The following is a 112,855-nucleotide window of genomic DNA, read 5'->3' as shown; positions in this document are numbered from 1 at the left end:
TAAGTCTCCTAATTCCAGATCATTCAACCACTGTCCAGAGACAAAAATCAGATCCAGTGTGCTTCCCCCGATGTGTGTGGGGCCATTAACTAATTGGGTCAGGTCCATGGCCGTCATGGAGGCCATGAACTCCTGAGCTGCCGTTGATGCTACTCCGGTTGACGGCAGGTTGAAATCCCCCATGACCATAAGCCTAAGGGTATCAACCGCCATCCTGGCTATCACATCTAACAGCTCGGGCAGGGCTGTTGTCACGCAGCAAGGAGCCAGGTACGTGATCAGCAAGCCCACCTGCATCCTCTGACCCCACTTCACATAGAGGGATTCACAACCGGCTATCTGTGGCACAGTGGTCTCCCTCGGATCCAGACTCTCATTAATAACAACCACACACCCCCACCCCTACCTTGGGCCCTCAGCTGATGGAATGCTCGGAAACCCGGCGGGCACATTTCTACAAGGGGTACACCCCCTTCAGTGCCTAACCAAGTCTCTGTAATGCCCATAAGGTCCGTGGTCTCCCCCCATATAAGATCATAAATCAGGGGGGCTTTATTCACCAATTCCCAATTCCAGTAACCTTCCAGTACCCAGTACCCAATTCCAATTTTTTTTTTTAAATTTACATTTATATCCCGCCCTTCTCCGAAGACTCAGGGCGGCTTACATTGTGTAACAGTAACCTTCTTTATATGTTTAAGCCTGCAGTCCCCTAATCAACTGCAGGGAGCTGTCCAGGCAGTCATAAAACATCAAAACTACTTTGACTACTTTACTCTCTCTCTCTCTCTCTCTCTCTCTCTCTCTTTCTCTTTCTCTCCTTCCCTCCCTCCCTCCCCCCCTCCCACACTGCACAATGACAATATATATATATAAAACTAGAAGCCTAATCTCATCATAACTCAAATAGACCATAGAAGGCAGTTATAATTGGTTCCAGTATGACTCTTTGCCACAGATCACAAGGGCCTCTGTGCCTTAATTGTTAGGCCTGTGAGTTGCCAACTATGAGGACAATACAAAACATAGCTCTTATAGCACCTTAAATCTAAATTAAAGTAAGGTCAAACAAAGGAATAGAAAACAGATACAGACTAAACCTCACAGTTAAAAATTATGATCTTTTATAGTAGCAAGAAAATAAAAACACCAAGAAGCAAAGGCAAAGGTGGCCAACTGGCATCAAACTAAACCAAGAAGAAACCAACTACTGAGTTGATTACAGAATTACATCCCCAAATCTCTATCATGGTTACCTGGAATTTGAACAAGTCTTACTTCATAAGGAGAGATTAGATCTGAGGCAAGCAGGAAATATTTTCTTGTTCAGCAACAAATGCCAACTTAGCATCAAGTAACTAAGATCAAGAATTTCCAACCTCAGGATGAAGTAGCAAGAGTTTGATGGTTGTTACTCTAGTTGAGTTGACTTCTCAGATTTATTCAATAAATAGTTACAGGGATTTTTCTAAACGTTGTTGAATAGTGGGCGAAGGGTCAAAATCAGAGTCCTGCACTAAACATTTATGGCTATCACTGCTTTATGGCCTTGCCACTTATAGATTTAAATAGGGTTTATCTATAGCCATTTTACAGCCCCACCCCAGCTCAAGTTCTGTCTCTAGTCTGCCGCAAGACATCCTCCTTAAATTCCAAGTCCACATTCACTGTAGCTCCTTCAGTAAATAAACGGTTGTTTCTCATGATTACCTAGATAATCAAGGTAATTGATCTCTGTTATGCATCACTGTCAGCTACTGTAGTTTTTTTGTTTTGTTTCATTTTGTTTGGTTCCTGCAAAATATTGGTTCCCAGTTATATAGACCAGGGGTCTCCAACCTTGGCAACTTTAAGCCTGGTGGACTTCAACTCCCAGAATCCCCCAGCCAGCAAAGCTGGCTGGGGAATTCTGAGAGTTGAAGTCCAACAGGCTTAAAGTTGCCAAGGTTGGAGACCCCTGATGTAGACTACCTGTAAACATGGAGACCCATTTTACTGTCACATCTTCTCATAGCTTTTAATATAACTTAACTTCCTCCATTAATTTGATCATCTTTTAAAGCCTGGAACTCCTGGGGCTTTCCTTTCCTCTCTCTCCTTCCCACACAAATTAAAACAAAGTATGTTCAGTCTGAACTCATCTTTGTACACTTCCTTCTTTAGAGAAGTTTGGATTTTTCTTCTTTAACTCCTTTGACCCTCCCCCACCCCAAGTGTTCCACAATATTAAATTAGTTTTTATTAAGCAGAGTTCAGAGTTGTTGTTTCTGTTAACCTTTTATCAAATAAAGTCAGCATTATTTCCAAGGTCTAAAATTCATCACCATGCCTTTTTAGACTTGAATTATTCTGGAAATTTTCCTTCTAAGCCTTTTCTCTTTAAAGTCCAATATCCCAGTCCTTTAATAAATTATTTTTTTGCTTTTACATTCTACAATTCCTTGAGTATCTCTTTCACTGCATTTTATTAACTGCTCATCAGGAAGTAAACTGATTTCATATGCGGTTTGGAGGAAAGCCTTGGTTTGAAGTCATCCTTAATATAGCAGGCTTCTTACTAAGCAGCAAAATTCAAAGTTTGATAGTTTCATATTAATTGTGTATCACGTAATTGCAGGGTTTAAGAAAATATTTTTAATGACCTAAAAGTATGAAGTTGGACATTTTTTTGCAGCAAAACAATCTGTACCAACCAGTGGTGGGTTTCAAATTTTTTTACTTCTGGTTCTGTGGGTGTGGCTTGATGGGCATGGCATGGCTTGGTGGGCGTGGCACGGGAAGGATACTGTAAAATCTCCATTCCCTCCCCAATCCAGGGAAGGTTACAGCAAAATCCCCATTTTCCCCCAATCAGCTGGGACTCCAGAAGCAGACAATAGACGCCAGTCAGAAGTTTTACTACCAGTTCTCTGAACTACTCAAAATTTCTGCTATCGGTTCTCCAGAACTGGTCAGAACCTGCTAAAACCCACCTCTGGTACCAACCTCTCCCGCAAAAGCAGAAAATTATGTATTTGTTTATTTATTTACTTTATTCACTGTCCTTTTATATTTACTTTAATTTTAATTAATTAAATTTTATTTATTGTTGCTTTGCACTTATACTGAGAACTTCTGCACCAGAGACAAATCCGTTGCCGCATAGAGGGCTGTAAAGCACTGTGAAGCGGTATATAAGTCTAAGTGCTATTGCTATTCTCCATCATTCTGTCAGAACTGAAGAAGCTTCTTGGATGAGAATCAAAACATCTTCAAGAAAAAACAAAGTCCAGTTGTCTTTTGAAAAGCACCTTTAGTACAAACTGAATCTAATAATCACATATTGCATATCCCTAGTTGTCTGGGTAAAGCTTAAGTAGGTTTAACACTTCATGTTTTAGTTTTAAATGCTTTCTGCAGAACAGTAATAAACATTCACCACTTACCGGGTAATTTTCTCTCCATATTTCTCTAGAGTATAAAAAAATATTGGGGAGGGGGCGAGGAGAGAGAAGGATAGGAATATCTCATCCAAAAGAGGAACCTTGAAAAGGATATAGGGAAGCAGTTCAGCAAGTTCTTCTAGTTCTCAATCGTTTTCTAAATACCATTTAGTACTGAGATGTTTATTTTGATCAGTTCTTGGTTTAGCTATAACGAGCAAAGTGTTGGGAAAAACACTTTATGGAGATGGTTGAATAATAATATGAATAGCTACTGGCCTTATATTCTGAGCATGCAAAAAATAAGCAATTGCTGACCGTCCACTAAAATACAGTTAGTCCTTCACTTACAGCAATTCTTTTAGTGAACGTTTGAAGTTACAATGGCACTGAAAAAAAGTGACTTATGACCATTTTTCACACTTACAACCATTGTAGCATCTCCATTGTCAGAGGTTAAGAATTTAAGCACTAGGCAATTGACTCATATTTATGACACTTACAGTGTCTCGGGTCATGTGATCATCATTTGCACCCTTCTGACACGCAAAGTCAAGGTGGAAGGCAGATTTGCGACTAAGTTTGTGACTAACGTAACAACTGCAGTGATTCACTTAACAACCATGGCAAAAAAAGGTCATAAAATGGGGCAAAACTCACTTAAGGAATGTGTCTGGCTTAGCAACAGAAATTTTGGGCTCAGTTGTGGTGCTAAGTATTTGTTTTGGAAATATTTCCAAAGATCATGGGCTAGAGAAAAATCGTAGTGAAAGTGGTATTTTCATGCCATATAGCATTTTGACACAGTGGCAGAGAACTGGAGCAAAATCCTGAGTATGTTCCCGAGTACCCATTTTCCCCAAGGTAGACAGCCACGAAATAGGACGTTTTGATCGAAGAAGCACCTATCCTTTGTGCAATCAAACGCGGGAAGAAAGGCGGCGCTGAGGCTGAGCGGCTTTGCCGCCGAGCGGTCCGACGTCCACCCGGTCGGAACAACCTGCTTGATTTTTAGGCGGTGCGATTACGGGGAGCGGGGGGGGGGGGGCGGGGAGAGAGGCATTTAAACCGGAGCCACCGAAATCGGGGTAGCGTCCCTCTCCGGGCTAGCCCAAAGCTAAGAAATAGCTCGGGGAGGGGTGGAAAGGTGACGGTGAGGGTGGCCGGGACTCGCAGCCCAATTTGGTCTCTCTGGTTCCTGGGCTCTCGTCAAGGACCGAGTCCCGTTTTCCCCAAGGACGCCTCTCATTAGCCTGGGGGCGGGCGGAGAGGGCCAAAACTGAGAGAGGGAGCGGGGAGAGGGAGAAAAAGAGAGAAAGGGAGAAAGAAAAGAGGGAAAGAGGGAGAGAGGAGAGAGTGGGAGAAGGGGAAAGAGAGAGGGAGACACAGAGAGAGGGCGGGACAGGGAGAGGAGGGAAAGAGAGAGACGCACACACAGAGGAGGAGAAGGGCAAGAGAGAGGTGGAGAGGGGGGAAAAAAGAAAGGGGAAGAAAGAGAAGGAGAGATAGAGGAAGGGAAAGAGAGAGGGAGGGAGGGAGGGAGAGAGAGATTGGCTGACTGCCTCTCCTTTGCAATGACACCCGAAGCTGCCTGGCTCCTGTGCTTCGCCTTGGCCGCCTCCTCCTCCTCCTCGCTCCCCTCCTCCGGGGTAGCAGGTAAGTCTGTCCCAGGCTCAGGTGGGACGGGGAGGTCGAGCCGAGGCAACCCCTCCCCTGCCGCCTCGCCGCCAAATTTGCCCTAAGAGGCACCGCCGCCTTTTGCTCCAGAGCCCCGGGAAGGGCTGCTGGGTTCCTCCGCCCTCTGGACTCGCCCGGCGGCTTTGCCAGAGGACGGGAGAGCGGCGGGCTTGACGGGCGAGCGAACGTGGCTTTCTTTCTTTCTTTCTTTCTTTCTTTCTTTCTTTCTTTCTTTCTTTCTTTCTTTCTTTCTTTCTTTCTTCCTTCCTTCCTTCCTTCCTTCCTTCCTTCCTTCCTTCCTTCCTTTCTTTCTTTCTCTTTCCCCCGGCGGAGCTGCCTGGTCGCTTCAGCCTCTCCTCAAAAGCTGCCTCCCGTCTCTGCCTCCCGCAGCTTCGAAGCCTCGTATTTTCCTTGGAGGGTGAGGGGGGGGGGCTGGGGGCTTCCCCGTCTTTCCCGGAGCTGTTGCCCCCCCCGACCGAGCGCCTTTTCGGGGTGCGCTCGGCTAGTGGAGGGCTGACCCTCGGGAAAGCCGGGTGGGTTGCAAGAGCTCGGGAGGCGGCAGGTGGGGACGAGAAAGAGACGGGCAGGCTGAAGTTAGGCGCCCCTTCTTCCGTTCCCTGGGACGGGAGCCCCTTCGGATAAGAAGGAGGACTTGGATTGGGAGTCGGGGGGAGGACAGAACTTGATTTTCCCTTGCAGTAAGTGGGAGAGAGAGAAAGAAGGAAATTCAAAAAGACACCACCACCCCTTTTGGAGACTGCCTGGACAAGTCCCTGAAGTTTCCTTGGTGAGGTTTTTCCAGAGCTTTTGCCATTGCCTCCTTCCTAGGGCTGAGAGAAAGTGGCTGGCCCAAAGTCACCTAGGTGATTTCCTGTCTAAAGCGGGACTAGAACTCACTGTCTCCCTGGTTTCTACTCTGGTGTCTTAACTTCTGTGAAAAGCAAATTTTTTTCCTTTTGCTTGTTCTATAGAAGGAAATAAGTGGAAGAGGCGAGTCGCATCCCTCTGGGAGGAGGACGGGTGGTTCTTAAATATGATAATAAATAAAAAACCCCGAATAACCAAATTCTACATTACATTACTGCTGTGTAAATGGATGTGACTTTTAAGGGGAAAAAAATGGTGACCTGTTGTGAAAGAGGGTGGAGGGTAATGTCAAACTCTCCTGTGTTTGATGAAAGTTGCAATCCTGGGCAATGCCGGGCTGAATATCTATTGAATTTGACTAGGCCTGTTTCTGAATAAACATGCCCTGAACTCAGATGCCAGTCACTTAAATTCATTTTGGGACATTATTCTTAACCACCCAGATTCCCAACCCCCTCCATTTAATAATAAACTGATCAATGATTTAAGCAATCCTGGTTAATCTAAAACAGTATAAATCAGGCTATATTTTTTTCTCTCTTGCCCAGAAGTAATTAACTAAAACAAATTAGGCAGTGAGTAGGTAATTAATTATCCGTGAAATATCTGGGGATATTCTTATTATTGTACTCCTTTATTCTGGCTTTTTCCCAACCATTTCATGACATGACTCATTTTTTTCTCTGTCAACCATCCAGCAATCTAAATTAAGTTGAAAGTTTGTGTCTGGTGGCTGAACTGTACCTTAAACCCAGAAATCTCCTATGTCCTAAATCTTACAGAACACCGCTTGGTTTTTTTCAGTCCAGCTGTGTATTTCATGAAAGTCAACCAACCCAGTGGGAGAAACTCATGCTGTTCTGATTGTTTCTGATTCATACACCACAACACGCTTTGCAGATATAAAATATAAACTAATACATCTTGTGCTGTAAATGGGGCAACGGATAGTGCATACATAAGAACCTTCCCTTACGCAAGATCAACATAAATAAATCAGTATTTGATGAAAACCTAATCTTTCATCTCTCCCTTCAAATTTGGTGATGACGACGTTCATCTCAGGCACAGCAGAAATGAAGGGCTTGGTTGATCAAAGCGGAATAATGTTGATGGGGTGGAGAGATGAACAGAAAGGAACAAGTTGAGGTGGAAAAGCTGCCTGCAGCACTGAACTCTCCACATCTTCACATTAATCTTCCTTCCCTTCATGGCAATGTTCTGCTTTCACAGGCGAGACCAGGCAATCTTTGTTCGCACCAGCTGTTGTCATGGGAAAGAGACAAATAAATGATGAAGTCAACAGACAGGAGACTTGGGAAGTGGACTTGAACCAACCATCAGAATCAGCCATAGGAACCCCAAACCAACCATGTAAGGTTTGTTTGTGTATATGTTTATATATATTTTTAGAATCAAAAATTCTATTTACTGACAAATGGCATCCCAGGTGGGAAAGAAAAGTTGGAATGACTACAGTGAGGCAACCTCCATTTGTTGTTCTGCCTGGGAAAATCTCAGCTTCAATGTACTGAACCACTTGGTTAAATAAATTGATGTGTGCAAAATGAAACCGGTAGTCATAATAATCATTCTTTGCTTTGTCAACCATATTTCATGATTACCCTCTTTCCCATGCTTGTTGCAAATAAATACAACGAGGATTTAAAAAAAAACCCAAACCATCAAGTTGAAGAAGTTTATAATTTATCTAATTTGCTTAGGATAGCCATGTGAAAGTAGACAAATTTCAAGACATTAATTTAACTTTTATTTACAAATTAAATAGGAAAAAATAAACCTATGAATGGTAATTTTAGAAACGGAAAATCCTGCTGCATATTCCATAAATTCAAGTTCATTAGCGGTGCACTCTTAAACATTCTTGCTTTAGATGTCACACCCGTAAATATGCCATTTGAATAAACATGATCCAAGGTAGATCCAAGGTCTTTTGGAGAGTATTTGAACAACTGTTTTTGCCTTTAAGTCTAAATAATTATCCATCACCCATGCAAAGCTGTGACAGGCCTTAAATAACGCAAATGACATTGTCAACAAACCTCCACAAAGCTTCCCATGGATGGGAAAATTAAACATCATGTTTGTCAGATACATTTAAACAATGAGACCAGGATATGATGTGAACCTTGCTCCCCGGATACTCCCTGGACATCCAGTCTTCTTTTTTTAGAAACAATTTTGTTTATAAATTGTGTTTTTAATTTGTAAAACAAACAGGGAAAAAATGTTAGATCTTCATGCTCCTGTGTGACCATTGGAGGGCTGCTCCCCTCCCTCTTTTAAATAAACTTTAAACCCATCCCGTTAAAGACCTTGGAGTTTTCATGTCAAATGATCTAAGTGCCAAAGCCCATTGCAACTACATAGCAAAAAAAGCTCTAAGAGTTGTAAACCTAATTTTGCGTAGCTTCTTTTCCAAAAACACCACACTACTAACCAGAGCATATAAAACATTTGCTAGACCAATTCTAGAATACAGCTCACCTGTTTGGAACCCTCACCACATCTCTGACATCAATACAATTGAACGTGTCCAGAAATATTTTACAAGAAGAGTTCTCCATTCCTCTGAAAACAACAAAATACCTTATCCCACCAGACTTGAAATCCTAGGCTTAGAAAACTTGGAACTCTGTCGCCTTCGACAAGACCTAAGTTTAACTCACAGAATCATCTATTGTAATGTCCTTCCTGTCAAAGACTACTTCAGCTTTAATTGCAATAATACAAGGGCAACCAATAGATTTAAACTTAATGTAAACCGCTTTAATCTAGATTGCAGAAAATATGACTTCTGCAACAGAATCATCAGTGCTTGGAATACTTTACCTGACTCTGTGGTCTCTTCCCATAATCCTAATAGCTTTAACCAAAAACTTTCTACTATTGACCTCACCCCATTCCTAAGAGGACCATAAGGGGCGTGCATAAGCGCACAAACGTGCCTACCGTTCCTGTCCTATTGTTCTTCTTTTCTTCTTCCTATATATGTTTATATGTGTATATACTATATAATCTTTTTGTATGATGTTGTGACAAAATAAATAAATAAATAAATAAACTTTGTGCAAATGAACCCTTAGCTGGAAGATGCCAGAACCTTCCTTGTGGTACACCTTCAACGTTTGGCATATCTAGGAGGCAATTCCCAGATCTGTGCTTGCTCTACATCAGGGGTGTCGAACTCAAGGCCCACGGGCCAGATCCAACCAGTGGGATGCTTAGATCTGGCCCACAGGGCCACCCCGGAAACAGCGAATGACTGGCCTGCAGTGCCTCTGCCAGCGAAAACGGAGCTCCGGAGGCTGTGATGGCCTCCTGCAACCCTCTGCCAATGAAAATGGAGCTTGGGAGGGCCCTGTTTTTGCTGGCAGAGGGTTGCAGGAGGCCATCGCAGCCTCCCAAGCTCAGTTTTTGCTGGCAGAGTGCTTGGGCTGCCACAGGCACCCCCGACAGGAGTGACGTCAAGCTGGTCACGCCTACCCGGCCCCCAAGTTCAAACACAATCCTGATGCGGCCCTCAATGTAATTGAGTTTGACTCCCCTGCTGTACATCTACAGTTTTCCTCAAGCAAATCTGCCCTCCATATTTGTTGCATAACTCTCAGTCCTCCCAGACAGGAATGATCAAGGTGGCCAATGAGACTGTATGTTGTTTACTAGAGTATTGCCTTTTGCAGTTAATTTGATTTTGAGATTTCACTCTGACATTAATGGCTAAGACTAAGAATGGTTTTGGAAATGTAGCACTGTCACAAAGTCAAGCCAGCCCCAGCCCTTGTTGAGATGTTGCTAGAGTGTGTTACCACTCAGAGCGGCTATTTCAAGCATCTCAATGTGCTGTGCAAGGAAGACAAAGGAGAGGCAGGATAGGAAAGGGCTAATTCTGGCAAATACCAGACCATCCAGATAGTTCAGAAGCACAAAAGCCACACAATACTTATTTTGTGTAAATATATTGCCTGTCCCAATTCAAAGGCTTTGCAATTAGTAAATAAAAGGACAAGTGATTCTCACATTTAGAATCCTGCACCCATTGCTCCCCTATGCAACCCACTTCCCACAAACGTAGCCTTTATTTCCAAAGTTTCTTACTAAGATTGTCTTTTCAAGGAAGAGTTCCTTGAGGAAGGCCCATAATTTTGGTGTGCTTTCAGAACTCACATGATAGACCATTGTTCTCATCACATCTCATCTCATCTCAGAGAGCACCAAGGACCCCTCAGTGTTCCCATCCTTTAAAACCTCTCTTTTGCTCTTGTGTGTGTGTGTATTTTGGAACACAGGGACACTACCCCATGCTGGAAAATCGATGAAGACATTCAACAAGGATGCTTATGGGTCTGTGGCTGCCACTCCTTCCCAGAACAAGTCTCTCCGAGGTAGCACCATTAGCTACATTGAGGCGGCTGAGCACACAAAGGACCAGTTCTTACCTCGAGATGAGTGGAATCCTCTGGAAGTGAAAGCATTAAACACACTCCAGCTACTCTTGGATAAAAGGAAAAATGTGAAAAAATCAGTGGAGAATCAGACAGGCTTAAGGAAGCAGTCCTTTCAGGATGCCAAAAGTCTTCCTTCCCTTAGTCGTGAGGAGGCATCTCTCTCTACCACTTACTTGAGTCAAAGGAACCGAATCAGCAGAAACCGGCTCCTCTTGGACTCTGCCAACAGCATCTCTACTTACTTCCATCCACCTGGATATCCCCACTGCCAAGGCAGACTTCTAGCGGAAGCATCTACGTTGAAAAACACGGGGTCAAATGTTGGTCAACACTCTGGTGACTTGAATCACTTCAACCGGCCTGGGAAGAAAAACCCTTACCACAGATTCCATGGTTTTTTCCGAAATATCACCAAACCCTATTGGTTCACAAACCGACAGACTCCGAGCTTACTGGAAGACTTCAGCACCTTTAAGATTGGTAAGCAACTTGATGGCACGTAATCAATCAAAAATGCATAGGTAGTCCTCAACTTACAACAGTTCATTTAGCGACTGCTCAAAGTTACAACGTCACTAACGTATGATACTCAAATATCGTGCCATTCACACAATGATATGTATAAATTTAAAATAATAATAATAAAAACTTGATTAAAAAAAAGTTACGACGTCACTGAATAAAGTGACTTATGACCATTTTTCTCAGTTGCGACCTTTGCGGCCTCCATGGTCATATGCTCAACATTCGGATGCTTGGCAACTGATTCATATTTATGACGGTTGCTGTGTCCCGTGATTATGTGATCTCCGTTTGCGACCTTCTGACAAGCAAAGTCAATGGGGAAGCCACATTCACTTAGCAAACAGGTTACTAACTTAATTACTTCAGCGATTCACTTAACAACTGTGGCAAGGAAGGTCGTAAAATGGGACAAAGCTCACTTAACAAATGTCTCACCTGACAACATAAATTTTGGGCTCAATTGTGGTTGTAAGATGAGGACCACCAGTATTCCCAATCCTTCAACACTGCATATTTATATAGTTATAATTTTAAACTTTTGCACTCAACAAATTACTTTTATATTTTTTCTGTTCTTTAAAAATAATGTGTTTTTCCCCTCTTTATCACCTGTGAGATTGGGTTACTTCCTGGAGGGAAGGGGAGATGACGGGATAGTTCTGGTCACAAACTCAATTGTTATACAGCCCAGAAGCAGTGCTGTAGCAAAACTATTTCATTTGTACCCTTTTAAATCATTAGAAAATCACCAAAGTTTGAATACCCTCTATATACTGGATGTTAGGAGGGAACGTGCTGGGAAGCTGACACTTTAAGCATTCCCATGGAAGATAGGAATAGTGCCAGGAATTACTGAGTTGCTATCCCAGGACAGAAAACAAGGTTAAGTTGTGAAGATCCTGAAAGTTTTTGGGAAAGGACACTTGAGATCTTCACCTACCACCTAAGAACTCAGCTTTGCTCACTATGGTAATTGGACAAGAGGAATACTTGTAGGCAATTATTTCATCATTAGCATTGAGACAGTACCAGTCACAGTGGTTTTAGATCATGTTTTCTGATTTGAAAACCAATTGCAAATTTTAATCATCTGTCAACCTCCTATCAGAGTTTCCCTAAAATATTGGATTTGGGGGTTCTACTTTTGACTCAGAAATAAGAGCCATACAATAGTCCTTGACTTGCAAACATAACTGATCTTGGAACTTCCATTGTAAGCCATGATGGTTTTAAGTTAAGGCACCCACATGATTGGACCCAATTTTATGGCTTTTTTTTGTAGCGATTATTAATCAATATATTCTTATGGACATTTTTCTGCAGGAAACTGGTTAAAAAGGCCAGAAACCAACAGAAAAGGTAAATCATGGTCATGTGATCATGGAACATTGCAACAGATCATAAAAGTGAGCCAGCTGCCAAGAGCATGAAATGTGGTCATGTGACCACAGGTGTGGGCTTACAGCCATGGGAATTCCAAAACCAGATTGTAAATACTTTTGGGGGGGGGGTCTCCATCGTAAATTCGATTGCTAAACTACGGGTCATTAACTAAGGATTATTTTTGTAAGTTGCATCTGTCTGATAAGCTAACGCAGTGTTGGCGAACCTTTTAGACATTGAGTGCCCAAACTGCATATGTCCAAACTAAAAGATGCATGCGCAACAGAAACCCGAAGACCAGCTGGCCAGCGGGAGGCGGGGCATCCCAACACTGGCAGCGCGGCAAGAGGTAAGGTCTTTTTCTTTTGTGAGCTTCTGTTTCATCGTTTGCAGGGAAACAGAAGTTCATGAAAGAAACGCCATGGAGATCTGACCTGGGGTGACAGAGGGCTCTCGTGACATGGGTTCGCCATCACAGAGCTAAGGTATAGCTATTTTATGCTAGAAGCTTGATGATCTCTGAAACATATTAGAAGTAACTAAGAGTCATCAAAGATCAGTTTATCCATGTATTTCATTGCTTGATTCGTGTAATTAATAAGATGGATCCTTCTCTGTTCGCATTCCTCCATACTCATTTCTGTTCATTTTGATTTTATTATAGATGTTGACAATCTAGAAGTATGTTTGACTGGTTGCAAGAGGGAACGTGAGGAACTAGAGGCTTACTGTAGCAGCGAATTTGGTAAGATCATCCTGTTAACTGGTGGGCATAGTTTATGTACTCATGTTACTTGTAAATATAATTTCTTTTCCAAGCCTTTTCTGCAATTGTTTCATAGAACTACCAAATAAAATTATCTCAGTGGGCAGAGAGAAGCATTTCTTCCCTTCCCTTCAAAATCGGGGATAGAGATAACATCCAATTTAACTGTACTAGTGTTTTAGACTGCTATTAAATTCAGTTGAGTTAAATGCTTAATCCAACTAGCATAGCTTTATTGTGAACCAGACTCAAAATATACATGAGAAAACTAGGAAGAAGCAAAAATACATTTTACAGCGCTTAAAATATCTTGTCTGTTGGAGCATGCTCTTAACCAAATGCTGAGGACATTTCCTTTTCCACATTCTCACAGTACTTAATGCAGTAGTGGGGTGCAACCAGTTTAACAACTGGTTCTGTGACCGCTCATTTTGTGCGTGCATGTGCCTAACGCGTTTGCGCACAGTGTTCAAAATACAGCAATTTGAAGCTCAGCTGCTTACCTTCTAAGGCAGCCGTGATAAGTAGAAGAGCGGAGGCGCGGAAATCAGCTGCGCCATGTGAATCAGCTGAGCCAGAAAGAAAGAAATATAGGATAGGGTGGGGACCGGTGGACAGGGCCAGTATATGGTTGGAACTACTGGTTTGCTAGAACAGGTCTGAACCGGCAACAGCCTACCACTGACTTAATGGCATTTTAACAACATTGCATGCACACTGAAAGCTGTTTATACTGCAATGCTTTTTTAGAAATAGCCTTCCTTCACTGTAAAATTAAGGGCAGCATCCCACTTAATTTTTCACTCTTTTCTTTATAAAAAGTGGTGAATGGAATTGTTCATGATATTGCCATGATATACAAAGGAACGTATTTGGTGACCATGCTAGTGAACAGCAATGGACTCTACAAGACAAATCGGCTGTTCCTGAACCCTGATGGCTACTTCTTTCGAGCTCAAATGCTTGTTGTGGATGCCCTGAATTGTAGCAAACACTGTCCAGACTTTCAACTCGGTAAATAAAGAAAGCCTTTTCTCCTAATCTCTATTATTCTCCCCTACCCTTTCTCTCTCTTATCTCTATCTCTATCATCTATCCATCCATCTCTTCTCTCTCTCTTTCTCTCTCTCTCTCAACTATCTGTCATCTATCTATCTATCTATCTATCTATCTATCTATCTATCTATCTATCTATCTATCTATCTATCTATCTACCTACCTACCTACCTGCCTACCTATCTCTCGCTATCATCTGTCTGTCTAGCTAGCGATCTAGCAAGCTATCATCTATCACCTATCTATCTCTATCATCTCTATCTCTATCATCATCTATCATCTATCATCTATATCAATCTATCATTTCCAATCATCCATTTAATCTATCCTCTCTGTGTCTGTCTCTCCCTATTTATCTTGTATGCCACCCAACTCTCAATGTCTCTTTAGAAGCTCTGTAAAGGTCAAGTACAAGAGGCCAAGCATATCACCAAGGGCAATGTATAGTATTCCACATAGTAAGTACCACAACTGGGAAGGCCTTTTCTGTAATTCTCATCCCCCTCAAATCACATTGAATTGGGAATTTAAGCACTTGTTCTCTAGATCAGTGTTTCTCAACCGTCACAACTTAAGGATATATGGACTTCAATTGCCCAAACTCCCCAGCCAAACAACCTTTCCAAGTCTGACACAGCCTAGCTCAGGGCCCATCAGGAAGATTGGGGGGGGCAGGAGGAAGGAAGGAAGGAAGGAAGGAGGGAGGGAGGGAGGAAGGAAGGAAGGAAGGAAGGAGGGAGGGAGGGAGGGAGGGAGAGAGGGAGGGAGGGAGGAGGAAGGAAGGATCATTAGAATATGCAGTGTCTACATGCAACTGATTAGTAAACAGACAAATCCTTCTTTTCTTGTAGCTTGCAATTTAAGAAACAATGCAAAAGGAAAAGAGGATGGAGGTTGAGGGGGGAAAATCCTTGTTATTCATGAATCTGGGTCAAAGAAGAACAAATAAACTGCTCTTCTCTTCTCCTTCTGTTCTACTGCAAGCCTTAACATCTTTAATTGATAGCAAGTAAGGGAAAGGGACTCTCAGAGATGTACTGAAACCAAACTAGACTCAGTGGCAGGGAGGTACAACAATTTTTTTCCAGAAACTGTCCCAAAAAGGGCTACAATCACGATAGCCAACTCTCCTTCATCCAATGGAATCTGCTGCATTCGAGGTATACTAACAAGCCGTGTAATTAATGGGAAATGACAGCCCTAGTATGGAGATGAAGTCCCTTATGGAAATGTCCCATTGTCCTCAGTGATTATGCAGATTATGCAGCCTGGTTTTATAATATGGCCTGGAGAAGTTCAGAATGAAGGGTTGTGCTGTTTACCTTAGTTCCTACCGTTAGGATTGAAGGGGGAAAATGTTGCAGAGAGATGGATTGGAGGATATTACTTTCTACGGGCAAGAAAAATAGGAAATGGGTGACCTTATTTTCCTTGGAGATAATCATGTTCCAGAGACCCTTCTGAGATGTAGCTTTTCTTATTTTACAGGTGGCAGGTATATTGTGATGGGTCACCTCTATCACCGAAGAAGGCAGCTGCCTACAGTCCTGCAAGAGCGCGTGAGAGGCCGTCTGCGGCCCGGAGACGGGCTGCTTTGCAGAGGCAACAGCTACATGAAGAGGTTCAACAGAAGGCGGGATCAGAAGGTTCAAGGGGCAGCTCGGTCCAAGTGTGGATGAGAAGGCAACTCAGCCATCACTTTCTCAGGCTCTGAAAGCAGTTTTAGAGTAACAGGTAGATTAAAAATGTTCTCTGGTTTCTCTACACACCGATAACACTTTTGGTCTGAAAAATCGCTTGCTTTTGCTATTAAAAGAAGGAACTGGAGCCTGCTACAGCCTCTTAATTTTGTCACCCAATTATCAAGGCATGATATTTACTCCCTGTAACTAATCTCTATTAACTGATCTTCTTGGTCAGATCGAAGTCAACCAGCCGTCCATCAAATGCTTTTCCAGGTACCTTTAGGGATTATCTTCTATATACATCATGATTATTAGCTCCTAGCTAATAATTCTATTCCACAACATCAATACAGGTGATCCTCGTCGTACCACTGTAATTGACCTTAGGAATTACAGTTGTACGTCATGACAGTCATGAGTCATCAGGTGACTCATTTGTACCTTTTTCGGAATGGTTATTAAGCAAATCCCACAATCCTTAAGTGAACTCGTGGCTCCCACGTAACACCACTACTCTGTAGCCTGCACTGGCTTCCTATGGTTTTTCGGGTGCGCTTCAAGATTTTGGTTACCACCTTCAAAGCGCTCCATGGCTTAGGACCCGGGTACTTACGAGACCGCCTGCTGTTACCTTATGCCTCCCACCGACCCGTACGCTCTCACAGAGAGGGTCTCCTCAGGGTGCCGTCCGCCAAACAGTGTCGGCTGGCGGCCCCCAGGAGTAGGGCCTTCTCTGTGGGGGCATCGACGCTCTGGAACGAACTTCCCCCTGGCTTACGTCAAGTGCCTGATCTTCGGACCTTCCGTCGTGAGCTAAAAACACACCTATTTATTCAAGCGGGACTGGCATAATAGTGTTAAATTTTAATTCGGGGTTTTATTAATATTTCTAAAATTTTAAAACTAAATTTTAATTATCAGCCTTTTTGTAATTTGCTAGGTTTTAAATGTTTTAATTGTATATATTTTGTGTTTTATCTTTGGCTGTACACCGCCCTGAGTCCTTCGGGAGAAGGGCGGTATAAAAATTTAATAAATAATAAATAAAAAATAATAATAACTGATTGTCTCCTTTGGGACTTTTTTGGTGGAAACCAGAAGTAAATGCCGATTTTTGGCAAAACTATCATAAATCACAGTCATATGACCACAAGGCACTGCACATAGCCGTAAATGTGGGCGGGTTGCTGAGCACACAAAACACAGACATGTGATTGTGAGGGGGGAGCTGATGTTGGAACTTTGAAACCAGGTTGTAAGTCCCTGTTCAAGGGTGCATCATCACTTCGAATGGCCACTAAGTCAAGTACTATCTATAGTTCTGCATTCATTTCTAAAGTTTAAATTGTAGCTTTCAGAACTGTAAAAAAAAATGATATAGACTAAATATGTAAAGTGTTATCAAATGGTTGGTCCATTTTATTAATGAATTCATAAATGCTATTGCTAATATAGAAATAAAGCATTCAAACATTTTGAGAGATATTTATATAAGTGATGTGAATTCAAATGTAAATGCTATATGGCAGGAATATGTCAGCGTGTAATAAAAAGTGTTAATACTTCTAGAAATAATTACAATATTATATCAGAATTGTAAAATCTAGGAGGAGGAAAAGTGAATGGGTTGGAAAAATGCAGAAACCAATGATAATGAGCAAGTGAATTTTGGGCTGGAATAATTTAGCATGAAAGTACTTGGTTTAATAATCTAAAGGTACAGTCATTAGCATTCTCTGTTATTATAACATTTTTTACCCAGCCACCTGTGACCGGAATCATTTAGGAGCTTTTAACACAGTATAAGCAAAACTTTAATAAATGCCTCTTCATTTCAGATATCAGGATTTCAAACAGGCTCATTATATATTTCTAACAGAAGCAGGAAATGTTAAGTCCATGAGGTGTTATGTCATTGCTGAAACTTTCCCAAGGTGTCTTCAATGAAAGCTCTTTATTATCACAAAGTAAGATTTCCTGGCAACAGCCTGTAAGTGGGAGTAAGGAGGGAAGTCGCTTGTGTTCAATTTATCTTTGCATTCATTTCCTTATTTTGCTTTCTGTATTTAACAGATACATCTACCATAGGCATGTGTCTGTGTGATGCTAGAGTCTTCCATTACAAGCTTGTCTTTGAAGCAGGAAATGTACAGCACCAGTTTTGAAAATAGCGTAGTTGTAACAATATGGTACTTGTATTAAATTACGCTTACAACAATGTATGTTTTAAAAACTATTGGATGTCAATCACATGAAAGCCTTGATTCATAGGTTTCACTTGCATGTCACTTTGTTCTTGTCCAGAATTAAAATTGCCTGTGTTAAATGTGATGAAGCACAGTGTGTTTATTACATGAGTGTAAAGCTTTCCCATGGATTCATAAATATGTTCCATAGATAACAAGAGTCCAGAGACTAATTTTCTATTTCCCAAAATCTATGCCATGGCAGCCATGTGATGCTGAATTTCTAGCAAAAAGGAAGTCAGAATCCATAGAAATTAGAGATCTCAGCTCACGGGCTTTAAAACAATAAGGTTTATGTACTGTAGTGCTTAAGAATGTTTTAAAAGCACTTCACAATAATGATCTAATTCAAATGAAGCAATCATTTTCCTGTTGCCTACCTGAATCACCTACAAATACAGGCAACTACTTGTAAAAGCATCTAATCTCTCACAACCAAAAGGAAAATTAGTTTAAGCTTTGCTGCAACCCAAGTCCCAAGCATATATCAACTCTAGTTTACAAAGTGAGAACTCTGTGCAATTTATCAATATTATTCTCCTACTGCAGATTGTGTATATGCTTGAGGCTGACAGTGACTTCCTTACATCAATTTCCTCAGTGTCTCCACACAGTCCTCTCAATGAATTTTACAAAATTTATGTTTGAAAAAAATCTATTTAGTACTGGGCTGTAAGAGACAGATAATTTCTCACTGTTCCAGAATCACAGATAGAGACTTAGTCTATTAATAAAAGACTGACTGGCAAAAAGCAACCTTTCTATTTGAGAAGAAAAGTTAAGACTTAGCAAGGAATTCTTTTAGGTCTAGGACAGTGATGGGATTCAAATTTTTTTACTACTGGTTCTGTGGGCGTGGCATGGCAAGGATACTGTAAAATCTCCATTCCCTCCCCATTCCAGGGGAAGGTTACTGCAAAATCCCCATTTCCTCCCAATCAGCTGGGACTCGGGAAGCAGAGAATAGATGGGGGCGGGGCCAGCCAGAGGTGGTATTTACCAATTCTCCGAACTACTCAAAATTTCTGCTACTAGTTCTCCAGAACTGGTCAGATCTGCTGAATACCACTTCTGGTCTAGGGAAATGCTGTTTTTTTCTCAAGTTACAAGCAGTGGATTCCTTAATGTAATACGGTACTGTTTTGCATTCTTTTAAAGCATCAGAAATTTAAAAAGTTGCCTCAAGTCTTTTACACTGTGGTATAAATGAGCCACATTTCTTTGTTTTCTCTACCTTTTGAGTCCCGTTAAATGTTTTTAAAAGGAAGTGACGATTTTGTTTATAACAAGAGCTACTATTTTCTTTGGCAATGTAATTCCATGTTTCATGGCACTGAATTCTACAGCATTTATGTATTCACAAATGCTGTATTGGGAGTATAATACTTTTCTGAGTATTTAAAAATTTGGAAATAGTTTTCAGTTCAGTTTTCAGTAGTTAAAAGTAGTTCACTTTGGGCGCAGCTTTGCATGTTTTTTCACCAGCAGTCCCTATAAATGGCTGGGTGGATACTATATTGCAAGGGTCCCCAACCTCTGGACCGTGACCCCTTATTGGGCCATGGCCTGTTTGGAACTGGGCTGTCTGAGAAGCTGGCTGGCGTGTGTGCATGCAGCTCAACTTGCATGAATGGCTGGCTGGTGTGCATGTGCGCAGCTTGACTTGGGCAAGTGGCAGGCTGGTTCCCCTCCCTTTCGGCCAGATTGCCAAGCCATAAAGGTTGGGGACTGCTGCCTTAAAAGTCGTAAAAAAACTTTATAAAAAACAGCAATGATTCTACCTCAAGGCAACTGCTGATTTATAATCTCCCCATACTAAACTATTGCATTAAAATGCTCCTGATCTCTAGCCTAGAGACATTTCAGGAGGATAACTGACTCAGTGGTATCAAAAGTCACATTCCAGCAAGTGTAACAGAGTTGCATAAGAACAGTGGAGGCCAATTCTGCTCCATGTTCAGACCTGAAACCAGAAAATGGATCACCTAGGTCAGGGGTCCCCAACCCCCAGTCCGTGGATCAGCACCGGTCTGCACACACACCATTTGTGGGATGCAGCAAAACCACCCTCTGGTCTATGGAAAAGCCTGTCTCTGTGGAACTGGTCCCTGGTGCCCAAAAGGTTGAGGGCCACTGATTTCGGTCACTAATTTTCTCAAAGGTGGCTTGCTTCATCTACCTTCATCTTCCTTCATCTGCCAATAGAAGTACAATAATTTGTAAAATCTTCCAGTCCAAAGAGTTTGTTTCTTGCCTTGGTTTCTTCTGCTAGTGTAGCCAGCTAAATATGGAAACCAGGAATTATTTAGCTTATTATCCAGGCTGGTTTTTTCCAAAAGCAGGTTTGTAGACCAACGATATTTTAAAGGATGTGATAAGCCACGATTGCGATTTTAGTCATTGTGTGAAAGAATCCATCCCTGATTTAAATAGAAGGAAAAGGAGAGCATATAGATTGCATACACTACCATGTGGTTAAAATGAGTAGCAATCATTAATAAAACATTGGAAAAATTTCAACAAAGCTTTGTGTTTGTGTGTTTCTGAGAGAGAAAATTTTAGTGACATAAAACTTTTAAACTATTGTGTAACTAAAAGCATGTCACACATTAAATAATTCGCTGAATAAAATGCTTTCCAATTTAATGGTTTTAATTTAATCAAACATTAAAATAAAGGGATTATTTATATGTCCAGTTTAGGCATCCAGAGCACAGCAATTCAGAGAGCTTTCTTACCTTATCCAGTTTAAACTGAACATTTTGCCAATAGAGGTACAAATATTTTGCAGCTGTTCAAGACAGTACAATTCCAACTTATATTACAAAAACAAAGCAGTAAATGAATATTTGGAAATTTGTAGCTGTAACACCAAATATTTCCATTTGACTGAGGAACTGTGAATAAAAATTGAGCTCATTTGGTTCGTGACACTTGATACCCAGTGAGTGATTTTAATGAGACATGAAGTGATCAGAAAAAAAGTATTCTGCACATTGTTTCATTTAAAAACTGAGTAAAGTATAATTTCTTTATTCCTTTTACAGAAGTGGTATTTAAAATGTACACACATTACACTGGCTCATAAATAAAGTTTTTCAAAAAACTAAAAATTACCATAGTTGGTACAGCTAAGAATTGTCTTCATATATTACAAAGCAGTAGGAAAAATGATGAGGCTTGATAAAAAGTGTATGAAAGTAGCATTTTCCTCATTCATAATTAATATGAAAAACTTCAAAGAATTTCTGCACAGTATGGCAATGCCAAGCGCTACATATTTTATTCTAAACAAATGATGTTTCATTAGGAACTCCACCAAATCTGAGGTCCAACATTATTTTATTTGTCTAAGATGAAATGTCCTATTATGTACAAAAAGAGTCACTTTTCAGTTTGTCACAATCTGTTAAAAACAATGATCTATTGCCTATAAGTAGGAAAGTTCTCGTCATGGTTTTTCAAGGTCAGCCATAAGTATGAATAATAAAGAAATACGATGAAGAGACAGTATTTGTAGGATTAAATTTGGAAAAGTCCTTCTTTTATAAACATAATGCATACAATATGTAGCATCTCTTTGAAAAAAGTCCTAAGACAATATACCCTAACACACAAATACTCTTCTTCCTACTGTCTAAGAAACATAAATGGATGGTCTCACAATGAACATTAACTTCCTTTTGAATTCATATGGATTAAATGATAGCATCTATGTACAAAAGCAGAAGCTTTCTTAGAGAAAATTAACCTTATATTATCTGTACACCTGAGCCTGTACTTATAACAAAAGTGTGAACGACAGCAATGTCTAATAAAATTAACAGAAAAGATTTTTGCATAGCAGGGTGAGGTTAAACCCAAGGGAAGCTTATCCATAATCAGATAAATTCCAGATCATTGAAGGGCAAAAATTCTGAATTAGTGCAAAATCTAGTTAAAATAGGTGTAATAGTCAGAAACCAACTGCTGCTGAAGAAGAATTTTATTATAGTCAATTAAAAACAAATAGATTCACACTTTTGGGGCCGCTTTGTCCCTCCTTTCCCTTTCCCACATTTCCCTTCTGTACTCTGAGGATCTTACACATAAGAACAAACCTCACAAACATGTTAGTGAACATTCAAACGACACCTACATATGTGGAGAGAACAATGATCTCCATTTATTTGTTTCATATACATCCATGTTTTGAATTTTTTTTTTAATACAAAAAGAAAAAAAAGTTAGAATCTGACAAATGTTTACAAACAAGATACCTTCAAATAGATTTTACTCAAATCAGTCCGTTGCAGAGTAAATGATATTCTACTGTTTATATTCAAGGCAACAAAGTCTGTAGTCCACAACCACTTCGCCCAACTTTAATGCAAGCTTAATTGGTTTCCTCTACCGCGAACGATAAAACTCAATGTTGATTCCCAGTTGGTTTGTGCACATGTGTACATAGCAGCTCCTTTCATAGAAAGAAAAGACATCTAGAGGTCATCTTGTACTTTTACCTACAGGAATCATGGTAAGATACAGAATGGGTAACATACAACCAGGGCTGGATTTATAAGGGGGGAGGAGGGGGGAAAGAAATAATCAGCTGACAAATGAGGGCAGCAATAAAAAAGCGTCCTTTTGCAACAATAAATAAATACAGTCTAAAGTTCTCTGTGTGGAATTTATAAACCAGCTTCTTCACTGAAGAACAGATGTGGCATTTCCATGGAGTTAGAACTTCACCCCATTTTACGGTTATCTTGTTTTCTCTTGCTTGTTTTCTTTCCTGTCCTTCAGCAAAACGTTTCCCTGTTTCTGCCACAACAGCACAATTTGATCTTGACAAGAAAACGATGCTGCCGATTTTCATTCTTTCGTCCTTTGGACAAAATTAGCCAAGAATATAAATCTGATGTGACTGATAAAAACACAGTTTACATCAAGACTTGTCAGGACACCCTGACTAAAAACCTCTGGCTCCCCAATTAAAAAAAAGAATTCAGGCAACCAGATTCTTGCGGTTTGTGGTACAATAACACATAGAACTTTAAGAAGCTGTCGACTGTAGTTTGTTGTTATGAGACCTGCAGGATGCAGAAAAGGGAACAAGTAAGCAAAATTTTCATTGCAGCAGGCACTCAAATCCAACTATTCAGTGGGGAATGTACCCAATTTGCTGCTCCCTTTTCCAACTTTTACAAACCAATAACAGTTACAAAGCAAGGCTTTTTCCACCTTCACAGAGGCAGATCTGAACTCACACAATATGCAGCTCTACCATCCAAAAACATCCCGGAATGCTCCGAAGGATGCACAGATAAAGAGCAGGCACACAAGTAACTTTGTTTGGGGAGAGGATAATGTTTATTGTTGGTGGAAAAGCATTTATGGTAATCATTCATTCTCCTTCAGAAAAGTTTGCTTTAAGGATATAATTAGTAACACCTTGGCTTTAGTACTATTATTGGACTTTCAAATGACTGACCATCTTTTACTATGGCTGGTAGTAATTGCTTCTGCATTAATACAATCTAATTTTTTTTAATAGAAAAAATAAGGTATGACAGGCTCTAATCATTCCATTCTGAGTCTTGCTAGAAGTTCATCTAAAGCTATCAGTTATCTGCAAATGAAGAGTGCAGGGGCCGTCAGGTAGTGGAAGTTGCAGCCAAGCAATCTAACATTGATAAGAAAGCAAAGATGAGAAATGATAATCTACTGTCAGTTCAGCTGCAACCTTTTCTTTGTATGATTCCTACTCTAGTTCTCACTGGAATCGTTTATTTCCACAGAAGAAACGTTAAGAAGTATGGTCAGAAGTTATAGCAACACTTGGGGGTATGTGCTGCCTTGCTAGCAGATGTTCTCAATCTTTAAACAAAACAACTCTGCCTCCAATCCCATATAACCACTGTAAGGGAGAAAAGAAATATAAATGTATAAAAACTGACCTTCCTTCACTAGGAATGTGTCTCAAACAGCCCTGGGCATTTTAGGTTTATAGGCCACATCTGACCCTTTGGCTGTCCAAGTCTGGCCCATGTGAAATTAATTGGAAATTAGAAATCAAATGTAAATAAGTCTATGCCAGGAATACAATACAACCTCATTGCTTTTGTTTTGAAGGTGACTGCTGTTCCCCCCCTCCCCAATACATTTCCCTATGTACATGAGGGCCTACGCACCTATACAGCCCTGTGAATTCAGCCCTTCACAACAGCCTGAGTTCCTCATGTGACCCCTTGGGAGAATGAATTGTCCACCCTGGTCTACAATTTGATCACTCAGAAGAACCAAAGGACAAGATCAAGTTCAAACCAAATATCTGAACTCCACTTAGGATAATATTTAAATAGATACTTAGGTATAGCACCAACATGAATGGATATATATAAAAATAACTATACCAATCTTTAAATGTACTTCTGCCTCACTTCTAATTTAGACTGCAATTCTTTTACTGGGGCATGAGTATTTCTGAATCAACAAGCTTAGGGCTGCATTCCTCAGATCTGCTAGAAATCTTTAGGGACTAGGCATTAAACAGATTTAGATGCTGATTATTTTAAAACTCAGTTTCATTCTATCTGCTTTATTTTCTTTATTATACTTTACCCAGTTTGTTATTTAAACAAAAAGATCTTGATTATTTCACAAAATTGTATTTTAATTGGACTAATTAGTAGTCATTTGCCTCATTCTAGTATATGGAGAAAATCAAACATACTGCAACAAATAGAAAGGTATGTTCTAGTGGTAAAGTCTATTTCATACCGACAAAAAATCACATGACATGGAAAAGTTACTTACCTGCTTGCTTTGAATCCTTTTAGTTTCTGTACAAAGAATGACTCAAGAACCTCTGCACACTGATAAAAAGGAGAGTCACTTGGATTGTAGTAACGACAATTATCAAATATTTTGGTCATGTCGGCCACAAATTCCGTCACCTTTTTGTAGTAACGCTTCAGTATTCTTTCCTCCATGGTGGAAAGATCTTCAAAACAAACAAAGGTTATTCAAAAACAAAGCTCAAAAACTTGCAGCATAACAGTCCAAACCAGCAGAAATATGTCAGGGAAAAAACCCTGACGTTTGACTAGAATGCCAGTCACGTATACAGAATATGTATTTAGGGCATTATGTGAAATCACTGAGCAGGCAGCAAGAAATGCTCCTTATCAAAAATTACCAGATCAAAGGCAAGACAGGTTACTGGGCATTAATCCCTAGTTACAAAGATGCACTTTTGAAAATGCTGTTTGAAGCGGGCACTCTTGAAACTTATACAGATGCATCTCCACTGGAGACCGGTTGGCTTTTATACTCTGAACTCTCTGGTTCGGGGTTTCCTTGTTGTTTAATTACCCCGAGTAATTAGTGCATATAAACATGCTTAATTTCTCTTGAGCGCTCATTATTTCAATTCAGAACCTTGTCTGAACCTTTCAATTAGTTGCAGCACAAAGAACGCAGTGTGATCAGGGATCCCAGTTGGTAACTACCGGTCACAGTAATAGGCGGGCTTATACAGGAAATGTCTGAGTTACTGTTCCTTGATTCTGAAACATTGTGTGCACTTCTCATTAAACAGTGGGAAAACAGAACAGTATCTAAAAATGTAAGGCGTCAGTAGCACTAACACACCCTTATACTCACAAATGTATTTAAACTCCAGATGTTATAGCACTGCTAAAAACAAGGAGAAGCAGACTTGGTAATCTAGTTAGAAAGCCCTCATAATGGTTTACATAGGAATACAGGGCACAGATTAAAATATTGTAACCCAAGAAAGAAAAGGCTGGAAGTAGGCCACACATTTTGTTTATATTTACTTTATCTGTAGGAGAAGGGGAAATGGACAACAAAAAAGCTCCCTGGATTATCACTATGAGTCTCCCTCATTGCAAAGATTTATTGTGCACTTGAGTATTTAAATTCTGTCTTTATGCACCGGATCTTTTTCGCTGACTGACCCCGATTGACGTTTAATTATTTCAGCTTTCGCTATGGATATAACTAAATTCAGTTTGCTAAATTCTATTGTTCTAAATTCTACTGTTGATACCCAGAATTGAAGCTGTTTACGGGAAATAATGGAGAAATAAAAAAAATTATTTTGGCTGCAGCTGGGGAGAAACACTCTTCTCATCACAACTTAAAATAGAGACAAAAACAGGAATTCTCATCTTTGGCTTAACTGAGAATCTGGAAGATGCATTTCTAGACAGTGGAAGCATGAATTCTGGATCTTCAACAGCAATCTAGATTCCCAGAAACTTGTCAGGCCTTCAATTTACAAACTAATTGCTTTATTGTTCATTTAGCCCCTCACCCATCCTAAAAGCAGTATCCTATTCCACTGAATAAGAGAATTGCTTCTAGTACTTTCTATCAGTGAAGAACTATGAACTGCCTTATTAAAAGAAACATCTCATGTAATTTCAAGTGGTGTCTACAACTTCAAAAAAAGAGTATTATTGTTAGATCAGTAAACAGATTCACAATCCAATGATGAGATAGGCAAAAGTGGAAGGGCTGAGAACAAGCAAAATATAAGATTTAAAACCTTTAAGTCAGGAAGAAGGAAAAGAAAAAGAAAAACTGAGAGAGAAAAGAAGAGGAAATAGATTAGAGCAGGAGTAGTCAATCTTTTTATACCTACTGCCCACTTTTGTATCTCTGTTAGTAGTAAAATTTTCTAACTGCCCACCGGTTCCACAGTAATGCGCTGTGTATCATTGTCTGCGCATGCCTCTCGTGCATCGTGGATTGGATTTGGGGGGACAGCGCTGGCTACCAGCTCTGCTCATCTGTTACAGCTGGGTGGTGTGGGGGGAGATGCGCGAGCTATTCTGGGACGAGGCCCTTTTGTTTGCGGTCACACTATAATGCCACTTAGTTTCACTTACGTAACGTGAACTAAACTTATGCGCGGGCGATACAAATAGTATATTTTCAGAAATTTAAATTGTCACGGGAAATTTTATGAAAGCCTAATGAAAATGTTTTTAAATAATGTTATGAAAATGTTTTAAAAAGTCAATTAAATTAAAAAAAAGGAAAGTGCTTGAGTATCGGACGAAACCCCTAACACCCACCATGAAAGCTGGAACACTCACTAGTGGGTGGTAGGGACCAGGTTGACTACCACTGGATTAGAGTAATAGGAACAACAACAACAAAAGAATATTTAAGAAAAATATAAGCAACGGGGTTACAGTGAACAGCAGAACAAGCAGGACAGCAGAACCAAGGAATGTAGCCACACTGTATAAAAGCCACATAGTGTACTGTTAAATGAATCTCACAGAAATTAACCAAAAGCAAATTTATTCAGAAAACCCAAGCTTAGGTGAAGAAGCGTCTCTTAAATAACATAAAAACTGAAAGCACCTTCCACTGCTGTTCAAACCTTTGAACATTTACTGGGCATTCTCATTCATCAATATCACAAGAATCAGTTACTTATGGAGAACAATTATCAAATGTTCCAGTCTTGCATGTCACTCAAAAATCAAAGAGTATTTTTGCAGGTTTGTTTATTAAGTTTTCTGATTCTTTTGTGCTTATTTTGTAAGTATCATGATATCAGGCACAATTTTATTTGTTTTTATATATATTATAATGTAATGTGGCAGCCTGTAGCCAGGAAGGACCACAGGAATTTAAAACTGTGCAAGTAATATCCTGCCCTAATCATAAGGAAATTATTATAGCTTCAATCCAATGCATATTTATTTCTAAATTCTAGTGAACTTTGAAGCATTCAACTGACTCTTGTTTTGGGTTTAATCCACTGTAGGTTAAACATACCGTGGCCAATTAACCTATTGCACATGAAAATCACATACATACAGGATGCCCTGGAATTCACTCACCCATAGGTTCTTTGATAACACCGTAATAATCTGGAGCATCATTAGGATCTACTGGTTCTAAGAATGGCCAAGCCATCTTGTGAGCCTGTTAGGAAAAAGATACATTATCCGTTTATTTGAGAAGCCTGATTTCCTATCAACTCTATTGCTGCAATGCACTGGGAAAAGCGGGGAGGGAATCGCTTGTAGAAATCTGTCCTACTGCTCCATGCAAACTGAACAGAGCTGTTGATTTCAAGTGATTTCAAGCTGATTTCAATTCACAAAGGGTTGCTCAGCAGTTTTCATTTCACTGGCTGAACTAAGTCAGCTCCACCTTCCCAAATATGTATCGTAATGCTTTTTGTAATGCAGTGAATCCCTTGATTTATTAGACCGCAATTCAATAGACCTCAGATAAAATGGACAAAATTCCATTTGTGTTAGGAAATTATTATTGCCCAACTGGTTGGTCAGGAAATATATAAACCAACATTGTGTGTTTGTAGCTAAAAGTATTATGTAGCTTTAAAAACTTTGTTGCATCATCATGCATCCTGATTGGCTGAGCTCTGTAGCCAATGTACTTTAAGGAAAGCTCAATTATAGTTTATGTGGACACTACACCATTTTTACCTGCTGATATGCTGTAACTCTATATTTGATCTCTATGCATGATCATTACTTGATCATGGCTATTTATTGCTTCTTTAATATTTATTGACTGTTTTTATATTGAACTTTGTTCCTGAATGAAACTAAAGATCATCTGTTTTATTGTATTTTTCTACAACTGGTAAGAACACTTTATATGTGTATGACTTGGATTGTTTTTGGACTATAATTTTGCTTTTTCCTTAAAAGAAAAAAAACCCAGTTTGTTTGTCTGTTAACTGTTATTGCCCACAATCATTCTCAGTCGTTTTCGTGCGTAAACTCAAAGGATACTCTGCTCAATAGCCCACAACATCGGTTGTGAGACAAGACTATCCTTAACAATTTGCATTTAATGGACTTTGAATCTAATGGACACCCATTCCTGTGAAACTGAGGGCTTAGAACAGGGGTGGGAAACTATGGTCCCTTTATGACCTGTGGACTTCAAGTCCCAGAATTTCCTGGCAAGCATGGCTGGCTCAGGAATTCTGGGAATTGAAATCCATAGATCATAAAGGGGCCATAATTGCCCGTCCCTGGCTTAGAGTCTGTTGGTGAATTTATTAAACAATATTCTCTAACGTAAGTTTCAGCCTTACCTGTAATGAACGTAGCACTCTCTTTAGCCCTTCATAATCTTTGTCAGTCAAAGGACTGAGAACTGTCATGGCATCTTCAGTTGACTGACACTGTGGACAGACATACTCATCAATGAGATCTGCCTCACTTTGTAAAATACCAACGCAGCGCCCATGATACCAATTCTGACATCGGTCACAGCCAATGTAAAATCTGCAAGATCCCAAAGAAAATGGTTAATACCTTTAATTCCACATTATAATTTTTCCTTGGTTAACAAATCTAAAAAGAGGAGGATTCTGGCCTCATGTTCACACTTAGATTTTTGAAACCCAATTGGAAGCATAGCTTTATCAACCATGCTTAGTATCTCAAACTGAAATTTCTTAGCGCTGAAAGGAACAAAGATCATAAACTATGATTTACAAACAAGATTATGAGATATTCTCATTTCTTTCGGATCAACATTTTGTAAAAGGTACTATTAATACATTGGTAGACTATCTGTAGAAAATTGACATTCAAAGTCCTATATGAATGGGGCACAAATAGCATTTATATACCAATTTTGAAATTATAATCATAACTTCAGCCTAAACTCAAATTAATATGAATTTAAATAAATTACAAATTCCTAGCAGGTAAGGAAGACATTTTATGGAAAATTGCTCAATAAATCAATAAAACACAGTCTGCTTTGAAGAATACAAGTATTACTGACAATACTAGAAACCTCCCTTTTCCCAGAGTGTCACATATTACAATTTACTGTCATTTCAGAGATGTTTAAAATCATGTCACTGGATACAACAGATGTTGAACAATATTTCTTTTTTGTTCAAGAAACACATTACCAAACTCAGAGCAGTTTGCTACCTAAATATTAAATAAGAGGTTCTTGTCAGAACTCACTGTGACTCATCATAAGGTGTTCTGCAGATACAGTACAATTCCTCACTGCTGCCCTCTTGTGCCCGTTTACACTCATTACAGATGTACACATCCATTTTCTTAGCCTCCTTTTCTGTGATGCCAACACATTCTCCATGATACCAGTTAGTACAAAGATCACAGCCAATATAGAACCTAAAAGTATTTACAATGAAAATGACAATGTAATTGTCATTTCAAATGGCAAGGCACTTGCTAACCTGACTCTGTCTTTTTCTGAATTAAATTTCCTTAACCACATTAATCTACTCTTCCCAACCTAACATAGAATGAAAACTTGCCGGGCCCTACTTTTAATAGACAGTTCTTCATATTTTTGCAAAACAACAACAACAACAACAACAACAACAACAAAAAGTACTGAAATCTGAAAAATGTGAATGTCTCAACTATGAATGCAAAGACACAGCCAAAGAAAAAGATCTATATTTTCAAAACTGTTGCTAAAAAAACATGAAGCACATTGGTCATTCTTAAATTTTGAAAACATAGGTCTCAATGTAAAAAAAAATAATAAGCAAAATACAGATACAACTAGAAGTTACTTTAAAAAAAGCAGCATGCATACCAGCCATATGTAAAACACATATTGGTATAACATGACATGAAGGAAAATGGGACACGTAAAATGTATGTTTTCTTCAAAACTAACTCTCAAATTAAAGGAGAAAATTAGGGCAGGCCATTTATTCAAAAATACTTATTTTTAGAAAACTTTGTGTCAGGTAAAAAAAACCATACAAGTAGGCAACCTCATCCTTGTGTACTTACAAACCTCCAATTGACAGTATTCAAGTTCAAAATATTATAATAAAATAAGGGAAAAGGCCATTGTTTATAAGAACCCCTGGCTTGGAACAGAGGTGAAATGGTTTTGTTTATTGCCCCTTCCTCACACCCTTCTTTTCTTCTTTCAATGATTCAAGTGTGATGCTAGTGCTGCCTACCGCATTTGTTGGTTCAGATATATTGTTTGCCTCAAATGTCTGAGGGAGGGAACGAACCGTATGGAAGAAAGGAACACAAGTTCCCTCATACCACTTTCGTTTGTGTACCTCTATGCAGGTAGTTCTCAACTTACAGATGTAATTGAGTCCAGAACCACGTGAATGTGACCGATTTTACATTATTATTTTTTTGTGGCAGTCATAAACAAATACCACAATCATTAAGTGATAGGTGTTTTTTTGTCAGAAACCTGAAGTAAATTCCAGCAAAAAAAAAAAAGCATTATAAATTGTGATCACAGGACCATAGAAAGCTGAAATGGCCATAATTGCAGGCCCATTGCCAAGCGCCCAAAATGTGACATGACTGTAGGACAGCCCTCCCTCCCCCACCATCATAACTTTGAATTCGGGTCATAAGTATCCTATTTTTCTCTGTCGTAACTTTGGTCCAGTGGTGGGATTCAAATAATTTAACAACTGGCTATCTGCCCTAATGACCGGCTGAGTGGGCATGGCCATGGTGGACGTGGCCACGGGGTGTGACAGGCAGCACTTGGCCTCCTGCATCCTCCTGAGAAGAAAAAACGACTGCGGGTGTGTGTGCGTGCTACATTCCGCTTCCTGGAACTGAAAATGGGCAGCGGGGAGAGTGCTACACCCCCCACCCTGTTTTGGATCTAGGAGGCCTCCCTGCAGCCTCCTGAGAGCAAAAATGGGCCATGGGGTGTGTGTGTGCTGCATTCCCCCTGGTTTTGGGCCTTGAAGGCCTCCCTGCAGTCTCCTGGGAATGAAAATGGCGCATGGGTAGGCCGTGCTGCACCTCCACCTGCCATGTTTTGGACCTAGGAGGTCTTCCTGCACTTATCTGGGAGTCAAAATGGGGCGTGTGGGGACTCCTGGAAGGGGTGGAGCCAGTCAGAAATTTAACTACTGGTTCACCTAAACCTGGCCCGAACCGGCTGAATCCCACCACTGCTTTGGTCGCTAAGTGTCCACTTGTAAGTTCAGAACTACCTATATCTGCCTCTTTAATGTAACTGATAGCTTTAATCTCAGAATCAGTTGGAATATCCTTAACACCATCCCTACTGCATAATCTCCCTTTGCATACTACATTGTTATCCTACTATTTAAGCATCAGGCTGTTACATAGTACTCTATGGGCCTACCACCCTTATCTCCACTCCTGGGAAAAGAGAAAACTTTCCTGCAATATGCCAGCAAACATATTTGCGATGGCTTCTGCTCTAAATTAAGACTGAAATAACTTTTTCTTACAAACTGCTCCAAAAATTACCCCAACCATCCCTTTTCTTCTGCCTATCTTCTACTGCAGTCCTAATGATTGTTTACTAAATCTAAGCAAACAGCTTTGATATAAGTATGCTAAAGAAACATATAGCATATTATGGCTGGGACCTAAACTCCCATGAGTAAATCCAGTTGATAGCACTGTCCCCCTCAACTCCTTCCTGCCTTTCTGCAGGATCCCCTCCTTCTCAGGACCACTGTGTGGGAAAGTCACACTGTGGGGAGTGCAGTTCTGCTTAAACTACCTACTTTATTTCTATTAATACCTGGGTGCTCCATAATCAAGATCTTTCTCCTAGGCTTAAAAGTCAACTAGATTCACTCTTAGATGTTATCTTCAGCCAGGATTTTAAGGGAAGAGACAATGCAGCATAAAAATATGTACATACAGAGGGCAGTCTGCTTTTATCAACGATGAGCATAGTTCAACGGAAGGAAAGCAATGGCCTTATTGAATCTTAACTATTTTTAATCTATAAATTATCTGATCTTCCAATAAACTCTCACAATAGATTCAGCATGGAAAAAAAAATCTAATCATCTTTCTAAATTGAAAAGCAACTATTATTAATTACAATAATTTTGTATATGTATTTTATTTAAAAATTACTGTAATCAATATACATGTGCACGCACACACTCACTCACTCACACACTACTACTATTAGGGCTTAACTTCTAGGAAAAAAATACTGACTCACTCATGCTGCTCAATGCACTTATATAATTTGTTTCCTTTATAGTTCAAGAAATGACTGTAGTAAACACTGTGCCACAGACATTTTGAAAGAGAGGTGTTTTTATATTTATTCATATTCTCTCAGAAAATTCTAATTTTATACAATAGACAGATTTGAGACTCAGGCCTCCTATTAATATTGCACTTAACCATATAAGTTTAAAGTTCTAAAGTTCTAATATTGATTTGACAATTAACTCTAGATAAAAAACAAGAAATCCAGGACATGTTTATAAAACCTTCTGCTATACCATTACGGTTAAGATGCCAACTTTTTAGTCAAGTCAATTCTGTGAGTGGAACTTAGGTCTCTTGCTGTATTTCTCAAATATTACTTGCCCTTTTTAAATTATCCAGATATCCAGATCAAAAGCTTATTTCTAACCTGTTAAATTATATGAGCTATGGCATCTTGATGTTTTAATTACTGTTTTTCGGACTATAAGAGCACCTAGTTTGAGGATTCACCGGAAGCATCGCGGCAAGAGTGACTGGAAAATAGCGGGCTCCGACGATCATGGAAATCCAGCCAGTCAAACCATTGTCAGGGGGGTCTTTGGACCGGAGCCGTCTTGAAGGGATGGTGAAAAGGAGAGGTGGCTTGGAAGACCAAGAGGAATAGCAAGTTCCTCGAAAGGTCGGAGGCAGCTCTCTGAACCAGTGGTGGGAGTGGTGGCCATTAAAATGACCACTCTGAAGCTGGGGCAACCGGACTAAGGTTTGTGCAGGAGCGATGTTTGAATGGAGTATTGCTGAGTGATTGGCCAACTCACAGGTGAAAATAATTTTTGAAAAAACTTAAAAGAGGTCCTAGCGTGGAAGTAAGCGGCTAATTGGCACTTGGGAATTTTAATTGGAGGAAGAAGAACAAAGAGGAAGTTAAAGGACTAAAGCCCCAAAAAGAAAACTTTCTACCTGGATTTAAAATTGGATTTGGAGAAATTGGATTTAAACTGGAACTTGGAGAAACTAAAAAAAATAAAAGGAAAAGAAATTGAAGAGAAAGTATTTTTTATGTGGATTTAACGTGCTACTTTGTTGTCTTGGGATTTGTGATTGGAGAAAGACATCTGCTGGTGGAAAGAAAGCACTACAACGATTGTTTTGAAAATTGAAGGAATAGTAAGGACTTTGACTACGGTGAGAAATTTTAAGGCCTATTTGTTTATCTTTAAACAGCTGAGTCTTTACTTTGAAAGGAGGTGAAAAAGAACAAAGCCTTAAATTGGAATGGACTAGATAGATATTTGAACTGAATATTATTTGGAAAGAAAAAAGAGAGAGACTACATGGAATGAAATCTTAATTAAACATAAATTAAAATTTAAAAAATTGAACTGATAATATGGACCATTGGGAGTATGAGGAACTAATGGACATGTTTAAAAATGTGTGTGAAGCATTTAAGGGTAATAAAGAATCAGAAGCCTGGTTAGAATATACCAAAAAAAAAAAAAAAAAAAAAGGAAAAGAAGAATATAAATGAGAAGTAAGAAAACAATGTTGAAGAGAAAATAACTAAGATAAAAAGTTAAATAATTACACTGGGCTTGACAGTGACAAAAAAAATAGGAGGAGAGAAGAGAGGAAGGACAGAGAGGAAGAGAAGAAAGAGAAAAGGAGAGGAAGAAAGGGAGGGGAAACGAGTAGGAGAGAAGGTCAGAAAGGGACGAAGGATGAGTGGGGGAAAGGAAGAGGAAGTAGAGAACGAGGAGGAGAGGAAGAAAGAAAAAAGTAGAAAAGGATAGAAGAAGGGAGGAAGGGAAAGAGAGAAGGAGAAGGAGTGTTGTAAAATAAGGGAGATGGAATGGTAGAAGGGCAACCCCAAATATACTTAAACTTATTAGGATGAAGAATGAACTAATATGAAAGTTAAAAAAGAATATATATGATTAACAATGGATAAGATAACTAACTGAAATAATGTTAAGAAACTAGGATTTCAGGGTGGATGGTGATACTGTTTATATAGTAAGTATAGAAGTTTTAAGATAAGATAAAAAAGTAGGGAGAAAGAGTATTTTGGCAGAAATTGAAACTGTAAAATGTATTTGGATAAGATAAGTTGTATAAGATATGATTCAGTCAATACTCTGTTTATAAAAAATCAATAAAACTTGTTTTTAAAAAAAGATGCACCTAGGTTTTGGGGAGGAAAACAAGAAAAAAATATATGCTTCTGCCTCTGTGCAATTCACCACTTTTCAGCAAACAGCAAATAGCCAGGTCAGCTTCAGCACAGCCTGATTTAGCAAGAGCAGCTGATAGGCAGTTGGATCTGCCTCCCAGAATACTGCCTATCAGATGTTCCAGGCTGCAGTTTTTGGCCTCCACGGGCCCCATTTTCGGCCTGTACCGGGAGGAGGGATAGTCGTGGAGATGGCTATCCCTGCTGCCTAGAATGGGCCAAAAATGGGGCACATGGAGGCCGAAAATGGGGCTCGCAGAGGTGGCAATAGGCGGCAGCAGCAATGGGCGGCAACGGCGGTGATGGGTGGTGGCGATCCCCGTAGTCTGGAACAGCTGATAGGCGGTATTCCAGGAGGCAGATCCAACTGCCAATCAGCTGCTTGTGCTAAATCAGGCTGTGCTAAAGCTGACCAGGCTGTTTGCTGTTTGCTGCAAGGAGGCAACTGCTGGGAGGCAGAGGCCAAAAGGTGGGGGCTGGTGGATGGGCGGGGCTTCGGCAACATTCGTTGTACAAGATGCACAGACATTTCCACCCACTTTTGGGCAGGGGGGGATGCGTCTTATGCACCAAAAAATATGGTACATAAATGTATTTTTCATTTTTATTATTAAACAATATTTTAAAGACCTGCCCTTTCCATTTCCCCTAAAATAAAATAAAATAAATATTCATCTAGGATGTAGGCACTTGGGAGCTCTACGGAAACTGTACTGTAGCACATTTATCCTACAGTTACTCTATAATCTACCTATCTGCCAAATTCAGAATATAAAATATGTATCCTGGCATTTAAAAAGTCCCCTCCCCACCAGACAATATATATATACCCCATAAATATATTTAGAAATGTTCTAAAGCCTGCCCAAGAAAACTATTCTATAATCCATGGCTTCTGAACAAGAAGGGGGCTGAGACAAAGTAAAGAATGTGCAATGTGAGACAAGATCATACAATGGAAACATGCAAGTAAGATATGAATCACAAAAGCCTGCTTTGAAAAAAAATACAATCGAGAGCTAATATTTTTAGTCCTTTCTCAGCGAATTACCCAACAAAATGGTGTCTAACGTTTCGCTCCATTTCCATCCCTCCAGCCCAGCTACTAACAACTAAAGGCTAAAACTAAACTAAAAACCCTTCGAGCGCTTAAGATTCCTTACTCACTTGGACTCGTCGTAAGGCGTCTTGCAGATGCAGTAAAGCTTTGTATCCTTCTTGGTTTCCTTTGAGGTAGTAGATATCATTTTCTTTTTCTTGGATTTTGAAGAGGCAGACTCCTTTTCTTCCTCTCGCTTTCTTTTGTGGGATGAAATATAGGATGTGCCTGAAGCAGTGGAGGGAACACTGGAACTGGAAGTGGGAGGTAGTAGAGGTGGAGGCGGTGGTGGTGGTGGAGGCGGTGGGGGAGGTGGTGGGGGAGACAGTGCTGCAGCGGCTGCCGCAGCTGCCGCAACAGCCTGAGCCTTTTCTTTTTCTCTTTTAATTTTACTTAGATCCTTCTTTAGTTCTTCCTAAAGAAAAACAGAAACACAAAAGTAACCCACATAGATACTTATCTTACAATGTCAAAGGCTATCAACTGTCTACAGAAAAGCCACAAGAGGGAGCCATACGTCTGTGATATTGCTGACTCTGCTTAAGAATACTTTTAGTTCTATTAAACTCAGTGAAATATATCGACAAGATAGAAGACTGAGAAACTCTCAGGAGTATTTATTAAAATTGCAAGAACAGATTCAAAATGTCGGGTCAAAGCTAAGAAGCAGAAGACTAATGCTATGTGTGAGGCAGAGCTAGTCGAGATCACAGATTTGGAAGCTCAGATTAAAGAATTTCAATTAAGATTTCGTAGAATACCTGAACAACCAGGAGACGATATCAGATCAAAGATGGTAAAGGCCTTGGCTTAGTTAACTAATAAAGGGAAAGGAGAGTTAGATTTGGATATGGATAAGACATATAGAATAAACTCCAGATCTGCTACCACGAGAAAGCTACCAAGGGTTGTTCTAGTTTACTTTGCAAAAAAAAATAACAAAGCATCATGTTAGATACTGACAGCCTGAAAGGCTTCAGTCAGGTCCAGTGTTTGAGCGGGAAGAATACTCAAAAGCGATTGGTTGAAACCCCTGACAGCTCCCTATAAAAGGACAAGCTGTCTGAGAGGCAAGCTCTGGATTGTAGATAGTTGTCAAATAAAGAGCTGTTGCTGAAGCCTGTTTCCAGTCTCTTCACTCGCCCAACTTAACAGATCAGGTTCTGGATTGCCATTTTAAGTATAGGTTGAAAATGGATAATACAGATATTATTGTTTTGAAGGAAATTCCTGTTAGAATTTTGAGGAAATGAAAAGCTTATGCTTTTCTTACTGATATCCTGAAGCCGAGAAAAATCTTATTTCACTGGGATAGACTAGAAGGGGTGATACCTACCTACCATGAGCAAAGATTTAGGCTGAATTCCATAGAGAAAGCTAAGGACTTTTTAATCAGATATAAGCTAATCTCTGACACATGTGGAAAAACAGGTATAGAAAAGAAGTTAGTGTCTGACCAAGATAAAAAAAAACAAGTGGTTATGCAAGACCCTAAAGTTGGCATTGAAAAGGTTTAAATTGGCTAAAGAGTGCTATGGATTTGATTTTGTTAAAAATGAACTGGAACTTTCAATATGTGGCAATGATGACCATATTATTGCTAAGATTTATAAAATGTTATTGAAACTGAACATAGAAAACGAACATGTAAAAACATTGTATGATCCAGTGGGCAAGGAATTTTGGATATAATGTGATGCTTGAACAATGGGAAACTATGTGGTTGGAGGGTTTAAAATTTACACTAAATTATAATTTAAAAGAGAATTTTTATAAGATGATGTATCGTTGGTATTTAACACCAGATAAGCTATTTAAGATGTATAAAGGTATGTCAAATTAATATTGGAAGTGTAAAAATAAAGAAAGGACTTTTTACCATCTATAGTGGACATGTGATAAAGCAAAAACATTTTGGAGTATGATTCACACTCTATTACAGAAAATCCTGAAAATGGAGATGGAAATGAAACCAGAATATTTCCTTTTGGGACTAATGGGAAAAAGAACTGGAGAAAAAAAATTGGAATTTTGTTTCTATAGATGTTGACAGCAGCAAGACTATTGTATGCACAAAAATAGAAAGTCACTTGGAAGAATGGATGCAGAAGTTGATGGAGTTGGCTGAAAAGGCAAAACTGACTACTCTGATTAAAGAAAAGAACATTAAGTATGGAAACCACTTCTGAATTTCGTGCTTGATGTGGAAAAGAATGTAACTTTGACTTTGCGTTTTATAGATTAGATTGATAGATCTTTATAGAAATGACTTGTTCATATTATTATGGAAAAACAAAAAGCTGTGATTTGATGTTAATGCCCTATTCTACTGCAATAGAGAGAGTTGGAAGTCAATACTTTTTCTTTTCCCTATCTTTCCTCACTTCTCTTCCCCCTTTCCCTTTCCCTTCCCCTCTTCTCACTGCTCTTTTATTTACTTTTGTATTTTACAATACTTTATAACTTAATTAAAAAGGTTTGATAAACTTCTACAGAAAAGCAAGTGTTTGGGTAGGGTTAGCAACTAGTCATTTCTGCAAAACACATAAGCTTTCTTGCTGTGAGCTTCTCAGATTTCTTCCACACAAGAAGACCTTGGCACTGAGCTCATTACAAGAGAACAAGCTATCAAAAACATCTACATCATTAGCAATAAACTGATTCTGGCTTAATTGTGTGCACAATAAATATTTATGCCGTTCATAAAAATATTGGAGGCAAATTTATTAATACTGTATGCCAAATTCAAGTAGGCAATTTTGTATTAATCCAGCTTTTGTTTCTATACCTTAAAGGAACAATAACTACAAAAGGTTTTAACTACAAGACAAAGGAAGCTTTGAAAAGACATTATCCCAAATCCAAGCATTTGTCCCACTGCCATTCAATAACTATTAAAAAGGAAGAAAATAACATCACAGGATATCAGCACCGTTGCTAATACATTAATTCTCCAGTTGCTGGAAGCAACAACATCTGGTTTCTACCCTGAGCTACCAAGCATTTCTTAAACTATTTTTCTCTCTCAGGACCCCTTTCCACTTTTTAAAAATTATAGAAAACAGCCAAAAAAATTTATGTTAGTATGGGTTATACCATATTTATCAATATTTACATTAAATGGACAAACTTGCTGTCTCTACTGCTTCTCATAACTGTTTGGATGGGATTTTAATACTGTATTATTTTACAACATAGGCTAGCACACAATGACAATTTTGGTTCTGATAGTGTTAGAAAGAATACTGCTTCTTGCACCCCGTGTTCCATCCTTGCCTTTGAAAGAAAGATTTGCACACACTATTAGTGGTTTCCTCCTGCCCAACACTGGGTTGCCTGACAGCTGTATCTCACCTCTCACTCTGTGCTGGTAACATAGTGTGCAAGCACACAAACCATATCCTTCATCTCCTGCTCTCTGTCCATGCTGATAAGTCCAAATGCAGCCATGCACACAATGCTTGCCTGACTTTTGCTCTCTGGGTTGCTGGCAACTTGGCACACATAACTGTTTGTGCAGAGCATCCTGGCCCCTCCTACAATTCCATGAAACCTATGCATTCTGAAGCCCTCCCCTCCCCTTTGAATCCAAGCACTGCACAGTTTAATATTAACAACTCATTAGCAACCTAGAATAAAAATAACTTCAAAGATGACCAATAACCATCAGAATCAGGTGAACCATCTGTCTCACCAGTCACCTTCAAATTGAAGCCCAGGAAAATATAGTAAACTACACACTTAGGCATATGGGATGGGACGGGGCTAAATATGCTGTTTTGTGGAAATGGACGTAAGCTGAAAAAGGCTAAGTCTACTGTTTGCCTGTGGACGCAAAACAATAAATCAAAATATTGTGTTACGTCTCCGAGCACAATTAAGAATGATGATTTTACCTGCACTTCAATTTGCAGATCTTTGTCCAAAAGTGCTCTTTTCTTCAGTATTTCAGCTTTCAGCTGTTCCTTATGTTTGAAGAGTAGAGCAGAGAGTTTTGAAGCATTCTGTTTACTGCGTTTTTGTTCCACACTCTCTTCCCGTTTTCGTTTCTTAGCTGCCTGCTTTTCTTCTTTGTCTATTTTATCCAGAATATATTTCATAACTTGGTTGCACACAATCATTCTGATGGAGAAATACAAAGAATATAATTAAGTAATAATAGGCGGTAGGAGGGGGAAAGACTGTCAACTAAATGTTACGCACACAATAATTATACCCCAAACTGAGTAATTTTCAACTGGAAATAATAGTTTTTTTTACTAAAAGGTAGTGCTTCTGAGCTTGACCGCAGTATATCATTACATGCCAATCTGTACATCCTACAATATTAAGAAGGTAAAGAAATATTTTTATTGCTGGATCAAGTCAATGGTTACGTCTGTTGCACCTGATAACACACATTTTATTACAGACTGTGTGGATGACCAAGTCAGAAGCATCAACTAGCAAGTTTGATCTAGTTCTTGTAAACCAATTACATTTTGTTTGGAGAAGCAGAGAATGGGAAAAGGATACATCAGATGTATGTATTATTCCTGATTTATCAGTGATTGTCTTACCAGTTAGATAACTGCTCATTCTCCCTTTCTTCGTTTTATATTTTCATATTGTATAGTTGCTGATTTTTGCTGCTCCTGCTCCTCTTATTTCAGCAAATAGCAATTTAATTGCAATTCAATTCACAATTATTACTCCACCATGTAACACAGGTGTGTCAAACTCAAGGCCCACGGAGCTGCCTGAAAATATCAAAGGACTGGCCCGAAGGACTGGAGCGAACGGGAGTGGAGTTTGCAGGAGACAATTAGTCCGCTTAATTGGTTTGTGACTCTCAGAGACTTCTTGCCAAGTTTTGAAGATATTGGCCTGGCAGCTCTCCAAGCCAGATAAAGTCTGTGACTGTAAATTCTCCCTTGAAAAACTTCGCTGGATGTGAATGAGAGGAATTCACATGAATTCACTTAATAAAAAGGGGTTTTTGTCGGGACAAAGAGTCTGCCTCATGCTCTTGGGAAGCCTAGGTCAGAACACATAAGGAACTGTCAGTTCTTAGCCTGTCCCATAAGCCCTGGTGCCCAGGAGCCTTTGACAGGAAGGAGCCTTAGATATGACTTAGTTCATTTACAGAGCTGCCAAGCTGGGTCTCGGTGATGACCCCGCACACCTATCCAAGATAGTCCAAATGTGGTATCTCCTGTGCCACTTTTTACATCTTACATGCATCTGTATCTGTGCATTCTTATGTTAACAATCTCACAATCATGTGGCTGGTTGGTAGTCATGACAGGTAATAAGTAGAACTTGTATTGCTTAATTTTGGGTAACACATCTGCCCTATGGAATAGAATTCTGACATTGGGAGACACAGAAAAACGTTTCTCCTTTTCATTTACCTCTTAAAAATATAGGCTTAGATCTCTGAAACCATACAATGACACATTTAATGAAAAAGGATGAGAAAGAAATGTTGTTATTCCCTATGGCAGTAGCTTGCACTCTAAAAACGTCTCCAAAAAATAGGGAGGAATGTCTGCAATATGAAGGGTATTCAGTGAGAGTCAGTCAGTCATTCAGGCATACAGAGCTGGAGGGAAAAATAAATGCAAATAACCACCACATTGTTCTTCTTTTAGGAAATGTTTCTGCTGGATCAGAAGAGCCCCTTCCATCTAAAGTATGCCGCCTCCTCCAGCAAACACAGCTGCTTTTGCAGCCAATTGCGGCTGCAAAAGAAGCCGGAGAGCAAGCGACGCATCCCACACACCTTGCACCCTTCTTACCTAATGGTGACAGTCACAGTAGGCAATTCCATCCATGGAATAGCTGCCTCATGGGTGCCGCTCTGGCTGGCGATTCCAGCAAGCGTGGGCATTTTTGCCATGGATTGTGGTGACTTCTGCAGCAGGAGGCCAAGCGATCCGGCGCGAGGCACGAGTCTCCTGCTGCAGAAGTGGCTGTGCCTGAGAAGCACTTTTGGGAGAGAAGGCAAAGGCAAACTCCTGTCCCGCTCTCCACTGGGCAACTCCCAGCAGCCCCACAAGCCCAAAGCCCAAGCCCGCCCAGCTCCCTTTTCCACAGCTCTTTATCAAGGGGGGGAGGGGAGAAGCGAGACACATGGAGCGAGAAAGGGCTCACTCCTCTTGCCGTCTTTTCTCCCTCTCGCTGGGCATGGCAGGTACAATTTGGGGGTGGCATGTGGGGATGGGTGGGGCTGGGGAGACGTGAGATGTGTCTTACCTGCCCATAGCTCCATCATGTGTCTCGCCATTGTCTGCAGGCAAACACGTTGTAGGGCAAAAAAAAACCTCACAAGTTTAATCAAACTTATCGAACTTGCGAGAAGTTTGGTTTTACCCTATAACGTGTTTGCCTGCAGACAATGGTGAGCCACATGACAGAGCTGCAAGGCAGGTAAGACGCGCATCTCATGTCCCCCCGACCCACCTGCCATCCCCAAATTGCATCCAATTTGGGCAGCGGCAGGAAGCCCTGCCATGCCCTGTGAGAGGGGGAGAAGAGACTACAAGAAGAGCCTGGTCACACTCCACGCATCTCGCTTCTCCCCTGCCCTACCTGCCACCCCCCTCGACAATGAGACGGTGGGGAAGGGAAGCAGCCTGGCTGCTGTTATGGTACCATTGGGGCAACTGGGGGCCGCCCGGCGGAGAGGTGGGAGCAGGGTGGGAGTTTGCAGGCAAGGGGGAGGGATGGATGGGGAATGGATGGATGGGCGAGTGCCAAGAACGCCGGGGAGATTCCCACCTTTGGCTGCCCCAGCGAACAGCTGATGAGCGGCTGTGTTGCGCTGCCACAGCAGTGCAACACAGCAGCAGCCATGAGGTGGCCACACTCGCCGCTTCCTGCACCCCCAAAATAATAAAAAAACCTGCTGGTAATAAGGCCAAGCCCTTATTTCAGGGTTCAAAAAAATATAAGACAGTGTCTTATTTTCGGGAAAACACGGTCACATATTGCAGTGCAGTAGGAAACACTGGAAGACCTATACAATTAATACCTGATTAATTACAAGTTGCCTTACCGTTGATTCTCTTCACGCTCAGCAGGAGTTAATGTCTTTTTCTGTTTTAAGTGCTCTATCACAGCATTGTGTTTCATTACCACCTTGAAGACAGGGAGGGGAGGGAGAAATTCAATAGATGAAAACTCCAGAGAGCAAGAAATAACTCTTACAACCTACAAGTAACTCAAAATCTAAGCACCGAGAGATTAAATTGAAGGTGGCCATTAATTGCCACCTTAATTGCCATTGCAATTTGGACAAAAAGTATTCACTTGCCTTCCTCTGAAGCAAACCTGAAGAGTTCCCAAAAGGAGGAAGAAACAGGAAAGGTGGAAATCGAACATCTCTTACTTTGACAAGGAGAAAATAAAAGGTACATCACCAAGGATTTAATCCTCAAAAGCTCAATGATTTCTCCTTATCATACTTAAACCAAGATGAAGCTAAATTTAGAATAACCTTTCTCCAAAAGAATAATTAAACAAACAAACAAAAAATCTCATTCGTTTCTTTTATAACATTCTCAGCTAATCTAAGCTAATTCTCCCATTTTTAAAAGTTGATTCACTTTGGTTCTAGTAAGTGAGAAATAAAGTTTTGCTTTCCCTTTAAAACACTTTACCTGTTTTTGGATAATATCACTCTGATTAGAAGCCTGAAGGGAGTGTTCCCGTTTTATTTCAATATGCTGCTGTTTTTTCTTTTGCTGTTGCTCTCTGAGCTGCTGTACCCTCTGCAGTTGCTCTTGGACACTGGCTTGAACAGTTACTACGTTCTGGATCTGGTGGGTTTGCACCGCGCTGGCCTGCTGAATCTGAATTGGTAACTGGAGTTTAATCTGCTGAGGCAGGCCACTCTGCTGAGCTTGAATCTGGGCCACCATATGGGACGGAAGCTGGGAAAACACTTGGACTTGCTGCTGAAGCTGTGGCACAGTAATGACCTTGGTCTGGGGGGGCTGAATCTGCAGCTGAGGGCGTGGAGGTGGTACCATGACTTGGTTGACAGTCGAAGCAGGTGACAGAGTTGGGACCTGGGATTGCTGGGTCTGGATCTGCACGGATGGATGTGGTTGGATCTGAACCTGCTGTGGGGCCACAGTCTGTACCTGAGTTGGCTGGATCGTCTGTCCTTTGGGTGGGGTCTGCAGATGCATAATTGGCTGGGCTTGGTTCTTTACTGGAGCTAAAGGCGGCCCTTGTGCAAGGCTCTGGGGTGGGGGCTGAGCCACAGCTGGAGTTATGGTCGATTGTGTTCTGGGTGGCTGTGCTTCAGAGGTGACTGCAGGACTTGGAAGTGAAGGTGGAACCTGAGCTTCAGGGGAGGGGTGGGTTTCAACTGGACCTGGCGCCTGCCCGGTCTGGGTCTGTGCCGGCATCACAGTCTGAACTGAACTGCTTGGAGGCTGAGCGGAGAACGAAGTAGGGGCAGGCTTGGGCTCTGCAGGTGGAAGCGCTGGCGTTGGCTGTGTTTGGGTCTGTGCAAGAGATGTTTGCTTCTGTTCTCCTGCAGCTGGGGAGATAAAAGCAAGACTCATATTTACAGCTGCAAAGAACAGCTCCTCTGCCCTACAAGCATTCATTACCCAATACCCAGTGATCTGAAGCCTGAACCTTGTGGTTTTTAAAAATAACATGACATAAAGTCAAAGTGGAAACAATGTACAAAAACCAAGGGACACCACACCCCAAATGACACAATACCAGTCTGTCCCAGAAGAGACAGAAGCCAAGTGTCTAAAGATTAAACGGGCACCACAAGAGGGAAAGGATCCTTTTTAGGTTTCATCAGATGACCTTAGAGAGGACATGAAACATGCCTACTGTGTTGAACTTTACGGGACAACCAAAAATGGTGAGAGCCAGGTAGTCTCCCAGATAGTCAAACCCTAAGCTATGAATGACATTACAGCTGATAACCAACACCTTGAATTGCATCTAGGGGCTTACTGGTAACTAGCACAGTTTGCATGGGTATTAGTTGGGTGCATCAAACTGTGCCGATAGCTGCTTGCACCTCTGTGTTCTGGATCAGTTACAGCTTGCAAGTGATCTTCAAGGACAGTATCATGCAAAGCAGTGATCATGAGATAGGATTCTCAGTCCAGCTACCCCATCCAGAATCAACAACCGAAAACCATCAGCACCAGAAGAGCTGAATATTCACAGCTACTTGGTCTTGTCAGAATTGAGCCTGAGCCTGTTCCTCCCCTTCCAGACGTGAACAGTCTCTAGATGCTGGGTTCATGATCTCAGCAGCACCATCCTACCCGGCTGTGTATCATCTGCGTACTGATGGCACCCAACCCTATGGAGGGCATCACTCAATGGTTTCATTTAAATGTGAAACGAGAAAGTCAAAGAGCATCAAACAGACACACCCTGCAAGCCAGGAGCTTTGGTTCAGACCCTTTCCTAGTTGTCCACACTGATTAAAACCAGCCATGGAGACAGGAGGAAAAGCACTTCCATGTTTTGCCTCCCATCCCTAGAAGAACACCATGATATTGGTGCTGCTGTGAGATCAAAAAGAATGAAGACAGTCATGTCACTCCTTTCCTGGTTCCACCAGAGATAATCAACAAATGTGATCAGTGCTGCCTTCTATGGTATCCTTTGGCCTGAAATCTTACTGAAACACATTTAGAGTCTCTGTTTCTTCCAGAGCCCTCTGGACTGTGATTGGACCTTTTTCTTCTTCTTTTTTTTTTTCCTTCTTTTTTTTAAAATCTGCTTCTTGAGGAGGGGAATGCACCTCTGCCTCTTTCAAGCTAGGCAGAACCTCCTGGTCTCTGAAGATAAATTAGCACCATATAGTTTCATTCATGTATTACCACCCCACCCCCAAGAGGCTTTAACCAGCCACGGGGGACATGGATCTAACAAACAAGTGGCCAGATCAACAATCATAAGGTTCCTGTCATGTTAATAAACAGGAGAGGTGAGATCACTGAAACCTAAGGCAGACTACAAATCAGTGGTCTTGGGTCAGACTTTTCCAGAGCTATTAACATCAACTGGAACCAGCCCTGGAGAAAGGAAGAAAACCACAAACTCTTCCTGCACCATGTAGAGCCTGGTCTTAAGTTTCTCACCGTATTTTCCTATGCCTCTCACTTCTTGGATAATAATATCTGTCCTATGTTAGTTGTCCTTCCCTGTCTCTATCTTTTGTCCTCTAAAGACCCTGGAAAATCTTTAGCAACCTCCTATCAACCTCCTTCAGACATCATTAATAACAGCTACCTCCTCTGCTGCTTTGCAGCAGGTTCAGGGCGGCCAGGTTCTCACGAAAGTCTCACACACTTATTAGCAGTTTACACAGGTCGGCTGCGAGGATCAGGTGAATCCAACCAAGCTTCTGCCTCTCCAGTTCTCACCATGACACCATAAGCCATCTGTTTGTTAAGACACCAGTCTGCTTCATCAGCAAGCCTTCATGTCACACAGCATCTCCCATTCAGTTGTGCTACACTCTTTTGGGTGGGCCCTCAAAACTATTACTGCTATGAGCTGAGACTCCACCTCTTGAACCCAGGTGGAAATGCACTGAATGAGGCCGAGATCGCATACACAAAGGCCTGTTCTGCTTCCACTAGAAAGTGGTCAAATCGTTTCTCCCACTCCTCCACAGGGCAACGTCCCATTCTTCTTCTACTCATACCTTCACTTCCCCCAACCAGAATGCAATCTAGCACTGCAACCCAAAGTCCACCCAAGTGCTTCCAAAACAAAAATAGTAGCAACAGCAGCAAAAGCTAATTATACTTCTGCTCAATCCAACTTTCTCCCAATCATCACCTTGGGGGGAAAAAAAACCCTAAACATTTTAAAGCATGTATCAAAATGCTGATTTTCCTTTTTTTTGGGGGGGGGGGCGGTAAGTGTTATGCATAAAAAATATACCTGATATTGAAGTGGAAACTGTCGTGGAAGTGGTGCTGGCTGCTGTAGCTACTGTAGCTAATGGGGTGAACAGAAAGCGCTGAATGGTACCATTTGGCATAGCGGCTTGCATCAGTTGCTGACCTGGACCTGGAATTACCGTCACACCTTGTGGGATCAACTGCAACTGCCCAGTTGTCTGACCCTGACCCTGAATTACTACAGTTAATCCCTGACTGCCACCCTAAGAGGAAGATAAGACAAAAAATACAAAGTAAAAGTTATTAATGTCAGTAAAAGAGCAAACGCTGCTTTATGTTCTGAACTGCAACCCCGTAAGACTTAATATGGACATTGCAATCTGCACTGTCTACAATATAGATGTTTTCTAAAAGAAGAAAATTTCCTGTCAAGCGTCATGGCATAAACCTGGGAAAATTTAAAACCGAAAGGAGAAACTTTGTGAATCTCTTTATAATATCTCACAACTTGCGTTTCAAGCACCCAAATACACTGAAAAAATGCATATACAGTAGTATGCAAAAAGCAGAGAATTGATACTAAGGAAGATGAAAAGTATCTCTAAAATGAGGATAACATTTATAAGCACTCTGTAGTTTCATTTTATAATAAAATTTACCACTTGAAAAGAGATATTGTCTTTTTTCTGAATACATGGTTCATTCTAAACAGCTGGGCAACAACAATTCCCCAAAACCCATTTTGCAGCTTCTGGAGATTCTGAAACAGTGCTGCTGAAATTCAGTGGTCTATCACTGAACGCCGAGTTCTCTCTGCCTGAGGCACTCTCCCCGATAGATATATTTTTTGGTATGCTTATTGTAATCTTTTGCTCATTACTGGAGTCCCTTTCTCTCAAATCATGACTGCTTACCTGTCCTTGTGTGAGTTGTGTGAGCTGCGCCATGGTAAGCTTCACTTGCCCCTGTTGAGGCCGAGGAGGATGTGGTGGAGTGGCTTGTGGCTGCAGGTGCTGTGAAGGTATTCCTGCAGTTGTTGACACCTTTTGGCTGGCAGAAACTGTAGTAGGACTAGACACAGCTGTTGACACAGGCTGACCTCTGATGATCTGAGTGACCACTTGTTGTGTTTGGCCTGTATTAACATATCACAGGATTTTACAACCCTTTGGCCAGTTACTCTTATTAAAAAATTAACCTACCCAATCATTTAAAAAACAGCATTTTTCTTCTTCAATAGTAAGATCCATTAACCAGAAAAATCAACAGTACGCTGTTTAACAGAATCAGAGTTCCCTTCTTCAAAGGGCTGAAAATAGTTTATATTGTCACACAGTTAATAATATTCTGATGAATTATTTTTTTAACGTATTGAATGCAATTGTTTATAGTACAGAATGTACAGAAATGTTCAATTTATTCTGACGCTCTGAGGGGACTTGGGAATTGTGTCTCTCAAACAGATTTTCCAATGCTGCAAGGCAAATGTTTTTGAAACAGTAGAGACTTTTAATAACCTTTTGTGATTGATGTTAACTATTCAAAAAAGAACAAAGATTGTACTTGCATGAGTTCTTTGCCTGAGCCTAAGCATCAGTTCTCATCCCGTTTGATTCAAATGGGAAAAAGGAACTATGTATTACAAAATGCAAGCAGCCATTTAACTTTTAGTTCTGGTAAGAGTAATTCAATCTAAAGCTCTTAAGTGTTATCAATTATTTAAATACAAATCCTTCAACCTGGACACATTTGAGTAAGTGGGAATCATACAGAAGGAAATATAAAATGGAGAAACAAACCACAACCTGCACACACTGGAAATTATAAAAAAAAAATAACCTACTGGTTGGAATAACACCTTGCTGTACTACTACAGGTGTTCGGATGATGGTCTTTCCTAGAGCTGACTGCTGAAGAGGTGCTCTTATGACAGTCATTCCAGGCCGAAGAGGTGTCCCAGGCATTACCTGTACAAGTTAGAAACAAACTGTTCAACTTTTTCTTATCCTGCAAAGAACAGCAGATATGCCAAAAGTAACTTATACATATAGATTTAAAATTGTGTAAGGATACAAAATAAAGCTATGAAAATAAAATACTCTTCATGGAAGCCACAAGGAGGATTAAATTGCATTTTTTTCTATTTAAACATCTCTTTTGTTCATACTCTAACACTTTTTTTTGCATATAGCTTCATTCAACAGCAACAGTAACTGCAGCATCTCTTCCCAAAATGACAGTCAGTTTATGATTAAAAAAATGCAAATGACATATTCTCAGACATTTCATATCTGAGTAAAGCAATCTATCCCGGATATCCCGACACAGTAACATCTGAATCATATGTCACCCAGAACTGCCAGTCAGTATTGCCCCTGGTCAACTGAAGCAACCAAAAAGACAGGATTTCAATGCATTACAGTACTAATTAAAAGATAAAAACTGAAATCATCCCAAAGTCCCTCAAACAGGTCCTGTATTATCCTAACAGAAGAAAGAGTGAAACTTACTTGTGAAGCACTTGTTGTACAAACAGTCCCTGTATTATTTGGCCTAATAGTTACAGTTGCTGTCCTTGGCTGGAATGAAGTAAATGTTTGTTGGTTTGCTCCAGTAGTTGATGGAATGATGCCCAACACTTTTTGCTGCACCTGAACTACGCCTATTGGGAGAGCAATGCGTTTATTAATTTAAAAGTGCTGCCAAGTCACAAGATAACACACATATTGTTTAAAATGTTACTCTGATTATTTTTTTTTAAGATTCCAACTTTAAAAAAAATCATATTACAAATGACAAGGATTAGACTTGTGAATTAAATAACATTTTGGCTGAACAGGTCTATCCTGCAGTGAATACAACCATTGAATACAACGGTTGGGGGGTTTGGGAGTGGGAGGCACCGTTTTACGGTGGTTCTCCTCCTACCTCTCCGACCGTTCGCAGACGGTGTTGACAGGAGGGCAGAGATCGACCGCTAGGCAACTCATGTGTGGAGTGCCGCAGGGGTCGATTCTCTCACCCCTCCTGTTCAACATTTATATGAAGCTGCTGGGAGAGATCATTTGTGGTTTTGGGGTGAGTTGTCAGCTGTATGCCGACGACACTCAGCTGTACATCTCCATCCCGAACCACCCCAACGAAGCCGTCGATGTGATGACTCGGTGTCTTGAAGCCGTTTGGGTCTGGATGGGGACGAACAGGCTCCGACTCAACCCATCCAAGACGGAGTGGCTATGGATGCCAGTGTCCCGGCACAGTCAGCTTACCCTATTGCTGACTGTGGGGGGCAATCGTTGGCCCCCAGGGAATCGGTGCACAATTTAGGCGTTCTCCTGGATGCACGGCTGTCTTTAGAAGATCATTTGACGGCTGTCGCCAGGGGAGCTTTTTATCAGGTCCGCCTGATTCGTCAATTGCGCCCTTTCCTGGACCGGGACTCGTTATGCACAGTCACTCATGCCCTCATCACTTCCCGTCTGGATTACTGCAATGCTCTCTACATGGGGCTCCCCTTGAAGAGCATCCGGAGGCTCCAACTGGTACAGAACGTGGCCGCGCGGGGGATTGAGGGAGCTCCTTGTAGCTCCCATGTAACACCTCTCCTGCGCGGGCTGCACTGGTTGCCGGTGGTCTTCCAGGTGCGCTTCAAGGTGTTATCACCTTGCTCCATGGCATCGGACCGGGATATTTACGGGACCGCCTGCTGCCGCCAGTTCCCTCCCATTGTCCGGTGCGTCCAGACTGCTCTCACAGGGAGGGCCTCCTTAGGGTGCCGTCAGCCAACCAATGTCGGCTGGCGACCCCCAGGGGAAGAGCGTTCTCTGTGGGGGCCCCGGCTCTGTGGAACGAGCTGCCGGTGGGACTTCGTCTTCTCCCTGATCTTCGGACCTTTAAACACGAGCTCAAGACTTTCTTTTTTCACCAAGCGGGGCTGGCCTGATTGATTGATTTTAATATTTGGGGATTTTAGCAGGTTTTTTAACAGGGGTTTTTATCTTTTGTATTTTTTACCTAATAGTTTTAAGTATACAGCAGTTTAATTAGATTTTTAATTTTGTTATGGTATTTTAAATGGTTTTTGTATTATTGTCGTTTTACTTGCTGTACCTGAGTCTTCGGAGAAGGGCAATATAAAAATGTGAATAAATAAATAAATAAATAAATAAATTTAATACTTTTGGGGGTTTTTTTTTTATGCCATCAACCACGGTATCCTTCTAGACAGGCTTTAAGGGTTTGGGAGTGGGAGGCACTGTGTTACAGTCTCTGTGGCCAGTTCTAGTCTGTGTTGCAGGAGAGGAGAGGTCGAGACCTAAGGCCCCTGCAACGTGGGATGTCCCAGGGCCCTCATCTCTCTTTTTTAACATCTATATTAAACTGCTAAGGGAGGTCATCAGTGTGGTGTGTGGTGTCATCAGTATGCTGTTGATACCCAGTTATATATCTCCACCCCTAGCCAGGACAAGAAATGCTACAATGGTGTCAACTCGCAAAGCATCCCTTGCTGGTCAAGTGCTTGGAGGCTGCAAGGGTCTGGATGGGGAGGAATCAGCTTTGACTCAAACCTAGCAAGACGGAATGACTCTTGGGATTTTGGCTCTCTAGGCCCAGATAACATTTAATCTCTGACTCTATATTGGGTGGCATACCCCTCCCCACCCCGAGTTGATAATGCAATTTGTATCTCTTAGACTCAGGACTCCTGCTTGAGGATCAGGAGGCAGCCATTGGGGGGGGGCTCATTTGCATCTGCTGTGCTAACTGTGCCCTTCCCTGGCCTGGGGAGCCTTTCCTCACAGACAGGTCACTCATTGTAATGGACCATGGGGATGAGGGAGAAAGGTTGCCTAGGGAACAATCAGACAAATGGGGGAGGAGCTCATAGTCACTTAACAGTCATAGAAAGATACTCAGGAAGGACCTGACTTAACTAATTTAAAAGTGGTGGTAGGAATTTTTGCTTGCAAGATTCTGTTAATGCAGCCTTACAATAAAGTAGATTTAGCTCACCTAGTTGTGTTTCCTGCCTGGTTTACCTGAGAGGGCTGACACTCATGTCTTGATCACTTCCTGCTTTGGATTATTGAAACACCCTCTATAAGGAGCTGACTGCCCTTGAAGGCCACACAACTAGTCCAGAATGCAGTGGTAGCACAGTGATGGATGCCCCTAGGTTTATCCTTTTAACACCTCCGTTGTGCAAACTGCACTGGCTTCTAGTTTCCTTCCAGATGCTATTCAAGGTGCTGCTTATTATCTTTAACACTCTAAATGGCACAGGGCCAAGTTACAACAAATAACAGAATAATGGTGTTGGAAGGGATCTTGGAGGTCTTCTAGTCCAACCCTGTGTTCAAGCAGGTGACCCTATAACATTCCAGACAAGTGGCTGTCCAATCTCTTCTTAAAAGCTTCCAGTGATGGAGCACCTGCAACTTCTGCAGTTACCTTCAGGAGCCCTCTTCCTAAGGGCAACTACCCATTTGACCAATTCAGATAGGGTGGGCACACTCCTAGTCTCTTCCCTTAAACATTGCCATCTTGTGGGATCAGGAAATGTGCCTGTTTATAACCCCTGCCCTATGAATTTCCAAAAAGCATTAAAGACCTAGTCTTAACCCCAAGTGTTAAGACAGGGTGAGATGGACGAGAGGATTTAACCCAGGGTCTGTATTTTGGAAGTTCTGCTTTAGTACCAAGTTTTTAAATTTTATGGTATTAGAAATGTGTCTATTACGTTGTTTTATTATTGATGCTGTTTTAATTGTGATGGGGAGGCAGAGTTTGATATGACATAAATGTTACAAATAAATAAATAATGTTACAAATAAATAAATAAATGATAGACAATAGCTAAACTTGATTTCTTTCATGTTTAAAGATAATAAAAATTAAATATAGTGAATATTTTCCAGTAGTACATCTAATAACAAACCCCTTGTCAAATTAAAGAATTACAATTTGGGCCTTTATTCTGTTACTGGCTTTTATAAGCCACATACTGACACTGATTTTAAACACTATGTTTCTCACTTCAGACTGTGAAAGACAACTGCATGGGAATTTATGGATGCCAATGTGAACAAATGCCAGTCAGAGAAATTAAAAACAGAGATTATGAACAAATCCCAAGTAACCTTCTCCAAAGAAAGTAATAGATAATTTACTAGGAAACCCCCAGTTTAAAAAAAAAAAAAGAATTTAGCTTTTCATGACATTTTCCTACCTCCTTGAGTAGCTGGCACATTAACAGCAACTATTTTGCTATTTGCAGGAAGAGGCAGCTTTGTAATCACTTTGCCCGCCATGGTTACTGGACTGCTGGCAATCTGGAAAGTCTGACCACTGCTAGATATGGTGGTTGCTGATGTAGCAGCCGTGCTGGTGGCTAATAAACCAGAAATTGGGGCCAAAAACAAACAAACAAACAAAAAATCCCAATGTATATGTGTAGATTTCTTTTGACAGTTAACTCACATCAATAAATCAATCAATAGCAACAATGTTTCTATTTCACTCTTCTGCCCAGATGACATCATTATTATATAGTGCAACTGCATTTGCCTGGACTTTTAAATACACAGCCTTCATTAAAGAAAGACTAAAGAATCTTTTTTTAATTAGAGGTGGAGGGTAAGACTAAGTTTTATAAAACTATGGATGTGGTAATGCATAAAAACATTTTCAGTATTCATTACAACATTTAAATTAATTTAAATACCAATTCTTTGGGGTGTGGAAGTCGTTGGAACAAGCTCCTTGCTCTAAGACCTTGTGGCAAGTCAAAACTGATATATAAATTAACAGCTGGTTGAAGCTTACGAACTCAAAAGAAGATAGTTTCCCCTCAAATAATTTTCTCCACGAATGGAGGGTCATCCTGTATTTTTCCAGAATTCAGTAACAGAGGAAGATATAATTGAAAGCAGGGAGTGGTGCAGTGGCCTAGAGGTGGAGCTCTCACCTCACAATCGGGAGGCTGCGAGTTCGATCCTAGGTAGAATCAGCATACACAACATTCCTTGTGGTTTGTTGCCCAGCATAAAGAATATATTTCCTTGTTGCAAATAAGAAGGGGGAAAATCCTCAATATCCCAAGGATTTGTTTCCATGGTTTATATCCCAATTTAATGGAAGAAACTACTAGGCTGAACGCATACACCCTCAGTATCCCCACCTTGAATTAAAACCATCACACAGAAATAGCATTCATAGTTACGTTTGCTGAGTTCAGAATTCTACTAAGAATCTCCTTCCTTTTAAGAATGTGTACAGGTAGTCCTCAACTTACAATCATTCATTTAATGACCATTCAAAGTTACAACAGCACTTAAAAAAAGTGACTTATATCTGGTTTTCACACTCATGACTGTTGCAGTAGGCCTGTGACGACGTGAATTCAGGAATTTGGCAACTGGCATGCATTGTCCCAGAGTCATGTAATCTTGCCAGTTGGCTTCCGACAAGTAAAATCAGTGGGAGAAGCCAGATCCACTTAATGACCGTGATTCACTTAACAAATATATCTCAGCGTGATCCATCAAAGGCAATTTTTAACTTTCCCAGTTAACTTTACCAGCAAAGTCAGTGGGAGAAGCCAGATTCACTTAATGACCACATGACTGACTTAACAAGTGAATCTCAGTTTGATCCAACAAAGGCAATTTTTAATCTCTTGTAAGCATTATGCTGACAAAACGAACTGCCATCATACACAATTGCCGAATCTGTTTTTGGAAGAACACTCTAATTAGGCTTAATAATTCCAGGACGCAGCCTGCACCGATCACACAATCGTCTTCAGGGCAAGTTAGCATGATGGTTCTGCTTTTCAGCTGACATCTCTAGGAGAAGCTGTGCGTAAGGAATTTTCTGAGTTGCACTGTTCAGGTGACGGCAATGCCAGGTTATACAAACAGCAACTCCCTCCAACTATCTCTTAGTGTAGCTCCCTCAGCAGCTCCCTGTAATTCCAAAGACCATAGCTGGCACCCCTGGTATAAGTAAGCTCCAATATTGTAAATAAAAATTTGTTACTACAGCTCCAAAGACAACCCACGGAGAGTATATTTTAACTAAGTCATTTACCTGTTGAAGGCTGGCCTTGTTTAACCCAGGTAGCAAAAGTCTGGTGGAAATTCTTGTTCTGCTGGAATGTTACTGTAGCTGGAGATCCCATTTTGGTGGCCAGCACTACTTTGGCTCCACTGGGCATGGAGCGTGGTAATGGGCCTACTACAACTTTCTGAGGAGTGGAGACTGTTGTCACAGCACTGCTAGTTGTAGTAGCTGTAGCAGCTCCACACACGACAGGCACCTGCTTCTGTTGTTCCAGACGCTTCTAAGAGAGTTAAACATCATGATATCACAAAGAACGGCTTCCACTCATCCATGCAACTGTATCATTATTCTTATCCCAAAATACAAAGGTGGACAACATTTGTAATTAAGAAATGTACAGGAAAGAGGGACCAAAAAAAAAGCAAGGTCATATCATGCATATGGGCAAAATGTAGTGGGTTTTGTTTTTTTGGAGGGAAGGGAGCAGGGGTAGTCAACCTTTTTATACCTACCGCCCACTTTTGTATCTCTGTTAATAGTAAAATTTTCTAACTGCCTACCAGTTCCACAGTAATGTGCTGTGTATCGTCGTCTGCACATGCCTCTTGCGCATCGTGGATTGGGTTTTTGTGTGTGTGTGTGTGGGGGGGTGCTGGCTACCAGCTCTGCTTGTCTGTTACAGCTGGGTGGTGTGGGGGGAGATGCGCGAGATATTCTGGGACGAGGCTCTTTTGTTTGCGGTTGCACTATAGCGCCATTTAGTTTCACTTACGTAACATTAACTAAACTTATGCGCGGGCAATAGTATATTTTCAGAAATTTAAATTGTCATGGGGAATTTTATGAAAACCTAAGGAAAATGTTTTTAAATAATGCTATGAAAATGTTTTAGTCAATTAAATTAAAAAAAAGGAAAGTGCTTCAGTATTGGACAAAACCCTACCACCCACCATGAAAGCTGGAACGCCCACTAGTGGGCGGTAGGGACCAGGTTGACTACCACTGGAAGGGGGTGTATTTTTTTATTTCGGCAATCATACCAGACATGGTCTCAAAAATAAGAAAAAGTAGATTTGAGATGTGGCCTAGAAGTTGCCCATCCCTTATACAGACCAGGCAAATTAAGGCTAAATTTCATTTGTATTTTTTGGAACCAAACACTATTATTAACATTGTTAACTCTCGACTCTTTTTTCTGCTGTTTTCAAAATGGACTGTGATGTATGTATTTCTCTCTCTCTCTGTGTGTGTGTGTGTGTATGTATAGACAGACATAGACTGATAGTATATATGTGTGTGTGTGTGTGGGTGCGCGTGCATGTATGGTTATATATTTATTTTCTTTCCAGAGTAGGCATTAGAATTTCATTTTTTAATGTGTACCAGTGTGTTCACAAAAAAAAGTGACAATAAAGGTTATCTTATCTTATCAAAAACAACTGGACAATTATGTAAATATGCAAATACAACTGTGCAATAAATGTACAAAAGATAAGCTCACTCACATCGTTCTTCAGGACATGCCACTAATTTGAGATAAAATATTTTATAAAGAAAAGCCAGCTATAATGGATACATTGCCATTACAAATTTTCAAACTACTATTAGAATACAGAAACTCTTATCCCCTGAAGTCCTGACCGTATAAAACCTGCTATATTGTAATATTGTAAAACCTGCTATATTGTAATATAGCAGCTAAGAAACTGACCTACAAAGAATATCCCTAGAGCTCCTCCCTAGATTGGTAGCATTTCTGTAACTTGGCCTTTTGAAACTCCAATTTTTGTAGCACCGTTTTAGGATGGCATTCATGAAAAGCAATAAATATTTCTATAAGTTAATTAATTCTGGCCTGCCTGAGATCATAAATACCTAATCGTGGTTTTTGTCAAAGGATCCCCAAACCTTTAAAGCAAATTTTCAGCAGCAGTCAAGAGTTGTCCAAGTTGGGAGTTTCTGGCCACTATTTGAGAAGCTTTTCATACAATTCCCGCTTCTCTTCCTTATGTATCCAAGTCCCCACTCACCACTTGTAAGAAAAAGCACTGGCACCCATTTTTTGATAGCTTTCTAAGAAAGAATGTGTGAGGAAAGGGAAGCCCTCAGATGACTTTTGAGATTCTATATCTGGGGTCCTCTTTTGTTTGGACTGGCAGCATCCAGCTCAGTTGGCACTTTTTACTTGAAAGAATTCCTCCCCAGAACATCCAATTCACCAGATTCCACAACATGGCAGCTCTGGATCCAACCCATTGTAATATGCAGTACTTGGAACACTCTGTGAAGTCTTTTATTATGATGGTGAAAGTGAAAAAAAATAAGTATTCAATTGGGGTATGTTTTTAAGTATCAGTTTTTCTTTAAAAAATCCTCTTATTTGATACTACATTTTTTAAAGATAACAGGGCCTGCAGTTATTATTTTAATTGGGCAATATTATTTTATGGCATACTACAGGCACTTTGGATAAAGCTGCAATTCTGAGATGACAGAGACTTTATCTTGAGCAACTGTAAATTGCCTAGAATCACTGTGAGCGAGTAGTTGGCTATATAAATTTTCTAAGTAAACATACGGATCCAGAAAAGTTAACACAATCCTCTGTGCTATTAATGTAGTGGATTGGGCCCCTTCACTATCAGGCTAGAGAAAGCTGCCACAGAGATTACAGAAGGGAGAGTTTAGTAAACGGTGAACACCTCCAGGAGGGAAAGGCATTTCCTTCTCAGTGGGAAAAACATGGTAGGCTTCCTTAAAGAAGCCATCACTTGATCTTTAGAGAACATTTCTGAGAATATGCGTACAGCTGCAATGACTTCTGAAATGAAATGGGTTCTCTGAATCTCTTTCAGACAGGATTCAGGCCCAGGTATGGAGCAGAAATAGCAAAGCTTGCCCCTGTCTGCATGGGATGAAGTTGCATCAATAAACAAACAATAGCCCTGATCCCAACTGGACAAGAGAAGTAGCAAAGCTCGTGACCTGGTGTCTATGTAGATATGGATAGGAAAAAATGTAGTGGCTGTGTACTAGGAAGCTAACAATACAGAAATTAGTTCTCAGTGGAGGTTGTGCTACCCCAGACAGAGCTAACTTGCAGTCTGAGGGATTTTCAGGATACCCCCAGTAGTAGATAATAGCCAGGACTTTTGCATAATTGTATTTGATGCATCAACTGTGGTCATTCTTGAATAAGGAGACATAGTGGCTATTCAGTCCAGCCCTTGTCATCATCTACCTAGATTATTGCAATGATTTCTAGGTAGGCTGACCACCTGTTCATCCAGTATGAGCTGGAAGAGAAGGCTCCTCAAGTCTCTCTCCAAGGGAATTAAGTGACATACAAGTTATAGGAAGATTATGAATCAATTTTGTAAATAAAGACTTCTGAAAATCCGATACATATTTTTCTGCGTGTATATGCGTGCAAGGATACCCATACTATTGAGTGGTTTCTGACAGCTGAAATCTTTTATTAATACGAATACAGTTCTAATTGTGTTGCTATACTATAATATTTAACTAAAAGTTGGTATGAAATAGAATGTCTTCTAGAGAAGTAAGGACTGAACACTTTCCTACAGTGTTTAAAAGAACTTTTTATGTCCTTGTCAATAAAGCACATGAAAAGAGAGTGTTCTAATTAATCATTTCCCCCCACCCCCATTTTTGCTTTTGATATTATTGCTTGTTTTGTTCATGAATGCCAAATCCAGCAACAAGTGTTCTGTTTCATTTTATATTAATACATAGCCTGACTTGGGTGAGCATTTCACTTGGAAAAGCAAAATGGATATAACACAAAGAACCAATGACACGTAAGAGAACAAGCAACTGTTAAAAAGAAATTTAGGAAAATGACAGAGTTAATTACCAGACAGATGTCAGCCTTGGGTGCATGTCTCATTCACAGCAGATTAATTCTGTATCAAGGGTTATATAAATATATCTAAGAACCCCATTTCCATTCCAACATGGAAGTGTTTCTGATTGCATACTTGGTAGAACGCCAAAAGTTACATTCACCAGACCCTGCCAAATTAGATATTCTGTCAACATCTACCTTAATAGCTTTGAAACAGAAATTTGGAGAGGCATACAACCTTGCAGAAAAGTTTCCACATGAAGTATAATGTAAGCAAGTACAACAAATTTGAAAAATCTGAACTATTAATTTATATTCCCACTATGGCGTTTTATATCATTTTACTCATAAGAACGTAAGAAAATGTTCAAGGAAGACACACTTCCATGCTAATTTGCTAATTGTACATAAATGCAAACTTTTTACAGGTGGGACTTCTAAAAGGCTACCCCACCTGTTGGGCAGCCAATCGTTGCTGTTTGAGTTGAGCCTCCATTTGAGCCTTGAACTCCTCTGCCTTCTTCTGTTCACTAACCTTAGCCTGTTGTTCAACCGCCTGGGCCTTTTCCTTCTCCACCCTGCAAAAGAGAAGTATAGAAAATACCGAGAATTATCAAGGAATTACAATTTTTATATCAAGAGAACTAATTTCCAAGCTATTAGTACAGTGCATCTTAAGTTCCTGAAATTTTCAAATGTCAACATGATCTAACCTTATAAATTATTCTTCCTTTTGAAATATTTTATGAATGCCCTAAAACCTGGTCCTCTGCAAGTCTAAAGGAAACTTGGATCTAATGAAAATTTCCTGCTGGAAGAAAAAAGGGAATGTTTCATTACATTTTCCCTATGTAGCCCGGGTTGCTTTTCCTACGCCATTCCCATGACAAAAGAATTAGAGAATTCCATTCATATCCTTTAGAACCAACTGCTGACCACCTCTGAATCTAATTCAAGACATTTGCCTGCAATATCTGATTTGCCTGCTGCATTGGTTGAACTATTTTATTGTCCAGATGACACTGTTTACCTAGATGAAACAATAGATGATATATCTTTAGTAAGTCAAGTAGGGGTTTAAGCTTAAAAACTAGTTTGGAAGAAAGGTGCCCAAACTGAGACAGGGGAAGATAACCCAATGCATCAATTCTGATTAGCATCAGACAATACTGTTATTGTGGTAGGTCTTATGGAACTCGTTGTATGACAAATATGGAAGGACTTTATTGCCTTGTGTTAAAATAAGCCCGGCAACTCCTAAAAGAAGCACAAGGAAATGAAGGCGAAGAAAGTCATAGGATATAAAGCTACAAAATGCTATCGTTACTTATTTATTAAATTCATAATGCTGCCCATTCCATTAATAAGGCAAATTTTGACCTAATGATGGGATAAATGAAAAGGGAAGGGATACTGAAATTTGGCAAGTTTCCACTTTTCAAAATTTGATTTTCTTGAGTACAAACAAGTTTTTTTACAAAGGAAACTTGGAAAAACAAAACAAGATTTTGGACCCGAGTAGAATTACCACAAAGCTGGAAAAAGGAAGAGTATACAAAAGAAATTAACTATGCAAAAGAATGAATAGAAACGAAAAAATACGAAACCAAAGTGACTGTATTTTTATTAACTTTTATTTTATTAATTTTATTAACTGGAATCAGTTTACCAGCCTCTGTTAACAGCTATTTTTTTAGCATTACATTCATTGAAATGAAGAAACAATGGCTATCAAGAAGGGTATTTTTTTTCCCTGTTTGTATTTCCTGAACTGCACTTACAGTTCTGTGATTTTTCTGAAGTTTCACTTTGTTTGTTAAACCAACTGGCATAACTCAAATGCATTCAAATACTTACCTCGGTAGAGCTAGAACAGGTTTCAGTTGTCACCTTACCTTTCAGAAAATGCTTTTATCTCCCATAATTCCAACTCCTCCTCTGCCACCCAGGTTTCAATGATGACTGGTCCTGTTTGTTTTGGTGTTTCGGGCCTTTTGGGCCTCAAAGCACTTGATCTAAGACCCTTCCGCTGAGGGGTTGGCGTTTCTGACAAAAAAGCGACATCAATCAATTCTCAGTTAAATATCAGTATGAACATAGGTCACGTTCATCCAGCTAGGTTATTTGTGTATTTTATTCACATGTTTACCTTTGGGGGCCTCTGGAACACCAATAGGACAAATAATTTTCCGTATGCAGTACTCTGATCGAATCCCATATGGTCCAACATCTCTCCGTTTGATTATTTCAGTTGTTGTAATTTCCATTTCTGATGTTTCTAGAAATATATTTGAACATTCATTCATCCACCCATGTAAAAAGACATTACCACAAGTGTTAGCTGAAATTCTGAAGTTTTGGTTTAAAAATTGCACATATAGTTTGTTTTAGCACATTTGCAGAACCCTGTCCTCACCTCCCCCCCCAAAATAACCCCGCTCTACTGGTACTTCATATTTAACCTCCATTATTGATTTTAAAAAGTTTTAATCAATTGTGCAGTATGTCAGGATGCTCCTTAAAATGTTGTAACTTCAAGCTTAAGTTACTGATTAGGTGAACCTCGTAATGAAAGCGAAATGAAGTACAGAAATGTGACTGATATTACTGGATTTTACATCTAGTCCTCAACTTACAACCATTCATTTAATGACCAAAGTTGCAACAGCACTGAAAAAAGTGATTTATGACCGTTTTTCACACTTTAACAATTGCCTCAGCAAGAGAAATTTTGGCTCAATTATGGTTGTAAGTCTTACATTTATTTGATGAAAATAGCTGCATGTTTTGAACATAAGATCTTTAAGATAGTATGCAGAATAGCTATAATTTTAATAATATTAATTATTTAAAAATAATTAATAATTGAAGAGTAACAAAACAGACAAAAAAGAAAAGTCTACTGCAATTTCTAACTGCAAAAGATTAAAATAAATGAGAAACAGAAATATCTTTTCTACCGGGCCAGAAAATGAGTAACTCATTGACTAATTCAAAACTCTGCCTTCTATGGCCCTTGAACCAACTTCAAAAAATGTTTGTAAAGCAAATAGTTGAGATCTGCATCAGAAGGAATCTATAGTAGCCTGCTGCATTTGGAGGCAAGAAAACATCTGCACAGAACTAGAGAAAAAAGGGAAATGCCTTTCAGTATTGTGATGCCCAAACAAATTCTGAAAGTTCACTGACAATAATCAAGACTCAATCCCAAACTCCATAGTATTCTCCCTCAGTATCTTCTTGCAAATGTAAAGCAGTACAGGTTTATCAATTAAATGTCTAATATATTAAAAATAAATCCACATTAAGCAGTATTCTCTTAGAAGCAGTCTATACATGTTACACTTTAATTAATTAGTTAATTAATTAAATCTTTATGCCACCCATTTCCCCTACAAGGTGACTCTTGGGAAGCTAACAAGTTAAAACAAGTAAAAAATAATTAAATTATTAAAACATTAAAAAAATTATACAGAATAAAATATTATTAAAACTGTACTAAAACCAAAACAGTTTTAACTGGTTTTGTACTGGTTTCACACTGTTTTCTTTTTAAAAAGTTATTCTGAGGATCGGTTTTTAAACTGACATCTGTCTTGTGTATACTGAAACTCTGGAAATTGACAAAAATGCTTATGGTATTTCTGACTATAACAAAAAGTTATCCTTCAGTTCCAAGATACTGGCTCAATCACATACCCTGGGCCCCAGGCTTCGCCACAAAACCAGATCTTTAGGGCCTTACAGAAAACCAGTAGGGACATAGCATGTCTAATCTCCAGGGAATGATGTTATGCTGACCTCCCAATATTGATGGAATACTGAAGGAGTGAAAGACTTAATAAAAATGAGCCTGACCAGCTAAAAGTCAAATTACAGATTATATTTATATTCAGATATAAAGTCCTAATAAACAATGTTCTATGGAAATGAGTACCAAGAACTTGGCTATTCTTCCCTTCTGTTTGCCCAGCAACAAAGACAGCTCTTAAATCTGTTAAACCAGTATTACAATATTCCAACAGACAAGATGCAGCTCTCTACAAACCAGCAATGCAAACCAGTTTGCAGTTTTAGTTTATGGGTTTTAACCAGTTCCCCCAATTTAGATATCACAGAAAACCCATGGTTAAATGAACTGTGTTGTCTTTTATGCTTGAGTTTGATTTCTAATACCAGGGAATGGTTTCCTCTGAAACCAAGGTCAGCACGCTTTGAATTTTCTGTTCAACAGAATCCAGGTATGATGCAATACTAGAGTGCGCCAGTGGTCGGCATTTCTGAGTATCTTTTTAATAAATATCTTTCTACTTAAACAACAACAATATCCAACTTTCTTGCTATATAAATTTTTTTTTAGTTTGTGTTTGGTAGTGTGACCAGTTTCTTATTCAATCATGGACTGAAATTTGTTTCAGTTTCATTCATATTCATCCAAGTGTGATATATTGGGTAGGAATAAACCCAAAACAGAATTTCATAATAATTGATTTCAGAGGTCTAGTTCCCATAATATATTACGCATTTTGAAAAACTGTTTAATTATCCAGATTTCTGAAAGTCAACTCTACCTGTCCGTGTAGTTCCTCCTCCTGGTGGAGGTTTGGCAGCCATGTCATCCCACTTTAGGCATGCCCAGAGTAACCTCAACATGAGGCTTACCCCTGCTAAAGATTTTACAGTCTGAAGTCGGTACCTGGAAAAAAACCAAAAAGAAATTCATTGGCTGCCCCCCTTCAATATCCTAAAAAACAAAAACAAAAACAGCTTCAATGCCATAGATCTTCTGAGATAAAATTAATGCTTTCTCTCAATCATAGTTAAAAATTGATTGATCAAAAATGGAGTGTACTTTCACATATAGTAACATACATAGTACCAGCAGTGTTTACATACAATGTCTGACTTACAACCATTCGTCGAGAGACCATTTGATGCTACAATGGCGCTGAAAAAAGTGACATATGACCATTTTTCACTAATGACCGTTGCAGCATCCCCACAGTCACATGATCAAAATTTGGACGCTAAGCAACTGGCTCATATTTATAACAACTGCAGCATCCTGGGGTCATATGATCACCTTTTGTGCCCTTTGACAAGCAAAGTCAACGGGGAAGCCAGATCCACTTTACAGCCATGTTACTCACTTAGCAACTGCCATGATTTCCTTAACAACGGTGGCAAGAAAGATTGTAAAATAGGGTGAAACTCACTTACCGTATATACTCGAGTATAAGCCGAGTTTTTCAGCACGTTTTTTGTGCTGAAAAACTTCCCCTCGGCTTATACTCGAGTATATACGGCTTATACTCGAGGTTTTTTTTTTTCTTTTTTTCACATTTTACCGGACGGAAGCCCTGCCGGTGCAGTGAGAGGCGGGCGGGGGCCGCCAGCCTTCTCAGCTGAGGAGGAGGTTTCCCAACGGTAGGTGCCTCATTCCACCCTCGGCTTATACTCGAGTCCCCAGTTTACCCCAGTTTTTGGGGTAAAATTGGGGACCTCGGCTTATACTCGGATCGGCTTATATTCGAGTATATACGGTAATTGTCTCACTTAGCAATATAAATTTTGGGCTCAATTGTTGTTGTAAGTTGAGGACTACCTGTATATAGATCTATGCTGCCACATGTTGAATTCTGCTCATTTAAATGCCAAGGTACAGAATATTTCTAGAACGGGGGATCAACTAATTATAGTTTTACGGTCTTAAATATTTACTGAAACCAAATTAACATGGTATTAGATGTTTTTGTCGTGGCTTTGATAAGCTGACCAAAGAAGGTAAGTTATGAAAAAAGCATTATTTTGCAATGGCAATTTGAAAATTATTTTTTCATGATTTCAAATTTCTAGTATTGGTATGCTCTAAATAATACTATTGGCATGTATTAGAACACGAACTGTGATTATTTTGAAAGCTTTCAAGCTCTTGGTTGCTGTTAAAACGAGGTTTATCAAGCAAAACCTTGTTTAATAACATAAAGCAAACTTACTACACAAAGCATTTGTCTAGCCATAACAATTCTGTCGCCCCTCCCTGGTCTCATTCCACTCTATCCCAGCCACAGGACTAATCAGGAAAGGAATAGGAATAATTCTGTACCATAACTCAGAACTGGAGACCAGAGTTTTCCATCCATCCTTTTGGGTTATTATTTAAAAAAATAAATTTTTGCAGTGTTCAGTTCTTCAGGCTGCATTCATTTTAAAAGACTCAAATTAAAAAGAATGGGATTCTAGGATATTTCTACTTTCTACCGTGTTTCCCTGAAAATAAGACCCTATCTTAAATTTTTTTGAACCCTGAAATAAGCGCCTGGCCTTATTGCCATGCGCTCAAAAGCCCAATTGGGGTTATTATCAGGGGATGTCTTATCTGGGGGGAAACAGGGTAGTTTTTGGTCTCAGTAGTACTTTTCAGCATATTTAAACTTTACAGTGCATACCTCTGCAAACTCTCCTGTTTTGTCATCACTCCACATATCAGATATTTGCATTAGGTACAAGATTCCCTACCCCAATTCTGTTCCATATTCTGATCGAGAAGCAGCTAATAAATCTTCCTTTCTAAATACACATACAAGGAATATAATAATCTTCCTGTTAAGAACAGGTCCAGTATCTTAGGGACAAAATCATAAGCAATTAAGATTTTTAAGTGATGACAATTAAAATACTGGATTATAATATATTCACAACACAAGCACAACAAAATCTTCTCCCACTCAGTGTTCTTATAATTTTTTAAGATTGTTATAACAGTGTACCTCCAAGTGATACCAAAAGTTGGTCTTGGGGATGGATAAGGCCAGATGTCCAAAGCAGGCTTAGCGGTGTAGTTGAAACAAGGAACTTCTCTAATCCCTCCTTTTCTTGCTAGCTTCTTCAAGTCATCGCTGGGTAAAACAAATATGCTCTTTTTGCTGCTTTTAGTAACAAACTTTCTATAAGACGGCAATGCTGTTCCAGAACGAGTTTTTTTAGGTCTTGAAAACTTCATTAGTTTCACTTTGTCCCTTGTGGAATATTCCTTGCTGACTGTCATAGAAGTCACCAATGTTCCACTCGGGGTTGTCAAGGAATCAGTTACTGTCGTCGTAACCACGGTTTTACTATGCTCTTTTACGGAAATAACATCGGTTGTGGGAGCGGTAAGCTTTGTTACAGTGGTGGTGGTTGTGGTTGTTACAGTGGATATGGAACAATTTTCAGCTGATGACACCACACGTTCTTTATCCTCCTTGACTGCTGAAAGCTCTGACACTTTATAAACAGTTTTTGACTCTGTAGAAATGGTAGACGTGGTGGTCACTTCCGTCACAACCGCTTTCACTGCACTCTCTCCATTGATGTTTTTAACCCTGTGTGTCTGCAGTCCATTCTGATCAGCAAAGTCGTTACTCAAACTAGATTCTTCGCATGAAATTACAGGCGAGAGGGCAGCCTTCTTAATACACGATGACTCAATCTCCATGCCTTCTGCTTCACTACTTATACTGTTCTCGTTACAGGAATGGACAGCTGTGAGGGATGCATCATCAACCGGACTAGATCTTTCAGAAGAACACTGCTTCCTTCCACTGTCTTGAGCAGACCGAGATGTATCCTCCTGAGGTAAAACACCGCCTCTAGGATCACAGTCGGGATCCACAGAACTCCGCACAGAAAACTCATTGTCTGAATGTCTTCTCTCATCCACCTCTTCCACGGCGATATCTCCATTCATAAATGGTTTTACAGATTCATTAGAGGGAAATGATTTACCTAGCAGATTGTTTTTATTAATATTATTGACTTTAGAGTCAAGGTTACTCTCAGCTTCTTTTTTTAAGCATTCTTCATTTGGTAGTACTTTAAAATCAGCATCTTTTCCATTCATCTGATATGCGGCCGACTTTCCTCCGTCCATCTGGACATCATGTTCTCCATTTTTATTGTTGTTTTTATCAGCAATGCTTTTAATCTGATCAATGCACTTGCTTATGGAAGTTGGAGGATCACACTTTGCCTGTTCTAGCTTTTCACCATTTGTTTCAGCAATTTTAGAGTGTGTAATTTCATCAATGATGTTTTCTCCTATCGTGTCAGGAATCTGGGCTTCAAATGCCTTGTCTGAAATAAGCTCAGTACGTAATGATTTTAGGCCTTCCAGGGCTTGCTTGGGATTTAATGCAATCTTTGGTTCAGATGCATCTTCATTGCTTTTCGGTAGACTCGCATTTGTGTTATTTGCTGCATGATGATCCTCTAAATTACAAGCTTCTACAGAATCACAGCCCTGTTTTTCAGTTTTTAAGGTTTCATTTCCTTTCTTAATGAAAGATGCAGTCTCTTTTTCACAGTTCTGCTCAATTCCCTCTGGCTGCGTATGATGTTCACAATTAGGCCGTGTGATTTCCTCTGAACTTTTTTCATTGTCCCCTAACACACTGCATTTAGTTGATTCTTTATTGTCTATTGCTTGAGAATGTTCCATGGCTGAATTAACCTCCTCCTTACTCAGCACTTTATTTTTTTCCATATCCACTGGTTCAGAAGCACTTCCATGAGCATTTGCTGCTATCAAACATTGAGAATCTGAGCACTGATCTGAAATGAGGCCGGATTCTTCATCTAAAAGTCTATTCAAGCAAGACAAGGATTGGACTGATTCACTGGTTTTACTGAAGTGGAGGTTGTTAGGTGACAAACAGTCCTTAATGGGATCTTCAGATTGCTTTGTACCTGAAATATGGGCTCTCTTTTCATCTGTTTCTGCCTTAGCTAATGGTAGGTCATCTGTATTTCTTTGTGGACTCAGAGATTTACAATCTGAGGAATTGGAAGCAGCTTTAAGCTTAATTCTTTCCAATCGCTGCTTTTCCTCTAGTGTAAACTGTTTTACTCTTCTTTCAAGTAGTCCATCTAATTTTGATGTTTTCACTTTCCTTTTGTAACATGTCCTTAAGTGAAAACCTTCACTAACGTTTATTAAATCTGCACTGATGGGAGTTTCTTCACATTTGGGGGAAGTATCCATTTTCACTTCATCTACTTCCATAGGTTCTTCCTTGATGTCTTTATCATTTTCAGAGATTCCTTTTTCATCTATAAAAAATGTTTAATCAGTAGGGCACTTTATGAATTAACACATATACTGACAAACCCAAGTCCCCAACCAGGGCAGCTTCCAATTATACAATATACTCCCATCATTATGTAAAGCAGGAGTGGGGAACGATGGCCCCTTTTCGACCTATGGCTGATTCAGGAATTCTGGGAGTCAAAGGAGCCATTGTTCCTCATCCCTGATGTACAACATCAATAACAATAACACTTAAGACTTATATACTGCTTCACAGTGCTTTTAAAGCCCTCTCTAAGCAGTTTACAGAGTCTGTATATTGCCCTCCAACAATCTGGGTCCTCATTTTACCAACCTTGAAAGGATGGAAGGCTGAGTCAACCTTGAGCCTGGTGAGAATCAAACTGCAGGCATCTGGCAGTTAGCAGAAGTAGCCTGCAGTATCTTACTCTAACCACTGCGCCACCGCAGCTCATAGTTGAACTATGTAGAGAATCCTGGAAGTCCGAAATCCCCATTTGGAATGAATTCAAACTGAGGAAGACTAATCTAAATTGTGACTAATTACATATTCTTTTGCAACAATGTATGCAGGCATATGGAATTAATAAAAGCACTGTTTCTACCATGACAAATTATTTTCTCTAGATTGTCTTCAAGTAAACACTGCACACATAAACATTTCACTCAACCATGAAAAGTGGTTTATTAGATGTTTATTAAAGCAGATAAAAGTGCTTATTACCTTCCTTCACTTGATCTGATTTTTCAAAATGTCCGTCAATTTCAGCTTTTTCTTCATTTAGTTCATTTTCTTCCTTGGTTTGACTTTTCTTCGTGGTCTCAGAATGTTCAGTTTCTTTTTGGTCCTTTTTATGTGGTTCATGGAAGCTCTTTATTCTATCTTTCAAAGAACAGTGCTCTACTTTTACTTTTGCTGGACTTTTCCTTTTATCCAATTCATGCTGTTGTTCTGTGATAGCAGCATTGTTCTTTGCTGATAAAGAAATATGCAGATACTCACATGATTTTGGTCACTTTGTCAGTATAAGCCTCTCACACAGGCATACACTTTCAAAAGACTTATTCCAAGCCTACTACTATATTCAGAAATAGGACTACTGATATTACAGTAGCGCTCTAGTCCCCGCCCCCCACTTTGAAATGCAATTTTGTTCAATAGAAATGTTACTGACCATGAAATCGTACAGGATCATAAGATCCAACAAGATCTTAACAGAGGAAAATGGCTAAACCCGACCACCAAAAGTATTAAAAGCTATTGTCTATTACCACATAATAAAAACAGTTAAGTTATTTCTGTATCAATGATAACGATTAGAATTTTGTTTGCAAAAAGTTTCTGATCTTGTAGAAGCTCTCACTAGGACAGGGGTGTCAAAAACTTGCGTCTCACGGCGTTGTCATGTGACGTCTCGTGACTTTCCCCCCTTCGCTAACACAGTGGTGGGGGTGGCCAACATGTGATGCATCTGGCCTGAGGGCTTTGCGAGTTTGACACCCCTGCACTAGGAAAAGAAGAGGTGATTTTGTCCCTTTTCCTTCTGCTGCAGTGCTTTCTTTCCTATCATACCAAAAGGCCCCCTAACCTTCCAAAACAGATTTTCTGATCACATCAGAAAGGGGCTGGAAAATTAATAAAAATGACTTTCATCTATGGAAACATTCTATTTGTCAGAGTCTGCTCTATATAGCTTTGAATTTATTACACTGGGGTTTACGATATATTACTAAAACCATATATTTTCTCTTTAATTACAACATTTAATAAAATTAAATGGACTAGCTCTAGAAATTTGATATGAAACCAAATTACAGTAGTTTGCTTCTTCCATTATTTAGAAAGTTAGGACACTTATATGAATAATTAGTGACTTTTTTTTTTACAGCAAAACCATATTTAATTGATAGAAACAGAGTATTTTACAGATGTATATTTTTCTCCTGAAATGCTCGCTGTAACTAGAAAAAAATTAAAATATTATAACGTTGTTTGAAAATACATAGTGAAACATGGTGTTTGATGTTTTAAACCTCACTTCATATTTCAAAATCATAGCTGCATTTTGTAAGGCACCCGGATATAATAAAATTAATGAAATAATAAAAATGATAATGATGATTTCCAGCACTCACCAAGTAGTAACTTTCTATAACTGACATTAGTATTTCCAGGTAATCTGGGTACAAATCTATGTACATGTGTTTTACTAATCCATATCCATCCACCATATCCTGTTACTCTATATTCTTCTCCTTTTTGTTTCCAGACCTATGAAAAAGTTGAAACACATTTTGTTAATTTTCATATGAATTTGCAGCCTTACCACACATAAAAGATGGCTTTGAAATAAAGCTTCAATTTTTTTTAAAGAAGTTAACGCTTTATTCATTCAAGTCCTAAACAACCGTTTGCTTGGCAATTTATTTTTTACAATGAAAAAGTCACATAGCACTTTAGAAATAATTGGTTAGGAGTGCACACGCCCCTGAGAGCAAACTGCCTCTGCCTAAAACAGAAATCCTTTTCATCAGAATGAAAAGGTGACAATAGAACTTATTATTCATGTTTCTTGAGCATAAAAAACAGCTAGCTTTAGAAAAAATTAATAAAACTGTCTTATGTCTACTTTATGAATTCAGCTAATGCTGAAACTGAAAGTTTATCTAAGGTCTGGTGCAAATACATGCACCTTAGTTAACAGCCATTCTTCACTGCCAGAGGTTGGTATATCAGGAGCAGACATGACTTGAAAAAAGCAGAGGAGTAATCTTAAATCCTGATTTCTCTAGTTTCCTTGGAAGTTAAAACAATGCTTAGGTTCTCAACTCTGATTAATTCAAGTGGTAACTGGCCAGATATTTAAAACTGAACCTTTGTCTTCTCCTTATTATCTTGCTAAAAGGATTGACCAAGAATATTCTCTTTTAAATTACTGTGATTGTTAGCACTGAATACTGTTTCAGTGGTAACCATACATCTAATCCCTCGTTTAGCTTGATTATCTAGGTTAGCAACCATTTGCAAATATGACAGCATATAACAGTAATTAAAAATTCATTTCCACCCAATGCACACATTTATAACCAAATTTCATCCGCCTGACAACAATGCATGCCTGGCATACTGCATAAGAGAATTTTATTTGAATGAGACTGCAGCAACCAGTGGTCTTCGTAGTCTCTGTCTGTTGTCTCCCTCCCTCCCTCCCTCTATCACATGTCCCATTAGTTATGATTCTGCTTAATCTTCTGTCTCTGGAACACAATACAGACACTAAAGGAGAAGTGTGTCTATGTGTTATATGAACTGCATTCAAGAAGGCAATAAATACAATTTATGTATTAGTTATAAAAAAATCAGCTAATAATTTATTACAAAGAAATCTGAAGCAGTTTACAAATCCTAGGTCTGGAATTAAACTAAAATAAAAGCTGGAACAAAAACAACCCATTAAAAGCAGCATTATACATGGTAGGGAAAATTAATAACCAATATATATAGGATTTTTAAAAAATATGCCACCATGTTGGGGTCTATTACAGGGGCTAACCACAACAATGTAAGTCTTAATTAAGAAGTTACAAATCACACATATACATGGACACCAGGCTTAAAAGAGCAAGTTTACATTTATATAAACCAAGGGATCATATGGAGTAGGAAAATGTATGGCTCTCTGGCTATTCCTGAATTATAATTTCCAGTATTCCTCAATATTGGTAAGGTAAAGGTAAAGGTTCCCCTCGCACATATGTGCTAGTCGTTCCCGACTCTAGGGTGCTCATCTGTTTCAAAGCTGAAGAGCCAGCGCTGTCCGAACACATGTCCATGGTCATGTGGCCAGCATGACTAAACACCGAAGGCGCACGGAATGCTGTTACCTTCCCACCAAAGGTGGTCCCTATTTTTCTACTTGCATTTTTTATGTGCTTTCAAACTGCTAGGTTGGCAGAAGCTGGGACAAGTAACGGGAGCTCACCCTGTTACGTGGCATTAGGGATTCGAACCGCTGAACTGCCGACCTTTCGATCGACAAGCTCAGCCTCTTACTGAGCCACCGCATCCCTTTTTCAATATTGGTAGTATTGCTAAAATACAGCAAAGTCTGGAGATTTAGCTATCTACCTCTATGTTACCTTTCAGTTTCTTCTCCATTGTCAATCTGCCCATGCCCTTTAGATGCTATTTTCTAATATTCAAATGGAATCTGTCATTGAAATCCATTCTTCTACATATAGCACAGAACTTGATGTTCTTTAGAAACTTATTTCAGGCATCTGCTACTATCATATCACCTTTCTTCTTTCTCAAAATTTCTAATTTCTTCGATCTCTCTTCACAAGATTTTTCTTTATCCCGGATCATTTTTGTTGTCCTTCTTTGAATTTGCTTCAGTTTACCTGATTTTTTTTATTACTGTTTGATTTCCAGGACTAGATAAAATAGTTAAAGTGTCTGAGAAAGAAAGTGTCTGAGCATACGGTGCAAATATTACTTCACATGATTTGGAATGTGTATTTTTATTGATGCAACATTTGCCTCTTGGGCAGTCATTTCACATTTGTTTTTGGTTGTCAGTTTTGTCCACTGGGCCTTATTTTTTGTTTGCTTGATTCACTTTGTTATGAACAGCTGCATCCTTTGTCAACTCTTGTGATGTCACCTTTCTTTGATGTGAGAAACCTTTGCCCTCTCTTTTCAACTGGGTATGCTGACTCATTTGCACCCATTTTCCAATTTTTAAAATTTAGGGTTGCACTTCTCAGGCAGAAATTGTGACAAGCCTTAGGGGGTCACAATGGTTAAGAGTTCTACCTTTTGATGTAAAAGTCACCCACAATGGTTAACAATCAGCTCTCAGATCACAAACCTTGCAAATACCAGTGTTTCGGGATATGATCCTTTTACTCATCACACATGAATACACGGTCTGTCAGAACTGCCTATTTTTCCCTATTCCCACAAAACTCAGTGTACCTGTTTTCACAAGCTTTGCAAAAGGTTTCTTGAAAGTAAAAGGGAAGCAATTTTATTCCATAATTTACTTTTCCTTCTTGCTCAGATTCTGGTTGTTAGAATTTCCACGAGCTAAGTCAAAAGTCAGCACGTTTTAATTCTGTGATCTTCTCAGCCAACTGTTTTAACAACCATCTACATACCATGCTTACCAGAGTAAGAGAGAAAAAGATCACACACACTCTTTTGGGGGATATAGGTTTGCCATTCCCAGCTGGACTCCTTTAGAAATTGACCTCCACTCAGAATTCACTGGGGGAGAAGAAAAAGGGTCCATCTAAGAATTTCCCTTAATTAACTCTAACCACATTCAATATCAAATAAGTTTGGTGATCAAATGAGCAAGATTACATCCCTAATGGAGTGAGGTCCGATTACAGCAGCACTACAAATTCATTCAAGTCCCTTCTTTTTTTGCTTATTGTTTTACTGCAATTATTTCAACTCTCATTCCGTTAATATTCACAGCCTTTTAAATTTACACAAAAAGTAGCAATCTGCTAAAATAAGTTAGTTTTTTAAAAAAGAGAGAGAATAATGTTATGTAGACATAATACCTGGTGTTTGATGGGAAAGGTATATTTCACCCAAGTTGCTTGTTGCATGGTTTCTTCTTCCTCTTGTTTTCTCTCCTTTTTTTTCGCCTTCTCTTTTTCTTCCCTTTCAATCGCTGTCATTCTGCGTAACCTAATCGTAAGATACAAATAAGAGTATTTAAGGTATGAAGCTAGCCTAGCATTGTCAAGTACTCAGGGAGAGATTATCGGAACTGCTTTTATACACACTCAGATATGTTACCTGGTGTGACCCAAGGACTCCCTCCAAATGGGCAGCATAACAACTGGTTTAATTGCGCATTCCAATATAGCCAGGGCCAATGCAAATTCTCTAGGTTTGCTGCACATCTGGACAGCTTTGATCCAATTCGTCCTGTGATTGGACAAAAATATGAAACACAGTAAGTAGGTTGTGTTCATTAGGCCATATTCAACAGCAAAACAAAAACAATAAAATAGCAAGCAGCAGCCACACTGATGCAAAAAAAGCCAACCTTGAAGTGATGGTATAATTTAACCCTATCTTCAATCTCAATCCTGAGTCTATTGGTGTCTATAGTATGATAAAATATAAAATCTGATGTTATTTTCATTCAAATCCCTTCTTAATGTCCCCCCCCTTGCAATGTCTTTTCTATATCTGTTCTTTTCTTTGCAATAGAAGCAATATTATTATTTTTATGTTTATCTTATTTTTACTCCTTTATTTTTTCTTTATTTCTGCTGTGTTGAATGTTCAATCGAAAGCTCCTCAACTCTGGCGTGTTTTCCCATAATTTAATGCTCCTATGCCCAATATAACTATGAAAAACATAAATGTCTTTACCTGTGTGAAGCCCAGTTGGGATGGAGGAATGAGGAGGGGATGTTATTCTCTAGCTGAATTATTGTTAATCTTAATGTAGATATTGTGAGAACTTTTGACCCATGGACAGAACCATTCCATTTGAACTCTCCGGCAGGACTTAGACAAAACTTGTGAGAAAGGTGACGTCTTTTGTCATGGTCTTCTCGGTGTTGATGTTTATTCAGAGCAAAAGAATTGGTAGCATATTGATTATGGTAAACACGATACTTCCCTTCTTGACCCAGCTTAAAATAATTGCTGATGCCTGCTTTCATTACTATTTCCTTCTTGGTATTCATTCGGGAAATTTCCCCTTGAGAATTAACCACAAGCACCTTATTGAAGTAAAAAAACAACAACAAAACTTAAGAAGAGTTTTTTTATATAAAAACTTACATCACAAAGTTTTAAACAAGAGGCAAAATTCTACAGCCTTTAGGACCTACTATGTTAAGAATGAGCAATAATGTTTACTATGGCATGTATTTGACCATATAGGGTTTGCCTCGTATAATAGTTCAGTCTCCTACATACCATGGTAGATATTGCTTTTAAACCAAAAATTGGTTTCTATACACTTAACTCTATTGCCAGGTTTACCATTATCTCTTTTGAAAGAAATGTTCTGTTTTTCTTTTTATTTTATTTCTCTATTATTTGTAATACTTATAGTCTTTCTGGAATTCAACAATACAAGTATAGTGATAATAAATAAACACACGAACAAACCTCAATAATAAGCTAGGCTTGCATTTTTGACCAAAAGAACATGAGCATGATTCACAATCTCCAATAGCAGCACAGAATTTTTGAATTCCAGAACAAAGAAACTGAAAGCACATGTTTAGGAAAACAAGTACCATTCGAGATTCAGAAGCATACAATAATAATAATAATAATAATAATAATAATAATAATAATAATAATAATAATAATAACAACAACAACAACAACAACAACAACAACAACAACAACAATAATAATAACAATAACAATAATAATACACATGTATAACTTATGTGCATAGCTATTGATCCTTCATTGCTGGCATTTCCATGCATATTTGTTTCTGGTTTTGTCTGTAACTCTTATTATTTTGCCACTTCAATGAATCAGAACACTTTTAATTTTCCAACACTAATACAAACCTCTTTGCCTTCTTTAAAAAGCTTATTTGCTTCATGTGCTGCAGCAGCAACCTGCTGACTTTTCAGCTGACTGAGTTTGCTATCTGGATTTCGTAACCTAGTGACCATTCGCGTTGAACCTGGAGTGCCTATTCCACTGTTTGGAGAGTCACTTCTCTCACCATTAGATTTATCGCCTATCGGGGGAAAAAAAAAAAAGCTTAAATAGAAATATACAAGTAAGTAAGGCAAATGAGCACAGCCAGTTTACACTAAAAATCAGCACCCAGTACATTCTTGTGATTATTAAGCATTATTTGTACCTAGATCCTCTGAGTTCTGAGAACCTCCTTCAGTGGTTTCCACTTCGTCAGAATTCTTTACAGATTCACTCTGCATAGAATTTGGTTCATTGCTACTGCTGTTTTCTGGGTCTGACAAAAATGCTTCAGCAGATAAATCAACGTTCAGATTAGGAATTGTCTTAGTTGTTTCATCTACAAAAAAAAAAAGCCAATTTAGGTACATAGTATTCACTTGAAGAACACTTTCAATATAGAGACATTAAGTCTCATAATTATACGTGATAGATAAATATCTATTATTTTAGACTGGAACTGGGGGGGAAGAGGGCAGATGATGAGAAAAGTTATAAGGGAAGACAACTGCCCACTCACAATATCCTTAATATTAATTAGAGTTTATTTCAAGAAATCATGTTGACAAGCCACCATCTGTCATAATTTAAATATAGTTAAGAGGTGGTTATGAAACTGGAGAAATTTGGGTACTTTGTGATTAATAATCTTCCCCACTAGGAATTTTTAATCCACAATTCTTATTAGTACAAAATAGTAAGATTTTGGATTTTATAATGCAAAGCATGGGTCATTTATATTTTATTACAAATACTAGCATTAAACAATCAGTTAATATCATTAAACTATCAGTTAATGCAAATACAGTAATGTGGAAGATGTTCATTAAACATATTTAACCAATGTTTATTAATTTTGCATCAAAGTTTATGTTAACTAAATTTGTGCTAATGAGTCAGTCTTGATTCGTGGTAACTGCCTGGATAGGTTCCTGTAGGTTTTTAGCTAATATTTTTGGAAGTGGCCTGCACTGCCTTCTTCCTAGGGCAGAAAGAGAATGACTGATCCAAGTCACAAAACACGTACAACATATCTAGAACTCACAGGCTCCTGGTTTCTAACCTGGCTCTTTTAACCATTAAATCAAACTGTGTATCTTATGGAAAGTAAAACTGTAAAAATAATCAGATATATAACAACCATAACTCCAACAATAGCAACAGCATTTAAACTTATATACTGCTCCATAGTGCTTTACAGCCCTCTCTAAGCAGTTTAGAGAGTCAGCATGTTGCCCCCAACAATCTGGGTCCTCAGTTTACCGACCTCAGAAGGATGGTAGACGGAGTCAGTCCGGAGCCTGTGAGAATCGAACTGCTGGCAGTCAGCAGAATTAGCCTGCAATACCGCATTCTAACAACTGCGCCACCACAGCTCAATAAACTCTGAACTTAATAACTATACAGCGATAAAGAAAAGCAAACAGTATTTAACTCTAGGAAACTACTCATTCAACTCAAGACACAAAAAACCAAAACCATCTATGTACCTGAAATAGCCTTAAGAACTTCTGATGCTATGTTTTTGTCTGTCTTATTATCATCAGAAATTTCTGAATCACATCCTACTGTGTTATTCCCTTCAGAAGCATCAGCCTCTTCTGCAGAAACATTTGTGATGCTGCTTCCAGGAAGTGATAGTCCAGAATTGTTTTCATCACACGCATCTGATGATTCTATAGGAAACACATGGATAAAAGTTCATAAGCATTTACCAATCATTTTTTATTTATATCCCATCTTTATTATTTTTCTAAATAACTCAAGGGTGGTGAACAATGTTAATTGAACTTGAACTGAAAATAAATTCATAAAAATCTGCTAGTATCATCTGTCCTGAATAGCATCACTGGAAAATTACACCTGATTCTTCAGTGAAAAAATAGCTGTATTGATTATAAAATTTAAAATGTTTAAAATATATCAGCATTGCTACTGAAACAAATAAGCAGGTATATCACTATTACCTTCCTTTCCTCCTTTTTCAGAACTTTCCTCTGTTACTATTTCCTTGTTGACCTCCATCTGTTGGTTTGAAAGTTCTTCTTTTCCATTCTCAGTATCTGTGCACTCTTTATTTTCAACCGTAGCTTTTTCTTCATCAGCAACTGAGCTTCTGTCCTCTAATAGTTCCCCTTTTCTGCCTCTGACTGCTTCCATAATTTCTTCTAAAGCAAACATGGGGGTAGAAGATGAATCAAGCCCAACTTTTTTAAGTATGAGTACCGTTGATATGTTCTAGTTTTGCAATGCACCATGACACCCTTTCAAGACACAGAAGTATATATGTGGCAGATCTATATGTGAAAATAAACTGAGTACAACTGAGAGTTGGTAATTATGCAGCATTGTGCCCATTATTAACTTTTTCTACCTTTTTTTTAATGGGGTGACTTTTTCAGAAATGTCGGTACTAGTCACATGGTGTCTCAAATTTATAATTTGAAATTTATAATTTATAATAGTTTACAAGCGAAATTCTAGTCCCAATTATGATCACTTAAGGAATATCTGTAACTTTCTAAATTTATGCATCAGTAACAGATACAGAATATCTGAAGAAGAAATAAGAGTTGTATGTCGATATTCAAGAAATAACTAATAGAAATACAAAAAGAACTCCCACGTGGGAGATTTCAACCTGAACACTGGAGACGAAGAAGTGGAAACCGTCAGTGGATTTCTTTTAGAAGAAAAGAATGAGGCAGGTGGGTGGGTCATTCCATGTCAAGTGGTCTGGGGCCCCCAGGTCGACCATCACGGATTTTGATGAAATTTGGTGTGAACACACACACACATCCCCAATGAACATTGGTAAAATGTTATGTTTGCCGATGCTAAACTTGCGGAGATATAGTCATTTGTATGACCCCATACCGCAGACTTCAACAGTATGACTCTGAGATTTCAGCAACTTTGATTTCTTCTTTCGGAACGTATATATATTTAAGTCTGTGAATGTTTCACCATGTAATTTTGTTTCACCAAATCACCATGCAATGGAGTTGGCGGCATGACTAAACGTTTGGCTGTTCAAGCCAGCCTCCCGTGACCATAAACTGACGAAATACTGATGCTGACAGATCTGTTCAACTTTTGCTACAGAAACATTAACGGAATTAAATATATCTACGTTCCGAAGAGAGAAACCAATGAAAGCAGGATGCTGCAAGAAGACAGATGGAAAGTTAGCAGCACAATAGCTGGCACAAGAGGTCATCACCAGTTTGTGCCAGTTGATTCAAATTCGATTTCTGTCACCAAAGTTTCAAATGACACGATTAACTTTGTGACCAAACTGTCCAATACCGTCGATCCAAATTTAAAATTGGCCGACCTATTTCCTGGTTGTTATGTTGCCTGCATTTATGACCAAAAAATGGTAGGTAGGCAACATCATGGAAATTTCGATTGAACAAAATGATGCGTTGGTAACTTTTATGCATCTGCGAGGCCCTGCTCATTCATTTTATTGAACTGAAAGACAAGATATTTGTTGGGTTCCAGAACCACATCTTATTTGCATGCTTCCAACGCCTTCAGTTACATCGTCAGTCAATAGTATGTATCAATTCCCAAAAGTGATGCTAAAGAATGTGGCACATAAATTCAATAATAAATAAGCAATTGTTGGAATTTGGCAGTTCATACGAACAGTATGCATTTTGGCTTGGAAACCGTATAAGATACCCACTTTAGGCTTGGGAACCTAGGATAAGCTGTCAAATTGGCAGCTGGGGAACCAGGCAGATACCCACAAAAGGCTTTGGAACCTCAAGGAAGAAACCAAACTACAGGCTTGGGATCCTGAAGAAAGAAACCCACCCATGACTGGTATTGCATGGCTATCAGCTGTGCCCCCTATGGCAATGGGGTTGCTGGGTCAAGTGCCTGAACTGATAGTGAGAATGTCACCATGGACCAATGCAATATAATAGTAGTAATGATGTCTATATAAAATAAGCAAGATGAAACAATAATAGAATGGATGTGATGTTGCCATAAAACGTCCTGCTTTGTCCCTATTTTTAGGCCTTTATACATCAGCGATGAAAACCAACTCTACTTTTTTAGGGGGGTTGAAACATGCTCTTTCTAATGAGAATGATTTAACAGAGTTTCCAGAAGGTCTTTTTTTGTAAAAGCGGGCTGAAAATACCCTATTTTTGGCATTTTTACAAAAACTGTCAACTTTACACTCAATTTGTGAACTATTGGAAAGCAGTAGGAGAATGAAATTTTATAATCGACAACCTTGTGTTGCTAAATTATTATGCACAAAATTTCACGTTTCTCATACCTTTCTTCCAGAGATATAAGAACCAAACTTTACCCTTTTTCGCACTGCAGTCATTTTCAGTCAAATTTGCTCCCAATTATCTAGATGGAGATCGCTCATGAGAATGTTTTTATTGTTTTGTTTAATAGAGCACAACAAGTCGTGCAAGATGGCCAAGTTTTGTTTCTCTCAACCAAATATTGCCGGAGATATTATGTCTCAAATCTGCTGAAATCTCAGAGTCATACTGTCAAAGGCTGGGGTATGGAGTCATACAAATGAATATATCTCTGCAAGTATTGCATTGGCAAACATAACCCTTTACCAATGTTCACTGGGGACGTGTGTGCATGTTCACACCAAATTTCATCAAAATCCATGATGGGCATTTTCCTGAAATCAGACCACTTGACATGGAATGACCCAGGTGACCACTTGATGCATTTCTGTCAAGAAAACCGGCTGAGGATCACCACTATATGGTTAATTTAATCAAAATGACACCTCCAAGTAGATGATATGGCAGCCAAAAGTATCACATTTTATGCAGCCAAAGAGGGAACAGAGAGCTCTCTCATAAAACTTAGGCTGTTGCAAACTGTGGCTTTAATCATGGATGACTTGTATCAAAATTGGTCTAAAATTCACCTTTGAAACTACATGAACACCCAAGAAATATGATTTCATTTCATTTCTATAAGCAGTTAAGGTTGAAGTAAGAAACGAATTTGACTTAACTTTATGGAAAAACTACTACCTATGGGAAGGAAGAAAGAAAAAACTTTCATCAATGAAACATCTCAGGAGCATATCCAATCCAACCTTCCCCCCAACATGAAGGCAAATTGTTTTCAGACAAAAACAATTCAAATTGCCGAACAGAGTAGGAAAGCTAAAACCATTGGTAAAAGAGATATATATATAGCAAGATAGTTAAATAAAAGATTTTAATATAAAGCTAGAAAAAGAAACAGAAGAAAATTACTGGAATGAGCTTTCCACAGAAATGGAAGATAGAAATGAAAAAGGACCTACCAGAGATCTTTTTGTCTTAATAAAGAAAATCCAGGCACTATTCACGCTACATAGAGGAACAAAGAGGCAGAGATAGGAAGGAAGTAAAAAATCGGAATCAAATGAAAAATAGATGGAAGGAACAGACTGAGGAATTGTATATGACTACTAATGTTCTTTAACAAGCCGAAATTTGAAGCAGAGCCCAGTGTAAGATGAGGATAATATAGACGCTGAAATGTCTGTCAATAATGAAAATGCCTGGAATTGATGGCATTGGTATTATCATATTCACAGCAGCAACTGCAAAACCGTGTCAAAAAAGTGGGATAACAGTAAATGGCTGAAAGACTGGAAAATGTCAGTGTTCATCCCAATCCCAAAAATGGGTGACATATGAGCCTGCTCCAAGCAATACATAAAAGTCCTGATATTAGATGTTGTGGGAAATCATATAACCGGGTCCCATCATGCAAAAAGGGATTCCGGTGATTTTAGAGGCATTTGAGATCACACTGCAAATATTCAATAGAAGATGGACATTTCAAAAGGAAGCATATCTGCAGTTAATTAACTTCTGTAAAGCCTTTGATGGTATCGAATGTAGAGATATTCTGTAAACTGGTTGTAGACTGGAAAAAGTGTGCAGTATATTCAATTGCCATTTCTTATGCAATTTATATACAGAAATGATTTTAAGAAACATAAACAAATCAGAAACTGGAATATTAATTGGAAGTATAACTCTGCCAACCCTGTTAGCCTTTCATGGGGCCCTAAAAACCTGGGTATCTTCTCTAATATACATAAGGAAATCTCTACCCTAACTAAAAATTAGATGGGACGGTGGGGTTAAATGAACCTTCAGATAAGAGTTTCCTGAAGGGGGAAGATAGTTAATTTAATCCACTCCATTCCCAGGGTGTTTACTCACTGTAATATTTGAAAAACATCAGAACTAAATGAGGGCCCCTGAACTACAAAAAATCTGGTTCAAACAAATAAAACAAATCTATTAAAGAAATACACTGTCAGGTCAAAAGAAATAGGTTGGTAATTGCAAAGCAAAACCCAGAATGAGATACCTGTTATAGTTGTTAGACTATATACAGCTAGTAGCCTAACAATTTGCAGAAAAATCCACTCTAATAAGACTTCACATAGTTGAAGGTAATTATTATTACCGTGTTTCCCTGAAAATAAGATCTGGTCCTATAATTTTTTTTTACCACCAAAAAAGGCACTAGGTCTCATTTTCGAGGTGATGTCTTCTACTGACTCACCTCACTTGTGCGTGTCACCCCCGGCCTCCTTTTCATTGTCAAAAACCTTTAGGAACTTCTGTGGCTGGCAAGGCTTTCCTGAAGGCCTCTGCAGCTGATAACAGATCACTGGATTGATCCAGAGCTCTGTTATAGGCTGCAGAGGCATTCAGGAAAGCCTTGCCAGCCACAGAAGAAGTGGGCCGGCAAGGCGGGTGTCGGTGTGTGTGAAGCCTGGCTTCAATTGTCTGAAAAGTAGTATGGAAGTTCCACCCTCCCATTCCCACCCTAGCTTAATTTTTACCCATGCGCTTCACCCCAACCAGTGCACCCCAGAGTGGGCAGGGTCTTAATTACCCCTTATTTTGGGGGTAGGGCTTATATTGTGTGCATGTGTAAAAATCAACTTAGGGCTTACTTTCGGGATTGATCTTTTTTCGGGGAAACACGGTAGGAAATATAAATGTTCACCATTCTAACTCACTAACATTTTTAAAAATAAAACAATACATTGAAAAACTAAGTTAACCAATGGCTAGAAATATGACACCAGAGTCATTCTTTAATGGCACATTACAATAAACAGTATCCAAATGCAAAAGGAAGACCTTTTGACTGCATGCAAGGAAAGCAGCAGAAGTCTTTCTTTCTCTCCCCCAAACTCTGCCTCTGCAGCTTCCAAACCCCAGCCAGGGCAGTGGCCGCTTTGGGAGTGTGCTTCCCACTCTATGGTGACGGCTAGAGCTGGAGCCTGCAGGGAGAGCTTGCCCAGGCCGTGGCTTCTGCCCAGGTGCTGGTGGTGGGTGCCGGCTGTATTGGCTACGAGCTCAAGGACCTGATGCTCACCAGCTTTGCCCATATCGACATGGTGAGGCCTGGGAGGCACGCGAGTGGGGGGTGGGTACAGGCACTTGCACGGCATTCTATACACCCCGCAGGAGGGGAGGATTTGATGGTGGTGTGCAAAGGGAGCCTCTCTCTGCCGGACTCCCGGCTGTGAGTGCGCAGGCTGCCTGGAGACTCCTGCACACCTGAAATAATAAGACCCCTCGATAATAAGGCCAGGCTCTTATTTCGGGGTTCAAAAGAAAATAAGACCCTGTCTTATTTTCAGGGAAACACTGTAGGATCTGATTGTTTAAAATATAATCATTAACCTATAATATATATTCAGCAGAGATGCAATGAATTACATCTTAATTATTTGTCTTGGTTTTCAAAAAATTGGGGATTTTGAAATCAAGAAAACACGAATCACTATTTGAAGGAGATATATGATAGCCCCAAGTCAGGACTCTGGTAATAGAATGACTAGCACATTCTATTAAAGGAACAATCCTTTTGTGAGCTACAGGTGATTTCATCATATACAAGTCTATTTTTGTCGTCCCTCAAAAATTCTACAATGGCACTTAGATTTAATGGAATCTTCTCAAACTGATTCCATTGTCATTAAAAGCTGCTATTAGAAACCTATCTTTTCCAAATATAAACCAAACAAAATTTGGCCTTCATTTTAACAAATAATATCCCTTTTCTTTCTCTCTCAAACAAATGGAATAATAGTCACCAAATACTTAAGCAACATTTATTGCCTGTCTAATTCATTCTGCAGATGAAATCCTTTGCTTTAGCTAGTTCACTGCAAGTTGCTTATCTTAGCTGTATTTGCACACTTTTTGAGTTTTCTGGATCCAACTATTATTAGGCTTTGCAAATAAACACTGCCTTCTCGAATATTTTGAGGACCCACTTTCCAACTGGCTGTGCCTTTTTATCCTACCCTTTTGCATTAATACATCTTTCTCACAATTCTATTTTTTGGGAATAGGAGTCAACATCAAAATGTGTTTATCAGTAATTAAAAAGGTAAGACTAATTGGTTCTTACCATTTGCTGCTGCAAGAAAAGACTTGTTGGTGCCCCGTGCTTTATTAGTAAGGTCTTCTGTTATGTCCATGTGCCGATGAATTTCTTCATGCATTTCTTCCAGAGTTTTGCAGATATCAGCTTCCCAGTAATCTTTGTCTAGGCATTCAATTAATTCTGCCAGCTGGACTTTTGTGCTATAGTACCAGATTCTCTTATGCTTTTCACATTCTGAATCTTCTTCTCTGTGACAGTATGAGAATAAATGTTTATGAGATATGAAGAATAAATGAATGAAAAAATGAATGAAATACAGACACATAGACACACACACATATAGAGAGAGAGAAAGAGAGAGAGAGAGAGAGAAGGAAAACATTAAAAAGTATCCAACTACTAGGAATTGTTTTTTTTCCCCTATTCATGTCAACATAGCAGTGAACAAAAATAATAAAGGTATTCCAAACAGCATTATGTACAAATTAGTATCTGGGTATAGATGAGGTCACTTCAACAGTTTGTTTAGTGACCGTTCAAAGTTAACAACAACAACAACAATGGCACTGAAAAAAGTGACTTATAATCATTTTTCACACTTGGAACTGTTGCAGCATCTGAATGGCCATGTGAGTTACATTCAGATGCTTGACAACTGATTCATATTTACAACGATTGCAGTGTCCCAGGTCTGCGATCCACTTTTGTGACCTTCTGACAAGCAAAGTTAATGGGGAAGCCAGATTCCCTTAACAATTGTGTTACTAATTGAACAACTGCAGTGATTTACTTAACAAATGTGGCAAGAAAAGTTGTAAAATGGGACATAACTCACTTAACAAATTTCTCACTTAGCGACATAAATTCTGAGCTCAATTGTGGTTGTAAGTCACGGATTATCTGCATTCTGTTCTTTTACAGACGTTTTCAAAATATACCTAATAACATTCTGCAGAGAATAAAACAGTTCACTAAAAGGGCAAAGAAGATTCTTAGAATCAAAATGAAATGGAACCATCACTCTTATGTAAAACTAGGCAACCTCTGATCCTTTGAGTTATTAGTTCAGATAATAATGTCGAACAGTGTAATAGTCTCAAATATCAAAGAGTTGGCCACAGTAATATGTCATAAAATGTTTCCTGATAATGTTTATGTCCCAAAATGTTTTATAAAATTTTGCCACATTTCAATTTCATTGGAGTTAGTTTTTGATGTGTTCGGTAAGTTAGCCCATTTAAAAATACCTTGATGGAAAAGGTTTTGCCCTATGATACACTGTTTTGCCCAGTTAGTTACAGACATGAGACTTTACATAGATAGATGTGAATAAAGGAGTATAGTAGCTCAGAGTTGAAATGAGGGTCCTTGGTTCTCTCTGAGCTTTGTTGTTTTCCCATGCACATTTCATTACCCAAATTAGGTAACATCATCAATGCTAGTGGCAAGGACCTCTTATATAAAGATAAATACCAAATTCATTCTGTTGGGTGGTGGTAAAATTACTTACACCATTCATACTCAAACTTTAATTGGGAGAAAAATAGTATAACTGTTCTGACCTAGGCTTCCCTAAAAAGCATGAAGCCGAATCCTGGTCCTGACAAAACCCTTTTTATTAAACAAACAGTGAATTCCTCTCATTCAGCTTCAGCAAAGTCTTTCAAGGGAGAATTTACAGTCACAGACCTTATCTGGCTTGGAGAGCTGTCAGGCCGATATCTTCAAAACTTGGCAAAGAGTCTCTCGGAGAGTCACAAATCAATTAGGCAAACTAATAGTTTCCTGCAAACTCCATTCCCCTTTCGCTCCCCTTTTATTCCCTTTGGGAGGGGCCATTCATTGTCCACCTGTGGCCTTACTCCCAAATCGACCCTTGTTCTTTAGCTGTTGCCTTCATCTGGCAACTCTGCGCATGTGCACACTAGGAACAGGCTCCAGCTGTTCATCTGCCTCACGGATGTCCGACTCTGAAGGCAGCTGATAACTGGCATCTGGCCCTGGCCCCCTCTCTGCCTCCAACACAGAGCCCTCATCACAGCCTTCCCAGACTCCAGGACTGGCCCATGTTCCTCCCCAACCTTCTCACTTTCCAAATCTGCTGCCAGCTCTGCTGGTGGCCACAACAATAATTGATCCAGCCCCTTCTTCAACTTGGGAAAGGACAGGTCCTTATCTCTAATGTCATGCTAACTTTGGAAGCACTCTGAAACAATAAGAAACTCTCAAATCTGTGCTGGGTAAGGTGCTATGAACATAATAAGGACATGGCTTGATATATGTGGTATCAATTAGTTTAGCCATAGAAATGCAAAATAAACTAAAAACAAGAATGCACAATGTATGTATGCACAATGTATACGTTTGAATAATCTATTTAGCTTTATTTATTTTTTATTTTGTTGTAAATATGAGCAGGGCAAACTTAAGTAAATGCGATACACTGGTTGTAAAGGAAATCTTTTCCCCTCTTCTCAATAGATCTGATTTGTATAAGTTCAAACCATTAAAATAAACAATACATTAAATCTTGTAATTTTATAATCTGCAAAGGGAAGTTACTTTTTTAAGCAAGAGGCATATACAATTAGTTCCACTCTAGAGAATCTTAAAAAAAAATCCTAAAATATTAATCTGACATGATACTATGGGTGATTTTTTTTAAAAAAATACTAATTTTGTTTCTCCAAATCTAATCTTCTAACAAGAGACTCGAATTTCCAACTTACCGTATTGTTTTCTCCATAAGACGCAGTCCCCCTATCAAAAAAGTGGGTGGAAATGTCTGTGCATCTTATGGAGCGAAAAATACGGGCCACGGCGGCGGGATCCTTTTACAGTATTGAACCCCGCCTCTTCTGTCTTTGTCATTGCCCGTTTTCCTAGGTGTATCTCATAGTGCGAAAAATATGGTAGTTTATGAGAAGGAAAATTTAACATGGATTCTACTTTAAGAAACAAAGCAAAATGTATGCAGTCCCTTTGCAACGATATATCACATATGATAAAATTATCCCAGGGACTTTTGCCCAAGGTTCTTGTGACTAAAGCTCCAATCATACAGGCACAATACTTATTCTACTGTGTTTCCCCAAAAATAAGACCCTGTCTTATGTTTTTTTTGAACCCAGAAGTAAGTGTTTGGCCTTATTGCCATGCTCTCAAAAGCCCGATTGGGCTTATTATCAGGGGATGTCTTATTTTGGGGGAAACAGGGTGGGTAGGACAATCTTTCCCAACCTTTGTGCCCTCCAGATGTATAGGTTTCAGTTCTCAGATCAATCCAGCAAACATATAGCTGAGAATTCTGGGAGTCTAGTTCATTGATTTACAGCTCATCAGGATTGAAATAGAATACACTAGAAAAATACACTGGAATTTACTTAACAGCAATTGAGCATTAGTTGAGATTTATACAGAATACGAAACAACAGAATTGAAAGGGAGGTCTTCTAGTCTAGTGTTCCCCAACGTTTCCAGCTCTGCAGACCAGCAAGGGGGTGGGTGGAGAAGAAAAAAAATTGTGGCCGGCAAGTGTGCACGCAACTCCATTTGTGTGAGTGATATGCACATGTGCCTGCTGCTCACTTAAATGGAGAGTGTGCCCATGCGGGTCCACTGTTCATGCAAGTAAGAATGTGTGTGCACATGGGCACTCGCTAGCCATTTCTGCGGCCCGGTTGCAAACCCCTCACAGCCCACAGGTCCAGGGTACCTATTCTAGTCCAACCCCCTGCTCAAGCAGAAGATCACTTGAAGATATCCCGTCTGCCTTCCATTGAGGACCTGTATACTGCACGAATCAAGAAGAGGACCGTGAAAATATTTACAGACCCCTCACATCCTGGACATAAACTGTTTCAACTCCTACCCTCAAAACGACGCTATAGAGCACTGCACACCAGAACAACTACAGTGGGGCAAAAAAGTATTTAGTCAGCCACCAGTTGTGCAAGTTCTCCCACTGAAAAAGATGAGAGAGGCCTGTAATTGTTATCATAGGTATACCTCAACTAGGAGAGACAACATGAGAAAACACATCCAGAAAATCACATTGTCTGATTTGTAACGAATTTATTTGCAAATTATGGTAGAAAATAAGTATTTGGTCAATATCAAAAGTTCACCTCAATACTTTGTTATATATCCTTTGTTGGCAATGACAGAGGTCAAACATTTTCTGTACGTCTTCACAAGGTTTTCACACACTGCTGCTGGTATATTGGCTCATTCCTCCATGCAGATCTACTCTACAGCAGTGATGTTTTGGGGCTGTCCCTGGGCAACACAGACTTTCAACTCCCTCCAAAGGTTCTCTGTGGGGTTGAGATCTGGTGACTGGCTAGGCCACTCCAGGACCTTGAAATGCTTCTTGCGGAGCCACCCCTTCGTTGCCTGGGCGGTATGTTTAGGATCATTGTCATGCTGAAAGACCCAGCCACGTTTCAGCTTCAATGCCCTTGCTGATGGAAGGAAGTTTGCACTCAAAATCTCATGATACATGGCCCCATTCATTCTTTCCTTTACACGGATCAGTCGTCCTGGTCCCTTTGCAGAGAAACAGCCCCACAGATGTTGCCACTCCCATGCTTCACAGTAGGTATGGTGTTCTTTGGATGCAACTCAGCATTCTCTCTCCTCCAAACACGACGAGTTGAGTTTCTACCAAACAGTTCTACTTTGATTTCATCTGACCATATGACATTCTCCCAATCCTCTTCTGGATCATTCAAATGCTCTCTAGCAAACTTCAGATGGGCCCGGACATGTACTGGCTTAAGCAGAGGGACACGTCTGGCACTGCAGGATCTGAGTCCCTGGCGGTGTAGTGTGTTACTGATGGTAGCCTTTGTTACGTTGGTCCCAGCTCTCTGCAGGTCATTCACTAGGTCCCCCCGTGTGGTTCTGGGATATTTGCTCACCGTTCTTGTGATCATTTTGACCCCATGGGGTGAGATCTTGCATGGAGCCCCAGATCGAGGGAGATTATCAGTGGTCTTGTATGTCTTCCATTTTCTAATTATTCCTCCCACAGTTGATTTCTTCACACCAAGCTGCTTGCCTATTGCAGATTCAGTCTTCCCAGCCTGGTGCAGGTCTACAATTTTGTTTCTGGTGTCCTTCGACAGCTCTTTGGTCTTCACCATAGTGGAGTTTGGAGTGTGACTGTTTGAGGTTGTGGACAGGTGTCTTTTATACTGATAACAAGTTCAAACAGGTACCATTAATACAGGTAATGAGTGGAGAACAGAGGAGCCTCTTAAAGTAGAAGTTACAGGTCTGTGAGAGCCAGAAATCTTGCTTGTTTGTAGGTGACCAAATACTTATTTTTCACCATAATTTGCAAATAAATTCATTACAAATCAGACAATGTGATTTTCTGGATGTGTTTTCTCATGTTGTCTCTCCTAGTTGAGGTATACCTATGATAACAATTACAGGCCTCTCTCATCTTTTTCAGTGGGAGAACTTGCACAACTGGTGGCTGACTAAATACTTTTTTGCCCCACTGTAGATACAAGAACAGTTTCTTCCCGAACGCCATCACTCTGCTAAACAAATAATTACCTCAACACTGTCAAACTATTTACTAAATCTACACTATTAATCTTCTTATCATTCCCATCACCCATCTCCTTCCACTTATGACTGTATGACTGTAACTTTGTTGCTGGTAATACTTATGATTTATATTGATATTGATTGTTTCCTGATTGCTTATTTGTACTCTATGATTATCATTAAGTGTTGTATAATTAAGTGTTAAATTTGTACCCTATGACCATCATTAAATGTTGTAAGTGTTGTACCTTGATGAAGTATCTTTTCTTTTATGTACACTGAGAGCATATGCACCAAGACAAATTCCTTGTGGGTCCAATCACACTTGGCCAATAAAAAATTCTATTCTATTCTATTCTATTCTATTCTATTCTATTCTATTCTATTCTATTCTATTCTATTCTATTCTATTCTATTCTATTCCATTATGGACAATTAACTTCTTAAAACCTCCAGTGATGGAACACTCACAACTTCTGGAGGCAACCCTAGTTCAGGGGTTCCTTCCACTGATTAATTGTTCTCACTGACAGGAAACAAGCTCCTTAGGTTCTAGGTTGTCTCTCTCTTAAGCTTTCATCTGTTGTGTCTTATCTAGCCCTCAGATGCTCCTCCTCTCTGACAGCCCCTCAAATATTGAAAAACTGTTATGTCATCCTTAGTCCTTTTTTCATTAGACCAGACATACCGAGTCCCCACAACTGTTTATTGTATAATTTGGCCTCCAGTATACCGTATATCCAGTATGGTTTAGTCTCCAGTTCTCTAATCATCATTGTTGCTTTTCTCTGCACTTTTTCTAGTGTCTTTTTTATATCGTGGTGATCAAAACTGGACACAGTATTCCAAGTATGGTGCTACCAGTGCAGCATAAAGTACTAACACTTCACGTGATCTTGATACTATGCCTCTGTTAATGCAGCATAGGACTGCACTGATCTTTTTTAGCTGCTGTGGCATACTGCTGGCTCATTTCTGTCATCTAGGATTATTAATGTCACTGCCATTAATATAGGTATCAAGCTAATCTGTACCTGAATGTTATACAATTTTCTGTTATACAACCTTTAATCCCTTTTTATTATGTGAATTCTTATATCAACATGCAGACATTGAGTTTTAACTAATATACCTGCTGCTTTTGCAATGAAGTTCTACAGGAAACAAAAAATGACACTGGTATTTAAGCCTAATGTTTGTATCTTTTAAAGTTAAGGCATACTGGAAAATTTCCTTCACAATATGGAAAAAGGGGGTAGAGGTTTTTCTTTTTATAATATTTGAATTAAGTTATTCATTCAGGATTGAATAAAGGCTGTTTACACAACATATAGTTTACACAGTGAATATGCTATTAGATGTGATAGCCACCAATTTAAACAGTTTTGAAGGAGACTGAATAAGGTTGATTTAGTTTATAAAATCTTCTTAAAATAGTGATGCAAAAAAGGTGGCTTGGGGATGCATAGAGCTTATCAACCTTCTTTCGTTGACACTTTCTTGAGGTTAAGAGGAAAATAGCTTTAAATCTTTCAGGGTGTAAAACGGACATTGACTTAACTGAACGTCCCTTCTTGGCATGCTGTTGAAGAATCCAAGCGTGGGTAATTCCTCATCTATTTGCCAGAGACCGAGTGTAGATTTTTTTCCTTGTTGACCACGCCTCCTCTGCTTGGCTGAGCCTCAGTTTGTTCACAAAGCCGTAGTCATCCAATGTACCACAGAAGATGCTGAAGAGAGCCGCCTGGGTCCCAGATCAGGAAGCCGAAAGAGTGGGTTGGATTTTCCAGCAGCGTGCTAAGAAGGGACATTCAGGTAAGTCAGTGTCCGTTCTCCAGCGCACTGCTTGGAGAATCCAAGTGTGGGACATACCCAAGCTAGTAGTTTATGGGCAGGAGGCTGACTGATCCCTGGTATCGGGAGTAGAACGTACTGTTGTGTCTCACCCGCTCCCCCTGCCGCAGCCGGGCCCCTCTTATCTCCTGCCGGACGCTGATAGTTCAGAAGAATGTCCTGGCATGCCTCCAGGCTCCAGCCCTGGCACCATGCCCGGACAGGCCCAGCTAGATGAAGGGCCTGACGTGCCTTCAGCCCCCAGTCCTGGCACCATGCCCAGGCAAACGGAGCAACTAAACCCCTCCCCCACAGCATGTGAGCCTGAAGAATGTGAAGCCAGTCATGAGCTCAGATTACCAACAGCTGGAGGCTAGAGAGATCCTCGCTTCCGGAGAATTGAGAGGCGACGTCAGCAAAAGGAAGGGAGGGGCAGGCCTGGATAAGTGCTGAGTCATGGAGCCACACCCCATGGCCTATATAAAGGATCTGCTTTCTGGCATTCTCAGAGTCAGGCAAAGTCTAACTTGGATTGCTGAAGTCACTTCCTGGTCTCCTGCCTGCCTTGAGAACTCTGATAGGACTTTGGCAGAGTTGCAGAGGCATGCTTGCTACAGACTTCCCCGACCCGGCCGTCAGCGGAGGAGTGGGACACGACACGTACTCTCTGCACCCCTTCAAAGGACACCTCAACAGAGGCAAAACTGTCAACCTTGTAATGGCAGATAAAGGGTGATAAAGAAGTCCAAGTGGCCACCACGCAAACGTCACTAACGGAGGCTTGGGTGGCCCAGGCAGCGGTGGTAGCTGCGCTTCTCATCAAGTGGGCCAAAATCCATCCTGGTAAAGGTTTAGCCTAAAGAGCATATGCCTTTGCAATGCACGCCTTCAGCCAGCGGCCGAGAGTGGAGAGGGATACTTTCCTGCCCATCGAAGATGGGTGGAATGAAATGAACAGAGCTTCCAATCTTCTGAAAGGTGCTGTTCGTTGGATGTACCTGCGGAGGGCCCTCCTAATGTCCAAGGTATGCCATTTTTCTTCCAATGGATGTTTAGGATCCGGACAAAAATCTGGCAACACTAGCTCCTGGGCAGGATGATACCAGGAGTTTACCTTGGGTAGAAAGGAGGGATCCATCTGCAGGATAGCTCTGTTCAAATGGAATATTCAGAGATCCCCTCGCACTGACAGGGCCGCTATCTCTGAAATCCTTCTGGCAGAAGTTATCGCCAACAGGAAGGCGACCTTAAGGGTCAGGAACCAGAGACTGATGGAACTCAACGGTTCAAATGGCGAAGATGTGAGTGCTTGAAGGACTAAGGCAAGGTCCCATGTGGGGTACCAATGGGAGAGCGTGTCTCTCTCTACCCAGCTCAGCATCCTCTCTGTCTCGTCCATGAGTGACTTGGACCGAGTGACCCCTTTGTGGTTTACATGCGCTTTCATGGCCACATTGTCTGTTAATGTTAACACATGTTGGTCTGCCATGGTGGAATGGAAGTGGCGTAGGGCAAGATGAACTGCCTGCAGCTCCAACCAGTTGATATTGTTTTTTCGATCCGCCGGAGACCATTGTCTTTGGGAGATTATGGGCACCCCAGCCGAAGAGGCTCGCATCTGTTGTAAATGTGATGCGCTGGGGCTCCTGGAATACACATCCCCTCCTTATTGCCGCAAAAGTCCACCAGCGGAATGACCAACAGACCTTGGTGGGACTCATACTCCAGCCCTAGAGTTGCTGCGACCTTTTTTCTGGTGCGGGAGCAAGAACCACTGCAATGGCCAGGCATGTAGGCATGCCCAGGAAACAATTGCAATACACGAGATCATCTTCCCAAGTAAATGAGACAGGAGGATCAGAGGAACTGACCTGAGGAAAAGGATCTGTGTCACAAGGGTTCTGATGCTGAGTTGACGGTCCTGAGACAGGAAGACTTGGCTGCTGACAGAATCTATGACCGCTCCCAGGTGAAGCATGGAGTGGTGGGACTCAAGTGACTTTTTCCCAGGTTTAGGGAAAAACTGTGTAGCTATAGGTCTGGATGACAGTATTTAGGTTTTCTGTAGCTTGTGTCTGTGAGGACGACAGAATTAGTATGTCATCCAAGTAACACAGTCCTCTGACAGGGATCTGCCTGAGAGATGCAGCCACTGTCGCTAACTATTTTGTGAAGGTCCTGGGGGCCGATGACAGCCCAAATGGCATGGCCCGATATTGAAAATGCTGGCTGGCATATGTGAATTGCAGGAACCTTCGATGAGATGGCCAAATTGAGACATGAAGGTAGGCTCTTTGAGATTGACCGACATCAACAAATCCCCCTTTCTTATCCATCCCAAGATCAACCTGAAGGACTGCATTTTGAATTGGTAGTACACAATAAGCTTGTTCAATTGCTTGAGATCCAAGACCCCCCACCTCCAGCCCCTGGAACTTTTTGGCACCTGGAAGAGAATGGCATAAAAACCGGTTTGTTGATGTTCTATGGGCACCAGTTCTATGGCGCAGATTTCCAACAGATGTTGAATCTCTGCATCCATTAACCTTCTCTTCTCTGGATTTGGGGAAACTGGACACTGAATAGAGCAGTTGGGAGGGCTGGAGTGGAATTCCAAGGTGAGGCCAAGCCTTGTTGTTTGGAGGACCCAAGTGGACAATTAGCCTTACTGTTTGGAGGACCCAAGTGGACAATTGGACAATTCCCATTGACGTTGAAATTGATGGAGATGTCCTCCAATGGCCTCGTAGTTACTTGCCTTGCCTGAAGGGCTCATTGCCTGTTCCTTGAAATAGCCGCTTGGCCGGAGGCTGGTGATCCCGGAAGGTATATCTGTCAGAGGACCAGTCAAACCCTTGGGAGTAGGACCGGTAGAAATAGGACCTGCTGGGTCTGGAGTCAGTCCAAAAGGGCTGCCTCTGAGGGTAGGGAGCATAACTAAGATCTGCCCTTCTATGAGAGGAAGGCATCACCTTTTGCTTGTCCTTATCTTCCACTAGTATCTGGTCTAATGCTTCTCCGAAGAGGCGTGACTCCTTATACGGAGCCAAGGCAAGTCTCCACTTTGATTTCATATCCGGTCTCCAATGGGGTAGCCAAAGAAGTCGGTGGGAAGTGACTGTGGAGGCTAAGGCTTGGGAAGCAAATTTTGCAGCATCAAGAGATGTGTCAGCCGAATATTTTGTGGCTGCAACCAATTTATTAGTATCTTGGTGCAGCCTTGTGTCGTCTAGTGGTAACCTCTCCTACAGTTGGCGAAGCCATATGAGGGAGGCATAGTTAGAAAAGGAAGCCGACGTAGTGGCATTAAGGGCCCAGGAGGCTGCCTGGTGTGTCTTTCTGAAGGAAACCTCGGCTTTTCTATCCTGCCTTCAATCCTTCCACCATATAATTGGGGAGAAGGGAGGAAGACATCAAGTTTGCTACCGGGGTATCTACTGATGGGAGTTGAATTAACTCCTCCAGATCTGGTGCTGTACAATAGATCTTTTTGTCATGATTGTTAGGAGCAACCAGAGCACCCAGTTGGTTCCACTGTCGTTGGATCACGTCAGTGAAGAGCCCTGGGCAAAGTATACTTTCCTTTTCCGGTGTGGGCACTGTGAACAGATCATCATGGGGTTTTGAGTCCCCAGAGATTGGTCTAAAGATAGAGTGGTAACCCCATGTTAGTCGTCATTTGGCTTTATGAAGCAATGACTTGAAGATAGAAGGGTGGAAAATGCCTATAAATGCCGGTCTATCAAGCATCATCCCTTCATCCTTGGAGAACTCTGGGTCCCCTGGTCCTTCATTATCTATCAGAGAATCCACGCTTTGAATGGAATCAGGATGAGATGGTGATCTTGGCAATTGAGTCATCTGTGCTGGGATCTGGGCTTGCCAATTAGCCAACATGGAGGGAAGTTGACTCCTCTGTTGAAGGCCTTCTACAAAATATTTTGAAATCGCCTCAGTAATTTCACTTCAAATGTCTAAGGAGATGCCAGAACGGAGCCCTGCTGCTGTCGGTGTAAAGGTTGGTTCTGGAGCTGACCTTCTGACAGATAATAATAATAATAATAATAATAATAATAATAATAATAATAATAATAATAATAATAATAATAATAATTATTATTATTATTATTTAATTTAATTTTTATACCGCCCTTCTCCCGAAGGACTCAGGGTGGTGAACAGGCAGATAAAACAATACAATACATTACAATAAAAACACTATTTAAAAAACTTATTCAATAAAGCCTAAATTTAAAATACAATACAAAATATAAAATAAACCCCAATAAAATCCATGTTTAAAAACCCTAATAAGCCAGTCCTGCTCGGAAGAATAGATATGTTTTAAGCTCGTGGCGAAAGGTCCGGAGGTCAGGAAGTTGTCGAAGTCCTGGGGGAAGCTCATTCCAGAGGGTAGGTGCCCCCACCGAGAAGGCTCTCCCCCTGGGGGTCGCCACAGATATTGCTGCTTGCAACCCAGAAGTTATAGTTCCAGGTAGAGGAAAAGGCTGATCCTGAGGACAGGCAACAGGGAAGGATGGGTGTTCCCCAGAACCCTCAGCTGGCCAGGTTTCCATCCCCTCTTCCATCATTGGGTGTGGAAGGCAGACTTTTCAGAGCCAAAAAAACCGCTCCAGTGATAGAAGCCAATTGGGGCTCCTTATTCTGGGCTTTTTGTTGAATCTTGGCAAAATGTTTCTCTAAGGCTTTTAGCCTTTTAGCGTCATTGTCCCATACGGAAACCCCCTTTGGGAGTAAAGGACTAGGGGGCCTGCTTTTGCCTACTGCAATTCAAGTGGTGATCATAGAGTTCTTAGGCTCAGCAGTTTACAGCCTGCTAGGTCTGGTAGGGCTGTTCATTTGCTCTATGTCAGATGACAAATCTGACTCTGCCATATTGACCCCCACTGCCTTGGTTTACAGACTAGTCAGTTGTTTTCTATCCAGAGTATGCAAGGCTTTAGGATCAAAGCCAGCACTCAACGTCCTGTAATGGCGACAGTGAAGCATGAACAGAAGTTGGTCTTCAGCGTCAGCTCCGGCTTCCGTTTTGCGGATTACCGCCAAAGCCAAAGCCAACGGCTGCCAATTTTAAATTCTATACTGTGACTGAAGGCGTGGGAGCGGAGCCCTGACTCCCTCGGCACCGCTTCACTGTAAATATGTTCCAAGCCGGCGAGATGGGGATGAGAATCGCCCTAGCGCCTTGTCTTCGGCTGCGTAGAGACAGTTACAGGTGCAAACATAAAAGGTCCTCAGTGCCACTGCAGCTCGAGCAGAAAAAGAAAATGATGTGAGAGTGGGAAACCCGCCTCACAAAATGCCTCCACGGACTCAGCAGCCGATCAAATAGGCTCGAGAGCCGAACGCTCTATTTGCACTGCGAAGCGTCACAGTTCCTTCAGCGTTTGCCACGACGAGCCAAGCAGTGACTCCAGAAACTTCCCTGCATCTCAGGAGCTGTATGGTGGTGGCGGTTGTGCCAGCGGATTGGGGAACTAGCACACACACTGGCGGCAGAAGCAGGCAGGCAGCCAAAACTCTGCTGTCTGGAGATGTCCCAAAGGGACAGGGCTCCGGTCGCTGCCAGGCATTACCGAAGGGCAGTGGTAGCCAGCCTGGAGTCCCAGGAACGACTAATTCACCCCCAGCAGCAGAGGAGAGAAAGAGAAGCTTGAAACTGTCACTCAGAGAAACTCCTCAAACAAACTAATTTTTACCTCCTGCTGTGGAAATCTAAGCTGGTAATTAGCTCTATCTAAGAGCCAGAGCTATCCTACACACGTCTCTCTAGCTAGACTGAGTGAACAAACTAAGGCTCAGCTGAGCAGAGGAGGTGTGGTCAACAAGAAAAAGAATCTACACTCAATCTCTGGCAAATAGACGAGGAATTTCCCACGCTTGGATTCTCCAAGCAGCGCACTGGAGAACATCCATTTTTATCCTTTAAGCCTAGTATGGCCTTCAAGTCAGCACTTCAACGTTACACATTAGCTTTCACTGAACATACACATAAAGACATATTATTTTAGGCATACATCCAGCTCTGTAAATGACAGTTCTGAAGATGAATGATACCATCATATGAAATGCGCACATGTAACCAGTTTATAGTTACATCAATTTACTTTGTTTTTTGTGAGTTACATTTTGTACCAAGCCAAACTTTTGGAAACATCCATTTTAATATTCATTTAAAATTTTATTTGACCACCAAATTCAATTAATGTACTCCAACAATAAAATAATAATAAAATATATTAAACTGTCTTCCAGCAAGGGTGACATGATAGCAGTGTTCCAATATTTGAGGGGCTGTCAAGGAGTCAACCTATTCTCCAAAGCGCCTAAAAGCAAGACAAGAAACAATGGATGGAAATTTATCAAGGGGAGAAGCCAGCTAGAACTAAGGAGAAATTTTCTGACAATGAGAACGATTTCTACAAAAATAGGTGGAGTATTGGGTACAATCTTTTAAATATGGGAAGGAAGTAGCAGTGAGAAAAAATGGTAGCACTTAAAGTATGTTCTGAAGTCCCCTGAGGGTCTACCAAACTCTATGAAGGTTTTGCCAAACCAAAATTATTTGCTAGATATTGAAGATATTTTCAAAAATATGAAACAGCGTCACTCTTCTCATTATTTTCTGATTGTTAAAAATATAGTTTTTCATTTATGTTAATATCTAAGGGGTTCAATATTATTGTACGACTCAATAAATTAAATATTCTAAAAATGCATCAATGTTAATTATTAATGTGCTAAATATTGATAAATATGAAACACACACACAAACACAGGGTCCTGCATAATTTCTAAAAGCAAGAAGAGGCCAGAAAGCAAAAAGTTTAAGAAACATTGCATTAGACTAAGAAACCACCAGACTGGCTAAGCTCTTCTCTCCAGAAGATGAAGAAAGACCAGACAGACATACCTGCCGTATTTGTGAAGAAAGAAACCTGGTTTTTCATGAGGAGGCTGCCTCTTAACTAATCCAACAGCCTGAATGCTTTTTCTGCTCTCAGTTATCATACAACTGCTAATGCTTAATAGATTTTATAAGCAAAACTTTTCACAAGAGGAAGAGGTGACTAGGTGGCTCAGTGGCTAAGACACCGAGCTTGTCGATCAGAAAGGTCAGCAGTTTGGTGGTTCAAATCCCTAGTACAGGTCTCCTGCGTGAGCGGGGGGTTGGACTAGATGATCTCCAAGGTTTGTCAATGGTTTGTCAAAAATATTAAATCAGTCTAAGGAACCTAACTTCTTCATGTCAAATTAGTGAACACTCCGAAAGTAAGAACTGACAATAGTTGAAAAAACCTCAGTTTAAGAAGAATATATTCAATAGGGGTTTTCTTATTTCGATGTATTTGGTTTAGCATTCTACACGAACATAATTAGTGATGAAAGTATAAATTGCAGACAAAAGATACAAAGATATATGGCTTCCTCTCTTCATAAATAACACCATATTTGATATTAGTTCATTTGGTTTAAATACACTCCTTTGAAAACAGAAATATTGACCACCATTTTAGTTACAAATAAAACCAGAAAGAAACTAAAACATCAACAATATGTTATGAAATTAATCACTGATTAAAAGAAATTAAATGCATTAATATTGAAGTTGATCATTTCAATTCTGTTAAGAACTCAGAGCCACCAGAATCATAATCAAGTGTACCAGGCTGTCAAAGATCCCAATATCCTCTCCTGATGTACTTTGGATTTGTATCAGTGCTTTGTCTGACTTCTGTGAAGGTTGGCAAACAATACTAAAATATAATGCAGTTTGTTTTTGGACAAGCATAATGATAACATCACTTATTACGGCTTTGCAATATGTCTAAACCTGATCACTTTGGTTTGTCTAATAAATCATGTATGATTAGACCAATGATTCACTAGAATGTCAACACTTGATTCTTCTGCAATGTCTTATTTTTTGGAATCTTTGGAAGCAAATTATATCTTACTATTTTTTAATCTGAAATATCCTTATGCCTAATGCAGTACAAAACCTATTTCTTTTGTCACAACAGCCCTGTGAAGTAGACTGGGCTTAGAGAAAATAAATGGCCCAGAATAATCCAGTGTGTTTCCATGGATGAATGAGGGGTCTCCTTGTTCTGATTCCAACACTTCAACCACTATACCATGCTGGCTGTCAAACAGAAAGATGTATCTGGGGTTATTTAAAGCCCTCATTTCAAGCGTCTACCAGACCTCCACAAAAAATAAAACTGAACTCCAGGTTCATCATCATCGTTGTCATCCTCGTTATCATCCTGTAACTGCTTGCTGCATTTTAAATAAATGAATTTGTTATCTGGGTTTTCATATAAAAACTGCAAGTAAGATGAAAAACATTAAACTGCATGGAGTGTAAATAAAATGATAAATTGCTTTCTTAAATTTAAAAAACCCTTAAAATTAAAAAAAGAGCACCACTAACACAAAAAGGAAAAAGCAACCAATTTTTCTAAGCTCAGATATCAAGTTTTAAAACTGAAAAATAAGCATCTGGCATCTGGCATACCACAAACATCCCCCACCCCCAATGTGGGGATTTGGTTTAATCTTATAAGAAAATATAATATATGAAGCCTGGAACCAAAATTAAAATGTATCAATCAAATGCCTTTTATTAAAAAGGTGCTTAATATTGATATGACTAGAATATGTACTTACACAACAATCCTCCTGTTCAGGAACCAGTATTTCCGCCTGTTTCTATCATATCCAATAGGTTCATGTCGAATGTATGGTTTGTTTTTTTGGATTTCAGCAATACAGTCTGTTACACCAGGCACCTTGTGCGCTACACAAACTTCACACTGCCATTCATCCTCTGGGACCTCTTCAAGAGGCGGTTTCACACACTCCAAGTGGTAGACAGCTGAGCAAGTTTCACAGCAAAGCAAGTCCCCCAGTTTGTGACAAACTCTACAATGGTCGTCATACTGTATCACGCCTTCTGACATTAATTCCTCCCGTGCAATGTTTGTTGTCAGAAACTGATCCACTAAAAATTGCAGAACTTGAATTTTATTTTTAACTGGTCCATAAGGGTAGTCCTCTGCCTCTTGAAAAGGAAGAACATGATGATACTCCTTGTCACTCTCACAGTATACCCGCAAAACCTCTGGCCAAGTCATCCCATCTATAAAATATAATGTGGAATTAACGCTATCTTTGAGGTCAGCAGGTCCAAAGGTAGTATTGGACGTGTCCTCTTCACGTAAAACTGCTTTTAAAAGCACTATGTGCATCTCAGCCATCAATGTACACTGTTCTTGGCTTACGAGAGCAGCACAGAAGTCTTCAAAACGAAAAGGGGACAAGCGTAAAACAGTGCCAAAGTTCCGCAGTACCTCATAGATGGCAATAACATTCATGATATGCTCATTAGGCACCATTAAGTCCTCTGAGGATTTGGGCAAGTCAAGAGAAGGGATGTCTTTTTCTTCCAGGATTGGAGAACGTGGTCGATGTACTCTCTGTCGCCTTCTACCTATAAATGAACAGTAAAGAACGTGAGAATAGTAAGCAAAAGCAGAAATATCGCCAGTGACAATCCTGACTGAATTTTCACTTGTTACAATGGTATCTGTAGTAATAGCAATAGCACTTAGACTTCGATTTACAGTAGTTCATTTAGTGACCATTCAAAGTTACAATGGTGCTGAAAAAAGTGACTCACAACTGTTTTTCAGTTATGACCTTTGAAGCATCCCCATGTTTATGTGATTTAAGCTTCAGATGCTTAGCAACTGGTTCATGTTCCAAGGTCATGTGACCAACTTTTGCAACCTTCTGACAAGCAGAGAAGCTAAATTCAATTAATAACCAGGTTACTAATTTATCAACTGCAGTGATTCATTTAACCACTGTGGCAAGAAAGGTCGTAAAATGGGGCAAAACTCATTTAATAAATGTCTCACTTTACAACAGAAATTTTGGGCTCAATTATGGTCATAAGTCGAGGACTACCTGTATCTAAATCAACAGCTATTTAATTAAACTTTATGAGCAGGCATTTCTGCTTTTAGTGGTTTACCCTCTGCAAAAAAGTTTCACAATATAATTAGCTAAGACCTGCTGCTTCATTCTAGAAGTCTAAAAAAACCTATCTGGAAAATAATGTACTTCAATTAATAAATTAATGCAGGAAGCAGACAAATATGAAATATGTTCGTATTCTAAGGGGAACGTCTACAGACCTAGACAAAGCTTACTATGTAAAATCAAATATATTAATAAAAGCATGCAAACAGTATTTTTATTGATATCTCTGCTCTTGCTAATGTGATCTTTTTCAAAAGTAAAGAAACTTCTTGGATGAGAAACAAAACCTCTTCCAGGAAAAGCAAAGTCCAGTTGCCTTTTGAAAAAGCACCTTTGGGGCAACCATGACCTGGATGATTGAGAATCTCCATAGACATTTACCTATGCATTATATACAAGGAAGTTTGCCCTATAATTTGCAAATTACTGATCCACAGTTGGACTTAGGGATTCTTATTCAAAATCAGAGAATTGTCATGCAGCATTCATTCTCCCTTTTGAAGGCTCCTTTAGAGAACAAAAAAAATATAATCTCCGTGTTCAAAAATGCCAGTTAAGACTAATGAGATTTAGACATCTCAATCTTCATTCTAGACCTATATATTCCCAAAGCATATGAACAGATATACAGTTCTGTATAAGTGATCCCATATTCAAATAAAGGTAGGACTGCGCTAGATTGTTTTTATTTTTTGCAGAGCCTTCCCTTAAGGTTGCACAGCAGTTCAAATGAAGGGAGAAAGGGTGAAATAAACAATGGTTCGGCAGAAGACAGCCTCAAACTGCTGTCTGCTTTTTTACCAGTAATTGCCTGTTGGATTTGGGGACGAAGGTGTTTCTCTATAGTGTGAGACTGGAGAATGGAGGACTTTTTGCTGGTCTACTGTTGTTCACAACCATAACAATTTCCAGGCATATAGATTTCAAATCCCAGTGGAATGTTGAATTCTATATTAAACCTTTGTGGACTCTGAGGAGTTTAAGTCCACAGACCTAAAAGTGGTCAAATTTGGGAAAGCCAAATAGTTGCATAACGAAGGGAAAACGGACAAAGATTGCCACTTCCCTTTGTCTCCCCTGAAGGGTGCACTCATTCCAACCCTGGAGATGATTGTTGTAATTGGTAAATCACTATCTAAGGTTGAATATATTTTCTGGTTCAACTCTGGCCTATTCAACAAACCATGATTCAGGATGAGGGAGTCTACTCTTCTAAATAAGAAAACTGGCTACATTATTTATTTTGCTACTCTTCACAGCAAAACACTAATAGCACACAATTAACTGTTTCTAAGTAGCTTGACAAATAAGAAAATTAATCTGTTGGGATTGCTGCAACTTGCACTCAAATCTCCATCCCCAACTAAAGATATTAACTGCAATCACATTCTCTCCCCCCCCCCCACTCCCCGTAAAAAATCCCAACATACAACACCATAACAGTGCTTGGAAACCTGCAGGAAAGGGACTGTGGATTTCATAATGAATGAAAGGGCTAACCTGCACTTCTAAATATATTAATAGTTGTCATCTGTTGTAAGAGCGCATTAAAAGAAGAATCCACAGGCTCATGAGAACTACATATTATGCTCCAGTAAATGTTGGTTGATCTGAACCAGAGGTGAGTTTGGAGAAAAATTATGCAACATTCTGAATGAATACAATCCAGAAGAAAAATATATTCTTCTAGGTAACATTAATGTTGGTGGGAACAAAACAAATAAGTACCAAAAAAATAAAAATAATAAATGACAAGACCATTCAAGGAATAAGAATCGATGAGACTAGTTATATAGCTCTTTAAAAAAAGTTCTGTTTTTCATTTGCAAAGTTTAAGTTCAAGACTACTCATATGTATGTATGTACATATGGAGAGTCCTCAAGGTAAGACAGTAATTGGAACTGGAATTTCTGTCAATAAGGGATGCAGTTGTAAAGTATATATCATGCAACCACATCACTTAGCATAGTCAATTCTCATTACCGTTGTTAGCCGAATTGTTGGGCAAAGGCCCATGCTGATCCAAACCATTCCTAGCTTGGTTGCTCCCAGCCTGAGCCTCAATAAGATAAGGGGCTGCTTCCTCTTCAACCTGCCTCCCCTGCCATCTCTGTACTTCTGGATGCCCTGCACAGTGGCACTTCTCAGTGGCAGTGCTGGAGCTGAAGTAGACAGTCTGGGGAATACTATCCTCGAGGCCTCTACTTCAGCCCCTGTGTTGCCACTACTATTGAAGAATGCTGGCTTGTAGGCTGGCTAGAAAGGCAGAGATAGGAGGAGGAAGATGGTTGGGGGAAACTGAAGTGTCCCTGTGGTTGAAAATATGGGTAGGCTGCCAACTGCCCAAATTTTGATCATGAGACCGTGTGTGTGTGTGTGTGTGTGCTGCAACAGTCATAACTTTGACGACGGAGCATAAGTACCCTTCATTCAGCACAGTCGTAACTGTGAGTTGTTGAACAAATTGTTGTTAAGCAAGGACTTCCTGTATATCCAATGAAACACAAGTCTAAAAGCATGACCCATTTGATTATGTTGAACGACAACGAAAAATATGAAAGATTAAAATGCGATGATAGGTTTTGAATATTGGACAGCCCTATTTTTGGTAGTGTCAAGGAGTGCTTTTGGAAAAAATGGACACAGAAAGAAAAATGTTAAAAGAAATGAGAATGAAAACAAAATAACTGCAGAAAGAAAAAGCACAATCCTATATGAAAAGATACTGGGACACAAATTAACCTCCCAATTAATTTAGTTTTAAGTGGATGTTAGCTAGTCATAAATGGAAAGTGGGTAAGTAGACATAAATGCGGTGAGAATATCAACAAACTGCATGGCTGCAAGTGTAGACTCTAAGTGAAGAAATAGTTAAATGCAATGTAGTTTGTCTACAAAGTGGCAGTTGCTTGACAATTGGAAAATACCCAGGACAATAGCCAATATAAAACGAAAGGTAGCAAGAGTAAAAATAAATATTAAGGTGGATTAGTTTTGGAACGCGTCAAAATGTTGAATGAAAAGGTATGAAATATGAGACTGAAAAAAATTGAACTGTACAAGGTAGTTTTCTGCAGAACAAGAGCTTTTGTACCAAATTTTTGCTCTTCAGGAGGTGATTTAAAAATATATGCATGCATTGAGAAAGATGATGTTGAATGTATTGATTTAGAGAATGCACTGATGTTTCTTGATCGTTTTACCCTGGAGAAACGACATAATTTTCAGGTCTCAGGAACCCTACATAAAAATGGCAAAAAAATACAAACAGAATACAATTCACTTTTAAGTTACACAATTCTTGTTATACAATGGCACTTAACAGCAAAGCAGCATGCCAGCACTTAAGAAACAGTACATAAAAATCCTTACAACTCCAAGCACTAGCACTGCAAGATGTACAAACAAAAAAACAAACTTTAATTATGATCTCTCAGAAACCATAGATCATATGATTTTTCATGTGCGAAAACAATACATTGCTTAGTTCAACATTAAGCTATAAGTAAGACAAGGCAGTGTGGTCTCCACTTGATTATTTATGGTAACTACAGATAAATGCACAAGGAATGTCTGTCTATCCAAAGAAAGAAAATGGCTATATATAAGACTGTGTTTCCGCTAAGTGAGAGCTGGGTATATTAGGAGAAACCAAAATTAACTAGTCTAAATGGGATATTTTGGGTACTTAAGAAGTGAGTGTTGCTCACTTTTTCAAGGAGATGACATGTGAATGGATGCAAACTGGATTTTTTAAAAAGTGATTGGTATGAAAAAAGTTTATTTAAAGTGGTTTGGTCATATAGAGAGAATAAGGCTCAAATTGCAAAATACTGTAAATATATGAAGTGAACGAATCAAGAGGAAGGTAAAGACACAAAAAGCTGCAAAAAGATGGAGCTGAGAATCACCAAATGAAAGAGGCAAGAATTCTGAAGAACAAAAGGCAACCTATGAAGCAGTTGTTAGGCGCAGAGGAAGAAGGATGGTTTGTAAGAATAGAAAGATATGGGGGCGTAAATTAGTTTTAGCTGTTTTCTTTTCTTTGCCTGATCTCATGCCTTTAATTTCTTTGAGCAATTATTTCTTACACCTTTTCTACTGGCCACATAATGCTGCTCACCTCAGTAGAAAACAGTATAATGGGTACAAGTGTAGATGTACAATGTAGGTAACCTAAATAATAAATAGCAAAAAAAAATTAGTTACCTATTTTAATTACTTTGAGATAGATTATAGAGTTGTAACCTTTAGATTTTTTTTTAAAATGCAAAACTATTTTTTAAAACTGGTGGTGCTAAGAAAAGGATGAGATGAGAAAACTTCTTTTATTCACTCATTAACTTTGAAACGTGCATACGGAGAGAAAACTGTTTCTTATATTCTGGGAATTAGATGTATTATGAAGCCTCAATGGACTAAAGACTAAAAAAATATTAAGTCTGGATATGAGAGCTACCAAAGTATGGATCAATCTGAAAAGAATATTAGTTATCTCTAGCAAAAAGGTGGTCAAAGTTAGAAATATTTTTTTAAAAAACCAACAAATCTAAAGTATATACAAGGAGAACCCCATCAGGAGTTGGGGTGGGAAGCTTCTATATTCAGAGTAAACAAGCTTCTGTAGTATTATCTTGAGCCCCTTGCAAACATGTTAGTGCTGCAAATACGTGGTTCTTCACCTTTCAGTTTACCACAACTAAAACTTCCTCTAGAAATAAATTTCCTTGATATACCATACACAGTAATATTATTGAGCCTCTATTTTACCATATGTCTCAAGGATATCATAAGAAGCTTTATTCAATGTTTTCCTGAAGACTTTCACATCTTTCCCATTATTTTTATTTAAACATTGTATATGTGTACCCATTGTAAAATACAAGTCTGGGCGACTCACAATAAAAACCCACAACTAACCAACATCTGGTACCTCAATCATCCCCTTGGGTTTCCCCAGCCCAAAATACCCTCTCTGCCTCAGTGTCAGAGTAAAAAGCCATGTCTTCCTGACCTTTCTCAAGCACAATTTACAGATTAGGTTTAATTCAGAGATTCTCAAATACTGTGATACCTTGACTCCCTAAAATGACTGTATGACTCCCTTCCTAACAAAACTTGTAACACCAGTAATTAGTTTCATTTCAAAGGGATTACTTAACTCAGGGGTGAGCAACTATTTTATTTATTTTATTTGTCACAACAGTATATATAAGCATAAGCATGAAAATAACTATATAATATATAAGCATATATATGAGTATAAGTATGTGATAACTATATTAATTGGATATAATGAAGGAAACAATTGGACAGGAACGGTAGGCACGTTTGTGCTCTTATGCACGCCCCTTATAGACCTCTTAGGAATGGGGTGAGGTTAATAGTCAATAGTCAAACTATGGCCCCTTTATGACCTGTGGACTTCAACTCCCATAATTACTGAGCCAAGTCCACCAATTGTAAAAGGGCCATAGTGGCCCACCCTTGCCTTCACCTATTCCTCACCCCAATAGTCAAATTCTGCCAAAACTGATCTCACTAATGTCTTAATCCAAGCAAAGCACACTAAATTCTGAGAGGGTCCTGTTTGTAATTACAAAGTTGATTTTTTTTTGTAGGACTACTGTGGCCCACATTCTTTTAGGGTCTCTGGGCTGATGGTTTTGTATGGCAGGCCAACCTCTGATGTAGGGAATACACAGAGGGTCACAATTCTTGTTTTTATTGTTCCCGTTTGAGAATCCACACAAAATTAGAGGCAATGGATAAAATCAAGGCATACTGAAGACCAAAGTCTAGATTAGATGTCCTGTGATTAAAACATCAAACTTCCAGTATACAAAAAGGAAGGAGCCATTGATTGTACAATGGTTTTTAGTAGTCAGCATACTTTTCTAGATGGTCACAGAGCAGACACTTAATCTATCCTACACTTTTGCTCTGTGTTATTTTTAATATGATTTATATATAGACTTCTGAAATTTCTTTTTTCCTCTTTCAATAACAAGACCAACAAACTGGTCATCCATTGGAATCACCTATTCTTCAAAAATTCTCAAAGGTTATACCAACAGCTCTAAAGTAACATCTATAAACTTTTGGGATGTTTTATCTCTAGAGAGTTTTAATTGAAGGTGCTTTTTTCAAACCATGTTGGGCAACTTCAATTTTTTTCCAAGACAACCTAAAATTCCTGAAAGGTTGAGATGTTTCTTTCTGATTATGACCAAGAGCAGAACAGCACCTCTAATCTACAACTATCTCAAATGCTAACAAAGGATACTATGGTCAATGATATCAAAAGTCATTGAATAGACTGAGAGTACTACCACAACCATTTATATGTCTCTCTTGGTAAAAGATAGTTTATTAGGGCACTCAAGAGCTACTCAATATCACATATGGGTCATAATACTTTTAAGACAAAAGATTGGTACGATCTGAAGAGAAACCAAAATATGGGCCATAATACTCAAGTTTCCTCTAAAAGGTCCTCTGGAATTACAGTATCACTACACTCCTTCTCTAAATACAAAATAAAGGACACAAATCTATGATTATTAAAATTAGTTTGGTCCAAAGGTGACTTTTCAATCAAACTGATAGGGAATTGTTGCTTCTTGTGTCTCATTACTAAGCACCATCCCAAAAATGACGACATTTATTAATTTTCTACATCAATGGCTTCAAGTTATGAAATTCCTTTCCTTAGAAATCTGCTAAGCCTTTATTAAGCTTTTTCCACTCCTTCACAGCAGATTGTTAGGCTGTCCATCAACATCTGAATGATAAAGAGAAGAGAAGCTCCCTACCCCTATTCCATCCTTGAAAATGGCTACTACTGCTGATGGAACCAAAGCATGGGATTTCACTGTTCATGCTTTATATTTACTTCCAAAGACTAATGGGAAGGACACTTTTGTACAAGTGATAATTGAAAGAAAAATACTGACCCACAAGGTATGACACAATTAGGAAACTGAGGAAGAGACATGAATAATTATCATATGTTTATTGCTTTAAATAAGGGATATGCAAAATTCAGCAACTCAGGAAGCAAACATTGCAGAGTACTCCTAAGAATTTTGACCCCTATCTTGGCAATGCTAAATCTCTGCTATGTGAAATATTCCACTTTCGGGATCATAAGTAAATTGCTTGAACTAGAAGTTGTGAGATACGGTGGCCATGATGTTCTATATCAGGATTGCAAAAATTTGCACATTTCTATGCTAAATTGACACATTAACTAGAGTTGACCAAAAACAAAGGCAGGACAAAAATTTATTAAGTAAAAAAAACCACATACTTGGCTCAAAATAAAAGTATTTTCTAGAAATATTTTGTTTTTTAGCATTTTAAGAAAACTTTTTTTTAAAAAATGCATATAAAGCTACAGTAATACTGCATATGTGAACAATACAAGACAGCTAGTAGAAATAACATTTGCAAACTAGCACACTGCTGTGGTCAATGAAACTTTGGTCAGACACATTCATTATAAACTACCAAACTTTATTATCACTAGTAGTTACGGTAAGTAAAACAATAAGAAAACATGGTAAAATATATCTATAAAATAAAACTGGCTACTCTATCTGATATTAGTCACTGAGAGCCAGGCAGTATACAAGTTTGATACATTATTATATTGACAAGAATCTTTACTTTTTAATCTTTAAAAATAATCTTATATACAATGTCTATAGTCAGACAATTAGTGTTATATAAAGAATAGTTTTCACAAACTAGATGCAACTCTGAAGTAGTAAATACATGCTAAAGTTCATTCAAAATCATAAGTGCATATAATTAAAAATGCATTCCATGTTGTGAACATGAGTAAACAGCTTTGTTATTTGCTTTCCTGGAGAAGCATAATTATCAATGTCTCCTTGGACAAATTTAATTCAAACATCCTAGTTAAACACTGAATTATATAAAATATTTCCCTTTCACTGAGGAATCAAAACAAAGAAATCAATAAACAATGACCTGGTAAAAACATTATATGGATAAACAAAGCTTTATACTTTTCTATGTAATCTATTCTGATCTGTGAAGCGAAGAAAGTTTGCTTTATAAAAATTGGAAAAATTAGCTTAATGTATTTGGAGGGAGGGCAATATGGTACTCTTCAAATGTACATAACTCCCTTACTCCCCAATCAGCAAAATCCTACTTGTGATTTACAAGAATTGAAATCTAATCTAAATGAAGGATGTTAGGCTGGAAAAGACTGATTTAGGTATTCAGAAGACCCCAAATATATCTCTTGTACCTATACATTAAAACTTAGAACTAATAAAAAATCCTTGACATGTCCATTTAATCACAACCCCCATAAACTGTATTTTGGCAAATCACATGTTGTTTCCCTTGAACTAAAAATATTTTACTTTTGACTTATCTAGTTATGTTAATTTAGAAGCAGAAACAAAAATTACCTAACAGAACAAATTTAAGTCCATGTAATCTCACCTAATAACATTTTGCTAATAACAATATTTACTCAGAAGTTTAAGTTCAATGGAACTTAATTTAAGACACCTAAAGTTAAGTGTAGCACTGTGTCCAACAATGCATTATATAATGTGCACTCTATTAATAACTATTGGAAATAAATATAACCAATATTATAATTTAAATTATGTAAGCATATAATATGGGTATATTAAGAGCGAAAAGTGAGCTCGAACAATTATCCATTTAGCAAAACCACAGTACAGAAAAGGCCAAATAAGCAACAGTGCCCTTAACCAGTTTTACAGCAGAAAGCTATTAAAATTAAAAATAGCAGCTTGACATCCAAAAAGATGCCCATTTTAATTTGAAGCACAGAAACGGGCTTGCACACTACATTTAAATCGTACATTTTCTCCCCCCACCCCTTAACATTCAGAGGATACAACGCATCCACCTTGCTCCAGGTGACTCTACAACTCACCTGGACTGTCTGCGGAGAGCAGAGCCCTTTGGTCCCTTTCCAAACCGACGTAGAGAAATCCTCCTACGCCAATATTTACTTACAAACGCCACCTTTCCCCAACTACAACAGGATGAGCTCCCCCACCCCTTTCCTCTGTTTCCTTTGCAGCTCTGGCATTGTTGCATTTCAGGCATCCGCCGCCCTATTTTTTTTTGTTTGTTTTTTTTCCCCTCCTCGAGAAAGTCCCTTCCGAGTCTGTCTTTCTCCGTCTGGCCGTCTGTTGTCGGTCTGCATGCAGTCGCCCCTCTTTTAGCCCCGCCGCGCTCCCTCACTTCGGACGCCCCAACCAGCCCCCAAGCCCGGTGCCGAACCAGCGGACCGACCCCCCCCACAACATCCGCCCCCCCCACCCCCGACTCCCTCGCCGACCCCCTCCCTCTCTACCTGGGGTACTGCTGTAGGTGCTGTGGCTCCTGAAGCTGCTCTCAGTGCAATAGCTGGCATCGTCCTCGTCCTCCATCTCTTCGGGGTAATCGGAATCGTCGTCGTCGTCCATGACCGCCTCCTCTTCCTCGGAGTCTGGCTTCTCCTCCGCCTCGCCGTCTTCCTCCTCCTCCTCCTCCTCGTCGGACCCCACGCTCTCTTCCTCCTCCTCGTCACTCTCATGATCGTCGTACACTACTTTGCCGCCGCCGCCGCTCCTCTTGGACGAGGCGGCCGCCCTGCTTTGGCTGCTGCTGCTGCTCCGGCTGCCTCCGCCTCCTCCTCCCCCCGCCGCCGCCGCCGCCGCCGCCGCTCCAGCCCTACCCCGGCCCCTACCGCTACTGCCTCCCCCACCAGGGGTGCTGCTGCTGCCGCCGCCTCCCTTCCTCCTGCCGCCCCCCCTGGAGGAGGAGGAGGAGGAGGCGGCGGAGGCCTGGCCAGCTCCGGACCCCCTCGACCTGGGCCCCGCAGCCCCAGCCGCCTGGGCCGAAGCCGCCCACCTGCCCCGGCTGCTGCCCCGCAATCGGGACCTCAGACCCCCAATGGGGCCCGGCGGGGCGGGTGGAGCCGGGGTGCTCACCCGAGCGGGGGCCGCCGAGGGCTGCTGATGTTTGGGCGGCCTGCCTCGCCGGCCCCGCATCGCTGGGCGCTAGCCGAGGGAGGGGGGAGAAGAAACGAGGGGGCGAGGGCACTCGGGTCCGGCGGCAGGCTGCCGGGAGCCTCCTCCCCGCGGTCGGAGCTCTGGGGGAAGGGAGGGGGCGCCACCGACTTGCGAGGGCCGAAGGCTCAATTCGAATCGCCGGCGTCCCGCTCCGGATCGCCACCGGCCGCCATCTTGTTTCTTCGTCTCTGCCTCGGATCGCTCCGCTCTGACTGGGGGAAGCGGCGGCGGCGGCAGGCCCAGAGCGCCTCACGTGACCGGCTTTCTAAGCCGGCCTTCGCCGCCGAGGGGCGCCCGAGAGCTATTTACGACGACGACGGCGGCTGCCCTTGCTCGGCTTCCCAGCCATCTTCGATGCGGAGCGAGCGCTGGTCGCAGCCTCGCTTCCCTCCTCTCGGGAAGCATCCCGCCTCAAAAATCACCCCAGACACCTGTTAGCCCTCCGTAAGAGAGAGGCCCTTTCTCCTCTCCCCCCACTCCGCTCGTATGTAGCTCAACGCCCTCAGCGGGCACCGTCGCTTCTGATAACGCCGAAGTGGTTTTTCAAGCCCCGGTTGCTCCGTATTTACTTCCTGAAAACATTTCAGATTCAGAGCCCGATTACAAGTGGAACAGCTTGCCTTCAAAAGTTGTGGCTGCCTCATCCCTGGAGGTTTTTAAGAAGAGGCTGGATAGCCATTTGTCTGAAATAGTTTAGGCCAGGGTCTCCTGCTTGAGCAGGGGGTTGGCTAGAAGACCTCCAAGGTCCCTTCCCGCTCTATTCTGATTGATGGGTTGGTTTCTTAGAGCAAGGTTGTATATGTGTACGCGAAGGAAAGTTTGTAGGAGGTATGAGAAAGTGTCAGGCTAGCTTCAAAAG

General features: G+C 39.9%; 2 protein-coding genes across 8 annotated transcripts; one reads left to right on the top strand and one right to left on the bottom strand.

The window, feature by feature from the left end:
* Positions 1 to 4,899: 4,899 nt before the first annotated feature.
* C2H17orf58 (chromosome 2 C17orf58 homolog) lies at positions 4,900 to 18,156 on the top strand. The gene is made up of 6 exons (XM_058169670.1): positions 4,900 to 5,078; positions 7,200 to 7,340; positions 10,277 to 10,915; positions 13,008 to 13,088; positions 13,932 to 14,123; positions 15,654 to 18,156. Exons 1-6 carry the CDS (start codon positions 4,997 to 4,999, stop codon positions 15,842 to 15,844), a joined length of 1,326 nt encoding a protein of 441 aa, XP_058025653.1. The 5' UTR covers positions 4,900 to 4,996; the 3' UTR covers positions 15,845 to 18,156.
* A 3,265-nt stretch (positions 18,157 to 21,421) lies between these two features.
* BPTF (bromodomain PHD finger transcription factor) lies at positions 21,422 to 112,216 on the bottom strand. Of its 7 annotated transcripts, none has more exons than XM_058166697.1 (32): positions 111,297 to 112,216; positions 100,543 to 101,365; positions 84,478 to 84,701; positions 78,000 to 78,200; positions 77,523 to 77,708; positions 76,199 to 76,372; positions 75,897 to 76,072; positions 74,728 to 75,083; positions 74,143 to 74,274; positions 73,902 to 74,031; positions 70,461 to 70,596; positions 69,049 to 69,300; positions 66,007 to 68,326; positions 63,808 to 63,932; positions 61,386 to 61,514; positions 61,132 to 61,282; positions 59,691 to 59,814; positions 55,396 to 55,648; positions 53,534 to 53,695; positions 49,815 to 49,966; positions 49,148 to 49,271; positions 48,219 to 48,439; positions 47,345 to 47,567; positions 44,062 to 44,951; positions 43,458 to 43,540; positions 40,315 to 40,540; positions 36,487 to 36,833; positions 30,093 to 30,266; positions 29,201 to 29,393; positions 27,966 to 28,050; positions 24,895 to 25,081; positions 21,422 to 23,168 (listed from the first exon to the last, which is right to left on the bottom strand). In XM_058166697.1, exons 1-32 carry the CDS (start codon positions 111,973 to 111,975, stop codon positions 23,132 to 23,134), a joined length of 9,675 nt encoding a protein of 3,224 aa, XP_058022680.1. In that variant the 5' UTR covers positions 111,976 to 112,216; the 3' UTR covers positions 21,422 to 23,131. The 7 variants fall into 7 exon arrangements, with proteins under 7 accessions (XP_058022680.1, XP_058022682.1, XP_058022683.1 ...); XM_058166699.1 differs by having other exon boundaries at positions 78,000 to 78,197; XM_058166700.1 differs by having other exon boundaries at positions 59,772 to 59,814; positions 111,297 to 112,215.
* Between the last annotated feature and the right edge of the window lie 639 nt (positions 112,217 to 112,855).

The sequence above is a fragment of the Ahaetulla prasina genome, chromosome 2, assembly GCF_028640845.1.
Source record: "Ahaetulla prasina isolate Xishuangbanna chromosome 2, ASM2864084v1, whole genome shotgun sequence".
Lineage (NCBI taxonomy): Eukaryota > Metazoa > Chordata > Lepidosauria > Squamata > Colubridae > Ahaetulla > Ahaetulla prasina.
The sequence above is the reverse complement of the archived record's forward strand: the minus strand, read 5'-3'. Positions and strand labels throughout refer to the sequence as shown.

Excerpts from the sequence above, each read along its gene's own strand:
- C2H17orf58 (XM_058169670.1), top strand. The coding sequence starts at position 4,997 with ATGACACCCGAAGCTGCCTGGCTCCTGTGCTTCGCCTTGGCCGCCTCC. Across the intron at positions 13,089-13,931 it reads TTACTGTAGCAGCGAATTTG|TGGTGAATGGAATTGTTCAT; the intron begins GTAAGATCATCC and ends CTTTATAAAAAG. Across the intron at positions 14,124-15,653 it reads CTGTCCAGACTTTCAACTCG|GTGGCAGGTATATTGTGATG; the intron begins GTAAATAAAGAA and ends CTTATTTTACAG.
- BPTF (XM_058166697.1), bottom strand. The coding sequence starts at position 111,975 with ATGCGGGGCCGGCGAGGCAGGCCGCCCAAACATCAGCAGCCCTCGGCG. Across the intron at positions 69,301-70,460 it reads TTATAGAAAGTTACTACTTG|CAAAGAACAATGCTGCTATC; the intron begins GTGAGTGCTGGA and ends TTTCTTTATCAG. Across the intron at positions 59,815-61,131 it reads ATAAAAGCATTTTCTGAAAG|GGTGGAGAAGGAAAAGGCCC; the intron begins GTAAGGTGACAA and ends TCTCTTTTGCAG.